Source organism: Heteronotia binoei, chromosome 4 (assembly GCF_032191835.1).
Source record: "Heteronotia binoei isolate CCM8104 ecotype False Entrance Well chromosome 4, APGP_CSIRO_Hbin_v1, whole genome shotgun sequence".
Taxonomy (NCBI): Eukaryota; Metazoa; Chordata; class Lepidosauria; order Squamata; family Gekkonidae; genus Heteronotia; species Heteronotia binoei.
In genome coordinates this window covers 105,262,932-105,407,110 of record NC_083226.1, presented here as the reverse complement: position 1 = coordinate 105,407,110, position 144,179 = coordinate 105,262,932, and the positions used below count along the sequence as shown (strand labels likewise).

At 41.0% G+C, this 144,179-nt stretch overlaps 1 protein-coding gene across 1 annotated transcript; it reads left to right on the top strand.

The window, feature by feature from the left end:
- The first annotated feature begins 29,544 nt into the window (after window positions 1-29,544).
- On the top strand, window positions 29,545-142,588 carry MAN2A1 (mannosidase alpha class 2A member 1). Its single transcript, XM_060235616.1, has 22 exons — window positions 29,545-29,749; window positions 58,456-58,716; window positions 64,670-64,814; window positions 74,450-74,621; window positions 78,846-78,973; window positions 79,641-79,814; window positions 84,131-84,317; window positions 85,539-85,716; window positions 88,445-88,647; window positions 91,335-91,520; window positions 94,686-94,800; window positions 96,287-96,354; window positions 120,572-120,737; window positions 124,861-125,094; window positions 125,176-125,298; window positions 126,938-127,052; window positions 128,575-128,708; window positions 132,095-132,236; window positions 132,852-132,985; window positions 136,384-136,578; window positions 139,592-139,702; window positions 140,959-142,588. Exons 1-22 carry the CDS (start codon window positions 29,615-29,617, stop codon window positions 141,106-141,108), a joined length of 3,456 nt encoding a protein of 1,151 aa, XP_060091599.1. The 5' UTR covers window positions 29,545-29,614; the 3' UTR covers window positions 141,109-142,588.
- Window positions 142,589-144,179: the final 1,591 nt, after the last annotated feature.

Genomic DNA, 144,179 nt, shown 5'->3' with positions numbered 1-144,179 from the left:
AGGGGTAGATAACAGACACCTGGGGTGATGTTAGAGTAGGAGGGAACCGGTGCAAAATCCCCACTTGAGCTTTGCGCACTTTGCTTGAATTATAACGGTCAAGGCAAGGGGTTATAAGACCCGGGAACTGGTGGGAGAGCCAGTTCCGACAACGCCTGTATCTGCCTATGATGCTGGAATAAAGATCACAACAAGCCTTTATTGGCATAAAACAGATTTAGCAGTACAAATAACAATGTAAGTAATATAAAATCCTGGAAAATAGAGTACGCAGGGGAGCTAATGTACATAAAATGAGTAAAATATATGTAATTTCAAGTTTGACAAAATTAAATGAATAAGACAAATAAGATATGGTCATTCCAGAGTCAGTCTCTGTCGGATTTCCATGGCCTGTTGAAGAAATTCGGCAACCGTTAAAGTTAACTCAGAGCAGGTGTCATTTAAAAGTCTGTAGACTTTGTCTGAATCAGCACAGCTCAACATATCTGCTAAAATATCTTTCAAATATATAAAATGAATATCATCATAAAGGGGACAATTCAATAATACATGGGAGATAGTTTTGATACAGTTGGGATTACAAAGACAATGTCTGGCAGAGTAATCAATCCTGTTAAATCTGCCAAATAAAATAGCAGATGGTAATGCATTGCATCTCGTTAACGAGAAAGCACGCCGTTGTTGTGGTGCTTGTAGAGAGAAGAAATATGACACTAATTTCCCTACAGAAAGAAGAAGTTCAAAATTCAGTGGGGAGCAAGTTTTGTTGGCCAGGCTATATAATGTTTGCATTTCAATATCCAAGATTCTAAGCTTAAGTTTCAAGAATGCATCTTTTAGGGATAGCATGAAAAGTGAATCTATATCAATGCCCATAGACTTAATTTTCCTCTCAATAAATACTAACCAATTTGACATATTGGATTCTGAGAGCAGTTGATATAAAAGGCTCTCCGAATCAGAGTAGAAATGTAGCCATAACCAATATTTAAATAACATTAGCCATGCTTGTGTTTCCACAAGATTCATCCCTGTTTCTAAACATAGAACTGCATATGGTAAGCACTTCGGGAATCCCAGGATTTTCCGTAGAAATTTTGATTGGACACCTTCAATGTTGTTGTCCAAGGCTGTGATCCAAACTGGGACCCCATATAAGAGCTGTGGTATCACTTTAGCCTTAAAGATTTTTAGCGCAGCTGGGACAAACTGATTGCCTCTACTATAAAAGAAGCGCTGAATAGCTGCAACGTTAACATTGACTGACTTAATTATACAGTTACAGTGATTAATCCAATGTGTGTTATATTGGAAATGAATTCCTAAGTATTTATAGTATTTTACTTGTTCCATCTCTTTGCCACCTATTGACCATTTAGTTGGTTTCCAAGATTTGGAAAATACAACAATTTTAGATTTGTCATAGTTCAAAAGGAGCTTATTGTAGTTAAGAAAAGTGATACAACAGGCAAGCAAGCATTTTAATCCAATTCTGGAACAAGATAGTAAAACTTTATCGTCCGCGTATAAAAGTAAGGGAACATGTCTGGCACCAAGTTTAGGACTATGATGATCGATATCTGACAAAAAAGGAGCAAGGTCATTAAGAAAGAGGTTAAAGGGGGAGGTGCCCTTTGTGGAACACTAAGCAACTATCCAAAAGACATCTAAGAACTTTATTCCCAGGGGAAATGACCCAGACTGATCTTCATGAGGTAGATTTCTTTGATGCTAGTTCCCAGTCTCAGAGGGTGCTACTATTATTTAGGTCAGCGCAGATTCCTCAGTTTTTGTTGCAATCTAAAAAATACCTTGAAGGCTATAAGCCCTATTCACTACCAGCCTTTAGAACCAACTCAAGAGGTCATTTTCAAATGGGTTTGTCTATATTTGTGTCTCTTCTTTATAATTTTGTATGCATCCCCTTACAGGATGGAAGCGCTATGGAACAAGCTATCAAGCTTGTTTATGGGAATCTTTCTGTGATTTTGGTAAACATATATATCCCTTCTGCCCTAGATAAATCAGCCCTTTTACATCATTGGGAACGTCTGAATGTAATTATGAATGAATTGGAAACCAAATTTCCCTCCACTGAAATAATAATAGCAGAGGATTTTAATGCAAGAGTTGGCAATGATGAAAAAAATCTTTTTTAAGGCCCTTAACCTCAATTTAGATGCTACCTTACCACCTTTTTTTTTCCCTATAGGAGACAAGCTAAAGATAGCTCTTCAAACTTGGCAGGCATTTGCTTTGCCAAATTCTGTATCCATCACAATAGGGTCTGGCTAAATGGCCTGGAAAGATTTTCTCATTCTGGGGATTTTACATTCATTTCTAAGAAGGGTTGCAGCACAATTGATTACGTTACTGTCCCTCCCTCACTAGAATCTTATATAAAAGATTTCTGCATAGGTGATCTTATTATCAGTGATCACCTTCCACTTATTTTGACCCTCCATGCAGAGTTTTCCCCTGACCTTTCCCTTAATTCCTCTCTACACTTGGTGGATTCTACGTTCTTACCAAAAATCTGCTGGAATAATCAGACAAAACGAGAAGCTCAGTTACTTTTAAACTCTCATTCCCTTTCGAATCTTAGAAATGGTTTAACTAATGCAACTAATCCTTCAGTGCTAATAACAGCCTATGACTCCCTAGTATCTAACATTCTTAGTTCATTAAATGCTAGACCTAAAAATGTAAAAAGGGAAAGAAACATGAAATCTCTGCAGCCCTGGTTTGATAAAGAATGTAGAGCAGTTAAAACCCTGTTGCGCAATACATATAGATGTTACCGTGAATAAAGATCTTGAACTTTATTTTCCTTGCCTCTGGGTCAGACACGGTCTGACAAGCTCTCATTTATGTCACATTCAACCTTTGTAACAAATTAGTTCGACACCCCTGGTATAAGCTATTATGGACTTTAGCCCATAAGATATATAAAGGGGGGGTCTAGGTTTCAGTGTTACATTGCAGCATTGTGTAATAATTAGAGTGTTGGATTGGGATCTTAGAAAACTCACTTTGCAACAGAAACTTACTGGTGACCTTGGACCAGTTTCTGTCTGCTTATCCTATCTCACAGGATTGTTGTACAGATAAATGGAGGGGGGGGAGAACAGTGTGGCAAGCTAATCTGTGCCCCCACTGGGGAGAAAAGTAGTGTATAAATTTATAATTAAAATGAAGATCTTTGAGGTACTACAAGACTTTTCTCCATTTTCAACAGACTAGATTTCTACTCTCTCATTTCAATGATTATTTATCAGTTGCAGGGTATTTATAATATGCAGAACAGTCTTTCTCATGTTTGTCATATATTTCCCAAGTGCTATCTAGGACCCTATAAACTGAATTTTATGAGGGGGGGGGGAAGGAACATAGCAGAGTCAGAGAAATTGCTCCCAAATGATCATGACGACCCAGCTAACGAAAGGTTACCTAGTTTCCCAAGCAGTGTAAATAAAGTGCTGTTCTTCATAATGATGCCCTTTCCCACATCCATTCTCATTATAACTTTTGGCAGACCTTTGGGGTCTGTACTTTAAAACCGTAGATAAGAGGTCATTATCTCCATCTTTTATGAAGTCTGTCTAGGTCACCTTTAAATTTAAGCTGGACCACTAGATATTAGCTGGTATTTAAGAGGGTTAGAAAGCACAAGATAGAAAGACTCATTTTTAAAAGCAACTACACCAAGAGACTCTTTCTCTGTGTTAAAATAACCAAATAGATTCTGTATTATTTTTCTTTCCACTTTTTTCTGAATGTAAAGTTTTATAGTCTGCAATTTATGGGATGACTGATTTTTAAATGTTTTGTAAAAGCCAGTGGAGTACTTATTTTGTTTTATTTAAAATGACCTTTTATTAGTTTTTTCTTTTAAAATTAAAACTAGATTTCCCCCCCAACAATATTGATCCATGTCTTTCACATCTGGGCTTTCCTGTGTGTATGAGGGAAGTCCAGCGTTCTAATTTATTACACTGCTGATGAATGTCTTTAAAAACAATAAACTATATTAGGTGAATGATAGTAAAAAGACAGCAAAGAGAAAGGACTTGGTCTGAAAATACGGTCAGTGGAAATATGTCTGTGTCCTGTACAGATATGGGTTAGAAAATTCTTCAAACTAATTTAAAAAATCTTCACTCTTGGTAATCCTACAGACTAATTTGATAATTTATGATAGTGATATTACCTTTCAAAACAGCCTTGTAGGAAGCACAACACAAGTTCTTATTTATAAAAGTACTTAGTTACAGGGCTCTTCCAATCACAGGATAAAGACAAAACAGTTGGCTAAGATAAATGTAAGTTATTAGGCAAGGGAGAGAAAGCACACACAAAAGTAGCACAGGTCAATGCACTGCGATCATACATTATTTATTGTGCAATAAAGAAAGATATCTAGGTTAAATCCAAAAACCGACTTACAAGATAGCAATGTTCCTGCTGACCTTCTGCAGAACAGCAAGAAACTCCACAAATGCATTGCAATATAAGAACATAAGAGAAGCCATTGTTGGATCAAGCCAATGGCCCATCCAGTCCAACACTCTGTGTCACACAGTGGCCAAAAGAAATTATATATATATATATATATATATATATATATATATATATATATATATATATATATATATATATATATATATATATATATATATATATATATACATACACACACACACACACACATACATACACACACACACGTACACACACACGTACACACATACACACACACACTGTGGCTAATAGCCACTGATGGACCTCTGCTCCATATTTTTATCTAAACCCCTCTTGAAGGTGGCTATGCTTGTGGCTGCTACCACCTCCTGTGGCAGTGAATTCCACGTTAATCACCCTTTGGGTGAAGAAGTACTTCCTTTTATCCGTTTTAACCTGTCTGCTCAGTAATTTCATCGAATGCCCACGAGTTCTTGTATTGTGAGAAAGGGGGGAAAGTACTTCTTTCTCTTCTTTCTCCATCCCATGCATTATCTTGTAAACCTCTATCATGTCACCCCGCAGTCGACGTTTCTCCAAGCTAAAGAGTCCCAAGCGTTTCAACCTTTCTTCATAGGGAAAGTGTTCCAGCCCTTTAATCATTCTAGTTGCCCTGTTCTGGACTTTCTCCAATGCTATAATATCCTTTCTGAGGTGCGGCGACTAGAACTGCACACAGTACTCCAAATGAGACGGCGCCATGGATTTATATAGGGGCATTGTGATACTGGCTGATTTGTTTTCAATACCCTTTCTAATAATTCCCAGCATGGTGTTGGCCTTTTTTATTGCAATCGCACACTGTCTTGACATTTTCAGTGAGTTATCTACCATGACCCCAAGATCTCTCTCTTGGTCAGTCTCTGCCAGTTCACACCCCATCAACTTGTATTTGTAGCTGGGATTCTTGGCCCCAATGTGCATTACTTTGCACTTGGCCACATTGAACCACATCTGTTACATTGACACCCACTTACCCAGCCTCTACAGATCCCTTTGGAGTTCCTCACAATCCTCTCTGGTTCTCACCACCCTGAACAATTTAGTGTCATCCACAAACTTGGCCACTTCACTGCTCACTCCCAACTCTAAATCATTTATGGACAAGTTAAAGAGCATGGGACCCAGTACCGAGCCCTGCGGCACCCCACTGCTTACTGTCCTCCACTCTGAAGACTGCCCATTTATACTCATTCTCTGCTTCCTATTACTCAGCCAGTTTTTGATCCACAAGAGGACCTGCCCTTTTACTCCATGACTCTGAAGTTTTCTAAGGAGCCTTTGATGAGGAACTTTATCAAAAGCTTTCTGGAAGTCAAGGTAAACAACATCTATCAGGTCTCCTTTGGCCACATGTTTGTTCACCCCCTCAAAGAAATGTAACAGGTTAGTGAGGCAAGATCTTCCCTCACAGAACCCATGCTGAGTCTTCCTCAATAACCCATGTTCATCAATGTGCCTACTCATTCTGTCCTTGATAATGCTTTCTACCAACTTTCCCGGTATTGAAGTCAGACTGACTGGCCTGTAATTTCCCGGATCCCCTCTGGAACCCTTTTTAAAGATGGGGGTGACATTTGCTACCTTCCAGTCCTCAGGAACGGAGGCAGATTTCAATGAAAGATTACAGTTAGAAGATCCACAAGTTCAACTTTGAGTTCTTTCAGAACTCTCGGATGTATGCCATCCGGACCCGGTGATTTATTAGTTCTTAATTTGTCTATCAGTTGTAGGACCTCCTCTTTTGTCACCTCAATCTGACTCAGGTCTTTCAACACCCCTTCCAAAATTAGTGGTTCTGGGGTGGGCAAAAAGTTCTCATCTTCCACAGTGAAGACGGAGGCAAAAAATGCATTCAGCTTCTCAGCCATTTCCCTATTCTCCTTCAGTAATCCTTTTACCCCATGGTCATCCAAGGGCCCCACTGCCTCCCTGGCTGGTTTCCTGCTTCTAATATATTTGAAGAAATTTTGATTTGGTATATAAACTTTTTCAAAATGTCCAAAGTCTAGTATCCAAATTTTGCCTCTGCATTTTTTTGCCACAGTTATATCAACATTCCAGGCAATTAAAACTCTTCACAATATAAAAGCATTTATTTTGCTAATTCTCTCTCACATAGCTTCTATTAAGCAAATAGCAGACGTTCCTTCTCCTGTTAGCACCATTATCTCTTTGAATTCCAGTTCTGCAGGAAAATATATGCAAATAAATGTGTCTCTATAGTGGCTTCAAGCATGCAAAAACTGGCTTGGTTTGCTTTTAAAGGAAAGACTGACATTGAGGTAATTCAATTTCATGCCCTGCATTTATCTGCTGATAGATTAATTCACTGGAATTTTAATGCATATCAATATTGCATATAAAATAATGGGGACAATTTTTCAGTAGTATTGTTTTGTGTTTGTCTTCCTACTTAAGCACTATAAATGATGACAGAATTAGAACCTAGGTGGTCAAATGTCTCTCTGCACATACAATATGTGCTTGTTTCCCTTTTAAATCCTGATTCACTATTGAAGAAGCTAGTTCAAATTCTGTCTAGGAGGAAATAGTAATGCTAATAATATTCATGGGCAGCAACCTAGGGTATTTTCCCCTAGGCTTGCCAATCCCCAGGTCCCAGCATGGGTTCTCCCACTTTCCTAGGCTCCTTCCTGCCCCCAGTCAGTTAGCTGGCGGAGGGAAGCCCCACCCCCACAGCCATCATGTGCCTTTTCCCCTCTGGAGGCTTCCATCTCCACTTGAGAAAGCCTTCCTCTTTGGATGGTGTGTCTGTATCTTTCAAGCTGAAGGGGAGCGGGGGTGGGGAGGAGGCAGAACAACATGACTGTAAAAGGAGCCCAGACCCTCCGTTGTTGCACAATCATTGCAGAGGTCGATTGCATAGTGTGAAGGTAAACTTGAACCTTTGTTTGCCCTGTGTTACTGTGAAAAACTTGAAAGTTCAGCAACTCATGAGTAGAGATGCCAATCCCCAGGTAGGGGCAGGGGAGCCCCATTTTGGAGGCCCTCCTGAACTTCAGGGTCATCAGAAACGAGGGGGGGAGAAGGAAGGGAAATGTCTGCTTGACCATAGGGTATAATGGAGAATTAATCCCGGGGTAACTGTGACTCTGGAGGGGCGTTTTTTTGAGGTAGAGGTACCAAATTTTCAGCGAAGCATCTGATGAGTATCCTCAAAATGCTCTCCAAGTTTCAAAAAGATTGGACCTTCTTTTGAGCCTCAAAAGATTGGACCTTCTTTTGAGCCTCAAAAGAAGGTGCACCTATCCTTCATTATTTCTAATGTAGGGAAGGCATTAAAAAGGTATGTGGTCCCCTTAAATGTGATGGCCAGAACTTCCTTTGGAGTTCAATTGTGCTTGTCACAACTTTGCCTATAGCTCCACCCCCGATGTCTCCTGACTCCACCCCCAAAGTCTCCTGGCTCCACCTCCGAAGTCCCCAGATATTTCTTGAATTGGACTTGGCAACCCTGTTTTCCCCCCAATGGAGACAGAGCGAAAAGGGACAGAAGGGCAGGGCCGGTAAGACTGAGAAACCAGGAGATAAGCCCCTCCCCTTCAGGATCAACTTTAAGCTGGCCCTGTCCTCAGAGAGGAGGAGCTACATTCCCAGTAATAAGGACTGACCCACTCCAGGACTACTGAGAAAGAAGCTTCACGGTAAGTGAAGCAAAACTTCCGTTTCCCCATCTTTTTGAGATTTTATAAAGAGTTGAGCTATGATTTTAATCTGAAACAATTGCCTCAGCCCACTTACAGGCTTCCCAGCAGTTTGGTGCTTTCAGCCTTGCCCTGTATATGAAAGATTCTGGTGCTTCTTGGTTTATCTGCATTGGCAACTAAAGCATTGCTTTTGATGAAAGACCACATCACAGCAAAAGCAACAGCCCTATGTTTGCTCTGCATTACCATCATCACTGCCAGTGAGGAACAGACTCCTGTTGCCCCTGCCATTGTTTGGCCATGCTCACCCTTGCAGTGGGCATCAATGCAGAAGTACAGGAAATCATTTTCTGGAAAAAAGAGGCTGTGGTGGCCAAGATGCAGGCTCTGGCCTAGTCTATGGTCCAAATTTCCCTGACATACAAATCATGCACCCCCATCATGTGTACCTAGAATTCAGTAGGTATTGCTTTCATTCAGTGGTTTAAGATCCCAACATTGTTCACTCATATACTTGGGAGAGAATTTTGTTAGAGAAAAATCTTCTACCTGGAGATGAGGTAGAACATCTGTTTAGCATGCAGAAAAGTTCCCTGGTTCAATCCCTAGTATCTCTAATAAGAATCAGGTGGTAGATGATGTGGAAGATCCCAGCCTGAGACTCTGGAGAGCCACTACCAGACTGAGTAGACATGAGTGATGTTGTTGGACCAATGGTCTGATTCAGTATAAGGCAGCTTCATATGTCTACGTGTATCCATGCACCATGATTGTGGGTCTAGATTTATGCAGCATATGAAGTCATCCATCCAAATTTCACCTTTTCCCCAATTGTATAACTGTCAAGACTTTGATATGACTTGCATAGAATTCTAGAATATCAGCATAAACTGATGACATCAGCATATCTGAACCCTTGTGGTCTCCTTCTACTTGTCACCTCCTGAAAAACTAGGCTATCTACTTGGGGAGATCCAGAAGCTGGTTTAGCATGGAGGTGAATTTACTAGAACCCAGTGGAAACACTGCAGAATTTCCACCCACAGAAATGAGAATTGCTTTCTTCAGAAACTTTATTCTGAAAAATTCCTTCTACTAAATCTGGAGGATGGAAATCTGCGCTTGATTTCCATATTAATTGGATCTTGGTGTGTGATATGTATGTTCCATTCACAGCCCTCGGGAAATTACAGGAAGCTTCCAAAGCTTTTGAGACTATGAAGTTTGTGTTTTTTATTGGCAGAACAGTTATTATTTACTAATACAGGGAAAACTGGTATCTATTTGTGTCTATGAGTTGAAAATGTTATAATCATCTCTTTATCTTTATAGGCAGCAATTCTTTAAGACATCATATTAGTTAGGCACTGGGATATGGAAGTAGAAATATTCTTCCAGATTATTGTAATTGTTCTTTTGGCATGCTGCACACAACTTCACTTATCAAAGAAGCACAGGAGCTTTAGCATAATCACCTTAGGTAACTCTTCTGGCCCTGTGCTAATGCCAAGGGTTGGGAGGTGGCCTTTCTAGTCTGGGGAAGCATTTTCTCAGCCCTCTGAAAAATAAGAAAAATAAAATGTGTTCCATTTAATTTTTTTTGTCTATGTGATCTTTCTGGAATCCTACATGTTTCATGTTGGATCATAAAGTCCTATAGAGCAGGGGTGGCCAACGATAGCTCTCCAGATGTTTTTTTGCCTACAACTCCCATCAGCCCCAGCCAGTATGGCCAATGGCTGGGGCTGATGGGAGTTGTAGGCAAAAAACATCTGGAGAGCTACTGTTGGCCATCTTGGCTATAGAGGCTTTCAGGTTGTCAGGAGAGCCAGTTTGGTGTAGTGGTTAAGTGTGCGGACTCTTATCTGGGAGAACCGGGTTTGGTTCCCCACTCCTCCACTTGCACCTGCTAGCATGGCCTTGGGTCAGCCATAGCTCTGGCAGAGGTTGTCCTTGAAAGGGCAGCTGCTGTGAGAGCCCTCTCCAGCCCCACCCACCTCACAGGGTGTCTGTTGTGGGGGAGGAAGGTAAAGGAGATTGTGAGCCGCTCTGAGACTCTTCGGAGTGGAGGGCGGGATAGAAATCCAATATCTTCTTCTTCTTCTTCTTCTGTATTGGGGGTGGGGGCAAGGAGGAAAAGAAATCATAATTAACCATAGGCTAACCCTTGAGAATTGACAAGTAGCTGTAGTTCAGTATGATATTCTGCCTTCAACATAATTTGGATTTTTTTTTTCTGTTATCCTGCCTTTCAGCAGATCATACAGTTCTGGGAATTTTATATACTGCTGCTGTTTGAAATAACAATCAAATTGTTAGGGCAGCTGCACAGGGACCCCCTGTGAGTAGTTCAGTTCCAAAGATATGGGGACATGAAGAAATATTATGGGCTTCCAACCTTGCAGAATGTAAAAATGTAGCACATTAGCATCTGCTAATAAAACACTATCTGGCATAATACATGGTTATATAAACACTCAAAATCTTGACCCTCTTGGCTGCTCAACTGGGAGCTGTTATTCTACAGCCTTCAAACAACCCTTTGGCTTTACCTCCAGAAGACTTTGGCATGAAACCCTGCACTTCTGGGGAAAGGACAAAGCAAGCTCAGCTGACAGAAGGCTAGTCTAGATCATTAAGGCTAACATTTTTCCCCCTTTAACAAATATATTTAATCTTAAACAGCATTTTCTCAAGACAGTGTTGTAAAGAAAGTAGTGGAGATGGAGCTTTTGTCTCTGGAAGGAAAATGATGTCTGCTGCGGATGAGAGTTCAAAGTTGCCCGTGTTTTCTGATCATGAGCTGCAGGGTGTCGTCACTATTACATTAGTACTGTGTTGCATAGACCATTTTGCTTGCACCTCTGGCCTCTCAGAAGAGGGGGAAACTATCTGCTAATTGAAAATAGTCAAAGATGCTGCATTATGAAAGCATGGATAGGAGCACTTTCTGTTAACAATGAAAAGATGCAGCTCCTTGTAAAGAAGTGTGTGTTCTTTAGATCAGGGTGTCGAACTCATTTGTTATGAGGGCTAGATCTGATCTAAATGAGACCTTGTCAGGCCATGTTGGGCCAGGTCATGTGTGTACCTATTTAAGATTAGGTAGCAGAGATATAAACTTTTAAAATGACACAAACACAACTAAAGATTAGCACTCGTTGGTCTTAAATGTGCTTTCTTTGTATTTCTCCCAGGGGATCCAGGGAACTGGGCAAAGGAAGCTGATTCGGCCCCCAGGTCGCATATTTGACAGCTCTGTTTTAGATGATAGAAAGAACTGTAAGAGCCTTGAAGTTTGTTGTTATGATTTCAGATATCTCCTAGGAGTAATTAGAAAAGAGTCCAGTAGCACCTTAGAGCCTAACAAAATTTGTGGAAGGGGATGAACTTCTGTGAGTCAATGCTCACTTCAGATGACTCAAGAAAGCTCATCACCTGCCACAAATCTTGTTAGTCATTAAGGTGCTACTGGACTCTTACTCTTTTCTATGGCTACAGACAGACTAACAAGTCTATGTCAAACATGGAAGTTTCAAAAGAACCCAGAGATGATTGGAAACAAAGTCTTAGTTTATTGATAATCCATTGTGCTCATAGATGGAACAACTTGAAAGTGATACATTTCAGTGTATGGCATCTGGTTTTAAGGGGTACATCAAAGGGAACAGTAGAGATAACTTGGAATTCTATAATGAGCGTGTGAATTACTACAACTATCCATTTGACTATCTTTTGCAGTTAGGAACATCCTGAGTCCCAGGCTTGAGCTTGGGAACTGTCTCGGGAGGCACTATCTTCAAAGCAGGCATTCCTGAATTTGTTACAGAAGGTGAGAACTAAGGAAAGGTTTAGCTTTGATATGCAGCAGTAGCAAAGTAACAACATGAATAATACAGCTTTATATTAGGAATAACTTGTATGCTTGACAGGCTACCCATTATGATCCCATCCTAGGAATCATGTATTTGCTAGCTTCACTATTTACTATTGTGCTATTCTACTGCAGATCCCCTCACCTCTGATGTGGACAATTAGGGACTGAGGAGTCAGCCTCTTCTGACCAGGGCTGCATCTCCCCCAAAGGACTGGTTTCACAGCTTGGGGGTGGTGTTAGATTTGAAGTTTTAGATGGAAGTCCAAGGCTATTCAGTTGCAGTTAGTACCAACTATAGCCTTCCTTGAGAAGCAGGATTAGCTTTCCTCTGATCACATATGGCTAGATTATTATAATGTGCCATATGTGGAGCTGCATCTGAAGACAAAACCGGTGGATGCTATTGCGCAGCTGCTGGCAATTGCCCGCCTCCACTCCCTCCACCATTTTAATGCCTTGCTTCTTGTTATAATGGGAATTTAGGAAGGTCCTCTAGGTTCCACAAAGAACAGATTCCAGCAGCTTGTCAAGGAACTGAACAAGTTTATTTGCATATAATATAACTGGGTCCTAGAGGTTCTAATTGCAATTATTCCAGCAGCCATCTGAACAACAATTGCTCACCAGGAGGCTAATGACCTCTCTTCCAAAATTTAATGGTTTCTTAGCTGTACCATCCTGTCCAACACTAATAATATTTTTATCTATGTAAGCTGGCAGTAGGAGCTGCTTCTTTTTTCTTGCTACTATTGTTGCCCTGCCCAGGCTTGCTAGTTTTTCACTGAAGGCAGAGGATTCCCTGGCTCCTGTTTCCTGCTGAGAATGAGAGAATGTTGACTGAGGGGTGACATGATAGAGCTTTACAAGATTATGCATGGGATAGAGAAGGTAGAGAAAGAAGTACTTTTCTCCCTTTCTCGCAATACAAGAACTCGTGGGCATTCAATGAAATTGCTGAGCAGTCAGGTAAAACAGATAAAAGAAAGTACTTCTTCACCCAAAGGGTGATTAACACATGGAATTCACTGCCACAGGAGGTGGTGGCGGCTACAAGCATAGCCAGCTTCAAGAGGGAATTAGATAAGCATATGGAGCAGAGGTCCATCAGTGGCCATTAGCCACAGGTATAGATGGAACTCTCTGTCTGCGGCAGTGATGCTCTGTATTCTTGGTGCTGGGGGGGGCACAGTGGGAGGGCTTCTAGTGTCCTTGCCCCACTGATGGACCTCCTAATGGTGCTTGGGGTTTGTTTGTTTTTTTTGGCCACTGCGTGACACAGAGTGTTGGACTGGATGGATCATTGGCCTGATCTTATGTTTTCCTCTTCCCTTATGTTCTAGAACTCCCTGCCCGTGCTTCAGCAAATGGTGGATGGAAAACGGAGGGACTAGAACTACAGAGTTTCACAGAAATTGTAGAGCATCACATGCTGCAGTGATATTACTTCTGGTTAAGCAGCCTGAAATGACATTGCAGTATTACAGGATGCCATTTTGGTGAGTCTTCACAGTGCCCCGATCTCCAAGGGGGCTAGAAACAATGGTGAATGAGAAAAGAAATGTTGCCCCTGCCATATGTTGCACTGCACATTGGAGTCAAGAATCCCAGCTACAAATACAAGTTGATGGGTTGTGAACTGGCAGAGACTGACCAAGAGAGAGATCTTGGGGTCGTGGTAGATAACTCACTGAAAATGTCAAGACAGTGTGCGATTGCAATAAAAACGGCCAACGCCATGCTGGGAATTATTAGGAAGGGAATTGAAAACAAATCAGCCAGTATCATAATGCCCCTGTATAAATTGATGGTGCGGTCTCATTTGGAGTACTATGTACAATTCTGGTTACTGCACCTCAAAAAGGATATTATAGCATTGGAAAAAGTGCAGAAAAGGGCAACTAGAATGATTACAGGCTTGGAACACTTTTCCTATGAAGAAAGGTTAAAACGCTTGGGGCTCTTTAGCTTGGAGAAATGTCGACTGCAGGGTGACATGATAGAGGTTTACAAGATTATGCATGGGATGGAGAAGGTAGAGAAAGAAGTACTTTTCTCCCTTTCTCACAATACAAGAACTCGTGGGCATTCAATGAAATTGCTGAGCAGTCGGGTTAGAACGGATAAAAGGAGGTACTTCTTCACCCAAAGGGTGATTAACATGTGGAATTCACTGCCACAGGAGGTGGTGGCGGCTACAGGCATAGCCAGCTTCAAGAGGGGGTTAGATAAAAATATGGAGCAGAGGTCCAACAGTAGCTATTAGCCACAGTGAGTGTGTGTATATATATATATATATATATATAAATTATTGGCCACTGTGTGATATAGAGTGTTGGACTGGATGGGCCGTTGGCCTGATCCAACATGGCTTCTCTTATGTTCTTATGCAGCTCTGCTCTGTACACATTATTATCAACACAATGGGCATGGAGAGAAATGGAGAGTAGAAGCTATTCAAGAGTCAGAAGCTGTCTCTGCTAGAGCCTCAGGACTCAGCAGCTGCTCGTCAATAACATTTCCTGACATCAACTCTGCCTGGTAACCAGAAGACTTGAGGGGGCAAAGACATTGAGGTGCTGTTGGTCAATGGTTTTACGTCACTTTTGGATAAACCAGTAAGTGGCATCACACCTCTCTAGAAATTGCCAAAAATCATAGAGTTTCCCATGTTTCCTAGAGATATATGACATCACTTTTGGGTTTTCTCAGAAGTGATGTAATGGAATCACCCAATAGCGAAGTTTTATTTTTTTCTCTCCCTGCTGATGTGCCATCAGCAAAGGGAACTGTAAGTGGGAAATCTCCTGTTCCCAGTGAGCAAATGACAAGCCTAGCTCTGCCTCACCCATTCCAGCTCCCTTCCTCATAAATTTATGCTGCTTCTATTCCCACAGCCTTTTCTCTTATCTCCAGCACATGAATGGTAAAGACAGGGACAATTTTCTTTACTAAACTGCCCAAGAGCTGCACTTCAGTAATTTGGACCTCACTGTGGCTACCCTCCAACCTCTTAAACATGCCTCAAAGAGTACTCTTTGCTAAGTTTGAATGCTTGCTCTTTTTAAATAGCGCACATTGTTCTGTGGCTATAATCCTCCTCTCTATCCTGTTGGAAAGTCGTAGGCCAGTTGTTCAACACAATTGAATTCATAGCTTAATAAACCCCCATGTATCTCAATGTATGCTTAATGCCCACCTCTGCATATTTATCCAGCTTCTACTAGACTGCTTCACTGGCTTACACCAGAGATACACCATTTGGAACCTCAAAGGAACAGATTATGGCTACTATCAAGAATGCTGTCCTGGGAGTAAGCCCCATTGAATAAATGGGAATTATTTTTTAGTAAACCTGTTTAGGATTGCTCTCTAAATTTAGTCCATATTGTGACTCATCATCTGAAAGAAGCTCCCCAATCTTCCACCATAGAAGCTACAGAAGAGAAACCATAGCACAGCTGTTTTTCTGTGACATGATATTAATTCCCCTCCTTCTCACACCTATTTGCATAATTGCAGTCCCCAGCACTGACAACCAACTATCGTACTTTCCATGCCACTAATTCAAAAGGTTGCCAAGCAACTGGAAAGGCTCTCTCTCACCTCACACTAATCTCTGTAGAGATGCTGTGGCCTTTGCCCAGTTCTGTAGAACTCAGAGATGTGTCTTGTATTACTGACATTCAGTGAAGGGATTTACTACAGCATCAAACATTAAATATTAATAGAAAACCAATATGCTCAAAAATACGCAGGAAAATTATTAGGCAAAGCACATTTCAAATGCAAGTGTAAGACCTGTGCTAATGAGAGTGAACAATAGCTAGAGGAGATACACATTGCAGATGTTATGTGTCACATTTAAAATCTAGTAAATGAAAATGAGCAGCAAGCAACCTTGAGGCTTATGAGAAACTTACAGAGGGGTATGTCATGGGGGTTGGCATCTCCTGGCTCACCTGGAGAGTAGAAGGCTCAGCAGGCTTGGAAGAGGGTGAGGGTCCATTGTGCAGGAAGTATCACATGACCCAGACAAACAGTTCAACTTGCACCTATATTAGCACCATGAGGTTATGGTTAACTTCACCCAGTCTCAACTACCTAATGGCAAATCCTGTTTCCTCTGCTGGCCACCCCCAGGAGTGCTGCAGCATGGCCTTTAATGCCTATCCCAGCATCTGACCCTGCCCTGTGGGCCTCACTCCTGAACTCCCTCAGGCACATTGCAGCCCTCTCATCCCTAGAGGCATACCCTCTCCGCCTAGGACTGCTGAAGACATTATCCAGCCTCAGCCAACCAAGTGCATTCTGGGCCAGACACACTCAACCAGGATATTTCATCTAGTTAGCCCCTGGCAGAGTCTCCCACTCCTTGTGCTAGCAAGGTAACCTGGCCAATGCCCCCAAGATTCCCAAGTGGTCCTGTCCAGTCCTTCTGCTACAGGGAGCAAATGAAAGTGAGCACCATAGAGCAAGAACTTACTCCCCCAAAAGTCAAATGGAAAATGACGGAAAGAGTTAAATATTTAGAGACTGCAAGTGTTTTTTCTTGTAAACAGCAGCCAAGTTGGAGCATAAACTGGACTGAAACTGTGCACTGCGTAGGGACAAGGTGTGACCCTTTCTCTTGTAACATTTTTCCTATTTGAAACAGTTCAAGGACTTACAATAAAGCAATATAGACCTGGCTGTTGCCAGCATGTTGGTAAAGCCCATTCCAAACCATGAATGCGTTCTTCTAAGGGCTTTACACTGAGATTGAATAGCACAGGGGATAAGACTGAAGCCTGTGGAATTCCACAGGTCAAATCCCACACTAATGACAACTATTCTCCAACAGCAACCAATGGGCTGCTCTGTAGGAAGCAATACAAACCAATCCAAAGCAAAAGCCCTGATGCCTACTTCTGCTTTCAAACATCTCAACAAGATGACATAGTCCACCATATTAAGGACTCCTGATAGATCCACTAGGATAGCCAGTTTGGTGTAGTGGTTAAGTGTGCGGACTCTTATCTGGGAGAACCGGGTTTGATTCCCTACTCCTCCACTTCCAGCTGCTGGAATAGCCTTGGGTTAGCCATAGCTCTCATAGAAGTTGTCCTTGAAAGGTCAGCTTCTGAGAGAGCTCTCTCAGCCCCATCCACCTCACAGGGTGTCTGTTGTGGGGGAAGGAGATAAAGGAAATTATAAGCTGCTCTGAAAGTCTGATTCAGAGAGAAGGGCAGGGTATAAATCTGCGATCTTCTTGTTCTTCTTCAATGAAGATTCATGGCCTTTATCTGCTTTTAGATGGAGACCATCAACTTAAGCCACCAGCAATCTGAGAGAGTTCCATGGCAAAGGCTACAAAATTCTGGCCCAGAGACACCTGGCAGAGAAGCCTGAGTATAAATGATGAAGTCCCCCAGAACAATCACTAAGCTTGAGCCTACCTCCACCAGCTCAGACAGGGTGCCCGATAGCAAACAAGGTTACTGGTAAATGAGTAGAATCCAATGTATACCTGGAACTCCAGTGTAAGGAGAAGACAATCAATGCCATTTGTACCAAGAGTTTGTGAAAGTGTAAATAGTGGAGGATGACAGCAACATCCCCACAACAGTGTGATGATTAAAGCTGTATAAAAAGGCAGAGTTAACTAAGAAAGATCCAGCATGTCAATTTTGTCCAACTAAGTCTCACAACCAAAGCACGTTTGAGTTTTTAATGAGTTGGGTCTAGTAACCACACAACAGCAGCTGCAGAGACTTTTTTTTAAAGAAGATAACTCAAACAGCTTGGAACACCACTGTGGGGAGAGGAAGGGCTCCTGCCTCCCTCCTGAGACATATCTTCACACTGAAACTACACTGGGGGAAGTGCAAAACAACAAGAAATATATCTACCAGGTTCCAGCTGTACTGAAATAGTACTTCCATCAAACATCCAACACCATGTAAAAACTGCTACCAGAATATCTAAGAAGCCTGCCTCCATCCACAGAGAAGCCATAAAGCAGTTCAAGACTAAATCCGTGATGCATCAGAGGTAACATTGCATAGTCTGTTATAGGTCAGTGCTGATCCTGGTTCCAGGTATAATTCTGGTGTTTTTGTCTCCTTGACACTGATGGAGTTTCTTCCCAATCATGAATGTGTTGGCAGAGTAATTAACACAGCAATGGTGCACAACCTGATTAAAGTGTAGATAAAGGTTTATTTAAGAACTAACATACTTGATATTAAAGAGAAGAGGCAGAGAATAAGTCCTAACTATGGGCTTTTTCACACAGTCTATGTATTCCAGTATGGAAGCTGGTCAGTTACTGAACAGTAACGGGTTTCTGCTGGCATTTCAGACAGACCCGATTCAGTAACTGGCTGCTACCGGAATACTCTCACCTTTTCACACACTCCCGCGGCTGTCCCGGTAGTGAGGCGTGCCTGAGTCGTTACAAACAAAGAGCAGCTTCTTCCACTTTTCAACCCCTCCTTCCGGGTTGAAATCGCTATGGGGTGCTGTGTGAAATGTCCAGTATCTAACCCGGGAGCAGTTTTCGCGCCTTTTTTCGCCTGCCGGCGCGCGCGATCTCCGGCTTTTTTTTTTTGGAACGTCGGGCTAAGATCGCTATAGTGCTATAGCGACGTATCACAACAGCATCACCATAGGGATGCCTGGGCTCCATTAAGATGCCAGATATCGCCACCGCTGAAACCTGGTAACTTATCACAATAGAGCCTAGCCATCTCTATGGTGTTGCTGTTGTGATACGTCGCTATAGCGCTATAGCGATCTTAGCCCGACATTCAAAAAAAAAAAAAAAAAGCTGGAGATCGCGAACCGGCAGGCAAAAACGGCTGGCGCTGGTGGAAGCGAGATAAGAGCGGAACAGTGTGAAATGCCTCGCTTCAATCACGGAACCCTACCGGGAAAAAAAACATGTGTCTGAAAACTCCCGTCCCTGTCTCGGATTACTGCAAGCGGCACAATACCGACTCCCTTCCGGTTTCCACTGGTAAGTGTGAAAACGGCCTATATCTCTGGCTGAGAGAATGGAGATTAAGTATGGAACTTCCAAGGAGGAGGAAGAAATTGCCCTAAGAATACCAATCTGGAGACAGACAAGGAATTACACGTAATAGCCGAGAAGGTGCTGACCACCTCACTAACCTATTTAATTATCATCTTGTTGCCTTCTTCAGGGTCTTCTTCGCTTCTTCTTTGTACACTAGACATTGCCTTTTCCCAGCACAATGAAATGGATGGACTTGTATAAAACTGTGATTTTTTTTTAAAGGCAGATCCACCTCCTCAGAGCTACAGGAATTTCTCCACACCCAGGAACTCAGGAATCTTTGGTCACTATTTTTGGTTGCTGAAGCAACCTTTCACAATGAGAAGGCTACCTGCCATTGTAAGGGGTTGCTTCACTAGAACATAGTGACAGCAGTGGACAGGGCAATAAAAAGAAAGAGGTAATGATGGCAGAAAGTAGGGATGGAGAAGTGGACAAACAGCCAGTGTGGAGAGAAGAAGAAGCATGAAGTGACAGGCAGGACAACTGGGAGAGTTGTGGAAGAAATGAGCATATGGGCTGAAAGCAGAGAAAGAATGGAGGCAAAGCAAAGTGGGAAGTGGGTGCCTTTAGTGTCTGGGAATGAATGGGATTTATTCTCCCCTTGTATCAGCTCTGACCTTTGCAATTTTCCAGTGATAATGCTATTTATTCATTTCTTAGCAATAGCTTCCAGCAGCTGGCATCCACCTGTTTCTGGAGACAAATGCGTGTTGAGTAGCATTGATAAGAGCATTTCAGCCTTTGTATGTACTGAATGTAAAGATAACCTATGGAAAGCTAGGCAACAAGAAGAGAGCAAAATGACCATAAAAAATATGGCTGGCCTCTAGAGCATCTTATAGCAGGAGTGAGTGCGGCCATTACCACATTGGGTCCCCTTTCACTCCTTGTGCGTGACATACAGATGAGCAGCTAGATGACTGTAATATGAATCCTTGTCAGTGACAGTCCTGGACTGGTAAGGAAATTTCTTTTTTGTACTGTACTGGAGGAATAAATTAGTTTCTAGACAGCTTGTTCTAAACTGGAACACCTTTTGCAGTGTAAAATTAAACTTTGCTAAAATGGAATCTGACAGAAGTAAAAAAATAATCGAAAAGCCTACTCTGTATTGCTGTGAGTGCTGAGTAACAATCGGCACAAATCATGCAAATTGTGTCCCATATTGTCAAAATTATTCCAGGAACTGCAAATCTGTAGACATATGTGATGATTTAATTACTGGTAGTTTGTGTACCATACGTTAGAACATCTGACACATATGCAGAAATGTTTGCATTTTGATAACAATTGACTACTTTTTTTTTACAAAGCTACGGACTCAAACACACTACTACAACAGGAATAAATTGTTAGGTGCAGTTGATGCATATTTGCACCCATGAAGGCCTGCTGCACAGAGGGAGGAGGAAAGCTTCTGAGTCACTCCCAATGGCAGTTCTGTTTCAATACAATACAGTTGCTTCTTCACTACTTTTGCTTAGTGTTTATGCTTAGTTGCCAACATTCCTGTGGGTTCAAGCAGTACTTGTCCTCCTCCTAGAGATCAACTTCTGGAACCTGGGAAATAACTCTTGGGCACAGCGCTGGTCATATTATCTTGTGTGCCACATAAATAACAGTTACTGATTAAGCTGGGAATTGGCTGCAAGCCTAAGCAAATATGACCTGGTAAACATTACTTGCTATGTGGCAACATTAGCAGGAAGCACACAGAGGATATACTTTGGTCTTAGGCCTAGCCATCATTGCTCCCAAAGGTCCAGTGAGGAGGGAGGAGTCACTCAGTGATATGTAACTGACAAGGTCATTTCCAATCAGCAAAGTTTCACATATATCTTGCTAGCTATGAGAGAATGTGGCACTAGTTCTGCCATGCTTTGTTTACACCAATAATATTGATGGTTCACTGACTTCAGGAGGACTCTGTTTATATATAAAAGTTGCTGTCCTCTGCTTGCTATCGTGTTATCCAGTGTTGTGCCCTTTAGATACAGGGACAAATGTTTTGCTTGCACATCTAACAAGGAGAAAGCATTAGAGACTGGATACAAATACTTGCTCCTCCAGTTATCTACAGCACTGCCACTAGGGCAGACAGAAAGGCAAATGTGTGCCTTGTATCTACCTATCCATAGACAACACCCCAGCCTGAGATGGAGGGAACTGAGGCAAATGCTACAAAAGAACATATGTAAACCCTGATGGATCAGACCTGTGGCCCATCTAGTCTACCATGCTGTTTCACACAGTGACCAAAACAGTTGTCCTGAAGGTTCCAACCAACAGAGCACAGAGGTCAATGCCTCCTAGCACTGATGTTAAGAGGATTGCTGCTTCTATCTATGGAGATTCCCTTTACTTGACATGGCTAGTAGCCATTGATAGACCTCTCCATCAATTTGTTTAACCCCCTTGTTCTTGATAGCATCTGCCCTCTTATATCATTAACACAAAAACACACTATACCACCTCTTGAGACACAGCTTACTATGGTAAACAAAAAAAATCAAAATCTTCTATAAGGCTCAGGAAATTACATGCAACATATAGTTCAACTCTTAGGAAAGAGAAAAGAGGAAAAACTCAAGGTAGAGCCAAAGTGATTGGGTGGTAGATTTGCACCCTCACCCCATCCCATTTTCTGCCTGCTTCTTACAGATGGTTCCTAGATATAAGGCTTGCACAGTTCCATTTTATTACTCATATTTTACTTGCTATTCTTATCTGCTTCCTGGAATTACCTTGGCTAACATTTTTTCTCAATCTTGCCTATCTACAAAAGAGGGATGTTTTCTCTGTTTGCCAGAGAGGATCCTTTGGATTCAATCACTTGGAATTTCATCTGAACTGATTGAGAAAAAAAAAATTACAGCTGAAAATGTACTTCCCACTGAAACCAGTGCTAATAGAAAATGAATTCAGCAGTAGTGCCGTCCTTCTATGAGCCAAACAGGTGGTGGCAGCTACGTGCATAGATGGCTTCAAGAGGATTGGATAAATATATGGATGAGAGGTCCATCAGTGGCTATTAGCCAGTGTATTGTTGGAACTCTTTATCTGAGGCAGTGATGCTCTGTATTCTTGGTGCTTGGGGGGGCAACAGTGGGAGGGCTTCTAGTGTCCTGAAGGACCTCCTGATGGCATTTGGGGTTTTTTGGCCACTGTGTGACAGAGTGTTGAACTGGATGGGCCATTGGCCCTATCCAAGCAGAGCACAATTCTGGTTCTGCCACAGATCATGCCCTGTATCTTTACTTCTTGGGTGTAAGCCTCCAGTTTCTGTTTCCATCAAGATCCAAACCTGGTTTGCAAAGCAGGCTACCCTGGAAATTTAAAAAAATGCACAATCTTTTGAAGCAGGAATCATGTTAATAAAGCATGGTGCAGCCTACAGAGCTAGATCAGGTTTAAGGCTGCCTTGCTACTTTCAGATTGTCTTTCTCCTTCAAGCTCTACAAGGCCTTTCATGCTTCCCCATTGTCATATATCACACTAGTTAAATTATGGCAGCCCTCTGATATGACCAGTTTATTATCTGAAGTGCTGACGGTCATCTAACATCTGTTTTTATGCTCTTCTCATTTTTTCCCTGGGGCCAATCTCAATGATGAAAGATATCATGGCTTCATCATGATGCTAACCTATTATTTTCTTGGGAGCTATTTGCCTCATCATGTTAATACTAAAACAGATTAAATGAAATGTTACCATCAACTTTATAGCTGTGAATGGGCAAGACAGATCTTTGTACAGACCTGAAAAAGGTCCCAAGTTTGCAGAAAATGGTAAGATCTAAAAAAAAGAGAGAGGGCTTTAAGAAAGCCAAAAATTATAAAAGGAGTACCTGTGGCTTTAAGCAATAGATTGTTTCCGTGGCTGTTGCCAGGCACCCACAGAATTCCAAGGCTTGGTCTGTCACCAAAAGATAGGGGGAGGAGACAGGGCGCTTTCCAGACCAATTTTGGCCTCTGAGGGAGGGCTTCTTGGGGCCAGGCCTGGCTAGATTGCCACACCCATGTTGGGAAATTCATGGAGATTTTGTGGTGAAGTCTGAGGAGGGAAGAGTTTGGGGACAGGAGAGGACTCAGCTTAATATAATGCCATAGAATCCACTCTCCAAAGCAGTCATTTTCTCCAGTAGGAGAGATCTCTGTTGTCTTTATTTCAATTGTAATTCTGGGAGGTTGCCAGGTCTTACCTGGAGATTGGCAGTCTTAGGCCTGGAAGCAACTTCTAGGTGATTTGATACCACCTGACATGTCACTGAACTAGGCCTGGCTGCTTGCTACTGTTCAACGAGATAAATCTAGGGAATCTCAGTGAAGCAAAGAGGTACAAGAAAAAAAAAACACCATGCTATGATTCAATAAAGACTTAGTATAAATCTCATTCAGTATAATGATTGCTACCAGTGTTCCCTCTAAGAGAGGCAGTTTGGTATAGTGGTTATATGCACAGACTTTTATATGGAAGAACTGGGTTTGATTCCCCACTCCTCCACTTGCAGCTGGAATGGCCTTGGGTTAGCCACAGCTGTCATAGTTGTCCTTGAAAGGGCAGCTTCTGGGAGAGCTCTCTCAGCCCCACCCACCTCCCAGGGTGTCTGTTGTGGGAGAAGGAGATAAAGGAGATTGTAAGCCACTCTGAGACTCTGATTCAGAGAAAAGGGTGGGGTATAAATCTGCGGTCCTCTTCTATGCTGAGTTATTGTGCGCTAGCCCACAGTTTTTTATCCTCTGGCTCACATGTTTTTGACTTAGCTCAGGAAGGATGGCCCCAGAGCAAACTAATTTATGGCATAGCCAAATCACTTAATGTCAGTAACTCATGAAGTAGAATTTTTGCTCACAAGACTCCACAGCTTAGAGGGAGCATTGATTGCTAGTTTGAATACAGCATATATGGACAACACACTGCAACAAACAATAGGTGTTATCAACCCATACACGGAATTCTTTCCAAAAATACAAATAAAACTTAATACAGTTCCACAATGGTATAGCACTTTTTCAGAAGTCCCTTGTAGGCTTAAGATAAATCCAAATGGTCAGGTCTCTTTTCCAAAGTGTTTCTGATTCATTTCAAGCTTATATCTGATTTTGCTTTTTTTGTTTGCTTGTTAAATATAGTTCCATTGTTGAATTGCATGGTCCTGTGGAAGACTGAAGAAACCTCTGTCACTTTGGAATAGGGAGTTGACCGTTTGGATTCATCTTGAACCTACAAGGGACTTTTGAGAAAGTGCTGTACCTTTCTGGAACTGTGTTAAGTTTTCTTTGTATTTTTTTGGAAAGAATTCCATGTATAAGGTGATAACACCTATTGTTTGTTGCAATGTGTTATCCATATATACCACAATCAAAATTGTAGAAAACATTACACTGAATGAAATTTATACCATCTGTATTGAATCATAACATGGTGTTTTGTTTTTTTTTACTTGTGCTACTACTACTGTTCACCAAAAGCCACCCTATGAAAGCCAGTACAGTGTAGCAGTTAGAGCTTCAGAGTAGAACCTGGGAGACCCAGGTTCAAATCCCCATCTTGCTGTGGAAGCTCACTGGGTGATCTTGGACCAGTGACCTAGCTTCAGCATAACCTATTTCCCATAGTTGTTGTGCAGATAAAAAGGAGGACAAAAGAATAATGTAACTTGCTTTGGTCCCTGCTGTTGACAAAGGTGGGGTATACATGAAGTAAATAAATAACGCTGAAAATGGGAGGCAGATAAAAGGTAGGTTGGTAAATGGCTGAGGAGGAGAGAATGAGACAGGAAAAGGGGGAAAGGATATGGGGAGGAAAAGCAGGCAGAAAGAGGAAATAGTGTGGGGAGGCGGCAGAGGTGAAAGCGTGATGCCACCTTGCAAGTCCTTGAGAATTCTGTACCATGCAAGTGGGGCTTGCCCAGTGGCTGGCATCACATCACTGGGCCTCAGTTTTTCTAAGAAGAGACTGCTGGGGGTGGGGAGGGAAAGCTGAAGACAGAAGGTCAGAGTCAGATGAAGGTAGGCTGGCTGTTGGATGGGAAGCAAATAGGATTGTCATTTCTAGGTTGGAAATTCCTAGATTTGCTGGCTGGAGCCTGGGCAGTGTGGTATTCGAGGAGGAGAGGGACCTTAGAGGGGTATAATGCCATAGATGCCAAAGCAGCCATTTCCTCCAGGGGAGCTAGGGTTGCCAGCTGGGGAATGGAGATCATTCAAATATACAGCTGCTCTCAAGATGTCATAGATCAGTTCCCCTGAAAAAAATGGCTGATTTGGAGAGTAGACTCTGTGGCATTATACCATGCTGAAGATGCTTCCCTCCCAAGGCTCCACCCCCAAATCTCCAGTAATTTCCCAACCTGGAGCTTGCAACCAGGGGAATTGATCTCTGTAGTTGGGAAGTCTGTGGTGATTCCAGGAGATTTCCAGCCCCCACCTGAAGGATGGCATTGGCAATCCTAGAAAGAGAAAAGGAAGCAGGGAAACGGGAGATGCTATGGTGGCTTTTTGTAAAGGGAAAGAGGAGATAGTAGGGCAGGAGGAAATTAGATGCTTCTGATAAGTCATTGTGGGTCCCACTTGTCTATATATCTATTCCTCAAGTGTGGGCCAATCTGGGGATATCTGAATCCAAGGATTTGGCCCACAATAAAAGAAAAAAGATTTTCCTCCAAACCTGGGACAACCCAGGTTTGATGAAAAATATTAAAACTTTAAAAAACACATTGGGAAATTTAAATCCCTCCAACCAAAAACATTGTCTGAACACACAGAGTACTTACTGGAAGACATGGCTCCTGCTGACCAAGGTAAAAGGCGAAACAGGGAGTGGGGGTGACAGAAGATTGCCACAGAGGATGGTGTGTGTGGGGGAAAGCTGATATAGAAGGGGGAGGGAGATTGATAGAAGGGATGGGGGTAGAAAGAAAGAAGGGAGAACAGTGACAGAAAAGGTGGAAGAGAGGGAAGGAAGCAAAGGAGGGGCAATGTCCCCTTCCCACAAGTTTCTTGCGGCTTCCCACTTGTACAGTTCTGAACTTAGTGAGGCTTAGTACTGATTAAACACATTTAGGAATTATACAACACAGATGCAACCCCTATACCCATGCCTTGGCTTAAGCTCATTTAAATGCAGTAGGATTTACTTCTGCTTAAACATACTTCTGACCTGACTGTAATTCTTCATAAACTGATTCAGAAGTTCCATTTTAAAAATTGGTGGAAAATTCTTCAAAGGAAACTTGTTTAGGAACCATAATATAATCAAGATAAGTTAAGACAGCACAAACATACTGGAGGTTGTTCATGATGGACATCCATGCATGACTGAAGATGGAAATTTTCTACTAACTCTAACTTGTCATAACAACCAGATGTGGGCATATAAACAAAAAGTTTCTTTAACAGCAACTGGGATTCCTAACTCTGGTTTGTATGTGATGTTTGAACTGAGACCAGTCACAGGCTTCTTTCATAGCTTTTGAGATCAAATAATTTTAATTGGCTACTAAGTATATTAAAAGGTACATGTTTAAACAAAAGGCATGTTCAGCCTTGCATTGCACTAGTAATGTCTTCGAATGTTGCTCATAAATTGCTATTGAGGCATGGTGAATTATGAATGTGAAGTTAATAGAATGTCCCCATAGTGAGCAACAGAGGAATTAGCACCCAGTCTCCAGTGTGCTCTTAATGTGTAGTGTGATTAATTTTTCCCTTTTGGTAAAACTATACGCTGGTTGTGGGAGATAATTTCAAATAATTGCCTAAACAATGCACTAAACTACATTTGTAAATGAGAGTTTATGTTGCACACAGTTTGAAGAAAGCTATTGATAGAAGATACACACACATGCAAGTTCAGCTGCTGGATGTTCAGTATATGGAATTTATCCAGGTGTGAACTAAATTCCAACACAAAACTTGATACTGACTTGTTCTTTACAACAAATATAGTCAGTGAAATAAAACTATCATGCTTTACAGAACAAAGTGTATAATGGCTCAAGACATGTCATCCAGCTGTAGATTCCTTCTGTTCTACCAGGTAATCTTGTGAAGAGCTAAATCAATCATCAAACCAAACACCAACACAGCTATTGTGAAAGAACATCAAGGGTCACTGACACCATCTGCCATGACAGGAGAATCTTCTGCTCCCTTTTGGCTGTCTTTTTCCTGGATGCAGTGCAGTGCCCTGGGTGTGTGTGTGTGGAGAGGGGGAGAGAGAGAGAGACCCACTGACGCTATGGGGCTATTTCCCCTGGAGCCACAGTAATATTGAAGACTTGGAGCAAACAAGAGGACAGGGCTGCAGGAGAGAGAAGGGCTTTCAAAGTTATTGTTTCTCTAAGTGCCATTAAGAATGATGCCAGCCAGGAACAGCAGATATCTCCTCAGTGAGACCTAAAAACCCCAAGGAATTTCTTGTTGAAGGAAGGAGGGGAGCAGTGAAAGCTTTGGAATTAAAATGCAAGGATGCTTAAATTGTTTAATTTGCTTACACAAAATACTTTGAGAAAATATAGCTAAAAGAAAGTGAATCAAATAAATAAGGAGATGGATGTGAACTGGCAGCAATGAACTGTGCCATCTGAAGCAAAGTTCCACCCGCCTAAGCTGATTGGTTTCAACTGTGCTTAGGATGGCACTGCAAGAGCATGCCAGTTAAGAAGACTAACAGTAGGATGCAACACAAAGAATTCCCCCCTTTTTGCACACAAACAGCAAAAGTGCAAAACCAACATATTTAACTACTCTCCCAAAGCCTTGAATTTTGAACTTTACCTCCTGTCACTGTGCCAAGAAAGAGGCCTCATAATCCTGCCATACAGTAAGCAAATGAGGAAGGAGGAAGCAGAGAGGTTATAGGTGAAGAAGCAGAACAGCAAAGAGACTTCCTGCCCAGCCAAGGACAGGGTTGCGGAACAGGATATTGACTCACTCATAACCTGTGTCAACAGAAGCACCCATTTTAGCTAAATCAAGCCAGAAGTTCTTTAGACTGTAATCCTCCGTCCTAGGTATGCTGCTGACTTGGAAATAAACTTCACTGAACTCAGCAGGATATACTCTTGAGGAAGTCCAGGATCGAGCTACCGTGGAAACAGTCGTGGACTTTATTGCCAACGCAGCAAGTTTGTTGGCGAAGAAATTCAGCTCCGCCCTTGTTTGATCCAACAAGAGCATAAGAACTTTTCATTAGAGAGGAAAAAATACCGCTCTAAGGATTATACCAACTAAGAAGCAGAATATCAGGCGCAAACGGACACCTCCCCCTATATCGTTCACCAAGTGGTGTTCTTGGCCGGTCTGTTTGCGTCCCACTTCGCATTTGCCCTGAAATCTCTAAAGGCAGTAACAGCTGGAGTGGACTCCCTAGAAACGAAGGGGAAGCCGTCACAGCAGCTGCCGCGTTCCCGACGTTTCAAAACACAAAGGAACCTTCTCTTCCCCAGCCAGGAAGCCTGGCTTCCTTTTCTTATTGAAGGCTGCAGTCCAGACACGCTTAGCCGAGAACATCCCCCCTCCCCTACTTTTCTGGACTCGCGTAAAGGATCGGATCGCGTTCCCGTCTGTGCTTAGGGGTGTAGAAAAAAAAATCCTCGTAGGCACTCCCCCCCCCCCCCCCCATACAGCTTCCCCAGGAAATGTCACCCCCTCCCTCTAGCGTGTCGGGGCAACTACACAGCTTGCTCTAGCTGCTCGTGACCATCGCAGCATTCCAGCCAGGCGGTGCGCGGGAGACGGACTAACGGCGACAAAAGCAGCGCCCCAGCCACTGCCAACCGCCGCGCACCAAGCTTCTTCTCCCTACCCGCGGCGGCGCTGTGTGGCAAGCTGGCGGCGTGTTGCAGCCAGGCGCCGCCTTCCCTGCGTGCGGGAGGCGGAGCGCGCCAGTGTCCGGCGGCAGCCGCAGCAGCAGGCGCTGTTGCTGCTGCTGCACCCGCGGGCCAGGCGGCCGGGGCTCCTCCCCGCTCCCCTCTCCGCGCTGCCTGCGAGAGCGCCGAGTGAGTCCCTTTGCCTGTCGCCAGTTCCGCTCTGTAGGGGGCTCAGGCAGGCGGCGCAGGCACGGAGCTGGTGGCGCCTTCCCTTCTCCCGCCCCGGCTGCCTGCCACCCTCTGCGCCGGAGAGGCGAAAGTGGAGCCTGCTTAGTTCCCGGGAACTCCCGTCGGCTTTGGGTCGCACCCAGTAGCGGGCTTTGGGGCTCCTGCCTCTGGTGAGACACGAGGCACTTTCCTGGGCAGGGACCAAGGAGGGAAGGGGAAGTTGCGCTGCCCCGGCCCCGCTTGCGGTCGCCCGGGCCCGGCAGGGAACCGTCGCCCTTCCAGCTGAGCCCCTGCCAGGCGGCGGGCCGGGACTGCTCGGGGCGCGCCCAGAAGTTTAGTTGGACCAGAACCGGAGCCGTGGCTGGGAGGGAGAGGTGCGGGGCGTGATCGCTGGCGGCTCTTCTTCAGCCTGCTCTTCCTTCTCCTTGTCTGGCGCGGCGATGAAGCTGAGCCGGCAGTTCACCGTCTTTGGCAGCGCGATCTTCTGCGTGGTGATCTTCTCGCTCTACTTGATGCTGGATCGGGGTCACTTGGACCACCCCAAGAACCACCGCCGCGAGGGCTCCTTCCCCCAGGTGAGTGGAAAGGTGGACGCCTTCGGCCGCGATGTTCCGCTACCTCCCCCCCCCCCCCCGGCCGTTATTAGAAGGTGGAGGACGTGGGGGTTAGCTTACTCTTGCAAGTGCGAACTCGGAGGACAGAGATGCAGACGCTGTAATTGCAGCCTTGCTAAAATTAGTGAAGATTGGACGCGGAATGCGGCGGCGGGCGGAGGGGGGCAGAAGGGTAAACTTGCTCCCTTGGAGCCACGACTGGATTAGGAAGGGCGTACCAAGCTTCCTCCCCGCCCCGTTCCTGTCCATGCTTACTCGGATGGCGGCCCGCACTGGTTTCTAATTGGACATGTTTTCAAGGAAATGTGCATAGGATTGGGAGGGAGAGATCGTTAGGGAAATATCTGCCTCCTACTTGGGGTTGAAAGGAGTGGGGAGGTGACTTCAGAGTTGGGTAGGGTTAATGCAAGCCAGTCCTAGAAGAGGATGTGAATGCTAAGCGCAGCTCTGCCTTGGAGCCTGATGTTCTCACTGCTGAGGAACCCTAGCCCGGGATTAGAGCAGCTCGTTTCTTGGACATGGAGTGTGTGTGTGTGTGTGTGTGTGTGTGTGTGTGTGTGTGATTTTTGAAAATGTAGTGCCCTGATGAAATCATCATAGGAAATGTCATTGGGACAAAAACCCCTGAACGTCAAGAGTAGGTTAATGGGGTCTGAACTTGCTGAGACTGCCAGGGGAAAAGATCTTAGGGCCTTAGTGAGTATCTCAATGAAAATGTCAACCCAGTGTGCTACAATGGTGAAAAGGGCAAATCCTATCTTAGGGGTCATTAGGAAAGTGAGAATAAAATGGTTGATATTGTAATACCCCTGTATAGATCTTTGTGTGGCCTCATTTGGAATAATGTGTACAGTTCTGATTACTGTATCTCCTAGAGGACATTTCAGAGGTGGAAAAAGTCCAGGGAGGCAACCAAGATGATAGGGGGTTTGGAGCACCTTCCCTATGAGAAGGCTGGAGAATCTGGAAGTTTTCAGTTTAGAAAAGAGATGACTGGGGGGGGGGGGAATCATGATAGAGGTTTATAAAATTATGCATGGGGTGGAAAGAAGTGACAGATAAATTTTTATCCCTCTCCCTGATTACTAGAACTTGAGGACACCAGTGAAATGGATAGGTAGTAGGTTTAAAAAGGTAAAGGTAGTCCCCTGTACAAGCACCAGTCGTTTCTGACTGTGGGGTGACGTTGTTTTCACAATGTTTTCACGGCAGACTTTTTAATGGGGCGGTTTGCCATTGCCTTCCCCAGTCATCTACACTTTCCCCCCAGCAAGCTGGGTACTTAATTTACCGACCTCGAAAGGATGGAAAGCTGAGTCAACCTAGAGCCGGCTACCTGAACCTAGCTTTCGCTGGGATCGAACTCAAGTCATGAGCAGAGGTTAGGACTGCAGTTAAGGGTGGGGTATGGAGAGCCAGTTTGGTGTAGTGGTTAAGTGTGCGGACTCTTATCTGGGAGAACCGGGTTTGATTCCCCACTCCACTTGCACCTGCTAGCATGGCCTTGGGTCAGCCATAGCTCTGGCAGAGGTTGTCCTTGAAAGGGCTGCTACTGTGAGAGCCCTCTCCAGCCCCACCCACCTCACAGGGTGTCTGTTGTGGGGGAGGAAGGTAAAGGAGATTGTGAGCCGCTCTGAGACTCTTCGGAGTGGAGAGCGGAATATAAATCCAATATCTTCTTCTTCAGTACTGCAGCTTTACCACTCTGTGCCATGGGGCTCCATGGCAGTAGGTTTAGGACAGACAAAAAAAGAAACTCTACTTTACGCAGATCCAAGCAGGCAGCCGTGTTGGTCTGAAGCAGTTGAACAAAGCAGCAGTCAAGTACACCTTTAAGACCAATCAATTTTTATTTAGAACGTAAACTTTCGTGTGCCCTAAGCACACTTCATCAGACAAGGAATCCAGCACAGTGAGCAAAGCCGTACATTGCTGAGCAGAGCCATGCATAGCTGGTATATGTATGGCTCTGCTCAGCTATGTATGACTTTGCTCACTGTGCTGGATTCCTTGTCTTATGAAGTGTGCTTAGGGCAGCTTACGTTCTAAATAAAAATTGGTTTGTCTTAAAGGTGCACCTTGATTCCTGCTTTGTTCATGTACTTTACACAGAAAGTGATTAAAGGGTTGAATGCAGTGATGGCCACAGGAATAAACAGCTTTAAAAAGGGATTAGATAGGTTCATGGAGGATATGTCTATCAATGGCCAATAGCCATGGTGACTGAGGGGGAACCTCCACCTTCAGAGGCACTAAACCTCTGAATTCTTGAGACAGAAGGTAGCATCAGGTGAAGGCCTTGGCCTCAGTGGTCTGTTGTTGGACAGGATGCTGGACTAATGGACCACTGGTCTGATCCAGGAAGGTTTTTCTTTTGTTGTGGCTGCTGTGGGCACCCTTTCCATGTCAGCTGTTTCCTAGAAGTGCACCGTGTCTCTTTATTCACTTTTACACATGTGGCCATGTAGGGAAATTCCTGTTTCCCAGTCTTAAATTGAGTGTCACATTGGCCATAGAGCACTTTAACTTTATTCTGTTTGTTTCTTGTATTTATATTATACTCTTTATTTCAGGGGTGAGGGAAAGCGTAGCATAGCCCCATTTTCACATTGAGGTAGGCTAGGGTTATGAAACTATGACTTGCCCAAGGTCATAAAGAGAGCTTTGTATCTAGATTTCCCTGTTCACAAAATTGCCTCCCTTCTGTTGCTAACTTAGAAGTTAGAGCAACATGAAAATACTTGGCTTATTCTCAACTTTTCATTCCTTCCCCCTTGCTGCTTGCTATTATGCATCTGAATTGTTTGAGGCATTTACAATTGGCTGATTCAAGTGAACTCTTGCACTTGAGAATTATCTAGGGGCAAATCAAGGGAAGGGCGATGGAGAGTTTGCTGAGTGTTGTTTTCTTTAGATAAGTAAGTCACTGCAGCCATACTCTGAGATATGAGTTCTGTGTATGTAGAAGTGCGCATCTCAATTAGATAAGGCTTTCCTATGGTAAAAAACTGTTCAGCTTGCCTTTGACAGGATGCTATATTAAGAAGATGAAACTTAAGTTGAAACTAATGGTGAAAGGTGGTTGCCAGCAGGAAAGAGGCTCTTCTTACACTATTTACTTTGATTTTTGAATCAGCATTCTGTAACACACATACTGTTATGAGATTGACAATCTCATAACAGTATGTGTGCTACAGAATTTACTATGGGAGATAAATCTTGCCTTCTTTTAGGTCTGTGATGGTAAGTATTCTTCATTTTGGTGCTGGTAGGTAGTGCAGATGAAAGTGAACACTGCTAGTGTCAAAAATTCACTACTTGGTGCTTTACTATGAAGATGGCATGGCTTTTTCAGTGATCATTGCTTCACAAAAAGATGCTTTGGAAAGCTTTAATGTACTATGGATTGCAAATTAAGTTCAGGGTACATAGGTGGCAATGTACAATAAATACTGACTTTATATATTCAGCTGATTATCTGACCTTGTGGAGACTGACTGATGAAAGACACCTTGGGGTCATGATGAATATCTCATTGAGAATGTCAACAGTGTGTGTAGCTGTGATGAAAAAGGCAAATTCTGTGTTTAGGAAAGGGATTGAAAATAAAAGGGCTTATATGCTAATGCAGGTGTGTCAAACATGTGGCCTGGGAGCTGAATCAGGCCCCTGGAGAGCTCCTATCAGGTCCCCAAGCAACTTGCTGTCATCTGCTTCCTTCTCCCCCTCTCTTGCTTCCTTCTGCATAACAGTGTGCTTTGCCAGGCTTGCTCAATCACATAGGAGCTATAGAGCAAAACCTCTATTTTCTCCATTGGCTGAGGCTCCTCCCATGGGGAGGAAGTGGGGGATGGGTAGCTTGCTTTGCCAGGTTCTCTCAGTCACAAAGCAGAGCTACTGAGCCAAGCCTCTCTTCCTTCTGTTGGCTGAAGCTTCTCCCCCTCCTGGTCCCCTGGGAAGGAAGGAAAGAGCCAGAGCTTCCTTTGCCCAGTTCTCTGGATCTCATGGGAGAAATATAAATAAAGCACCCTTAAGACAGTGCTAATGTTTTAAGGATATTTTTTTAAAAATCATTGTGTTTGTCTGTGTCCTTTATAAAGTTTATATCCCACTACCCAATTATAAATAGGTACACACATGGCCTGGCGCAACCTGACATGGCTCAGCCCGACAAAGTCTCATTTATGTCACATTTGACCATCATAACAAATGAGTTTGACACCCCTGCTCTAATGCATAGTATGGCATGGTAGCATCTGAAATATATTGTACATTCTTGGCCACCTAATTTTAAAAGGGTATCTTAAAGCTGCAAAATAACTGAAATGTGCAACAAAAATATCAGTTGGTTGGGACAGTTTAATTATGAGAGCAGACTAAAGGCAGCTAAAGGGGGTTCATAGCAGAGGTTTATAAAACTACATGTGAGGATAGAGAGAACTCATTTCCCCTCTTGTACAATAACTCTGGGTCCCCTAATGAATCTAGGTGTCAGTTTGTGGAGAGGGGAAGGAAAGGGCAAAGGGATTGTAAGCTGCTCTGAGACTCTTGAGTTAAGGGTGGGGTATAAATCCAATCTCTTCTCCTTTTCACGTCTTTCTTCTCCTCCCCCATTCAGGACTACTCAGTGTGTCCGAGGTAACTAATGAGTTATCTTGTGGAACTCTTTGGAATATGTGGTGATTGTCACAAGCTGATGGCTTGAGTGGCTTGAAAAGAGCAGCTACACAGATTTATATAGGATATTCCCAACAATGATTGTTACCTACAGGATGGCTAAATAGGACCACCATATTTGGTGATTCTGCACCTCTCTGAATGCCGGTTGCTGGAGGACAGCAGTAGGGGGAGGCTTTGTCTTCTATGCCCCGGCCCTGCTGGGCCCATTTGTTGACTATCTGGTTGGGGTCTATGGGGAAACAGGGCGGTGGTCTGAATGTTCTGTCTATGATCCAGCAGAGCTTCTCTTAGGTTGTTTCTATCTGTTGTGTATTAATGCCTGTGCTACTTGAGCCTTATTTTTGGAAAGCATTATAGAGATTAGTGTGATGACCCTGGCATTTATTGGAGAGGTCTTACCGCAGGGATCACTTGGTAAATTGGATTAGATGGATGTTGAGCATCTTTAGCTCAGCTGCTGAGACAAAATGCATCCTAACCAGGGGTGTCAAACTCATTTGTTATGAGGGCCGGACCTGACATAAATGAAACCTTGTCAGGCTGAGCCATGTGTGTCAGAAACTTTATAAAGGATACAAACACAATTGAATATTTTTTACTTAAATAGCAGTCTTGCAATATTTTGTTTATTTAACAGTCTCTGATAACTGACACCTCTTGCTCTGAATTACAGCATCAAAATGTCTGTGCTGTAGTAATTTTGAGTATGCTGTTAAAGTGTGTAAGCTGCCAACCTATTTTTGATTAATTGATGTTCATTACAGAAATCTCATGCTCAGTGCACTGAGCCTAGGACTCAGTAGAAAACATGAAATGGCTGAGCATTGCAAATTTTTGTACATGTTGCTCCATGTGCTGGCCAAGAACATGTGAAGGCATCATGACACAGAGCGAGGACTGTGTGTTTGTCTACAAAACTATAGCATTCCCAGAAACATAACTGCAACTCCTATGAGACAATACAGGAACAGAGAGACAGCCATGTATAGTGGTTAGTGTGAGCCTGCTATCTGGGAAGCCTAGGTTCAAAATTCCCAGTCTACAGAGGAAATGTGCTAGATGAACTTGGTCCAGGGGTGGCCAAACTTTCTTAACATAAGAGCCACAGAATAAATGTTTGCGAGTTTGCGAGCCACAGAATAAATGTTTGCGAGTCACAAAGTATGAACAAATATCACACACACACATCTTTATTAAAACTCTTAATACTGTTTTTCGCACAGAAAGATAGAATACATAAGTATGTACTTTAGACTACGACCATGCTAGAAAGAGACTTTTAAAAAAAGAAAAGCTGAGAATAACAGCCCCCATAAGAGCAGCACATGGAGATGTTAGAAAGTGAGAGAAGGAAACATACATGCACCATATAAATCACCAACCACTGTTCACATCGTTATGCATCTCTCTTTGCCTTGATACCAATGTTAGTAAATACAACTCCTACGAGAGCTGGGATACTAAGGGGGAACCTTGGGCCACCCTCCTTAATTCCGTCCCTCTTTCCAGTGGCTTCCTTGGCTCTCCTGCTCTCTTCCCTGCTCTAGGTCTTTAGGCAACCTCTGTGGTGCAGGAGAAGAGCTTACAAGCTTGCCTGTTTCCCCCTCCTTCCCCAGTGAAAATAAGTCGCCTACCTTAGAGACCAACTGAGGTCACAATGCTAAGCATGCTTACTTGAGAGTAAACCTGCATTGGTTCCTCCTCAGCTTCCGGAAGCCACACAGTATGTCTGAAAGAGCCACATGTGGCTCCTGAGCCACAGTTTGGCTACCCCTGACACATACTCTCCGCCTAATCTAGCTCATGGGCTTGTTGTTATTCCTCTTCTAAACATTGCTTTTCTTACTGAGAGAGACTAAATCATGAGGTTATGAATACATTGGAAAAGGGGAGGCAAAACCAGTTGCATCGAGGAGAGCCACAGCATAATGAGCCAAACAAAACACACTGTAGCAAGGCACACAAAAGCTCATACCTTGAATAAAACTATGTTGGTCTTAAAGGTGCTTTGTATTTCACCCATGCAATTGAGGCAGCTGAGCAAAGGGGAGGAAGGGGAAGAGCCTCAGCCAATGGAAGGGAAGAAAGGCTTGCCTTTGTCTCCCATGCAATTGAGGGAGCCTGGCCAGAAAGTAAGGTCTGGCTCATTCCCTCCCTCTCCTTGGGAGGAGAAGGAGGAAGAGCTTCAGCCAATGCAGAGAAAAGAGGTTTTCCTACCTCTCCTGTGTGATTGCGAGAATCTGGCAAAGCAAGCTGCAGTGCAGCAGAAGCAGAACTGGAGAAGGAAGCAGGAACCAGCCAGTTGCTCAAATGCTGGATAGGAATCCCTGCCCTAAACTCCCTACTGAACTCACAAAGAAACAATCCACACTCAGGATTTGGAGCTTCATGTGACAGTATATAAAGCAAAGGTTCTGAGTTTTACTACTCAAGCCACATTGCATATTACAACAACCACCTTTAATGACATACGGCATTGCATATTACAAGATGTGAACTGAAAGTAAGAATTCCCGAGTGACCTGAACATATTTAGTATTTTGAGATACTGACAAATGAGAAGAGAGAATTCTGTGATTTTTGACTTGGAAATAGTAGACTAGATAAGCCAAAATAATAGTGTAAACAATATAATTTATTATGTCAAGATGCTGTTTAAAGATGTTCTCATAGGCGAATAAAATGTTTCTTACAAAAAGTATAGCCCCTTTTTTTTGAGTCTGCATAGTGCCTTTTCACCTGGTAATACATCTTGCTTTTAAATATTGGCCATTGTATTCATAGAATAATTTTCCAGGTTTCTGAATTCTTGTTAAACTACTGTTAGTTACCTTAACATTGTCAACAGCTATGTAACAATGTTAGGGCAACCAGCATTAGTTTAATGAGACTATAATGTTCTAAGTGTTGTGTACTTGTTGTGTTCTTTGACATTCACAGCCTTTGGTTAATACTTGTTCATAATAAAGTCACTACTGACCCATGGGGTGACATCACATTACAACATTTATATAAAAAGGTTGTATTTATTTCAGTAGCTATTTTGTGTTAATGGAAGAGTAACAAAGTCGCCAGCATTGTTATCAAATGTACAGGTTCTTTTGGATTTAGTTCTAAGAAATAAAAGGCTCACTGAGTCTGAATTAAGAGGTTTAAAGTAAAAAAAACCCCTACTTTAAACTTTTGATTTATTTCAATACCTTTATGCTAAGTGTTGCTTATTGTTATAGAACAGGCACTGAGAGAGGGATATATTCAAAAGAAGCTAGATCTTTTTGTGCAGTATGTACCTAAGTACTACATTGCCTTCTCAAGTATACTTTGGAGCTTTTGGGCAAGGGCTGCATTATGGGAACATTGATCTCTGTTCACTGGCATGCTCTGTTCACTGGCATGCTCTCACATCTCTTCACATCTCTTCTTTTCAAATCAAGAATCTGCATAACTATGTTATTTAGAAGTATCACTGACTTCTTTATCATACTTGTCTCATGCACTCAATGGCAAAGGTATAATTATTGGATTGTGAACCTGCATCATCATAACTCTGCATGGGAAGTGTGGTCCACACAGTATTTTGCCCTTTTGGATAATTGCGTATGAGTACTAGAAAACCCTGGTGCAATCAGAGATTTAATTTAATCTGTTCTTTAGTAAATTTCACCATGCATCATCTCAGATATTTAACAGTGTTTATCATGAGCATTATAATTTCAGTGTTCAGAATGCTCCACCTATGTTGTTCTACAACTCTGTAACGTAGGCCAGTACCTTCCCTTTTTAAAGAGGGGTGCTGAAGCCTAATGGTGTAAGTGAAATTTGAGTTGGGGGATCATTCTAAACAGTAATACTTTTTCTAAAAAAATAAATGCTACATGATAACTGTTTAAAAGAATCATATTACAATGTGACACAATTAACAGAAGTCTGAAAATCAGTAATATATTTGAAAGTATGGAGTAATTTCTTGCTAAATGGAATTCGCTTCAGATTACCAGAAATGTACATCAGAGCAGTCATATTTTTCAGTGCTGTGTTTTGAAACCATGTCCTTCAAAATCTTTCAGAATAGTTAAAAATATGGCATATGTTCTTATTTTTTATTCTGTAAATAGTCCTGAGTTTGTCATCCCATACGCTGTTTTGCTACAGACAGAAGCCAAACTTGAGTTCCACTTCGAACTTGATGTATTTCCTGAAAGAAACATGCATGTTATCTGATTGCTGCAATAGTTAAAATCATACTGGTTTGTACTTAATGGAATCTTAAATGTTGGGTCATAATCCAGAACCCTTTGTAACACATCCCAAAATGTGCAGAATAATTTATCTTTGGGGTGGTGGGAAAGCATATTAATTTATATAATGTCTCTCCATTTCTCTTTGGCTCTCTCTGTATGCATGCAAGGATACTAAGCAAGATCACTTTGCTGAAGGCCAGTACTGTAATCCTACACATACTTATTTGGAAGCATATCCCAGTGAACAAAATTGGGCTTATTTTCAAGTAGACATTCCTAAGATTGAGTTCAAAGTGTCTAGAACATTCCAACAGCAAGGGATAGTATTTAAACAGTGTTTTTCAATAAGAAGAATATCTATATATATATCCATTCTATTTGATTTGGTAGAGTCATAACTATACATAATTGAAGAACTGAATGCATTGCAGAGGTCATGTAGCTGAATCATGCCTAACAAAGTCAGATAATCCCCCTCCCCCTTTTTCGCATTGAAAAGCATCCTTTAATACAGTCTGTCTGATAAATGGTTTTGTATTAAAAGATGGAGTACAGATTTCAGCTTGGATGTTTTCAGTTTTAATTTGGAACTGTTATTTTTAACAGTATCGGATGCATACTTACATTTTTTTGGGGGGGGGGGAATTATAAGTTGATTCTTATCAGTCCTGTGCTAGGTGGATATATTTTGAGTCCTGTTTTAGAAGTCATAATGTAGAAGTGTAATAAAGAGCAACAGTTCTTGTCTGCATTACATACATTTCCTCCTTCAAATGAGGCAGCTGAGATATAGAAGATAAACCTTTATAATATTGTCCTATTTTATGCCAAATGTGTGTTGAAAATTCAGAGGCTAATATTGTAGTATCTTTTTTTCTTTTAAGAATGCATTTTTATTCAAAGGAAGTACTGTCTTCCTTAGCCTCAGACCTGGTTGCACTGAGCATGGTGGCCTAAAAATAGTTTGACTACTGCTCATCTGGCTTACCCCAGATCAGAGAAGGCTGCCGCAGAAATGGAATGTTACCAATCCCCTTATGCTTTGCTATAAGCAAAGTTGTTAGAAGCCTTTCTTGAAGCTGAACTTGAATTCTAAATTCCCAGATATATTGTGTTGAGGGTTGGTCATTTCACTGGCCAGCTGACCAATTATATATAGGTCAGATATTTTTAAAACATTAATTTAGTTAGTCAAAAATACATATTAATAATGAACAAGTCTGATCCTTCTGCCACTTAGGAGAACAGATTACTTCAAAGTAATGTTAAAAATGAAATTATATATTTAAAAATAAAGCTGGGAATTGTTTCAATAAATCTGAACGGTTCTTTTATTTGGCTTTTATAATGGAGCACTATTGATTCCCACTTCAAAAAAAGTTAAAGCAAAGCAAAATAATGGCAGTTTTGTCAGTTGTAGAAGGTGGTCAGTAGGAGAAGTACAACTAAGCTGCTATGTCTGCTACTTAGGGTTGCAAGGTTGATGACCAAGCACTCCTGCCTTTTATTAGCAAAGGACATGAAAATACATAAAAAGAGATAAACTCTATCCTATGTGGGCATTTATTGGCTTCATGAACTATTTGATTACAATTGAATAGGTGCTCATTTGACTAATACTGGTCTCTATCTCCCCTCTTTATTGGACATAGGGTAGTGAGATGGCAGGGATCTTGTAGTGTGACAGTCTGTTGCATAAAGGTTTGTCTACCTCCAGGTGGAGCCTGGAGAACCCCTGGGATTGCAACAAATCTCCAGATTACAGAGCTTTTAGGGTGGACTCTATGGAATTATACCCTACTGAGGTCCCTCTCCTCTACAAATGCTGCCCTTTCCCAGGTTCCATTCCAAGATCTCCAGGAATTGCCTAACAGAGTTGGCAACCCTAGTTATATGAGCAAATTGGTATCCTCAAACCACATTTCATGAACAAATAATTATTTGGAAATACTTGCAAGAAAGAAAGCAGGTAAGGAGTGTTTCACCCTGTCTGTGCCTACTGATTTACTTTGCAAATGCAACTAGGGTGGCCATAATATCTGCAGGCCAGCCAGGGACACCTTGAGGGGGGAAGGAATGTGCGCGCGCAGCTGGAAACAGGAAGTGACGTCACTTCCTGTGACATCATTTCCCCCGTGCCACCTGCCGGAAGAAGGAAGTGACGTCACTTCCTGTGACATCATTTCCCCCGCACCACCTGCCGGAAGAAGGAAGTGACATCACTTCCTGTGACATCATTTCCCCCGCGCCACCTGCCGGAAGCAGGAAGTGACATCACTTCCTGTGACATCATTTCCCCCAAAATGACATCATTTCTCCCAAATGCCACTGCCGGAAACAGGAAGTGACTTCACAGCACTTCCTGTGACGTCCCCAAAAATCCCCCAAATATCACCGCCGGAAACACCAAGATTATTTATAGAGAGGGAAAGGGGGAAATAAAGTTAAATAAAACTCTTTTTTTACTTTTTTCAAAGTGAGAACACTAGAGAGAACGGGTTCCACGCTGAGAAGCCAGTCAGATTCCAGTGAGATTCCAGTGAGACTGTGCTGCATAATGCAGCCTATTTATTTTGTCCTGTTTGCTCTGTTGGCTCTATCTGCGCCACCTTCATCACTTTGGGGGTGTGGATCCCCCAGTGGGGTGGTCTCCCGACTCCCTCCGCCGGCTGTTTCTGATAGCCCTGCGCCCCCTCTTTCATTTGATATGTGTCCCGTGCGGGTGCCACCCTCCCGCCGGGAGATGCCGCAAAATGAGCCCCCTTGAGGCTTATGGCGGCAGGGCTCGGGGGAAGCGAGCTAGACTACTGTTCTTTTGAGGGGTTATAGAGTGTTTCGAGCCCGTCCCTGTCGCATCGGTCCCATCGTTGTGGGACCCAGGTGGCCGGCACAGCGGCCCGCCGAAGCAGCCTGTCACTAATAACACAGATCGAGATGCAGGACAGGAACCCAGAAGTGACCGACAGGCTGCTGTTGATAGACTTTCTAAATGATTGCTGCAGTAACAGCAGAAACAGAGGCCATTGATAAAATATTATGAAAAGTCCAAGGATATCATTAAAAGTATAACTTCATTTTGTGTAACTTAGTTGCCAGCAACATTTTTTAAAAACAATCCAGCTCAAAGAGAGGGAGAGATGCAGATGGATACATCTCTCCCCTGTGTTCACTATCACTACCTCAATTTAACCTGTTACTCAGATATAGGGATAAAGAGTGTGTGTTTGTGTGTATGTGTGTGAGAACTTTGTAATCTTGGTGATAGGGTAAAATGTTTTGGCACTGCTAGGTCATGGGTTTCTGGAATTTTTGCACTCCAGTATATTTGTTGTTCAGTCACACAGTTGAGTCCGACTCTTTGTGACCCCATGGACCAAGTCACGCCAGGCCCTCCTGTCTTCCACCATCCTCCGAAGTCTGCTCAAATTTGTGTTAGTTACATCAGTAATGCTGTCCAGCCATCTCATCTTTTGCCGTCCCCTTCTTCTTTTGCCTTCTGTCTTTCCCAGCATCAGGATCTTCTCCAATGAGTGCTCCCTTTTCATTTGGTGGCCACAGTATTTGAGCTTCAGAATTTAGTTAAATATTGGCATATCATCATGGGCATTTAGTTAAATATTGGCATATCATAGTGGGTATTTAGTTAAATATTGGCATATCATAGTGGGTATTTAGTTAAATATTGGCATATCATCATCAGTGCTCCCTCTAAACTGTGGAGTCTTGTGAGCAAAAATTTTACTTTGTGAGCTACTGGCCTTAAAGTTGTGAGGAAGCAATTTAGCTATTGCATAAATTAGTTTGCTCTGGGGCCATCCTTCCTGAGCAAAGACAAAAATATGTGAGCCAGAGGCTAAAAACTGTGAGCTAGCTCACACTAACTCAGCTTAAAGAGAATACTGATCATCATCTTTACAATACTAGCACTTTGCTCATCCAAGCAGTATCAGTTCAAGGACATGCTATGTTAAAAGAAGAAAAGACAGTCACTTTGATTCTAGATTTCTGTGGATGGCCTAACTATTGTGAAGTTTCAGAGATTTTCCACTTTGAAAAACCTTTCTAGATTTTCTTTTCTCAAAGGTAGATATTGTTAACATTTAATCATATTTTATAGAAGGCATTATGGATTTTACTTAATGCAACTCTGTAATCATGGATATTTCTCTATATACATTTCTCCATTTGTATTTGAAAAAGTTGCAATATTGCATTGAGGTTCAAAATTCGAGCTGGAAAGGTAGTCACAGTTACAATTGTACAATGCTTAGCACATTAGATAATGCAATATTATGCCTGAGGTGTTAATAACACCAGTTCAGCTGATATGAAGTAGATGATAGAGTGCTGGAAATGGAACAGTTAAGGCAGACATGAGTTTCATTCCCTGTTTGGCCATCAAGTCATTTTCTCTCATCCTGGCTTACCTTGCTGGATTGTTTTGATTATAAAAGGCTATAAATATGTATATACTGTATGTAACATGCTAAATACATGTTATTTGAAATACTCATTGTATAAGAGTATTTTCTGTTTTTGAGTAAGAAGATGATAATCTTGAGGGTAGGTAGAGGGAAATTCAATGTTTTGGCTTCCAAGAACTCCATACAGCTTGTCTTTCTTGCAGCTTGGAATAATGCATGTAATTGTGCTGATTTTTTTTAAAAAATCTATAACTAGTGATCCTAATGCATACATATTTGATTTGTAAAAGAATTATTAAAGAATTGAAACCTCAGCCCTCTGAAAATTGATCAGACAATTCCTTACAAATTGTGAATGCATACAAATCCGACACTGTATTATGAGAGGCACAATTATACACCAATCAGATACGTGGCTTTATAAGCAAGAGATGTAATAGTGTAGTTTGGGAGCCAGGGATCATCCCTCAATATGTCTTTGACATATTTGCTTGCTTTCCTTTGCTGCCTTCCGTCTCTTTCCCCAGTGCAAGGCAGAGCAGGTCCTGCAGCTGCTGCTGGCCAGATCAGAGTCAGCAGGTTCTGCAGAGAAAAGTCAAGTGTTTCACCTTTCCCTGCATTTGAATGGCCAGTAATGCCATGAGCTTCAGACATCTTCTAAACCCCCTCCCCTCATACACATATGTAAGGTGTGCTGCTTAGTCTTCAATCTTATGCACACTTAACAGAATAAGTCCCATTGAATGAAGTTGGACTTCCTCCTATGTAAACATATATAGAATGATATTGTTTCTGGCTTGGGGACTTTTCATGTGGAGGCCATTCAGCCTTATGCTGGGCGATGAAGAGGGAAGAGAAAAGTAGGGGGGGAGGTCTTTAGGATTTGGGGTAATTTCAACATTATTATGGGGTCCAAGATAAAATGAACATTTTTGCTTTTGAAATAAAATACAACTTGTCCAAGATGATTATGCCAATGTTGTGGAGAGATAGGGGTTCTGCATATGAGGTTGGATCAACATATGAAGCTGAATGAGGTGGTGGAATTGGGGCATACTAATATTGAAAGCTGACACATTAAACCAAACTCCTTGCAGGTCAGCACTTAGCATGGAGAAAAGTTCTAACCATCTCCTATCCTGCAATGCTAGAATTCAGCTTGAAGGGAAAGTCTAACTTATTTACTTTTTAACAGAAGACAGTTCTGGGGCAAAGCTTGTACATTGTTTCATGTCATAACTCTGACTTGCAAGCCCTTTTACACAAGGGGATGGTCAAGGTCTAGCAGTGGTGGATAGAGGCAACATGACCTAGGGTTATTCTCATAATTAAAAGGGTTACAATAATATCTAATGGAGGGTGCAAAAATTGCAGGGGGAATCCCACTCCCCCTCTCATTGCCATCCAGCGTGACTCCCTGGAAACCCAGCCACAGCAGTGGTGGTGTCTGGGAGGCACTCTGAGCCTGCAGCAGCTGCTGGGCTCCACTGCTGGGCTTGGAGCAGCTGCTGGCTCCATCGCTGCTGCAGCTGGACTCAAGGTGGCTGCCAGGCTCTGTTGCTGCTATGGCTGGGCTTGGAGTGGCTCCCGGGCTCCACCACCACCACAGCCAGACCTGACAGGAGCTCCCCGGCTCCACTGCCTCACCAAGCCCAGTGTGGCTGCCACTGTCCTCCATGGCCACTGCTGAGGCCTGCAGGGCTACTGGCACCTTCCGTCACTGAGCCTGGCATGATTGCCAGCATCTTCCACAGTTGGGCCCAGGATGGCTGCTGGCATCCTCTTCTGCTGATGGGCCTGGCTGTTGGTATCTTCCAACTCCTCATCCAGTAAGAATGTTGTCTGCTTATGTACAGACAATGCAAATCTATTTGGGAGAGATTTAACCACCCCCTTTTGAGTTTGTTATTTCAGATTTTTCTGCACACCTGAAGAGTGTCCCAAGTGTGCAGAAAAATCTTCATTTCAGTGTAGTCCCAGTCTGTGCTTTTTGCTGTAATTTAGCAATTGTGGTCACATAGGGTTAACCGTATGTATTGTTGAATATGTGTTCAACAATGTGACTCTTTTGGTTGTAAGTGCCAGTGTGGCTCTATATAAGCTTGCACGGTGGATACTGGTGTCCTAAGGGCACTATGCATCATTGTAGAAAAGCAGCCCTAGAATTGCAAAGCTCTAACTACTGTTAGTAAAGGTAATTTCTGTATCTCTTTAAATCATTCCAGATGATTCAAAACAGCAGAGGTGAAACACCCAAGCTTTGCCATGGAAGTTTTTTCCTTTTGTTTACAGATCTGAACTTTTTAAAAGAAAGGCATCAAGATGTTGTCTAAGCTTTCCAATAAATTGTATAGATTTTTAGCCTCAGACATTTGATTAACATACCACCAGGGGGCATAGAACTTCACTTCAATGCTTTGTTTTTTCAAAATTTTACTTTTCTCAATGAAGTCAGAATATCCATATTTCCCATTGAATGTTCGTTCTTCAAAATACATTCCAGCCTTTGCCCACAAAACTCTGTCAGATGGAATGAGTTGTCCAATCGGCAAGTGCATGTCTTTTAAATAGAATGGTATTCATGAACATTCCATTTTATTAGACAGTTCTTTGAGTGCACTAAATGAAGTATTTAAGCTGGATATTAATATAAAAGGAAGATGGGAAACCATTTGTGGTAGACTGCCACACCTTAGGATCCCATTAGCAGAATACTAACATGAGACAGAAGCCTTTTGAAGGGGAACCTGTAGGCTGTTGAATGGATTATCAAGATGGGTGGCTGTTCCTTTACCCCCTTAATATAATCTTCTCCCATTTAAATCATCCTGGAATCCTGGATTTTTCTTGCTTTGTGCAAGCCATTAATCTTCAAACTTTTGTTTTTCAGTAGTAGAATGGTATTATAAGTTTCTACCTTTAGAATTCTAGTGAGAGTATGGTTTGTAAATGAAATATAGCAGTGTAGCAATAATTTGGTTCATTTAGTACTTCAGTTTGTGATGTCAGCATTTAATAGTGTACAACTGTATAATCTATATGTAAATTGAATTCATATGCATAATTAGTGGGAGAAAGCTCAGTTGGAAGTAGTATCGTTGAAATGCAAAGAAGGAATGTGAAATGTTAGCCCTTACCTATGTATATATAATTCTGGACAAGGACACAAGCTCAGATCAAAAATTCCATGCAATGGGAAAATGTACAGAAGGGGGGGTGGAGTTCCACAAAACCCTTCAAAACTAACTATTCAAAACAGAAAAGTGATACCTTTGCAAGCAATCTGTTGTGACTAGTAGCTTATCTTCAACAGCTGAGGCAGATTTCCTGACATCGTTTATCGTTGGAGATGCTAATACAGCCTCTCCCACCACAAACTGTTTGCTAAAATAGATCAACTGTCTCCAGTTTTGACATATGTATTTGCCTCACTGTTTTCCCCTGGAATTATATCCAAACAATGGTGACATTATAAACTTAGCTTTTAATTCCAGTTTGCATCTGTTAAAACATCATTATGTTGTATGCTAATTTGCTGTTCTGGGAAAGGCAACGGCAAACCACCCTGTTAAAGGTCTGCCAAGAAAACACTGTGATATGACGGCACCCCATGGGTTGCTTGCACAGGGGAATATCTTTACCTTTTTAATTTGCTCTTCAATCTCTGCTTTATATAGACTGGTAAATTCCATTTCATAGTATCTGGGGAAGTGTGCATGCACACAAAAGCCTCATACCTTGAATAAAACGTTGTTGGTCTTAAGGTACCAAACTTTGTCCTGTTTGCTAAAATGTCTAAGAAGAGGGTCACCTTCACTTCTGCAGGCAGAGAAATTGGGAATTGTCTTTGAACGGTTGCTGTTTGTCCCAGAAGATCACTTCCAAAGATCTGGTGTTTAAACATGCTGTGTTCCCTATCTTGCATGCTAAACTTGTATTTTTTTAAGCCTTAGGGCCCTTAGTAATATCTTTAGGTATATTAGGTATATTAGGAAATGATTAACAGTTGCAGTCTGTCCTTGCCCAGAGGATATTAATTTCTGCTGGTGAGTAGGCAAATGACTGCATGCATGACTGAATCAATAGTTTTGGCTTGAGGGAGAGGAAAGTAAACTTTTAGATCAAAATTTTAATCATTTGAGCTTCTCTTGTCTCTGGCTTAACTGAAAGTGTGCTGCTAAGAACTAGCTGCTTAGTTTAAATCAATATATGAAATTACACTTCTTCACTGTCTCTTTAGGATTGCTACAGTGGATACAGTAGTAGAATTCACTTTATACAATTGTAAATAAAATGAGCAAGTTTATTAACTGGCAGGTTTGAACACTAAGCAGCTGGTGTTTGTGGTCGTTATCAACCAAGGCCCATCTGTGTCAGAAGTGTCACCATCAGAAGTAAAACATTTATTTATCTGAAAAATGCCTCCTCAGAAACTTGCTTGAGGCAGCTCACAGAAGTGTAAAACAAAATTTTAAACATGAAATTATCAACAATAAAGTAATTTTATAAAAAAAAGCCAAGCATTAGCTAGGATTATGAAAACAACGTTAGGCAGTCTAAAATAGTATCCATAAACAGACTCTTAGAAGCACACAATAAAAACCACAACTAAAAGCAGTGGAAACTTTGAGTAAAAATCCTGGGTAGAGAGGAATGGAAACTTTGAGTAAAAATCCTGGGTAGAGAGGAATGTTTTGGCTTGGCACATAAATATGGGAAATTAGGTGCCAGGTGAGGCCCTGGGGGAGGATACTTCAGTGGTAAGCTACTACCACTGAACAAGCCCTGTCTCTGGTTGTCACCTGAACAAGCCCTGTCTCTATAGGTATATTTCTGGACAGCCTTGCAAGACGTTGACCTAACTGGGTGTGATCAGATTATGGATCACTGTTTTCATATTATACCTTTTGAGAAACAGCAGTAGCTGGCATATTGGCTAATGCTGTAAAAGATTTCATCATTTACTCAATTACTACCCCTTTAGAAAATTTTAGGGCAAGTAACACATTTTTAAAATGCATATTAACAAAAGATTTCTATGTTTCTTTGGTGGGTATATTTGAGAGGGGGATTCCAACATCATGGGGCAGCCACCAAGAATATATCTCTATTTGTCCTTAATGTTTGAAGTTGGTGTATGTGCTCTAGTCAAATGGGAAGCCTTTTGGCTAAATTTGATTATTGTGATGATGCAAACAGAAAACAGTCTGTGGCAGATGTAAGGCTGTAGCTCTTAAGAACTTCATAGATTAAAAGGTGCACTCTGAGTTGTTTCTGATTGAAAATGGGAAGCCAGTGTAGACACTGAAGCATTAGTATAATATACTCTCTGATCAATCTTGGCAGCCAATTCTTTGGATCAGTGGTGTACAGCTTTCTATCTTCAGATAATACTTTGGACGAGAGGACACCTAAAATTGTGAAATCTGCTCTTCCATTTTGGATTTGAATTCCAGAATAGGAATCCCAGAATAGGACAGTCTGTCATAGGCTTCCCAACCCCCCCCCCCCCCGCCCTGCCGGGGGACCCCTGGATTAGCGGCCTCTTTCTCCACTCTCCAAAAATGTGGAAGCGGGGGGTGGGGAAATGGCGCGGTGTCTCTTTCCCTGCCTGCCTCCCTCCCTCGCAGGCTTTAGGCTTCTCCCTTCCTCCAGGTCACAAAGACCCGCCCACCGCCGGCCTGCTATTCGCTCCAGTCCGGCCTCCCTTCGCGAGGTGCATGCTGGGACTCGTAGTCCTTGCATCCTCTCTGGCTGCCACAGGCATCTCCTCGGGGAGTCTGGCCGGCGGAGGGGGGGGAGCTCCGCCCCCAGAGGACCATGTGCGTTTCTACCTTCGGAGGCTTCAGTCGCTGATTGAAAGGCTTCCTCTTGGGATGAGGTATCTGTGTTACTTTGAAGAAGTTGGCAGCAACTCGTGAGTAGAGAGGCCAATCCCCCTTCAGTGTTGCCAGAAATGGGGGGGGGGGGGAGTCTGCTGAGTACTTCATTATTCTCTATGTGGAGATCGATTCTCATAGGGTATAATGGGGAATTGATCTGGAGGTTCCGGGGGCTGTGGGGGCGCTGTTTTTTGAGGTAGAGGCACCAAATTTTCAGTATAGTATCTAGTGACTCTCCCCAAAGTATCCTCCAAGTTTCATAAGATCATAAGAACATAAGAGAAGCCATGTTGGATCAGGCCAACGGCCCATCAAGTCCAACACTCTGTGTCACACAGTGGCAATTTTTTTTTATATACACACATACACTGTGGCTAATAGCCACTGATGGACCTGTGCTCCATATTTTTATCTAAACCCCTCTTGAAGGTGGCTATACTTGTGGCCGTCACCACCTCCTGTGGCAGTGAATTCCACATGTTAATCACCCTTTGGGTGAAGAAGTACTTCCTTTTATCCGTTTTAACCTTTCTGCTCAGCAATTTCATTGAATGCCCACGAGTTCTTGTATTGTGAGAAAGGGAGAAAAGTACTTCTTTCTCTACTTTCTCCATCCCATGCATTATCTTGTAAACCTCTATCATGTCACCCCGCAGTCGACGTTTCTCCAAGCTAAAGAGTCCCAAGCGTTTCAACCTTTCTTCATAGGGAAAGTGCTCCAGCCCTTTAATCATTCTAGTTGCCCTTCTCTGGACTTTCTCCAATGCTATAATATCCTTTTTGAGGTGCGGCGACCAGAACTGCACACAGTACTCCAAATGAGACCGCACCATCGATTTATACGGGGGCATTATGATACTGGCTGATTTGTTTTCAGTCCCCTTCCTAATAATTCCCAGCATGGCGTTGGCCTTTTTTATTGCAGACGCACACTGTCTTGACATTTTCAGTGAGTTATCTACCACGACCCCAAGATCTCTCTCTTGGTCACTCTCTGCCAGTTCACACCCCATCAACTTGTATTTGTAGCTGGGATTCTTGGCCCCAATGTGCATTACTTTGCACTTGGCCACATTGAACCGCATCTGCCACGTTGACGCCCACTCACCCAGCCTCAACAGATCCCTTTGGAGTTCCTCACAATCCTCTCTGGTTCTCACCACCCTGAACAATTTAGTGTCATCCACAAACTTGGCCACTTCACTGCTCACTCCCAACTCTAAATCATTTATGAACAAGTTAAAGAGCATGGGACCCAGTACCGAGCCCTGCGGCACCCCACTGCTTACCGTCCTCCACTGCGAAGACTGCCCATTTATACTGACTCTCTGCTTCCTATTACTAAGCCAGTTTTTGATCCACAAGAGGACCTGTCCTTTTACTCCATGACTCTCAAGTTTTCTAAGGAGCCTTTGATGAGGAACTTTATCAAAAGCTTTCTGGAAGTCAAGGTAAACAACATCTATTGGGTCTCCTTTGTCCACATGTTTGTTCACCCCCTCAAAGAAATGTAACAGGTTAGTGAGGCAAGATCTTCCCTTGCAGAACCCATGCTGAGTCTTCCTCAATAACCCGTGTTCATCAATGTGCCTACTCATTCTGTCCTTGATAATGGTTTCTACCAACTTTCCCGGTATTGAAGTCAGACTGACTGGCCTGTAATTTCCCGGATCTCCTCTGGAACCTTTTTTAAAGATGGGGGTGACATTTGCTACCTTCCAGTCCTCAGGAACGGAGGCAGATTTCAATGAAAGATTACAGATTTTTGTTAGAAGATCCACAAGTTCAAAAGTTTCAAAACTATTGGACCATGGGGTCCAATTCTATGAGCCCCCAAAGAAGGTGCCCCTATCCTTCATTATTTCCTATGGAAGGAAGACATTTAAAAAGGTGTGCAGTCCCTTTAAATGTGATGGCCAGAACTCCCTTGGAGTTCAATTATGCTTGTCACACCCTTGTTCCTGGCTCCACCCCGATGTCTCCTGGCTCCACCCCCAAAGTCCCCAGATATTTCTTCAATTGGACTTGGCAACCCTAGTCTGTCACTTAAAAAAAGAAGAATAAATATTGTTCACAAAATAGAAAAGCATTGGGAGGAGAGAGTTTTGGTTACTTGCCACTCATTTCATTACAACTGTTCTCTAGTGTTGAACATTAGAACAGCCCTGCTGAATGAGACCACTCGTCCATCTGGTGCTGCATTCTATCTCACACAGTGGTCTTAACCAGTTCTTCTGGAGGTCCAACGACAGGGCATAGTGGCTGAGGATAATGTTGTATCCTGGCACTGGGATTCAGAAGTTTATTGCTGCTAAATGGAGATTCCCTTTAGTCACTACAGCTAGTAGCCACTGATAGACCTATTTTTCATGAATCTTTCATGAACCTTTTTAATCCTGTCTATCTGTGGCCATCACCACATCCTCTGGCAGCAAATTCCACATTTTAATTACTCATTAAGTAAAGAAGTATTTCCTTTTGTCTGTCCTGAATTTATTTCCTGTTCTTAAGTTCTGGTATTTTCAGAGGGGGTGTGTGTGGAAATTCTCTTTGTCAACTCTCTAACCCCCCTCTCAAATCTTTTTTATATAATTTCCCTTTGTCTTGGCAAATCAGAGTTCCCTCATTGGTTGGAACTGTGGTGTGTCAACCTTTAGCCCTTCAAACCATCAGTCAACTGCTCTTGTGTTACTACATTGGCTGACTCTGCTCTCCCCCAACCACCTGGCCCCAGGACAGATGAGGATTAGCCCTCTGCAGAAACTGCTAGGCAGTGGCTTCTGCTAGGCAACTAATCTTGCTTCTCTCAGTAAAGAGCAGCCAAGCTTGGTTCTTTCAGTAGAAGCCAGTGGCGAAGGCCTTTTCAAGTCCTATTTTGGCCTTTGAGGGAGAACTCATTAGTTGACTCCACTACACTCTCCCACCCAAGTGGCAATTACTAGCCAGCCAAGCTGTTTCTCTCAGTAAAAGGCAATTGACCTTGATTCTGGCAGTTGCTGCCTCTCCCTACTCTCCCATTTGCTAAGCTGCCTGTCGCACTGCTTTGCAGAGGAGAGAAATAAAACCTTCCCTTGAGGGATGGAGGAAAAGGGAAACAGCCATAGAGAAAGCCTTCCTATGATTGGCTGAGAGAGGGAGGAAGAAGTAAGGCTTTCTCTCGATTGAGAACTTCCTTGATTGGCTTCCTACCTATCGTCCTCTGGGGAGGAAACACCCAGTGACTGGGATAAAAATGGTGTCCTGTTGCAATAGGCTAGATACAGAGAAACAGATTGGAAGGGAAAGCGAGAGAGAATTTGACGTCAACATTATCAGAGAGTGTTGGTCTGAAAGGTATCACTAAAGGCCTCTGAGGGAGAACTCATTGGAGCCAGTCCTGACTACGGCTGCCAGTTCCATTTGGTGGGAAATTCCTGGAGATTCTGCAGTGGAGTTTTGAGGAGGGCATAGGAGTTAGAGCTTCAGAGCAGGGTCTGCCAGACCCAGGTTTTTGCTGTGGAAACTGACTGGGTGATTTCAGACCAGTCACCTACCTTGTAAGATTGTGGTGCAGATCAAGGGGGGGAAGGAGATTTATGTAAGCTTCTTTGTCCCCTCCCCACTGTGGAGGAAGATGTGGCTTTTCCTATATAGAGGCTGCAGGGAGGGGGGAGGTGATGGAAAGTGAAGTCAGAGGGGCAGATAAAGGAAAGATAAGGTTGCCAACTCCAGGTTAGGAAATTCCTGGAGATTAAGGGATGGAGCCTGGAGAGAATGTGGTGTGAGGAGGGGTGGGATCTCAGATAGGTACAATGCCATTTCCACTGTTGCCAATCTCCAGGTGAGGGCTGGAGATCACTCAAAATTACAACTGCTTTCCAGATGGCAGAGATTAGCTTCCCTTGATGGGGGGGGGGGCGAATGCCTTCACTTGGGTGGGTGGGAAGACAGCAAGGCACTCATTCAGAGTCTATTTATAGAGTCCATTGTATTTTCTTCACAACAGGCCTTATCCCTAGTAATTTTATAAACCTGTATCATGTCCTCCTTTTGTCTCTTTCTAAACTGAAAAGTCTCAGACTCTTCACCTTTCCTTATAGGGAAGGTGCACCAGCCCCCTAGTCATCTTGGTTGTCCTCTTCTGTACCTCTTTCAACTCTGCAGTGTCCTTTTTTAGATATGATTACCAGAACTGCACCCAGTGTTCTAAATGAGGCCTCATCATGGATATATATAGGGTATATATATGATATGTTTTTAATCCCTTTCCTAATAATCCTCAGCATAGAGTTTACCTTTTTCACTGCTGCAGAACACTGTTGTTGCTTTTATTGAACTAGCTGTGATGAATCCAAGATCTTTTCCCATCTCATTCTCAGCAGCTTCAGTCTCATTTAGCCGATACTTGAAGTTGGGATTTCTTGTTCCATTGAGCATCACTTTACATTTCCCAGTATTGAACTTCATCTGCCGTATTGTCACCCACTCACCAAATTTGTGGAGATCTTCCTGGAGCTCTTCCAATCAGCGTTGTTTTTCACTATCCTGAATAATGTTGTGTCATACGCAAACTTGGCCACCATTAGTTCCAGATAATTTATGAACAAATTAAATAGTACCAGCCCCGATACCAGTCCTCATGGAACCCCACTGCTTACTTCCTTTCACTGTGAGACCTGTCCATTTATTTGTACTCATTGCTTCCTGTGATTTAACCAATTTTATATTCAAAAGAGAATGCCTGCTAAGTTTACTCAGGAGACTTTGGTGAGGTGCCTAGTCAAAGCGTTTTGAAAATTCAAGTATAGAATGTTTATTGGGTCCCTGTTGTCTACATTTTCCTAAGCTGGGGAATACATCCTAACTGATTTTGATTAGTGTGGTTTTAAATAGATCTTCCCTAACTTGGGAAATACATTCTAACTGAGCTTCAATTAGAATGGTTTTAAATAGCTTCCAAGCATCCTCTAGGGGATTTGGCTCCTGTGGTTCCTTTTCAGCTTCCTTTTAATCAGTCTCATTTTTCTAAAGTTTTCTATTTTGAAATCAAACACTACAGTGTTACAGTTTAGGGGATAAGTTTCCATTGACATAAATGTTGAACTTAATAGCATTGTGATCACTGTTTCTAGTTGGTGCAGCAACCACTACATCTTTGATTGGTTCTTGAGTCCTGCTCAGAACCAAGCCCAAGATCTCTACCCTCTGGTTGGCTCTCTGACCAACTGTTCCAGTGCAGTTATTTAGGATGTCTAGGAATCTCATTTCTACAGCATGACTTGAGCACATGTTTATCTAGTTAGTGTGAGGGTAGTTGGAAGTCTCCTGGTATTATAACATTACAGCAGGGGTCCTCAAACTACGGCCTGCGGGCCAGATGCGGCCCGCTGAGGACGTTTATGCGGCCCGCCGGGTTATGGCAAAATCAGACCGGAAGTGACGTTCGACCTAAACTCGCGTTAGCAACGCACACTTCCGGCACTGGGCTGAGGCGGCGGAGACAGAGTGTGAGGTGATACCGAGGTGAGGTGAGTTCCCAGGCCGGGCTGTGTGGTGTGGGGAAGGGAGAGAGATGCGGAAGACGGAGAACTGACGGCCTGCGGCCTTGTACAGTAACGGCAGTCCGGCCCTCCAATAGTCTGAGGGACAGTGAACTGGCCCCCTATTTAAAAAGTTTGAGGACCCCTGCATTACAGCTATAGTCACCTCCCTTGTTTCCTTCTCCATCTTGAGTTTAACCTCAAGGGTTTAATCAAGTGGGTGATAGTAGACCCTCACTTTTAAGTAACCCTTAATGGCTAGTATTTCGGCCCATATAGCTTCTGTTCTATGCCATTTTTGATGTACAATACAATACAGTCCCCAACTTGTCCCTCCCTGTCTTGCTGATAGTGCTTTTATCCAGGGACAACTGTATACCATAGATTTTCATCATTCTACTATTTTTCTGAGATACCTACTATATTTAAATTGTCATTGAGTACCAGGCACTCCAGCTCTCCCATCTTGGCTCAAGGACTCCTAGCATTGGCATATAGACACCTATAGCGTATTTCTTTCTTCAGCAGTCCTTGCCTTCCTTCGCTGCCCTACCCTTACTCCCAAGTTCTGTTATGCCCCTGTTAATATTACTCTGAGTGTTTACATAGTTGTCCCTTTGGACTGCCTTGTCCTGAACCAGAGGCTTCCCAGCTTCTGTTGGCTTTCCCCCTGGAATTAGTTTTGTTTGTTTGTTCAATTTATACCCCATCCTCCCCACCAAGACAGACTCAGGGCGGCTTACAAGAGCCAAACCAGCAGAGTTACCATAATTTTTTTAAAAAACAATTAAAAACAGTGAAAAGTCCAAAAGTGCTACATGTGTGATGGTGAAATGCAGCAGTTCATGATCTCCATATACAGATAGAAGATCCAGTCAATACTAGATGTCCGAAGTCTAGGCTCCCTGGCGAACAGTGCATCAAGCTCAGGCAGCCATTGCTGAATTGGTGAGCACAGCTTCTTAATCAAAGGCCAGGTGAAAGAGCTCTATCTTGCAAGCCCTGTGGACTTGTAAGAAATCCTGCAGGGCTCTGATGTCTGCCATTTTTTATATTAATATTATGCTTATGACCACTTATACAGCTATATTCATTACTGCAGTCATGAAAAGAAAGAATGGAACATAATTAAATGTGCTACTTTTCCAGGTACAAAATACTGTCCTTGAAATGCTTGGAAGCTATAGCACACATTTTTAACAAATGCAGTAAATTGAAAGAAGTGTAGAATGTGCTCAGTAAACCAGGAAAGAAAAGTGTATTTGCTGAGCAGAACAGTGATTCTGTGGATAAGCTGTAGTCTGCTGGTGGTTCTGCTTTTCACAGTTGTGTGTTTTATTGCATGCACATTTTGAATGAAGTATGTATCTAGACCAAAATTCTGTAGTAGCTAGGCAAACTCTGAGGGCAGTTTTATGAAAAGCTATTAATTTCTGAGTTTGAGCTCCCATTTCAAAATATGACATTTTCTAATGTAAAGTAATTTTCATTAGGCTTCCCAAATCCCCTGCCCTGGCGGGGGACCCCCGGTTTTGCAGCCTCCTCTCCCGCTCTCCAAAAATCTGGAAGCGGGGGAGGGACGGCGCTTCCCCCTCACAGGGCCACCGCTGCCAGTGCCGCCGCCGCCGCTGCGGGCCCAGGCACAGACACAGGCAGCAGCCGCCGCCGCTGACGCGAGTGCCGCCGCTACTGCCGCGGGCCCAGGCACAGACAGCAGCAGCTGCTGCCGCGAGTGCCGCCGCCGCTGCTGCCGCGAGTGCCGCCGCGGGCCTGGGCACAGACACAGGCAGCAGCAGCCGCCGCCGCGAGTGCCGCCGCCGCTGTCGCCGCGGGCCCGGGCACAGACACAGGCAGCAGCAGCCGCCGCCGCGAGTGCTGCCTCCGCCGCTGCGGGCCCGGGCACAGACACAGGCCAGTTGTTGTTGCCAGTTGCTATTTTGAGGCCTTGGAGAGCATGTCCCGTCCCCCCCCCGTTTTTGGAAATATCCCAGTGGGGTCTTAAGTGCCATGAGCAGCCAGAAGGCAGCCCCCCAAGGCTTGCTTCTTTACTGGCTCCTTGGTATGGTTCCTTCTTTTTCCACCAGCACAACCATTCTCCCCCCACCCCCAGCTGAAGGGAACAGCAGAGAAGCCAGTAGACCTTATTTCTTGTTTTCCTTATGATCAAAATGACTCAGGTCAATTTGGGTGAAATCTCCAAGTTCCTTCTGATCTCTGCCAAAGTGATTTGAGTCATTCTGGTTTTGAGGGAAACAGACTTGTAAAAGCCTTCTTTGGTCAAAGCAGAACAGAGCTGGGATCCTTTGGTCTGTACCAGTGTTCTCTCTAAGTTGAGTTAGTGAGTTAGCTAGCTCACAGTTTTTTAACCTCCAGCTCACACATTTTTGTCTTAGCTCAAGAAAAATGGCTCCAGAGAAAACTAATTTATGCAGTAGTTCGCAACTTTAATGCCAGTAGCTCACAAAGTAGAATTTTTGCTCACAAGACCCCACAGTATTGGTCTATACCCTCAGTTTGAGAGAAGTTGCCCTCAGCTTTGCTGGGCAGCCAAAGCTTTCATTTCCAAGTAGGCGAGTTTCCAGTGTAGCATGTTTCCAAGTCAACATGGCTCTGTATACCGGTGTGTGTGTGTGTGTGAAGGTTTGCAAGGCATGTTGGCAGGGGGGGAAGCCCCGCCCCCAGAGCCATCATGCACCTCTGTGAATGATTCCCATAGGGAATGATGGGGAATTGATCCGCGGGTATCGGGGGCTCGGGGGGGGGGCTGTTTTTTGAGATAGAGGCACCAAATTTTCAGTATAGCATCTAGTACCTCTCCCCCAAAATACCTCCCAAGTTTCAAAAAGATTGGACCAGGGGGTCCAGTTCTATGAGCCCCAAAAGAAGGTGCCCCTATCCTTCATTATTTCCTATGGAAGGAAGGCATTTAAAAATTTAAAAATTTGTGCAGTCCCTTTAAATGTGATGGCCAGAACTCCCTTGAAGTTGATGATGATGATGATATTGGATTTATATCCCGCCCTCCACTCCGAAGAGTCTCAGAGCGGCTCACAATCTCCTTTACCTTCCTCCCCCACAACAGACACCCTGTGAGGTGGGTGGGGCTGGAGAGGGCTCTCACAGCAGCTGCCCTTTCAAGGACAACCTCTGCCAGAGCTATGGCTGCCCCAAGGCCATTCCAGCAGGTGTAAGTGGAGGAGTGGGGAATCAAACCCGGTTCTCCCAGATAAGAGTCCATGCACTTAACCACTACACCAAACTACACTACACCAAAAAGTTCAATTATGCTTGTCACACCCTTGCTCTCGGCTCTGCCCCCAGTCTCCTGGCTCCACCCCCAAAGACTCCTGGCTCCACCCCCAAAGTCCCCAGATATTTCTTAAATTGGACTTGGCAACCCTAATTTTCATGTTAATGATGTACTCTAGGACTTGTACAGTGTGTTATCCTAATAATAGAACTTTGAATAGGACCTGCTTTTAATAGTGAAATGAGTTCCTGGATAAGCATGTGGTTAAAAATATAGAACTGTTGGCTGATCACTGAAAATATATCACTAAAAAGGCTTGCCTTTATATTGCAACATTGTGATTTTCTTCTGTTCTTTTTGTTTAAGGTCTGTGTAAGTTCAGTTAGAATTATAGAAAATAAATGTGCATGAATTCTATTTAAGCATTCCTCCCTGAGAAAATTTGCCATTTTCTAATAGTTATGGTGTGCTTTATGTTTTCTCTCTCTCTTACATAATTGTAAAACCTTTTTCAATGAGCTGCTTTAGACCTCTTGTGTTGGAATATATTTTATTTTGTAAGCCTTCTGAGATAGATTTTATAGAACAATGGAATATAAATACTCATAATTGACATTCATGTATGTGTTGAGAGTAGATTGAATATGAACTAATGATATGCATCTTAACAGGGTCAGCTTTCAATATTGCAAGAGAAAATAGACCATTTGGAGCGCTTGCTAGCAGAAAATAATGAAATTATTTCAAATATAAGAGATTCTGTGATCAATTTGAGTGAATCTGTCAAGGATGGACAACGTACTCCAGAAGTAATAAACTTCAGTCAAGGAAATTTCTCAGAGCTATCACCTCTGTCCCCTATGTACCTCTCAGTAGATCCCGAAGATTGCCAATTTGCTTTAATAAGTGGAAGCCACACTTCAGATGTACAGGTAAGTCTTCTGAATGTTTACTACTCCTTTGTAATATCTGTCATCTTTCCAAGAAATGCAGAGCTTTTCTTGATAATTCATGTAAATAGTGTCTAACAGTGGAATTTCCAACCCAGTTAAGTTCGTTGCTTGCGTGTTCATCTGAGGAAGCTAATCAAGTATACTTGCAAGCAAGTAGGTATTCCAAGGAAAGGTGATAATATGCAAATATACTAGATGAAATAGCTTGCACATTGCAGCCAGGGATGAACTGCAGTACATGTCTGTGTTTTAAAGATCATATAGTTTTGTCGTCTTTATTCTATGTGGTCTGAGGATGCATAACTGGTTTATGTTGCTGGCACGTCCAATAAATTGGATGTCATATCTGGTTACTGTGTGTGACATTATATGGTTACAGCGTTATTTACTGAGAGTTTTATAGTTCAAAACAAAAAATGTCAATTGCAGATCTAACGTCTACATTAATCTAAATATATATTTAAGTATATATGTAAATGTCAATTGCAGATCTAACGTCTACATTAATCTAAATATATATTTAAGTATATATGTAAATTTAAGTATATGTGGATATGTTTTATCCATTTAGATATCTAAATAATAAGAGATCTAAACGGAAAAGTTGAAATAGATTGCTGCTTAGGTATGCTGTGGAGCCAGGCACCTTACCTTCACGATAAGGGATTTATAAATATGGTACTACGAGAAGTTTGCAGCCAAAGATTTAGCTGTGCATAAAATCGTCATGGGCCTGCCAAACTAAGGCCTTGCCCTTCAGTAACCCGAAATCATTACCTCCCAGGTGGACTATTAAGACCTGAGGAGGAGGACCCACTCTATCACAAAACAGCAAAGGCAGCAGGCCCGACCCCTGAAGGCCCTGGCGCTCCTGCCATTCGATAACAACATGCTGGCTGAGTCCCAGCTGAGAGCCCACCGCAGTTCTCCGTTCTTGCAGAGCGGCCCAAAACACATGGCTATGGCCACAGATGAGAACTTGGCTCCGGCTCCTCTGGCCAGGAACAACAGCATCTAAAAAGAAAAAACACCAACAGAACAAAACATTCCCACAACCAACTCATTCACGGCCTAAGAAAAGGTTGCACATAAGCCTTATAGGCTGATGAACGCCAACGACCCAACCTCTGGATAGAGGTGGAAGGATACCCCATTGCCGCAGCAGTTGAGGCTGCCCCAATTCTAAAGGAGTGAGTCCCAAACTGCACCCCAGGCAGCCCCAACTCCCCCAAAGCCTGGGACGTCACCGCCCAAAATTGGTGTTTCGTCAATGGGTTACCATCCAAGTGAATAAACAAAAACCTGTCCTGGCTACCCAGCACTGCCAAATAAGTAGCCAAAGCTGCCACTGGACACTGATCAGGCTCTGAGCAACTACCACGCTCAAGTACCGTACCCCGCTGCAGCTGATCCATCTTAGAACGACGGACAGTTATGAGTGCCTTACACCCAGACAGCTGTAGGTCCCCCAACTGCAGAGCCCTACCAGAAACATCATTTCTAGACTGGGCCACCAGCTCACTCACCCTAAGAGCCCCGAAAAAGGCTACCAATGACGCAGCGTGAAACAAACATGCCTCAAACAACGAAGCACATACCCCGTCCCATACCCTCTTTAAACCACGCAGAATCAATGGAGACACCGGATTCCACGTATCAAGCCTAGGACCAGCCTCTCTGGACCACCCCTCCAGCATCTTTCAAATACGAAAGTCTGCTGTATCCTCCCTATAACCTAGTGCCTTACTGGCAAAAGCCAATGCAGACAGGCGCCCCCTAATTGATTGCACAGCCAACCCCTTACCTCGCAGCGACACACAGTAATGGAGCAATTCCTCCACTGGGGGGTGGGGCAAACCTTGTGATACCCTACCTCAGCCCTAAAGTCTTCAAACTGCCGCACAGCCTGTTTGTAAGACTTCCGGGTGCTAGGCACAATGGCTAGACCTATCGCTCTGCAGGCTTCAGCTCTCCAATCTGCCATAGCTCCTGGGGCATTGCCATCGGCTCTCTGTCGGCCTCCGGAGCTAGCTGACGAAACCTCTCCATCTGTTTACGAGATAGAGCATCAGCTACCCCGTTACTCACCCCAGGAACATGCTTGGCTAAAAACAAAATGTTAAGCTGCAAACAGCACAGAGTGAAGGCCCTCACCAATCTCATAACCTGGCCAGATTTGGATGAAAGGGAATTAATGACGTGGACCACCGCCATATTATCATACCAAAAATGCACAGTGTGATTGGCCATATCCTTCCCCCACAGCCAAACCGCAACTAAAATGGGAAAGAACTCGAGAAACGTAAGATCTCGGTTCATGCCTATCTGTACCCATGAGTGGGGCTAACTGTCCACACACCAATGCCCATTAAAATAAACTCCCAAAACCTAAGAATCCGGCAGCATCAGACATGACCTGGAGCTCAGCTTAGAGCCTCAAGTCGTCCCTCCAAAAAGAGACTCCGTTAAAAGACTCTAAAAACTCTTGCCAAACCCTCAAATCATCCCTCATGCTGCAAGTAACCCTAGTTCTATGCTGAGGCAATCGTAATCCTACCATAGCATCACAAAGCCTCCTAATAAAAGCCCTTCCAGGAGCTCCACTTTGCATCAAAGTTGAGGTGTCCCACTAGCTGCTGCAATTCTAACAAAGTAACTTTCTTCTTAAGAAGAAAGGCAGAAATCCTAGCCCTCAACTCCATTATTTTCTGAAGGGGCAGCCTAGACAATTGCGCAGTAGTGTCGATCTCAATTTCCAAGAAGGTCAACCTCTGGGTCGGGCCCTCCGTTTTCTCATCCACTAAAGATACCCCAAGCTCTGCCACTAACTCAATAAATCCAGACAGCAGCTGACCTCAATACCCCGATCCTTCGGGACCCACAAAAAGATAGTCGTCCAGATAATGAACGACTTCCTGCAAACCCACTTTCTCACGCACAGCCCATACTAAAAATGTGCTAAAACGCTCGAAAGCCGAACATGACACACAACAGCCCATCGGCAACGCCCTGTCCATGTAAAATTGCCCCTCAAAAGAAAATCCCAAAATCTCAAAATCATCAGGGTGGACCAGTAGACTGCAAAACGCAGACTTAATGTTACATTTCGCCAATTCTGCCCCCACCCTGCAACGCCTCACCACGGCAATAGCCTGATCGAAGCTGGTATATCTAACCAAGCATAAATGCTCAGGGATCCCATCATTCACTGACTTGCCCTTAGGAAAAGACAAATGGTGAATCAAACAAAATTCACCAGGTGTCTTTTTAGGCACCACCCCCAAAGGCGAGACTCTAAGAGTACTCACTGGAGGATGTGCAAAAGGACCCAATATCCTTCCCTCAACCAGCTCTTTGGCAAGTTTATCCCTAACAACCTGTTCCAAACCTTGAACTGACTTATGGTTTCCAGACATGAACGGAACTTGAGGTCCCTGAAAAGGGATCCTAAAACCATACTTAAAACCTTCTAACAAATACAAACTATTAACCCTTCTAGGATACCTTGCCAGCCACTGCTCAAGAGGTCTCACCCTTATCGGGCTGGGCCCCTTTTTTAGCTGGGAAAGCTCCTCCGCCCCCCCCCCCCCGGCTTCTTCAGGTTCTTACGCATCCGTGCTCTGGGGCAGTTGTCAAATGAGTGTGGACCACCACACAAGGGGCATTCGTGCTTAAACTGGCACGTCTTTCTATTGCACACCCCAAGGGATCCAAACTCCCAACAGAGCATGCGGGGTTGAACCGCCTGCCCCGCAGCACCATGGGGAGAGCCTGACGAAGCGGAGACCAATGAGGAAGACCTATTTACCAAATGACCGCTATCTGAGCAGTCACCCAAATTAGGCCTAGCAGGGGACATAACCTGCAGCCAAAGCTGCTGGTGGATCCAGTCCCATGGAAGAGACAGATAGGGCGGCTCTCATCCGGAACTCTTCGTCATACTGTAGCCATGCAGGGCCACTGAAAGCCGTGTATCCCTTATATATTATATCCAGATACTGAAAAAGGTCCGCAGCCCGCCAAGGCTGGGCCCGGGCAATCACCCCCGCATAAATGCAAAAACCTGGAAGCCAATTGGCCCAGGTTCAGTCCACCTTCCGCTTTTTCAACTTTTCTTTCTCTTTTTCGTCCAATTCCTCCTTATCTTTTTTCTCCAACTCCCTGAAGAGTAAGGAAAAAATATCCACATACTCCCCTTTTAATATTTTCTCACGGGTAGCTGGGAGAAGATGGTCACCTAACGGTAAGGTGACATCCCCAAAGGGCAAAGAGGCAAAAGGCACCATCCTGTAAGGGGAAGGTACGCCCATAAAGGGACCCGCCATACCCAGGTGCCCAACGCCCGCACAAGCCCCACGCCCGCCTTGACCACTAAGCCCCGGCTAACTAATTGGGGACCCTGACCCAGAAGAAGTAGGCACACCTGAACTGGACGAGGGAAAACCCTGGCCAGCCATTAACACAGGACCCCAAGGCCATGCCTGCCCACCTCCAATATGCAAATTGCATCCCAACTTACCCGACCATCCGGAGGGAACCACCGCCATCCCCTTTCCAAACGCTCCAGCAGCCGCTGCCGCCCCCACGTCAGCCCCACTGGAACCAGCATCCCTATTAACAGCGGCACCACCAGACCTACCCTCAAGGATAGAAAGTCTGGTTAAAATGTTAGCCTGGCGACCCCTCCTAGACTCCCCATCACCAACCAACCCGCCAGGACACGGCAGGCCAGATGCTTGCTCAAGCGCTTGCAACCTGGTCAAAATATTTGCCTCCACCACCCCATCACCTTCCTCATCCGAAGAGGACACAGGAGGTGGGGGTCTTTTAGGCGGTGCCCTAGGCGCCTTGGGGGCCGGCTTCTTTCCTTTGGACTTACCTGCCCCTTTCCCCCCTGTCATAGTTAAGTGCGATGCCCTTAATCACCCCTTCTTAAACACTATGAAGTCCAAAATGGCCGACACCCCTCCCTTGCAGGAAGAGCCAGAAAATGGCCAACAGCCCTGCTAACAGGCAAGAAGGCCCCTAAAATGGCCGCTCCCCCAACCCCAGCAGAGCCACCAAGCGGAGAAAAAACCCCTAAGGTCCCCTCAACTTAACCCCCAGCAGACTAGGCGCCCCTTTACCGAGCTCCGTAGGATGGAAGGCTACGACAACCCAGGGTGGGCCACCTGAACCCCAGCATGCACCGGGATCGAACTCAGGTTGAGAGCAGAGCCTACGACCACTGCCCACAGTTGAACCCTCAGCACCGTAAAGAAGGTCCCCACAGGCTCACAGCAGGGATCCCTGTTATATGTGGGATCACCGCTAAAGGCTCCCAGGAGAAGAAAAAACAAGCCCCACACAGCCACACCAACAAAACCACACGCCTGGGAAGCTTCCGCTGAGCCTCAGACCCCCCAAACACCCCAAACCTAAACTGCTGGCCCTTCAAACGCCCCACAACTCAGCCGAAATTAAGAAGATCGTTGCCCAAGCGATGTCCACCGACGCGTCCACAGCCGCCACAACCTGAACCGCGCTGCCGATCCTTCCAAGGAGCCGTCAGCAAGGGAGGCCCCCAGACGTCCGTGCAGCCAATCGTCGTCCACCCGACGCAGACTGAGGAGAGCGCAGGTCTGACCGTTAATCAGCCAGACCATGCCTCCCAGTCTGCGCGTCCAAACGGGCGCCCCCTGACTCTTCCCATCTGGGGAAGCAAACTCGTGCTTTCTGCAGCTTAGCAGCTACGCTTTTGAACATTCATGCTTTCGAACATTCCAACTTGTCTGTGAGGCTTTGGCTATTCATTTAACAGTTATGCTAATATAAATCGTGTATTTTATTACATCCGTTGGCATTACCTTACTTATTATTTAATGAAAGTACAGAACCATGTACATCATCCTATTTGTGATCTCTTGTTGCCTGCTTTTTCTATCCATTTTAGATGCCAGAAGTCTATGATATTCTTCCTTTTGATAATCCAGATGGTGGAGTTTGGAAGCAAGGATTTGACATCACATACGATGAACATGAATGGGATAATGAGCCTCTTCAGGTTTTTGTTTTGCCCCACTCACATAATGATCCAGGTAAAAAAGGATTTGAAAATTTCTTGTTAGTTATCATTTTAGAAAATAGGGATCTCTTTCTTGCCTATTTTCCTTCATTCCTAGTTCATTAATTCTCTGCATGATAATCTTAACATTTCTTGTAATAAACACCAACCTTAATATTCTGAATCTATCTGTCTCACTCCTTAAGAAAGTTTAGCAGTCTACATGGACCTCTCTGCACTGTCCATGCTACTTGACTACAGTAGTGTTGCAACATCCCAGACCATTCAGGATGCTGTTATTGAGAGCATAGGATTCTTTTTTTATATTTACAAAAATTGTTTGTTAAATATTTCAGTATTGCATCCATTCATTTCTTGTTTTCTGTTCATTTCATTGATGAACTACATAGATTGTTATTTCTTTAGAGTTTGTAGAATCTTTCGGGATCAAGTGCCGTGTTCTACTGGAGAAAGTTTTCCTTCCAGACGTTTCGTTCTCAGCTGCGGAGAACATCCTCAGTGGCGTTGCAGCCGGAGCAGGCGCTCAGACCTTCTTGGCTGCTGTGCATTGAGTGGGATCCCTGAGCGCCTGCTCCGACTGCAACGCCACTGAGGATGTTCTCCGCAGCTGAGAATGAAACGTCTGGAAGAAAAACTTTCTCCAGTAGAACACGGCACTTGATCCCGAAAGAGTCTACAAACTCTAATGATGTTACCAGCCGTGAAAACCTGAAATCTTTGTTATTTCTTTGTTTTCCATTTATTTCTGATTACACTTTCTGCGTTTGTACCCCTCGCCCAAAGAATTCTACCTAGCAAATTTCAGTTAGGATAAAGAGACCCCAAGGCAATTAGTATTTGTTACTTGCAGAGGCAGACATTTGGCAACCATAGAGGGCAGGCAGGCATCACACAGGAAAAAACAACCTTTTCGTGCAAGGAAGGCAGATCACATAGCAGTACAGCACAAGAAAGGTGCTGTGTATTCAGAATGGGGGGCATGATTCTGGATGGGCCTCTCTAGATATCTAGTCTCTCCGATCAAAATGCTGAACTGTCTCAGAGAGAAGATTGTCAAGGGAGAATCCTGAATGGATTAAAAAAAAAAAACTCTGCCAGGAAGAGTTGCTCAGTGGGCAGTGTAAGAAAGACATGCAGAGAAGGGCAGAGAGCATTATGGAAGTGGTGGAGGCGAGATTGGTTTTCATGAGCAAAACTGAACGAGGCTTGCAGTGTTAAATCTCCTTTTCTCTTTCTATATGGTTCCAATCTGAACCATATCTCTATATGTGTAATTTACTGTTAGACTGATGGAAATCAGTGAGATTTGTCATGTCTGTTCTGGCTTCAAAGGCAGAGTGCAGATGTAGCACATGGATTTACCCTAAAGAGAAGCCTGGAGCCTCACAGTTGTGAAATTGGAATACTGCTTTGTGCACTATGATAAATAAAAAATCAATCATGCTGTCAGTCACACGGTAACAGTGCTGTTTGCAAAGTAGCAGAAGGAATCTGTAAGCACAGGGTCTTTGAGAGTAGCTCTAGCAGAAATAAAGTAACTGGGGTAGTTGCTGCTCATAGATTATCAAGGAAGATGTCTAAACGCCAGTGTAATTTAACAGGAAACAAAGCTTTGTTGCAAGATCTCTTTAACCTGCTGGTTGGGAAGGTTTCTCATCAGTTTCATTTTCATAATTTCCTGGAAGAATTCTAAGTTCCTTTCTTATCTAAACTCTTTAAAGTAGTTAGCCATGTGTCTAAATAGTGAAAATGAACAAGTGTTAGTTGTTTTCCTATTCATTTTTAAATAATAACAAATGGAACTTTTTGCTGCACCTTTTTCAGTTGTCAAAAATTAGCACACATCCCTAGTTAGCATTAACATGCAGACTTGTTTTGGGAAATGTTAAAATGAAACTTAAAATGTGTGCATGTTTTAAAAACTTTTGGGGTGCATTTTATTGCAGTCCCTGGATTGGATCCAAAGAGCTCCATTCTTCTGACACAGAAGCCTTCCTCCGGCTGGGACAAGGATCCCTCCTTTGGTGGAGGAGATGTGATTCACAGAAGGGAATGCTTGCACTGTTTAGCATAGTGGGACTTTTTGATCCCACTCAGTTTACCAGTTGGTCCCAGTAGAATATGACACAAACCAAACACAAAAACCACTTTGTGAAAAAAAATCTAGTCATAGTTGTATTACAAAAAAAAATCTATATATTTCAAAACTAATTTCTGTGAATCCTGCACTCTTAACCAACAGTAATAAATATACAAAACTTCAAAGCAATTTTCATACAGTCTAAGAAAATGCTGAAAGTCCAGTGTAGCAATGAGGCTGAGATGACAAGCTAGGTCTCCAAGTCAGTTCCAGAACGCTTTATCAACAGTCCATATGTTAACACTCTTATAATCCACAGGAATTGTATTTCACAATCACAACTGTTCTGTTGGACTTACTCCTAATAAGCCAGTTGAGTTAGTTCACTAAAGTCACAAACAGCTAATGGAAATTTCTTAAGTAATCAGTGGTATGCAGTGGTATACGCAATTCAATATGGATTAAGGGCATTATGTGGATTATAACAGTTTTAGCATATGGTTTGCTGATGAAGAATTCTGGAAACAGGAGGCTTCCAGTTTTGGATTCATGGAGGATTGACGTGTTTCTCAGTGAGGAGCAGACCAGACCCTCTGTTCTAGGCAGAGAAGGTGTTTTAATGCCTGCTGTCCACATCTTCTAAATGATAAGGTGGCCAAGACATGCTTATAAAATTCTGAGGAGATTTACTTTGGCTGACAAGGAATCCCACTGGGGTTTCTTTTTGGCTTTGAAGAGACTCCGGAGAAGAATCACATTCCAACGTCTACAGAGGAAATCTGGAGTCGTTAAATCGACTTAAATTCATCATAAGCCAAAGCTTCTTTGGGACTAGTTAATATCAAATGGAATTTGACTGGTGCTTTTTGAAGGATCACGTCTTAAAAAGGTAAAGATCTTGATCTATTGCTCTGGGACTAAACTAAGATTTATTTGGAAGAAAAATAAAGGTCTGGATAGTAATATAAGACACTAAAATAAAGAAGAAGGAGGTGGGGAAAAATTGGAACTGAGAAAATTAAAGCAACGGCTAAAAAAGGGGAAAATTGGAATTGTTGTACATACCTGTGGTCAGCTACCCCCTCCGATACTAGAAGAGAACTGTAGAACAACAAGACGTCACAGGAAGTGACATCATAGAAATATGAGAATTCTATACCATAGAGAACGAGACTTCGTGGCAAGAAAGGAAAGTGGTGGCCGTTAAAAAAAGGGGAAAAAAATAAGCCTCCTAAGCTTCTCTAGGATTGTAACCATAGAGAAACATTGGCGGCCATTATAAGAAGGTAATTTTTTGTAAAAAAATTTTTTTAAAAGAACGGGACAGTTAAAAAGAGTGGAGCCAATAAATATCAACATTTGAAAGTTAAATATACTGGACTTAAAGCTATCTGGGAGCAATTTATAAGAAAAAGAAAATTGTTTTGAAAAATAAAGGAAAGATCACATGGTCGCCATTTTGGAAATTTTAAAACTTTAAAAATTAATATCTTGGCTTTGGAGCTTAGGAGGACAGCGATTTTGGGCTTATCTGAAGGGGCATGCCCTAATCTATAAGACTATATAGTTTCAAAAGTTTTGGTGACATCAATTTTAGTGCCTATATTTACACTGGGAAGGCAGTAATGTCAGCCCCAAAACCAGGAAAACTGATAAAGACAAGAGCCAAGACACTAGAAGAAGTTAAAAAATCTGGGAAAAAAAGAACAAATGGATGCCATGGAAGCAAGACTGGTGAAGGTGATTAAAGAATCTGTAAGTGAAAGCAAGAAGGAATTTAAAAAAAAGATATAGAAGCACTCACTAAAGAAGTTAAAACAATATCAAAAAGCATTCAAGATGTTGAAGATAAAGTGACAGACCATGATGTAAAAATTAACACAGTGGATTCCACTATTAAAAAAATGCAGGAAAAAGCGGTACTGCAAGATTGCAAATTAATGGAGAACTAGATATGTTTGAGAGGGGTGCCTGAAAAAGATGGTATGGACTTAAGAACATACATAATAAGGATTATTGCTGAATTTGTTGGTGATGACGCTGAAGGGACTAACTATTTCTATGACTATATTTACAGGGTCAATTCAGAGTATGCAAGGAAAAATAAACTACCAAGGGATGTGGTAGTAAGATGTCTAACAAGAGACCTGGCTGGTAGAATTTTAAGTAAACAATATGATGGTAATTTGGTGGTGGAGGGCAGTGAAGTCAGAATCATGAAAGAATTATCAAGAAAAGTTCTAAGTGACAGAAAACTATATAAAAAACTGACAGATCAATTGAGAAAGAGGTAACTGAGATATAGGTGGATTCTTCCAGAAGGTGTGGGTTTTGAATACAAAGGGAAGAGATGTACCATCACTGTCAGTGTCCTATTACTTTAAGGTGAATTGGAACTGCCAAAAGATTGTGTCATCCTTGAGTACAGGTGCTATAGTGTCATCAGGTGTAAGCCATTAACCAATTTGGAATGAGATTGGCTAAGGCGACTTGAAATGCAGTAGCCAGCTACCTGTTCAGTGTGGGATAGGAAAGGATGGATGTAGCGTGCAATACTGTTGGATGGAAATTGGAATTGATGACTGTGGACTGTGTATTGACTATTCGTTTGGACTTTGTATCTGTACTTCTGCCTGGCTTTATTGGATGTAAGTGTATGACTATTGGACTGCTTCTTGACTCTGATATCTGCCTGAACCCAATACAGTTTGTTGAACCGGCTATCTGTGTGAGTGCCTTAGAACTGCAACTGAGACTGGACTGACCAGAGTTACCCAGTGGGCGCTTCTACTACTACTCTTTCAATCACACGTGTGCAAGATACGGAGAAATTTCTGATGGAAAATAAAGAATTCGGGGGTACAGATTAAAACCAGAAAATCATGATGGATTACAAATTATTATCTTGGATTGTAAATTGATTTAACTCACCACAAAAAAAGAAAGGCAATTTTTCATTGGATTGGGAAGCAAAAGTGTAACATTATTTGTTTGCAAGAGGTACATATTAAACAATTGGATTACAAATTTTTATGGAATAAGCAATTAGGTTTGGAATTTTTTTTCACTGGCCAAGGAGAAAAAAAAGCATGTTTTTTTTTATGTGAAGCAGGATTTAGAACCAAAATTGATTTTTAAAGATGATGATGGTAGGTTTGTTGCAGTAGAAGTGATGTTAGACCACAAAAGAACTTTGTTATTGGGATTGTATGCTCCTAATGGAGCTAAAGACTCTTTCTTTAAGGACATTACGCAACAACTTGACCAAGTGACATATGAGCAAATTATGATAATGGGAGATTTTAATGGAATGGTTAAGAATATTTTGGACAGATCTGGGAAAAAAAATAAAGAAGGGAAATTGCCAAAATCTTTTTTTGAATTAGTTAAACAAGAAAACTGTGTGGATATTTGGAGAGAAATGAACCCTACAGTGCGAGACTGTACGTTCTTTTCAGCAAGACATAACTCTTTCAAGGACTGATATGTCATGGATTACAAAAAATTTGGAGTTGATAACAAAAAAAATAGAGGTTCTTCCTAAAATAAGTGCAGATCACAACCCAATAATGTGGTTTGCGAAGGAAACTAAAAAGACTTTGAGATGGCGGATAAATGAAGACTTACTGCAGAAAAAAGAGGTAGTAGAAGCTCTGGAGAAAGAGACCAAAGCTTTCTTCCAAGTAAATGAAAATAATGATGTCCAATACCAAACGGTGAGGGATGCATACAAAGCAGTAAAGAGAGGCATTTTAATCACACTGAATAATAAGGACAAAAAAGCTAAAGAAAAACAAATTATGGATTTACAAAAAGAAATTGGCAAGAGAGAGAGAGAATTCAAAAAAAGGCCAGGAAAAAAGAAAATCTCAAAAAAAAATTACAATTCTACAAGAACAATTAAGACATTTATTAAATAAAGAAGTGGAATGGAACTTAAAAAGGCTTCAGCAAAAATCTTTTGAGAGCACTAATAAACCGGGAAAATACTTGGCCTGGCAAATGAAATGAAAAAGGGAAAATAAAGCTATCAATAAAATAATTTCGGGAAATAAAGAAATTGTGGATCAGGAAGAAATTAAAAGAGAATTTTACAAATGCTATGCAAAATTGTTTAAAAGCCACGTGGTGGAAAAAGGAAAAATAGAGACATTTTTACAGAAAATAAATGTAAAACCTTTAACTGAAAACATGAAGAAAATGTTAAATGACCCGATTGAAAAAGAAGAAATAGAGGTGGCAATTAATTCAATGAAATTGGGGAAAGCTCTTGGTCCAGATGGATTCACAGCAAAGTATTATAAAGTTTTGAAGGAGACTCTATTTCCAAAGCTTCTGAAATTGATGAACATCATAAGAGTTGAGGGGAAGCTACCTAATACCTGGAAAGAAGCAGTAATCTCATTAATTCCAAAAAAAGACAGAGATGCCACAAATGTAAAAAATTATAGACCAATTTCATTACTTAATAATGACTATAAAATATATGCTAGTATACTAGCAGAACGCCTGAAATAGCATTTGAATAACTTTATTAAAGAAAAGCAAGTAGGGTTTCTTCCCAGAAGGCAGATCAGAGACAATATCAGAACTGTAATCGATATAATTGAATACTATGATAAACATCCAGAAAAAGAAGTGGCTTTGTTCTTTGCAGATGCAGAGAAAGCTTTTGACAATGTACATTGGGAATTTATGTTTGCAGTAATGGAGAAATTGAGATTGGGTGAAGACTTTGAGAGAATGGTAAAAGCGATATATACTGACCAACAAGCAAGACTTTGTATTAATGAAGAATATGGTAATTATAATGAAGAAAATAATAATTAGTAAAGGAACAAGACAAGGATGCCCTCTATCCCCATTGATATTTATAATGACTTTAGAGATATTGCTTATGCAAGTCCAAGAAGAAAAGGATGTAGAGGGTCTGAAATTGAAAGGTTGTTCTTACAATGAAGACTTTGTATTAATGCAGATTTGACAGAGAAAATGGTAATTAGTAAAGGAACAAGACAAGGATGCCCTCTATCCCCATTGATATTTATAATGACTTTAGAGATATTGCTTTTGCAAGTCCCAGAAGATAAGGAGATAGAGGGTCTGAAATTGAAAGGTTGTTCTTACAAATACAGAGCTTTTGCAGATGATGTTATGTTTATAAACAAAAACCCGACTCAAGTTACATCGTTGCTGCTTCAGAAAATTAAAGAATATGGTAAACTGGCAGGCTTTTATGTAAACAATGAGAAGTCAAAAATTTTGTTTAAAAATATGTCAAAGAGTAAGCAGGCAGAATTACAGAATTTAACAAATTGTGAAGTGGTTTCTAAAGTAAAATATCTTGGAGTAGAAATCACAACAAAAAATATTGATTTATACAAAAATAATTATGAAAAGCTCTGGCAGAAAATTGATGGAGATTTATTAAAATGGAATAGGTTGAACCTGTCTATACTGGGTAGAATAACAGCAATTAAGATGAATGTATTACCAAGGATCATGTTCTTGTTCCAGACAATTCCAATAGTGAAAGAAGATAAACAATTTAATAAATGGCAGAGGAAACTTTCAGAATTCATATGGGCTGGCAAGAAACCAAGAATTAAAATGAAGATCTTGATGGATGCAAACGAAAGGGGAGGTTTTCAAGCGCCGGATTTAAAATTATATCATGACGCAGTTTGTTTGGGGTGGGTAAAGGAATGGATAATGTTATTAAATAAAAAATTATTAACATTAGAAGGCCATGAAAATACTTTTGGTTGGCATGCATATTTATGCTATGGAAAAAGTCAGATGGATGATTTTTTCTCACATCATTATATAAGAAGTAATTTGTTAAAGACATGGTTGAAATACAAGAAATATGGTGATGAGAGGAAACCACTTTGGATTGTGCCGACGGAAGTAATAAAGTTATATTCTGATATTGAGGAAGAAAAACAGATAACATACAAACAATTGCTGAAAATACAAGGCGGCAAGGTGGAATTAAAATCGGTGGAAGAACTGGATTATAATTGGTTTCAATTGCAACAAAGTAAAAGTCTTGTTGAACAGGATATTAGGAATGAAGGAATAAGACAAGATCAAACTGAACTAGAAAGAATGCTGTTTGGCGATAATGAAAAAATAATTTCAAAGGTATATAAATTATTTCTGAAATGGTCTACAGAGGATGAAATGATTAAATCTCAAATGATAAAGTGGGCAATTAACATAAATAAAGATATTCAGATGGAACAATGGGAATATTTATGGAAGAACTCTATGAAAATATCGACATATAACAATATTAAAGAAAACTGTTTTAAAATGTTATATAGATGGTATATGACTCCTAAGAAACTTTCGAAAATAAACAACGAGATGTCTGATCGATGCTGGAAATGTAAAAAACATGAAGAATCTTTCTATCACATGTGGTGGACTTTGAAAAGGCTATACAATTTTGGCAAATGATTCAGCAAGAAATTTCAAAGATTTTGGGCTACAATATAAAGAAAGCACCTGAAATCTTTTTGTTGGGATTACAAATGGAAAGTTTTCTGAAACAAGACAGAACATTGCTTTGGTACATGCTTTCGGCTGCATGGACATTATATGCACAGTTGTGGAAGCAAAATAAATTGCCAGAAAAATGGGACTCGATTATGAAAGTTATGCATTGGAGTGAAATGGACAAATTTACTAGAACTTTAAAAGAACTTGATATAGATAAGTATAACAGGGAATGGGAGAAATTTCAAAAGTATGTTGAAAAACAGTGGAAGGTGAAAGGACATTTGGTGATTTTTAATAATGGTTAACTTTTTTCTTTCTTTTTTTAGTGTAAAATGTCAACTACAGATAAAGTAAAATTATGGAAATATACAGTGTTTTTTTGCATATGAGAATTGGGATTGATAGATAATAATTAAGATAGATAACACCAAAAATTAAGTATAGTAATATTATAAGATTATTAATTAAGGTAGAAAATAATAGTAATAATAATTTTGTTCTTATTTGTATTTTATTATAGTTATAAGTTTTTAGAAGGTTCTTAATAAGTTAATATTACCTATTATTCTTTTTGTATTTTAAGTTGAATGCACCAGGGAAGTCATAAAAAGGGGGGAGAGAGATCGGAAATGTGATGCAATATGTTTGATGTTTATTTTTGGATGATTATTGATTAATGTTGCTGAATAATAAAATTGTTTTACAAAAAGAATTCTGGAAACAGCTTGGAGAACTAGTCCGCCATTCAAACCGTATTGTTACACTGGATTTTCAGCATTTTCTTAGACTGTGTGAGACTTTCTTTGAAGTTTTGTATATTTATTAATGTTGGTTAAGAGTACAAGATTTATAAAAAAATTGTTTTGAAACAATTTTTTTGTAATACAGCTGCACGACTAGATTTTTTTTTCACATGGTGGTCTTGTACTTGGTTTGTATTATGTTCAGACATTTGTACCTTTAAGATTGTTGGGTCCCAGCAGAATGTCAGTCACATAAAAGATTATGGTGACTGTTTTTTTTTTAAACTATGTAGTTATTTGTTCTTATCTTTAACTTAGGTTGGCTGAAGACATTTGATGACTATTTCAGAGATCAGACACAGCATATTCTCAATAACATGGTATTAAAGCTGCAAGAAGACAAAGGGAGGAAATTTATGTGGTCTGAAATCTCGTATTTCTCAAAGTGGTGGGATGGAATAGATAGCCAAAAGAAGGATGCTGTGAAAAGGTCTGAATGATTTACTTTATTACACGGGTCTCCTACAATTTAGTTCAAAAGCATATTAGAGTAGAATGTAGAGTATTTGTAGAAATGTTATATGGCTAAGTTTGGACTTTGTTTCTTGCAGTACAATTTGGCAGTACTCCTTTTGTCAAAATCCTATAAGTGTGAACAGTTAATATCAGAAATGTGAAGTGTTTGGAAAGGCTACCATTTTCATATGAAGGACTGTCCTTGGTTACCACTGAAAACAAATAAACAAAACTTCCTTCAACAAAGTTGAGCTGTCTTTTAAGGCTAGGCACTGTCATGGTTCACCTATTCCAGAAAGTTGTTAAATTAGACCCATTTCTCCCTAGAATGGTGATCATACTGTGACTGCTAAATTGAGATTCCTTGACTGGTAACTATTTCTTTTTCTTCCTTGCAACCCCATGGGTGATTGAGGGAAGAGAAAAATAAAGAGATCCACTAAAGCAAATTGCCATCAAGATCTGAAGCAGTCTCTGAGATTCCAGATATAGTTTGCATACCTTTAACATTAACAAAAACACTGACATTTGAGGTCAGTGTGGGCTTCAGGTCCTGCTCTCTCCAGTCCCCCTTAATATTTTCTGCTTTATTTAAACATCTGCTGATCAAGATGGGGTAGAATTCCACTGTTTTTCATTGTATGTCATGTTACCTGTGCTAATTCTGAATATAGAGGTAGGTGGACAGACAGAAAGACAGACAGATAGAGTGTGTGTGTGTGTATGTGTACAAATAGATATAGATACAAAATTTTGGGCTCATTGAATGCTTAATCATAACATTCCTTTACAGCAGTGCCTCATGTATTTGTCACTAATTTACATGGTTTGGTTATGTTGCTATTTCTGAAATGCGATAGTAATGGTTTTTTTAAAGGTTTGTTGCAAACTGTTGATAAAATGAGCATGAAATGCTTGTCAGTCTCTGAGGGCCAGGTCAGAAAGGCTTTATTTGCTCAGTGCACAAATCAAGTTGAACAGTTTGTAAAACTAATTGACAGCATAACTAAATCATAGAATTAGAAAGTATAAATAGGTCAGCAAGTGAAAATAAAATTACTATTTTAAATTTTGTGCAAAGTACCTCCTCAAAGAGAACCAAATTAACTTTGTATTGCTTGGCTGACATAAAGCATGTAGATCAACAGTTAATTCAATTTTTTACTTTGCCCTTTGAAAAAGAGGTTGCTTCTAGCTTCTTGCATCAGTATCGTAATCCATTAATAATATTGCAGAGGTACATAAATATGCAACATTTTGCTTCCTGACTTAAATACATAATCAGCCTGATTGCACCTTCTTATGCTGAGATCCATAAGCAGTACATTTTAAGCTGCTGAGATTGTTCTGATGTGCTTAAAAAGTTGGAACCAGACTATTTCTAATGCAATCTAATAATAATAGTAATAATGCTCTATCGTTTTTCCTGTAGTGAGTGGTTTAATACAAGCAAGCAAATGCGTAATAATTTATTTTCTGGATATGGTTGTCTTTCTGTATCTGTACTGTGTTTCTAGCAGCTGGAAGAAGGATAAAATGATAATAGTACCTATTGATCAACCCAAATACTTGGAACTGCACTCTGTGTGTGTGTGTGTATACCCATGCACACACACACACGCATGCCCATTGGGAGTATCATTCAGCTGTCACAGGTAGAAGTGTCTGTATGAATTTTTCCAGTTCTTATTTTTAAAGAAGTTTGTAGCACACCTTATTGTTGTCATGTGCACATGATGCATGCTGCTTGTTTTGTAATCATGTGCAAGGGAGCAGAGGTATTTATGCCAGTAGAGAAGATAGATTTATATGTGTGTTTGCTTTGCTCTGGAGGAAGAAAAACCAGCCCTGTTGACTTTTCTAACTAGTAGTAGAAATATAAATCCTCTTCCTAGCAGCAACATGGCAAAATGTCCAGTAGCACATCAATCATCTTTCACTGAGGACTCAGGAAAGGAGTCTTGTATCTTGTTGAGTTTTGCAGAAGGCAGATCAAGTCCTCTGCATGTATCAGAGATTGAGGGAGGTATGGAGTGTGTCCAGCATCACTTTGGAGCATTCAACTTTTGCATGTTCAAGAATATAGTACAAAATTAAGGAACCTGTCTTCTTTCTCAGCCCTTGAGCATTCTCTGTGTGTTTTTATTGGTGGTGACCCAGATATTGACTGAATACTGAGCTGAGCCAATACATAGATAGGGGCCTGGTGATAGTATTTTATTTATTTATTTAATCAGATTTATATCCCACCCTTCCCTAATGGACTCAGGGTGGCACACAACAATTAAAACAACATAAAATTTAAAACAAGATATACAATAAAATCATTTCCATACATTTTACAATCATTATGTTCAAGATGTGCATTGATATTCTGATCATTCCAATGTTTTTAGTTTCGGTTCTTACTGTTCAGTGAGATTGCTAGTGCTGTGGAATAATAGCTACCTCCCCTTAGCTATTGAAAGTTAGTTTAAACAATTCGATCTTACAGGCCCTGAGGAACTGTGACAAGTCCCGCAGGGCCCTAATGTTTTCGGGGAGGGCATTCCACAGAGCGGCGGCTATTACTGAGAATGCTCTGGCTCTCATGATGGATAACCAAGCTTTTGGTCCAGTGATATTAAGATTTTGGGAACCTGAACATAGTGCTCTCTGGGGTACATATGGGGAAAGGTGGTCCTGAAGATAGATGGGTCCCAGGCAATATAGGGCTTTAAAGGTTATAACCAGTACCTTGAAATGAATTCGGAACACCACAGGCAGTCAGTGCAACATTTCCAGTACAGGTTGAATGTGCTCCCATACAGGTAGCTCCATTAACAACCTGGCTGATGCATTTTGCACCAGCTGCAGCCTCCAAATTTGAGCCAGGGGCAGCCCCATGTAGAGGGCATTACAGTAGTCTGTTCTCGAGGTGACCATTGCATAGATCACTGTTGCTAAGTCGTTGTGCTCCAGTTATGGAACCAACTGCCTTATCCGCCTAAGATGGTAAAATGCGGATTTGGCAGTGGCTGCTACCTGGGCCTCCATTATCAGTGAATAGGAGCACCCCTAAGCTCTTGACCTTTGAAGCTAGTGCTAATGGCGTCTCATCAAAGGCTGGCAAAGGAACCCAGGCCACCGCAACTCAGGCACAGTATCTCTGTCTTCACTGGATTCAACTTCAGTCAACTCTGACTGAGCCATTTCACTATGGCTTGCAATGCCAGGTCCATATCTTCCGGGGTGCAGCTGGACTGGCCCCCCCATCAATAATAGAGCTGGGTGTCATCTGTATACTGGTGACAACCCAGCCCATGTCTCTGGACAATCTGGGCAAGGAGGCGCATATAGATGTTAAACATTGGGGAGAGAACCGCCCCCTGGGGCACAGCACATACAAGTGGGTGCCTCTGTGATGATTGCTCCCCTATGGCCACCCTTTGTCCCTGACCTTGGAGAAAAGAGGTAAGCCATTGAAGGGCAGACCCCTGATTCCTTGTGTTGGTGAGGCGACAGGACAGTAGCTGGTGGTCAACAGTATTAAATGCAGCCGACAGATCTAACAACAGCACTGCCTAGCCGCCCCGATCCAGATATCAAGAGATCATCCATGAGGGTGACCTCATAGATTCAGTTTCATTTTCAGTTTTGTATTTTATGCCTATCAATAGAAATTATACTTACTGGTGACAGATCACATCTTCTTTAATACAACATGTAATGCCCTAATAATGATTGATATTTAGAACCTTTAGGCATTGGTTACGGCATGCATGCTAGACCTATGCATTTTTTGAAAGTATCAGGGCAAAAAAAAATACTTTCATTTTGATTGTATTTCCACTCAAGCTATAAAGTGGAATGCATGTTTTAGATTTATTTAAGTGTACTTTAGCAGGGTAGAAGTTAATAAGCTATTATGTTTAAAGCAATAAAATGCAGTGGCTTGCTGTCTATCTGTGTATATCAATGTGGTATCTTTATATCAGTGTGGTATCTTTTTAATCAAACATCTGAGTTTGATTTTAACTAGATTTTTAATGTGCTTCTGAAGTATGATGCAAGTGGCTAAAATGTTTCTCTTTTGACAACAGAAGAACCTTTCCTTTCATTGTTTGAAGTTACTCATTCTTAGCATTTTTTTAAAAGAATGTGTGTGTCTAGAGACAGTTCTATGAGTAAATAAAAGTTCAGCAAATGTGTTTTTCAGGTTACTAGAAGATGGACAGTTTGAAATAGTAACAGGAGGATGGGTCATGCCTGATGAAGCTTCTCCCCATTATTTTGCTTTGATTGACCAGATGATTGAAGGACACCAGTGGCTAGAGAAGGCCCTAGGTGGGTTCATTGCAGTGCTTGCTCATAAATTTGTTTTTATTAGTTGTGCTGTTTGATATTTTAGGAAGCAAACTGTATTATCAATTTCATTATTTTAAATTACATTTTACAAACTGCAATAGGGTTCTTGCAGGTAAGTTATAAGTCTTGCATGTTAATTCATGAAACTGCTGTTTTTCTTGTTTAAGCTTATAGAGGAGGGACGGTGGCTCAGTGGTAGAGCATCTGCTTGGTAAGCAGAAGGTCCAAGTTCAATCCCCGGCATCTCCCAATGAAAAAGGGTCCAGGCAAGTAGGCGTGAAAAGCCTCAGCTGGAGACCCTGGAGAGCCGCTGCCAGTCTGAGTGGACAATATTGACTTTGATGGACTGAGAGTCTGATTCAGTAGAAGGCAGCTTCATATATGTTCATATATGTTCATTTGCATCTTACCTTTCCACCTGGTTAGGGCCCTCAAGACAGTTAAGTAACTAAAATGTTAGTTTCCACTGTTTTCATTAGCACTTACTGAAGGAATAATGCCTAAGCCTTTCAGAGGTTGCTGTTGATGTGACAGTACAAACAGCTCCCCATGCCATCCACATCTAAAGGAATCTTTAATAAAGTAACCTTTATGCTGATATACTGTAGAAATGAATTATTTTTAACACATTTATTGCTTTCATCAGGAGTAAAACCAAAATCTGGCTGGGCAATTGATCCGTTTGGTCATTCACCAACCATGGCTTATCTTCTGAAACGTGCTGGATTTTCCAATATGCTTATACAGAGAGTCCATTATTCAGTTAAAAAGTATTTTGCAATCCAGAAGACACTAGAATTTTTTTGGAGACAAAATTGGGGTATGTAATTTGTTTTTCACATGATTTTGTGTCAGAACCTTCAGTCATGCTAATCCAGCCAAAATAGAAGTGCTGCAGATTAGTAGTACATGTACAACCTGTTCTATGTGAGGTGGTATTTCTTCTGAAAGGGTAGATTTGCAAACTGGGATGAGGGGAGGGGGGTAATGCTTCTGGACTGTTCTGTATTTCTATGCAAACAGGTGATGGAGATGATGAAGAATGGGTTCCCACCCCCAACATTTTGGTGCATACACTAATTGCACACTTGTCTCTAGGGGAGGCAGACCTGGCCACTGTTGAACACTTCTTGGCAATATCCAGATGGGACTATCGTAATACACTCTATGGGGTTGCATTTGAAGGTGGTTGGACACTTTAACTGATTCAGAATGTAGCAGCAGAATACTATCTGAGGCTTACCCCAGCAAGCTTCTGAAACCTATTCCAAGTAATTTACGTTGACTTGTTCCCAGTGCCAGTACAAAGTGCTGTTTTGGATCTGTAATGCCATAAATGGTTTGAATCCACAGTAGCTGAAGGACTCACTTGATCCATATATAACTATGTATACTCTGAAATCATATGAGGGGACTTTACTATGGGAACCACTGTTGCCATAGTTGTATTTTGTGGGGACCTGCATGAAGATTTCCTTTGCAGATGCCCCTGTGTTGTGGATCTTCCTCTTCTAAGAGTTGAGCATGGTCCTTCTTTTGCAGATGTTTCAGTGTCAACTTATTTGTTTTAGAAGGCCTTTGACGAGAAATGATCATCTCTGGTTTTAAATGTTTATATTTTTTTTTGTATTTTTATGCATGCTATGATTGTATTTATGTTTGTTCATTACATATATATGTACTGTTCTATATATTACTGTTCTACAAAAGAATTCAGGGTGGCTTACAAAATATAAAACAAAAATACAAAATAGAAACAACTGTAAAAATTACAAAATACCAGCAACAGCATTCTAAAGCTATACAAATTCAACCATGTGTAAAATCTGCAAAAGACAGCAATAAACATAAAAATGTACAGCTCACTAACAGAAACAAAAGAATTCAAAAAAACCCAGAACAGGTTACAATTTTTGGTTGCTTTTTGGAAGAATCTGCTGCTAGGCTGCTTGTGCAGCCTCTCTCTTTTTGAGAGAGGAACAGCAGGAGGTAAGTGAGAATGCTGAGTGTTAGAGAGGATACCTGAACTCCCCACTACTGTATATCTCCTGGTACTCAGGTTGTGCTTCCTGTGCTCAGCTATTTTGCTTTGATGCAAATGATTCTGGCTGTGACCACTGATATTGTCATACTTCTTGGTCCCTATCTTCCTGTCCTGTGACTTTTTGTCACCTGCTTACAGTTCTCTGGGTCTTTATGCTGCCACCTGGAAATTTAAGGTTTATCTTGATTTCAGGAAGGCTTTTGATAAGGTTCCACATACTATCATTGACAAGTTGGTAAAATGTGGTTTAGATCCTGTTACCGTTAGGTGGATCTGTAACTGGTTGTGCTTGTGAATGTTTCCTCATCCTGTTGGAGAGGAGTGACAAGTGGACTGCCTCAAAGATCTGTCCTGGGGCCTGTTTTGTTCAACATATTTATAAATGATTTGGATGAAGGAATACAGGGAATGCTTATTAAATTTGCAGATGATTCTAAATTGGGAGCGCTTGCAAGTACAGTAGAAAACAGACAAAGGATACAGGATGATCTTGACAGGCTGAAAAACTGGGCTAAAACCAATAAAATGCATTTTAGCAGGGATAAATGTAAAGTTCTGCATTTAGGTAGGAAAAATCCAATGCATGGCTATAGGATGGGGGAGACTTGTGTTAGCAGTAGTATGTGCAAAAAGGATCTAGGGGTCTTAGTGGACCATATGCTGGACATGAGTCAGCAGTGTGATGCAGTGGCTAAAAAGGCAAATGCAATTTTGGACTGTATCAACAGATGTATAGTGTCCAGATCACATGAAGTGATGGTATGGCTTTACTCTGCTCTGGTAAGACCTCACCTGGAGTATTGTGTTCAGTTTTGGGTACCACATTTTAAGAAGGGTATAGACAAGCTGGATAGGGTCCATAGGAGGGCGACAAAGATGGTGAGGGGTCTGGAGACCAAGTCCTATGAAGAAAGGTTGAAGGAGCGGGGCATGTTTAGCCTGGAGAGGAGGCAGCTGAGAGGTGATATGATCACCATCTTCCAAGAACTTGAAGGGCTGTCATCTAGAGGATGGTGTGGAATTGTTTTCTGTGACTCCAGAAGATAAGACCAGAACCAAAGGGTTGAAATTAAATCAAAGAGTTTCCAGCTCAACATTAAGAAGAACTTCCTGACCATTATAGTTGTTCCTCAGTGGAACAGGCTTCCTCAGGAGGCAGTGGGCTCTCCTTCCTTGGAAGTTTTTAAATAGAGGTTAGATGGCCATGTGACAGCAATGAAGATCCTGTGAATTTAGGGGGAGGTATTTGTGAGTTTCCTGCCTCTTTAAGGAACCTAATTCTGTACAACATATTCTCCTTCGCTGCTCTCATTACTCTATTCATCCTCTTCTCCCCTCTTCAAATCCTTTGACCGATAATAATTTAGCCTTTTTGTTATCCAACAAGTTCCCCGAAATCACTGCATCTGTAGCTGAGTTCCTGTCATGTGTATGGAACTTAAGAACTATATAATATTATATATATATTCTGTCTACTGCTCTGCCGTTTTAACGTCAGTGGATTCCGGTCAGTTGCAACACTTTTTTATATTTTTCGATATCTAGTTCTTAGACTGTTTATCCCTGTTTTATTGTATTACTATGCCATTAAAGGTTTGTTTGATGATGGAGTTTCCTGCATTGTGCAGGGAGTTGGACTAGACGACCCTGGAGGTCCCTTGAGACTCTGATTCTTTGATTCTAAAGTGCATCTCAGTCTGGAAAGGCTGAAGATTACTGGTCAAGATAACTTCCAGAAATGTTTACTTAGAAGAAATTCTGCAGTGTTGGATGCTTTCTCTTATAGTGGTATTTTGTTACTTTTCCTTTGTAGGGAATGGACAGAGATAATAACAGTAAAGGAATGTTATAGTACTGGATTTTAAGGAAAGCCAAAGGAATAACTGTGTGTAACCTATAGAAAAAAGGTTTGGTGAAGAATAGAATAAGGATTGCAACCATTGATTTTATTTCTGACTATGGAGTCTAAGGCTCAATGTGGAAAAGGTCAAGAAGAGAATGACTTTTAAAGTGCTTTTTCTTGAGTTAGCATCTTTGGAAATCTTTATGAAAGGAGATTGGCTTCTGAACACAGAAGTGGTTCGGTTAAGAGAATGTGTTCAGTTTTCTTTTTTAAAAGCTGGTGCTCTGCAGCTCTGATTCTTCTGAACAAATTTATTAATCCTATTTCAGTTGAGTCTCTATTGAATTTAGCCATTCTGGAGCTTCTTGACATATTTAATCAGAGTTCTCTGCTGTATGCTTTACTCAGGTGCAACTTTATGTCTAATTAATAACCCTAGGATACTGAGATACATGTGGTTGATTAGTATGTGGACATATACTTGGCATATGGCATTTGATTAAGTAATGGGAGCTTCTTGAGATGCAACATAGTGTGAATGGTTTTGGAGGTGGTGAGGTCTTGACAGTTAAAGCTAGCTTCTTACACAGGCTTACGATGTATACTAGGAGACATGACATGACAGACAGTTATAGCTGCTAAATGAACAGTGAGTGTGGTATGTGCCAGCTGAAGAAATGACGGAAGATGGCAGCTTCTGTGGATGGAGTTGGTAAATCTTTATTGTAACAAATCTTAGGAAAACTACAGTGGAGCTTGCACACTTTGCACATGCAGACTCTTGAATCATGGCAATAATGAAAAGTAAAAAAAAAAATAGTGTAAGTGGAGCTAATTGCTGATATAGGTCAGAATTTTGGCTGTACTCCACAAATGTCCTGCTTTCCCCCTTTGCTCTCTATTTTTCCTTTATGCATGAACCAAAGCTTGTGTTTGTCAAGCCTTCCACCAAAAGCTACAGAATCCTATTTTGTGAGGAACAAACTCCTATTTACCTTACATTTGGATGCCACTGGAGTGTGCTTGAAGGAACCCCAGACAAGGAAGCTTTCATTCGTGCTCTGCACATGATGGAAAGAGGGAAAGGAGTGTGTTGGCACAGAAAACCATACATGTTTGTGCTTATCATGAACACCTGAATGCAGCATCTATAAACTGGTTAAAGTCAGACTTCCCACTAATGGCCTCTTTCTAGGCCAGTCTATAACATTCCATTTCTGTATCTTTATTTTGATTTTAAAAATTCTAGATTCGGGATCCAGTACAGATATTCTCTGCCACATGATGCCTTTTTATAGCTATGATGTTCCTCATACTTGTGGCCCAGATCCTAAAGTTTGCTGCCAGTTTGATTTTAAACGCTTACCTGGTGGCAGAGTCAATTGTCCCTGGAGAGTTCCTCCTGAAGCTATTCATCCTGGAAACATTCAGCATAGGTAAGTGCATGATGGTATTAATTTCAAAGCTAAACTTGGGTTCTCCAAATACATGAATGTGTAACTTGAAAGCTGTTAAATCAAGATGGGTAGCCATGCTAGTTGTGTCTGTAGCAGTAGAAAATAGTAAGAGTCCAGTAGCACCTTAAAAACTAACAAAATTTGTGGCTGGTATGAGCTTTCATGAGTCACTGCTCATTTTTTTCAATCTGAAGAAGTGAGCAGTGACTCACAAAAGCTCATACCTGCCACAAATTTTGTTAGCTTTCAGTTACAAGCTTGGGATTTTGGAAGCTCTTAATTAAAAATGGAAACAGTTCACAAAGAATTCTTATGATATTTATCTGGGTACTTTGCCCTCCTACATTATTTAAAGAGGCAATTATTTTATCTTTGAACTTAAAGGAACATTGCTCAGGGGTTTCTGATAGTACTGCCCAGGCCAAAAGTTGGCCACAGGAGTCGGGAGTGCTGCTTATGACCTGGCAGGTGGCTTGCAGAAACTCTCACTTGGAAACCTCTCAAGTCCCTGAGGCCTTTGGACCAGTTACTGAAAGAAAAGTTCTGGCTTATACTACTTGAGGACAACCAGATGGCTGTTACTGTATTTGAATCAGTAAACAACCACTGTGTTCTAATATGCTATATGAATTCAATATTATGTTAATAAACACAAACTAGTCAAATTACTTATGATACAGTGAAATATAATCAGAATTGCTTATGAATACAATTGCTTAATTGCCAAACTCCATAATGGTAGCAAAAGGAAAATATAACATACAAAGGCACCTCCAATTATAAAGGAACAAAGCCTGAAAGTGAAAGTCCCAGCAATGCTGTGTAGAAAGGTGGTATAATGGAAGGTCTGTTCCAGAAAAAAAGGAATGCAGACCTGATGAATAGTAGCTGGAAGACAATGCGGCTTCCGGATAAGTGCCAACATTTCAGGATCAAGCTCTTCTTCAGGAAATAAATTCACTCCAAATTCACTCATGTCGGTTGGAATTTTGAAAATGGGACCTCAATGAATGAGATGTTCTCTTTTGAGTGAATGAGTATTCAGTATGCCTGTCTCTATTTAAAACTGATAGCTCTTATAAATGTGAAAATATTCTCAAATCCCAGAAACAACAGTATGTCACAAAACTGTAAAATACCAGATGAGGGTGGTTATTTTAAAATGTTGTTTTACCCATTTATATTCTTTTCTTTTTGAAGGGCTTGGATGATTTTAGATCAATACAGAAAGAAGTCAAAGCTCTTTCATACCAAAGTTTTGTTGGTTCCATTAGGAGACGATTTCCGCTACACTGAAAGTTCAGAATGGGATCAACAGTATCAGAATTATCAGAAGCTTTTTGACTATATGAATTCTCATCCTGAGTTGCATGTTAAGGTAACTTTCTTAATTTTTGTAAAAACATGGTCATGTTAGCCAGCCTCTTTCTGATTTCAGTGCTTTCAATTTTTTTAAAAAATGTTGGTAAAAAATGTAGTCTGTGGTGCAAAGAGATCTAGAGTGACAGCCAGTTACTCCAGTCTAACAACATTGACATCAGTAGGCTTATATTGGAATAAGAAGAAGAAAAATTGCAGATTTATACCCCGCTCTTCTCTCTGAATCAGAGACTCAGAACGGCTTACAATCTCCCATATCTTCTCCCCCCACAACAGACACCCTGTGAGATGGGTGGGGCTGAGAGGGCTCTCACAGCAGCTGCCCTTTCAAGGACAACCTCTGCCAGAGCTATGGCTAACCCAAGGCCATTCCAGCAGGTGCAAGTGGAGGAGTGGGAATCAAACCCAGTTCTCCCAGATAAGAATCCGCGCACTTAACCACTACACCAGAACAGCACTGCAAGAGTGTCTGCAAACAAGGAAAGTCATAGAAAGCATGTTATGATGGCCTTGCTTCACAGACAGTAAATATGAATACGTTCAGGTTTTGTACTTATTAAGCTTCGAGGTATATATAATTCAGTCCCATATATAATACAGGCCCAGGATTTTATTTTGGGGTGCATTCAAATTTCTAAGGGGGCACTTAATTTAATTTAATTTGATTAAATTAAAACTAGGTGCCTCGTTGCTTTTTGCCCATCCCCGCATTGATGGCCTCCTGCTCTCCCCTCCCAGAAAGGAGAAGGCTTCCCTAGCCTGGGTACCCACCCCCTCCCTGGGCCAACTCACTTATTCCAAAGGGAAATTTCTCAACGCACCCTCCAGCTCTCTCATCTGGTGATCTGCAGACAGGACAGATGCCTGTCTCTTTTTTTCCCTGGGCCCCCCTCTCATGGCTGAAATCCAGCAGGAGTGCAGCAAAAGCAGGCTGTGTCTCCTCTGCTGTGATGGCTGCTTCTTCTTCTTCCTGGTCTGCCAACTGCAAGCCCAGCTTCCCCTACCCAGCATGCAGCACACCAACCAACCACCACTCTCCCTTTTACAGTGGCTGGGTGGGGAAGGCAGGCAGGGGGCAAGGTAGTAGAGGAGTACGCTAGTGCACTAACCTGCTTAGAGAGCTGCCAGTCAGCCAAGGCTGAACGTGGCTGGTCTGAGAAGGGGCACTATGGGAAGGGGGACCAGGCCTGAGTTGGCAACGGGCTGCTGAGGGAAGGCAGGTGGTCTGGGATGGCGGTGGACAAGGGTGAGGAAGTGGTGCTGGAGGTGCTTTTGCCATGTGGGGACTTCTTGCAGGATATGCTGTCTCAGGGCTGCCTGTGAAGGGTTTTTTTAATAGCTGGCCATGAGAATGGAGGCATGAAAAATAAAAATAGGAAGTTGAGGGGCCTAAGCTGGATAGAAAGTTGGGGGGGGACTTGGCAGGAAGTCAAGGGGTGGGACCCCAGAGACCCCACCATAGCTACAGACCTGATATAATGTGTCTAGAAAACTAAAGGTTTATAACTTACATAATAATTAAAAAATCATATTTCCAAATGAGAAGATTAATTCCAGTTGGCAGAAAATAGCATTAAAGAAGAGTGAAAATGAATCCATAATATATGGGTTAGCCAAGCAAAATTCCCAGAATGAAGGGATTTTTGAAATAATGTAGTTCTCCATATTTAATTTATTTAACCATAAATGACCTTCCAGTTGTTCATATAAAAATTAACAGATGATTTACTTCTGGAGACTTGCTGTTCTCTTATATATTTGAGTTATTTTCCTTTGTGTTTATTTTCTTAAGAGAAATATTTTGAAAACAATTGACCTAGTGCAATGACTGCTCTAAAACTGAATTAGGTAAACAAGATTTCTGAATTTAGTTTTCAATTGTGAGTATTTAACCCAGTTTGAGAAACTAGCTGCTTTAACTAGGTTTGAGAAACAGTACAAAGGACACCATGTTCCTTCCCCCTAGTCCAAGCCGTTTGGAGTGCACATAGCTGAGGACCACTCTGATCATGGGCATGTCTATGGACTCTTACTTTGCTCATACACATAATGAGAATGAACAGCTCAGTCCTAGACCATCTGCTTTGCATGCAGAAAGTCCTGGATCCAGTCCCTGGCATCTCTATTTAAAAAGGACAAGGTAGCAGGTGATGTGAAAAACCTGTCCACGAGACCCTGGAGAGCTGCTGCCAGTCAAAGTAGACAGTACTGACCTTGATAAGCCAATAGTTTGATACAATATAAGGCAATTGTGTCATTGTGTGTCTGCCCTTGACTGATAAATGAAATTAATTCAGAAATAAGATGGGGGAGGGGGAGGAATCCTGTACTGCTTATGGATTACACTTGAGGTATTTCAAACATGTGGGTAAAAGTGAGGAGCTACTAAAGCTCTAGAGCAGCATGAAATAAAATAGATTGTTTTGGTAGCATATGCCTATTTACCAAATTCTGGATGTTTATGATTTTCCAGCTTATTTCTGAGTTTGGCTTTGGCTCACAATTTCTGTCAGGAGTTAATAAGCAATAAAGAGCAAAGGGAAAGAAAGAAATGTCAAGCAAGTATAGAGAAGAAGATAAAGGACTGAGAGAAGGCCAACCCCGAGCTTTAGTACTGAAATGAATAAGCTTTTGCTGAATAAAAATGTGTCTTCTAGGGGGTGGGGGGTGGGAAATCTGACTTTGTGTAGTTGAAACAATTTTGGTCATTTTATTATTTCCTTCAGGCTCAGTTTGGGACGTTATCAGATTACTTTGAGGCACTACGAAAAGCTGGTGGTTTGGACGAAAGGACAGGTAGTTCAGTGTTTCCTATTTTGAGTGGTGATTTCTTCACTTATGCAGACAGAGATCACCACTATTGGAGTGGATATTTTACATCACGGCCTTTCTACAAACGACTAGATAGGATTTTAGAGTCATATTTAAGGTAAGCAGAGTCAGCTTGAGTATTGTACTCTGATGTTGCAGTAATGTACATGTAACAATCACCTTGACATACTCAGGGGTGGAATTCTAGCAGAAGCTCCTTTGCATATTAGACCACACCCCTGATGTAGCCAATCCTCCAAGAGCTTACAAAAAAGAGCCTTGTAAAAGAGCTCTAAAACAGAATGAAAGAAAACGGGTTGTTTTGGTAGCAAAGGCCCATCTATCAAATTCTGAAGGTTTATGATTTCCAAGTTTATTTCTGAGTTTGGCCTTAGCCCACAATTTCTGTCATAAGTTAGCAAGCAATAAAGAGCAAAGGGAAAGGAAAAAAAATGTCAAGTAAGTGTGGAGAAGAAGAGAAAGGACAGAGAAGGCCAGCCAAGAGCTGTAGTGTTGAAATCAATAAGCGTTTGCCAAATAAAGTTTTTTGTCTTTTTTTTTTGGAGGGGGGGACGTTCTGACTGTGCATAGTTCAAATAATTTGGTTATTTTATTATTCCCCTTCAGGCTCACTTTTGGACTTTGTCAGATTACTTTGAGGGACTACACAAAGCTTGAGGTATTAGCTAGAAGGAACAGTGCAGTGCAGAGAGAGACCATTGTGGATACCCTTTTTAGATTAACTGCTTATGGCCTATTGAATCCTATTGCTACTCTTGCTTGGTCTGCAAACCTCATGTCAATTCTTCCTGCCTCCCAGGCTGAAGGAGCTGGGATACTTTTTTCCAGGCCGCTCTTCTACTGTGGGTCTAGCAAGTGCTGAAGGGAAGGGTGGTGGATGTTACCGTGGCCATCACTAATGAGTTCTAGGCAAGACTCTCATCCTACTTTTGTTCCCCATATTCATGGTTGGTATATTTTGCGTCTATCAATGTCTAGTGTTTTTTGAATTGTGAGCTGTTCTTTTGAAAGTGGGCCCAGGGAGGATGCCCCCATTTGATACAAGACTGTTCTGCAAAATATTAAATAATTGGTATTAAAAGTCAGTTCTGCAGTCACTTGCACATGTGTATGCTACTATACTATACATGTGTATGCTACTATACTCCCTTACATGTAATCAAGGGAGTTCAAGTGAGGCAAGTTTGCACACACCCAGTCCCCAGGCAATCTTGCCTTACTTGAACTCCCTTGATTACATGTAAGGGAGATCATGATCGGATTACCTCAGTGTTCCCAGGAAAAGTTGTTATTGAGTTTAGGACAGTGCCATGCAGGTGTGCACCTGTGCAACTGCCTCTTCTATTATAGAGCTAAGTCTTGGCACAGAAGCAGTGGCAGGAGGGGGCAAGCTGCCAAGAGAAAGCCTGGATTCACATATTAGAGCCATCCAAATACAACTTGCTGGAGAACTGATGGACACTCAGGCTGTACGTGTACCCTGATGTGGAAAGATACTTTGAAACTAAAAGCAGGGTAGATAATGAGTTGGATCTTAAGGCGCATCTCTTCCTCACCCTACAGTTCCCACTGCACACTCCTTACGTTGCGCAAAGTTCTGTTCCTTTTGGTTTCCTGAACTCAGGAGGCAGCCCCTCGTGGGGTGCTATGATGGCCATATGGAGACTGGAAACTCCATTCCACAAGTGGAGCTCTCAAAAATTGTTGTAGCCCACCCCCTTTTTTATATCACTCCTTCACAATACTTTATAGAACTTAAAATGCTCAAAGAGCTGCTTACATAAAAGTGAAGTTTCAACACAATATGTTGGGGGGAAAGTCCACATGTCCTCAGAAGCTCTCACTGGTCCTACTGGATAGCAGTTCCTTAGTGTGTCTTGAGTCACTTTGGAAATAGTGCTTTAAAGATTTGGGGTAGAATGCAATGCTTTGTTACTGTGCATTTGATTTGTTGCTGGGGAAGACTGGTGAATGTTCTGATGATTATGAGGATTCAGTTTAAGTCTTTCTCCAGTGGGACTTGTGTAATAGCTTTGCATAGAGCTGAAATTAGCTGTTCACTGAGAGTGCTTATTCAGGTTTCGAACTTTTCAAGCTCTGTCACTCAAAAACCCATCAAATGCACTTGATTTAAAACATGGAAATATGGATTATAATGCAGATGGTAGCTGAATGGTTATTATATTGGAGAGAGTATTGCTTTGCTTTGGTAAACAGAACTGATTATAATGCTAAATATTTCTGAAGCTGGTTGACAGGCATCTTGGTAGTACCTATGCTGGTTTCTTTATGAGTTTGCACATCTACCTTTGTCTGTTTTATGTCATTTCAACATTTACATTGAAGTTCTGCATTTGGATACTTTGATACAGCATTTTATGCAACATTATATTGCAGTTCTGTCTTTGAGTATAAGCAGCCTTGTCTTTTACTACTGAGGGCTGGTAAAGTATGATGTTTATGCACCCTTTGAAAGGTGTGTTTATATGGGGCTGGTATTTTGTGTCACACTTTTGGTAGTGCTATTTTTTCTGTGAGTCTGTGACAGAAAGAATGCTGAAGAGAAGACTGCACATCAGTCAAAGAATTCTAAGAACCAGAAACTGCTGAATACAGTCTTGTGTGTCAGGATCTGCAAGAATCAAAAGGAAGAGGGCAGAAGAAAACTGTAGTGATAACATCAGAGTTAAGATTTGTTGTAATATTTAAGAATTACTTTGGGAGCATTTTGCTGAAATGTGGTATATAAATACTGTTAGTAATAAAAATCACTTTGTATTCTAGGGCTGCTGAAATTCTTTATTCTTTGGCCTTGGCACAGTCTAAAAAAAATGAAAGAATGAAAGTATTTCCTTCAGTGGAGCACTACAAGTTACTGACAGAGGCTAGGAGAAACTTGGGACTCTTTCAGCATCATGATGCTATCACAGGAACTTCTAAAGATTGGGTTGTCGTTGATTATGGGACTAGGTGAGGTACCTCTGTATAATGCTTAAATGTAATGGCTTGGATTGAAATGCATCTTCTGCTTCACAAAGAGGAAGGGGGTGATTATTGCTGACTCTTGAGGCATCCAGTTCCTACTGTTCCCAGGCCAACACACAGGGTCCACTCCTTGGTAAGTACTGGGCTTGAGTAGGAAGGTAGAACTGGGAAAGATCCATTCCTTATGGTCCGCTGGAGCCAACCCCCTTTTATATATCTTGTGGTCTTAGAACTAGCTTTAAATTGGATGAGGGGGAAGAATACCATCAACATAGTTATCCATGAGCTGCTGGCCAGCTTGTATGCATGAAAATCTGTTTGGAACTTGATGCAAAAAGAAGTATATTCATGATCTGTGCACCAGAGAAAGAATGAAATCATTTTTCTTTTCTATAGATAATAGCATTGTGATTTCTTCATGGCAGTGAAGAATCTGGTAAAAAATTAAACACTTTGGATATTTTATTGTTTGTGAGAATATATTATAGAAAAATATATTGTATTATTGCTAGGTTAACTGGAAATATACATAAATATAGACCCCTGAAAGATGTTGGCTTGTATATTTTGCTCTTACTGTCCTGTATTATATTTCACTTCCAAAGAGGAGCAAGAATGGCAGTTCTCTGGCAGAGAGAGTTCAGTAGTAACCAAAAGGAGAGACTACAATAGTTGCAGTTTATGAGGGTGTAGCTATATCAGAAAAGAACACACTGCCATTTGACTTCAAATGTATGAGATTTGTTTACACAAGCTAGATCCAAAGAAGGAGAAACTGGCTTTAAAAGAGTTCAGGAAAGAATAATGCTGTTTATGCCAGGATGGATTTTGGCAGGGATACCCCAAAATAAAGTTATGAAGAAAGAGAGTGAGAAAAAGTTATTGTAAACACAAACAACTTTATTGTATACAAAATAAAAATAATAAAAATGTAATGAATCTACACTAGGCACTTGAGAATTAATTTCTTAAGTAACCATACATGCCTGTGCGTGCACACATTCAAACAAGAAGGCACATTTATAAAAGGCAGAAGGGAGGAAAGTGAGAAGTTTTAGGGAAGAGACATACAGCATGAAATCTGGGGCCTTGAGATCCGGAGAGATGTTCGGCAAACATAGCTGAGTTCAAAGGAGCAGAATGAATAGTCAGCTGAGAAAAAGCCTACAAAAGTGCAGCTGGGGTTCTCAGCAGGAAACCTGAGTTCTGACCAGCAGAGATTTAGACCAGAGATCTGAAGAACCATTTGCTAGTGCCTAGGGTCCTTCTTTTATGGACTGATCACCAGGGTAGGTGGGGTTTAGTCATCCTGGCTTTTGATTGGGTCCAGATAAAGTTTGAATCTCATTGGCTAGTTTAAAGTTAGCCGCTATCAAATCTGCATGGCCACAAAGAGCCTGGGTGAGGCAACACAATTAACATACTTTAATTAGGTTGGAACCAGATCTGCATAAAAACAAAAGTGTGTGTGAATAAAGAAAGCTCCTGAAACAGGATGAAGTGTAAATTCATGACTCAAGTGCCTGTCTTGATTGAGTGAAAAAAGGCAAAAGAAGAACCGGAGTTGGTTAATGAAATAGCAACTTTCTTGGGCTGGGCAGACACTTCTGGGACATGTCAGGACTTTGGGTGATGTCTCTGATGTTGAAAAGTCTTTTGTTATTGATAACAATATGTCACTGAGCTAGGGAAGATTGGTCAGTTTCTAATTCAGCACACCCTTCTTCCCTGAGATTAAAACAACTAAATCCAAAATAAGATGGGGCACCTACTATTTAAGGGAGTCATGGTTGGAGGAGGGGGCAGGGTTCTCACAGATTTCCTGTTTCTGCTGCTGTGACCTCAGTAGAAACTGGTTGTATTGCTGATAATCAGAGTTGAATAGGCCTGTTTGTCTTTGTTATCAGGGCTAGTTTTCTAGAAGAAGCTCCTCTGCATATTAGGCCATGTCTCCTGATGTAGCCAATCCTCTAAGAGCTTAGAGGGCTGTTAGTACAGGGCCTACTGTAAGCACCAGGAGGATTAGCTACATCAGGGGGACATGGCCTAATATGCAGAGGACCTCCTGCTAGAAAAAGGGCCCTGGTTGTTGCTATTATTATTTATTTATTTGATTTATATCTTGCCCTCCCGCTCAGGGCGGCTCACAACCTATAAAATCACATAACAATATAGCCAACAATTACATTTAAACAGGTTCAGGTCAGCCATTAATTAAAACAATCTAAAACACTTAAAACAATATGGTGCTAATATCAGGATATCCTTTCAGTTCAGTTGGATAATGGATGTTCTTCCTGCTACTATATTGGCATGCCAGGATCAATTGAAGGCAAGCCGGAAAAGTATAGTCTTGCGGGACCTGTGGAATTGCGCAAGGTCTCGCAAGGCTATAGCCTCCTCTGGCAGTTGGTTCCACCAATAGGGGATGGTGACTGAAAACGCTGTTTCTCTATTAGATTTCAGTCTAGCCTTCCTCGGCCCAGGGATCGTTAATAGATTTTGTGTACCAGATCTAAGTACCCTCTGGGAAACGTGTGGGGAGAGACAGTCCCTAAGGTGGACAGGTCCTCTGCCATATAGGGCTTGTTGTCCTGGCTGTCAGTCTGGTCCTGTAGACTAATAATTCAAGACTACATCCACTATGCTATAGGTACAGAAAATATTTTTAACATCCTTAGCAGATAAAGAAAGTTTTGTTGAAATTCTGGGTTTACACACATTATTTATTTATTATTTTATATTTCTATCCCGCTCTTCTCAAAAATGGGCTCAGGGCGATTCACATTAATAACATTTACATAAATATAAAACAACTAACTAAAACAGCTGAAAGCAAATCATATGTATTACACACACATACACCAGAGTTTTATTAACTTATCTTTTATATTAGTTTACAATTTTATTCTTATATTAGTTTTACATCCTTAACAGACATTCAGTGGCCAAGTTGCATATTTAGAAACAGGAACATTGCTTCACTTAAGCATGTATCTGCTTATATAGATGCCTATTTTGGATAGAGAGCTTCAGGATTTTAGTTTGTATGGTTTTAATCAACACAATTGCTACTTTCCAGTCATCCTTAACTTTTAAAAGTACTTGAATTTAATTTCCTAAAACTATAGCATCTATTTTTGTTTACAGGCTTTTCCATTCATTAATGAACTTGAAAAAAATCATCATTGATTCAGCTCATGTTCTTATTCTAAAGGAACAAGAAATATATAGTTACAACCCATCAACTCCGTTCTTTACAATGGTGAGTTCTGAGGGAGCAAATGATGATCATGGCATGTCTGGAGGTATTCAGGGTCTCAGACTGGAGTGGAGGTGACCTTGCACATGGGGAAATCACTTGCAGTCAGTATGGCAGCAGCTTCCTCCACCTCAGGAGAGCTGGATGGGGATGAGCTGTCCTTGTGAGGCAGAGGCCAGTTAGATGTTAGGCCAGGTGCAGAGGATAATTGAGGGAGGGGCTAGGAATAATAAATGTGGGAGGTGGAAAGAAATAGGTTTTGGCTCAAGGAGATTGGATGTGGAAAAGCAGGAAGGGGAGGAGCTTGGATTGGAGAGAGGAGATAAATGGAGAGCCTGTGAAGGTGTTTGGGGAGAAGGAGGAAGCGGCTGTCCTAATGGGAGGCTGAAAACATCTACAGTCAGAGAAGTAACCAGAAAGCTGACTCTGAGAGGCTCCTGCCTTTCTGAGGCTGGCTGTGGCTAGAGATAATGCAAATGGGATGGAGCCAGAGAAGAACTCACAAAAACTCATGAAAGGTAATAGCATGATGATCCCTTTTTAAGAAACTCCAGAGGCCTACATGCTCGTGAAGAAATGATGTTACATGTTAGGTTTTAAGTATGAGCATTTGATGTGATGATTTTATTGTATAATGCAGGAGTGGCCAAACTGTGACTTGGGAGCCACCTCTCTTTCTGTTCTCCTTCTCCCCATCTATTTGTCTTCCTTCCTTCCTTGCAGCTCTCATATGGTTTATGTTCATGTTTTATGGCTCTCAAACATCTGACATTTATTCTATGTGGCTCTTATATTAAGCAAGTTTGGCCACCCCTGGTATAATGCAAGTAAACTGTAAGATTCTTGGTACGTTGATCTGAGGGTTATTTTTATGTCACTTTCTGTGCCTAGTGTAAATGTAAGGATTTCAGTCTAATTAAATACCTAAGGCAGTTTTCATACCATACTTTATCGGTGATAGTGCAAGCTGTTTTCTACATAGATACTATCATTTTGTCACCAAAGGACCTAATGCTGTATGGAGTGTATTCATTTGTGATAACTATGTAAAGATTGGGGGAGTGGGAATATGTTAGTAAACATTTAACAACTTACTACTTTGTTAAACATAAGATAAATTGTGCAAAGATAAGTTAGTTATTTTTCCAAAAAAACACAGTAGATGTTATGTATGATGTAATGATCTTTGCATAAGGTACTTTATTGCAATTTGCTTTAAACTGTGCAGTAGTAGAATGCATGAAGCAGTAAATCATGATTTCATTAATTAGTGATCTCATTGCAGCTGTTCTGTACAGTTGTACTGTTTCAGTCTTAAGGATTACATCTTGTATAAGATATATGGTTTAAAGAGACCAGATGTGCAGTATATCCATCCACCATCCATGGCCTGATAGTCCTGGCAGTCCACATTGGTGAACAGTAAAACAAACTTGAGCTTTGTATAAGTTGCACCTGCAAATTAGCAGAATTTATTTCCCATTTCTAGGATGATGTTCAGCCTTCACAAGACTCTCTGCCACACAAGACTGTCATAGATCTGAATATGCAGCCAAGGTAAATATTTCATTTTATTTTTATTAATGCTTGAAACTAACTAGAAATATTTAATAATAAGCACTTGATTCTCTAATTTTGATCTTTACTTAGGGATGAAGCAGTGGTTATTAAGTAGCTTGCTAAAATTACAAAACACAAGAATTGCAATTGGAAAAAATCATCTAAGTAGTCAGAGCAAGCTTTTTGTATATGATCATAATTATATCTTCAGTTGCTATGTGTTAAAGGGATTTTAGGATAAAGAGTTGCTGTTGAAAGGCATAAATGCCAAAGTAATGTAAAACTAGCTTAATAGAACAACCTTATTTAAAAACTTGCTTAAAACATAGTGCATAAACACTTTTTTCTCCCTGTAATAAAAATTAAGTGAACTGCCAAACAGCTTGTCATTCATGTTTGATAGCGTATTTTGAACATCTCTATACAAACATTAGGATCCAGCTTATTTCAGAACTTATGTTCTGTTTGAGAAATGGCTGTAACAAGCAAACAGGCGGAGAAATGACCATGACAGGGAATGTGTCAAATTAATAGGAAGCAGAGAGTGAGTATAAATGGGCAGTCTTCACAGTGGAGGATGGTAAGCAGTGGGATTCCGCAGGGCTTGGTACTGGGTCCCATGCTCTTTAACTTGTTCATAAATGATTTGGAGTTGGGAGTGAGCAGTGAAGTGGCCAAGTTTGAAGATGACACTAAATTGTTCAGGGTGGTGAGAACCAGAGAGGATTGTGAGGCACTCCAAAGGGATCTGTTGAGGCTGGGTGAGTGGGCGTCAACATGGCAGATGCGGTTTAATGTGGCCAAGTGCAAAGTAATGCACATTGGGGCCAAGAATCCCAGCTACAAATAAAAGTTGATGGGGTGTGAACTGGCAGAGACTGCCCAAGAGAGAGATCTTGGGGTCGTGGTAGATAACTCACTGAAAATGTCAAGACAGTGTGCGATTGCAATAAAAAAGGCCAACACCATGCTGGGAATTATTAGAAAGGGAATTGAAAACAAATCAGCCAGTATCATAATGCCCCTGTATAAATCGATGGTGCGGTCTCATTTGGAATACTGTGTGCAATTCTGGTCACCGCACCTCAAAAAGGATATTATAGCATTGGAAAAAGTGCAGAAAAGGGCAGCTAGAATGATTAAAGGGTTGGAACACTTTCCCTATGAAGAAAGGTTAAAACGCTTGAGGCTCTTTAGCTTGGAGAAATGTCGTCTGCGGGGTGACATGATAGAGGTTTACAAGATAATGCATGGGATGGAGAAAGTAGAGAAAGAAGTACTTTTCTCCCTTTCTCACAATACAAGAACTCATGGGCATTTGATGAAATTGCTGAGCAGTCATGTTAAAATGGATAAAAGGAAGTACTTCTTCACCCAAAGGGTGATTAACATGTGGAATTCACTGCCACAGGAGGTGGTGGCGGCTACAAGCATAGACAGCTTCAAGAAGGGGTTAGGTGAAAATATGGAGCAGAGGTCCATCAGTGGCTATTAGTCACAGTGTGTGTGTGTGTGTGTGTGTGTGTGTATATATATATATATATATATATATATATATATATATATATATATATATATATATATATATATATATATATATAATAAATTTTTTGGCCACTGTGTGACACAGAGTGTTGGAGTGGATGGGCCATTGGTTTGATCCAACATGGCTTCTCTTATGTTCTTATGTGTTTATCTATTGGGAAGTTACACATGTTAAGTATTAAGATAGAGGGAAATTGTCAATTATTGTTAGAAAACCATGGGTGGTAGCAGTTTTGCGTCTCACAAATGTAAAATTTCATGGATTTCTAGCAAAAGCCGCTGAGCCTGCCTTTGGCGGGGAGGGCGGGATATAAATCAAATAAATAAATAAATAAAATTTATGTTATCAAAGATTTCAGGTTTTCACAGCTGGTAACATCATTAGGGTTTGTAGAATCTTTCAGGCTTAAGTGCTGTGTTCTACTGGAGAAAGTTTTTCTTTATGTTTATCATTTATGTTAATTTATGTTTATCATTACCAGCTATGATTTTTGAATTTTTGTACCAGCTCACGAAGTAAAATTTATCACAAATTTTAGCCAGTCTGTGAAGCGGTGTTTTTGGAAGGGTGCCCAGCATGAACATTCCACTAACTTTGTGCTGTTCATAGTGGCTTGTGAATAGATAAATTTCCAGATGGACAATCTTGGCTTAATTAACATTTTACAAAACTCCAAGACAACCGGGGGGAGGATAGAATTCTCCAGCCTTGGAAACACCATTAGGAGTTCTCCAAAGCTTAACAGGCACCGCTGGCTGCCAATAACAAAGTTCCCATTTTGCTCTATGGGAACCTAAAGCTGTATATATACTCAGCTCAGCTCCACACCTTTTTGTCTGTCAGCTGTTCACAGCACAGTTACATACAGAGAGGCAGAGAACTTGTTAAAAGCTGACTAGCAGAACACACATTCATTTATTCCTTCCTGATTGTAAACTCCTCTTCCCTGCTGGGATTTGAGTGTTAGGTGGATTCAGGGCTCTGAGCCAATCCATCTCTCTGCTCATGGTGAGCAGAAGGGCTTAGCTACTGGATGCCTCACATTTCATACTCCTGATTGTGAACTTTTCTTGCTGCAGGAGTTTGGGTGTTAGATGGACTCAGGGCCACACAAAGAGAGGTCGGGCCAGATGACAGCTTTGTGTGGCCAGTACTCCAGGGGATTGATATCAGCAGTCTCTGGGGACCTGGCAAGGTACTCCCTCACCATCACCTCTGCCAAATCCTCTGCCATTGTATGTCTGGCATCTGCATTGCTGCTGACCCCTTGCCCCTCCAGTTCACTACTGATAACCATTAGTGGGGCTTCCATGTTGAGGCAGAAGTACTGGGTTGTGGCTCCTCCTCCACCTCCCCAACTTTGTCAACCGCTTTACCCTCTGGCCATTTTGGCTTGTGGCCTTCATAGTCTTTGTAGAGCTCATGCTTCTATTCAAGAGCTCTATTCAGAAGAGTAGTGCTGCCTTTTACCTTAGAATCAAAGTCTAAAGCAAGCTTGTACTCCCCTTTATTGCAGAGAAGATGCAACTTGGTGGCAATGTCCACCTGCAACCTCTCTGCCAAGGCCCAAACCCATAAAAGAACAGCAAGCTCCAGTGTGAAGGCCAGCACCTGGAGCAACCCTAGAGTCAGGAGGATGACTTGCCTAGGCTCACTGTATGGCCACACAGTGGTGTCCTGGAAGGGTTTGAGGACACGCAACATTTGGGACAGAATCAGGCTGGTAGTAGACCTGATGCTGAACTCCTCTTTCCTATGCAGGATGGTCATGGAGAAGATGACATCCTGTGCAGCACTCTTCTGCTGTGCAATCATGGCATAGGTGGAGTTCCTCATCCCCCTCCCCCTACCTCTCGTGCAGCAGATGGGCAGATCCTGCGCCAGAATTGGTTGCCCAGGTGTCAGCAGGTTTTAAACAAGGACTGCATCTCAAGGGGCACAGCGTCCCAGGTAGCTGTAAAAATGATCCTTAGCCCCAGAGCATCCTTCACCAGCTGAAGCCTCTGCACCAGGCAGACAATATCCTTGAGGTGCACAGACTTTATCTCTGTTGCCAGTCGTTGCAGGATTTTGGAACCCAGGACTATTCCTTGAGTTTTTTTATTAGTTGGGTGGAGACTGGCAACAGGCTGAATTTAGTAAAGAGAGAGATAATGGTACTAAAACAAAACTAGTTTATTCCATTATAAGATTTTACGACTGAAAGTACTTCATCAATATTAAATCTTTTAAGACAGAAAACATAACATTTCAGTATTCAGCATATCATAATTTCATAAAAACCCAATACTTGATTTAGTGTACATGTCTGAACCTAATAGGTTCAGAAATACAGAATGTTCTGGACTGGTCACCAAGGCCTCACAAGGAACTGTTGATAGTCAGTCCAAAGGAGACAAATCTTTTATACTCTGAGTTCATAGGTTCAATTAAAATGGCTGACATATAGTACACATCTTTAGCAGAAACAAATCTCTAGTACAATTTTACTTTGAATTCATACCATAGTTAAAATGGGTGATAGGGAGTAATAGATACCATATCAAGAAGAAGAGATTGGATTTATATCCTGCCTTTCACTTGGAGCCTCAGAGCAGCTTAACATCTCCTTTCCATTCCTCTCCCCACAACAGACACCCTGTGAGGTAGGTGGGGCAGAGAGAACTCTCAGAGAACTGCTCTTGAGAGAACAGCTCTGAGAGAACTTGTGGCTGACCCAAAGTCACACCAGCAGCTGCATGTGGATGAATGGGCAATCAAACCCAGTTCTCCCAGATTAGAGTCCATGCACTTAACCATTACACCAAAGTTGCTCTCAATGAACATTTTGAGAATGAGCCTTCAACAGATAAACTAGGCCTTTACCTGTCAAGCATGCATTTTGAAGACCCATAGGCACCAGGAAAGAAAAATATGAACTATTATTTTATACATAGGAAGGCCAACGTCTCAAGGAAAGTGGTCAACACTGGCTTGCAAGAATGTCACATCAGCTATACTGCAAAGCTCTATAAAAGAGGAGAACCAAAGCAGCATGATTCAGATTGCTATACGGAAATGCCCCAGGCTCACTTATATTTCTGCCACAGTCCCCACTTTGAGACTTGGGAGCATTTCTGTCTTGAAAAAAACCTCAGGGCAAGGTCCAGATTAAGGCTGGGATTACTTCAGGAACTGGCGCTCTTTTGTCTGGGTTGCAGTTACTCACATGTGGAACCTCCTTAATGGTTAGTCTCTCATTTTAAATGGCTTGCTGCTTAGGAGGTGTCAGCAGCTTGTGTCTCTGCTAGTGGATGGCAAGGGGATCCTGGATTCAAGCCCTCCCAATATGCTGCCAAGGTGGATAGCTTCCTGTAGACCAGATTTAATTTGCTTGATTTTCTGTTGGAACAGTCTGAGGTAACAAAAGTACTCCATTAAAGTAATGCTCTCCACACTTAATTGAGGTGGCATGGATAAATCCAGTTACCTGAGAACACTGAAACAATCAGTTTATAAGATAGTTCATTCTTGACAAACCATTGGTCACCTTTTGATTAAACTTGATAGCACTATGGTGGAAAGTTGGGGGAGGGCAGTGCCAGTAAAGCCACCCAAGGTGTACAAAAAAGTTGGCAAGGTCAGATTCATAATTCCTTTTTCCAGTATTCTTTTGTCTGGTATGCCTTCTTATTACCTACTTGAGGCCATAATGGGCAGCCAGGGGAGATCTCTTCTTCATACTAGGTAATTTGTGTATAATATTTCTTAATAACTTGGATGTTTAGAGTACTATTGATAGTTTGGTAAGGCTCAATAAAATAGAACTTGATTTAAGTTTATGTTCTCTTCTTTTCCTGTTTGAACTTGGTACCCTTGCTGGCTCGCATCCGGCCCAAAAAGTCCTAAGGGGCTGAGACCCCTGTGGACTTCTTGGTTCAGCTTCCTTTTGCAACACTGGTGTCTGTGACCATGTAGCTACACAGGAAGTTGCCACTGCCCACCCACTCCCTCAGGTTCATCTGTATAACACAATCTCAGGGTTCTGTGCCGTGTGGTCTGCATTTATCCCTTGCACATGGAGTAGAACCACTTTGTAGCCCAGTGGCAGGACAGCCCTCTCCTGGGGCCTTGGCCATGCCCCAGCAGTCCTGCTGATTGCTCCAGAAGTCTGCCATGAAGTGCATGGCTCTGCCTGAGTCTTTACCATCACCACTGTAGCCAGCGAAAGGCTATGTGCTCTATGAGAAGAAGAAGATATTGGATTTATATCCTGCCCTCCACTCCGAAGAGTCTCAGAGCGGCTAACAATCTCCTTTACCTTCCTCGCCCACAACAGACACCCTGTGAGGTGGGTGGGGCTGGAGAGGGCTCTCACAGCAGCTGCTCTTTCAAGGACAACCTCTGCCAGAGCTATGGCTAACCAAGTCCATGCTAGCAGGTGCAAGTGGAGGAGAGGGGAATCAAACCCGGTTCTCCCAGATAAGAGTCCGTACACTTAACCACTACACCAAACCGGCTCTTTTATCTTTTACCTATATCTAACACTTGTCTGAATCTTTAAATAAATCATAACTATTCCTTAGGAACATACTTGAAATTGTCCCTGTGCATTATTTCAATTCTTCAATCCATAAATACTTGTTTATACAAAAAACTATACAGTCTTTATTATGCAAGATAGTTTGCATCATTAATCACTTTAAATGTAAACCTCAGAATTCCCCTGTCCAAGCTTTCAAGGAGTTACTTTGGGGAGCCCTTGTTGGATGTCTGTTGTTGTGTCTGCCTTTCTGTCCTGCATTTGGAAATTTGGTGAGGGGCTGTGAGCATAGGGGGGATGCTTGCCTTGCTTCCAGTGTCTGGCTGGGAGGAGAGAGGACCACCCAGGTGAAGTTTTCCAGTGAGTTTGATATCATTGGCTTTTCCCTGAACTATTCTATAGGCTACTTTTCCAGAGAGAACAGCAAATCTTTTGGGGGGATCCTGAACTGGGACCCCAGAAATGTCATCTGCCCCCAACTTGGAGAGATTGTAGAAAAGCAGGCAGCAAGGTGAGGTTCCCTATATGTTTGCTGTGTGTAGCTTGCAGGGGGTCCATTCTACACACTTTTGAAACTGTTCCTGACATTTTCCCCGAAAGCACTTTCCTGGTTTGACATTAGTTCTGTTGGGTTTGCAATGCCACAGTGGCACTGGTTCTGCTGGGCATGCAAAAATGCCCCCTCCTTCAGTTTCTACTGCAGAGATTCTCTGGATTTAATTCTGTTTTTCAAGGCTTCTGTTGCCCATACATTTTCTGCTGTTTTTCTCTTCCATTTGAAACAGCAGAGGATGGGGTACCTTCTTTGGGGGGATGTAACGCGGACCCTGTAAATCCAATCTTCACCAAACTTGGATGATAAGTAGAGGAGAGATCTGCTGCAAGTTTGGTGTCTCTAGCTTGCACAGGGTCTGTTCTATATACACTCCTGAACCTGCACCTGTCATTTCCCCAGAAAGCACTTTCCTGGGGGTGCCTTCTTTGTGAGGCTGTAACTCAGACCACATAAATTCAATCATTACCAAACTGGGTAGGCAAATAGAGGAGAGTCAGCTGGAGATCTCCTGCAAGTTTGTTGCCTCTAGCGCACTGGGGGGAATTCTACTGCATCATGACCCTCACAAATTTAGCATTAAAAAGTTTGTGAAAGTCTGTGGTTTGTGAACCACACACACACCACAAACTGAACCACATCTTCTCAGCCATGGCAGCAAACTATGTCATACACAAGCCTATTTGAGGTAATTTAATTCAGCTGTTATTGAATACAGTGAGTACCTAAGACTTTTTATGAAGACCTACCCTTGATGACCTACTTCTTTTGGTTGAAATGGATGCTATGGAAGATTGTTGACTGTTGCTCAGCAATAGGCTCCAGGATCTCCCCACAGTAACTGATTCTGAACAATTGGAACAAGGGCTACATCCCCAGCCTCCATGAAGCTTTAACAAAGTTTCTCAGGATCCTGTGGATAAGAAGCCTGGAGCTTCTGCTCCCCAATATAGGAAGAGGAAGGTGGTGGTGATTGGAGACTCCTTGCTCAGAGGGGTGCAGCACAAAGTATGCTGATCGGACTTGTCATCCTGAGAGGTCTGCTGTCTGCCAGGTGCATGCATCCAGGATGTGACAAAAAGGATTGGAAGACTTATCAAACCCACAGGTTACTATCCTTTCTTGCTGATCCATGTGGGAACGAATGATACTGCCCATCATAGCTCTGAATGTATTAGAAAAGACTATGTGGCTCTGGGTCAGAAGGTGAAGGAGCTGGGCGCACAGGTTGTGTTCTGATCAGTTCTTCCTGTTGAAGGCCGTGGCTTAGGATGAGAAAGAAGAATACTTCAAATAAATGACTGGCTACGTCAATGGTGTTATAAGGAAGATTCGGATTTCTGAATCATAGCTTACGCTTTCGAGATGGTGGTCTTCTATTGGGAGATGGTTTGCACCTTATTGTGGTAGGAAAAAGTGTGTTTGGTAACAGCCTTGCTAACCTAATAAGGAGGGCTTTAAACTAAATTGTATGGGGGAGTGAGACAATAATTCAAAGCCTCATATGATGCCAGAAATTGGGGATAAGAACACTAACGCTTTGCAGAGAGTGATGCATACACTAGGTAATGTTAATTTGCAGGTATGTACAGAAAATAAACCCTCAGGATGCATAAAACATGGATTCCGATGTCTCTACACTAATGCACAGAGTATGGGAAACAAACAGGAGAAACTGGAAGTCCTAATACAAGAAGGAGACTATGACATACTGAAACTTGGTGGGATGACACAACTGGAATATTAGGATTCAGGGGTACAACTTATTTAAAAGGGATAGACAAATGAGAACGGGCAGAGGCGTAGCAGTATATGTGGAGGTATATACTTGTGAGGGAATATGTGAATCTGAGCATGGCAGCTCAGTTGAGAGTCTCTGGGTAAAAATAAAAGGATTAAAAATAACAGTGATATTATTGTGTGTGTGTGTGGGGGGGGGGTCTGCTATAGACCACCAAGCCAGGCAGAGGACTTGGATGAGATACTCCTACAACAGATTGCAAAGTTCTCCAAGAGAAGGAATACAGTCATCATGGAAGATTTCAATTACCCGGACATCTGTTGGAAGTCCAACTCTGCTAAAAATGAAAGGTCAAATAGATTCCTGCCTTGTCTTGCTGACAGCTTCCTTTTCCAGAAAGTGAAGAAGGAAACAAGGGGATCTGCTATCTTGGATTTGATTCTCACCAACAAGGAATAATTGATTGATGAAGTGAAAATAGTGGACACCATGGGCAGTAGTGACCATGTGATTTTGGAATTTACAGTCTTAGGGAAGGGAAAAGCTATACGTAGTCAGACTTATAGGTTGGACTTCAGAAAGGCAAACTTCGATAAACTTAGAACTATGCTGGGTAAAATCCCATGGTCAGAAATACTTAGGAAGAAGGGGGTTCAAGAGGGATGGGAGTTTCTTAAAAGCGAAATACTGAAAGCGCAATCACAGACGATTCCTATGAGAAGAAAAAATGGAAAAAGCCTTGTAACAAATAATGAAGAGAGGGCAGAACTGCTCAATTCCTACTTTTCCTCAGTCTTCTCTTCTGAGGGCAACAGTCCTCAACATGGCAAAAACAGAACATATAATGAGGGTATGAAGTTCCAACCTAGGATCAGCATAGGGGTAGTACATAAACACCTCGTTCCTTTAAATGAACTGCAACCAAGGGTTCTAAAAGAGCTTGTGGATGTAATTTCTGAGCCTCTGGCTATTATTTTTGAGAATTCTTGGAGAACAGGAGAGGTGCCGGAAGATTGGAGGCAGGCGAATGTTGTCCCCATCTTCAAGAAGGGGAAAAAGGAGGATGCGGGTAACTACCGCCCCATCAGCTTGACGTCTATACCTGAAAAGTTTTAGAACAAATCATCAAACAGTCGGTCCTGGAACATTTAGAAAGGATGGCTGTGGTTACTAAGAGCCAGCATGGGTTTCTTAAGAACAAGTAATGTCAGACTAACCTGATCTCTTTTTTTGAGAAAGTGACTACCTTGCGGGTTCAGGGGAATGCTGTAGACATAGTTTATCTTGATTTCAGAAAGGCTTTTGATAAGGTTCCACATACTATCCTTGTTGACAAGTTGGTAAAATATGGTTTGGATCCTGTTACCGTTAGGTGGATCTGTAACTGGTTAACAGATTGCACCCAAAGAGTGCTTGTGAATGGTTCCTCATCCTCTTGGAGAGGAGTGATAAGCGGAGTGCCTCAGGAATCTGTCCTGGGACCTGTTTTGTTCAACATCTTTATCAATGATTTGGATGAAAAATAAAGGGAATGCTTATTAAATTTGCTAATGATACTAAATTTGGAGGGGTTGCAAATACAGTAGAAGACAGAAACAGGATATAGGATGACCTTGACAGGCTGGAAAACTGGGCTAAAATCAATAAAATGAATTTTAACAGGTATAAATGTAAAGTTCTGCTTTTAGGTAGGAGAAATCCAATGCATGGTTATAGGATGGGGGAGACTTGTCTTAGCAGTAGTATGTGCGAAAAGGATCCAGGGGTCTTAGTGGATCATACGCTGAACATGAGTCAACAGTGTGATGCGGTGGCTAAAAAGGCAAATGCAATTTTGGGCTGTATCAACAGAAGTATAGCGTCCAGATCACGTGAAGTGATGCTATTGCTTTACTCTGCTCTGGTAAGACCTCACCTGGAGTATTGTGTTCAGTTTTGGGTACCACATTTTAAGAAGGATATAGACAAGCTGGAACGGGTCCATAGGAGAGCGACGAAGACGGTGAGGGGTCTGGAGACCAAGTCCTATGTAGAAAGGTTGAAGGAGCTGGGCATGGTAAGCCTGGAGAGGAGGCAGCTGAGAGGTGATATGATCACCATCTTCAAGTACTTGAAGGACTGTCATAGAGAAGATGGTGTGGAATTATTTTTTGTGGTCCCAGAAGGTTGGACCAGAACCAATGGGTTGAAATTAAATCAAAGGAGTTTCCAGCTGAACATTAGGAAGAACGTCCTGATAGTTAGAGCAATTCCTCCGTGAAAAAGGCTTTCTCGGGAGGTGGTGGACTCTCCTTCCTTGGAGGTTTTTAAACAGAGGCTAGCTGGCCATCTGACAGCAATGAAGATCCTGTGAATTTAGGGGTAGGTATTTGTGGGTTTCCTTCATTGTGCAGGGGGTTGGACTAGATGACCCTTCCAACTCTATGATTCTATGATTGCAGGATTACTATGGATCGTTTCTACTATGATATATTGTTGAATATTTTGTATTGACTTGTTAACTGTCTTTATTATGTGGTTTAATTTGTCTTCCATGGTATCCTTTGTCTTTGCTCCTTCAACTTTAAAGACTGTGGTTAGTGCTTATCTTTTTGGCTTACGCTGTGTAGATACTCATAGGCACAGCTCACAGAACAGTGCTATGAAAACTGTTTGCCTTTCTCAGCCAGTGTAGTGTAGTGGTTAGAATGCTGGACTAGGATCTGAGAGGGCCAGGTTCTATTCCCCAATCTACCATGGAAACTTGCTGGAGGATTCTGGGCCAGTTACCACTCTTGGCCTAACCTACCTAATAGTATTGCTATGAGGATAAAATGGAGGACAATTGATAAAAGACACTTTGAACCCCACTGGGGAGAAAGGTGGTTTGTAAATGAATAAGTAAATATTTGTAGTTTCAAAATGCAGTAACTTTGGAGAAAGAATGAGACTGCCCCTTCTGCATTATCTCTAAAAGCCAAACAGAGCTATTGCTCCTGTAGGACAGCATTATTGAATTCTGCATATTTCTTCCTTTGTTATCAGTTTTGGGCTAAGAGTATTCAGAGGTTACAACAGAGGTTTGTCTCTGACAGGCATAAACACAGCTTTGCCCCTTCCTTTCCATCACTGTGTGCATAGTGTCATCTAAGGTGTGGGAAGCCACAAATGAAATTCCAGATTGTTGTCAAGTCCAGATAAAGGCATCAGAACAAACTGGAGTTTTCCTCTGCTTCTCCTCCCCACTGTCTAAAATCACAGACACTTCGGATTATAAACTGAAATAGGCTTGGAATCGTAATTTTTAAGAGGGAAGTAGATTCCAGTTCACACAAGTACCTTCTTTTGGTGGGTGTCATGGCAAACTTGAGCATGGTTCAAGGGTTCACAAACCTGGAAGCCATTGATAATAATTCACATATTGAGGGAAGAGGGCGGAACAATGTGAGCTCTCAGCCATGGCATCAAATTATGTCATAGACAAGCCTATTGGGGTAATTATTGAATGCAGCTGTTATCTGTGGTGAACCTTCATTTAGGGCAGAGACTTGGGCCCACTGGAAATTTGTCATAACTTTCTAAACTTCCTCCATTGCAGCCTCAAATACTCTTCGTAGGGACAGGAATATCATGAGGAGTACATTCTAGGTCACTATGGGATGGAGGAAGTAGCAGTAATTGCCCACCACTTTCTACCCATGAAAATTGTCAAACCAGCACTGATACAGTTACTATAATACCAGTGGTTAATAGTGATATGGACATGGATTTCCATAAAATTAGGATCATTTTATTTAAAAATTGCTGTGGGATTTTGATGGAACAGTATTAAATCCAAGAGGAAAATAAATTTATGTTTTAATCCTGAGGGGAAAGTACTAAGTAAATACAAAGTGTTTCATATTATTTCACTAATCTCCTTATGGGAAGCCGAGGTTGACTGGCCTGAAATCACGCAGTCAGCTTCCACACCAAGAAACTGGGTCTGGCACACCCTGCTCTGAAGCCTTAACTCCTATGCCCTCCTCCTTCTCCACCACAATCTCCAGGAATTTCCCACCGACCTGGAACTGGCAGCTATAATTAGGATTGATCCGAATTAGTTTTCCTTCAGAGGCCTTTAGTGATACTTTTCAGACCAGCAGTCTCTGTCTGATAACATGGTTGGTCTTAAGCAACATCTGCTATGTATCTGGCCTGCTGGTACAGGACACCATTTCCCCTCCTTTCACTGTGTGTTTCTTTCCCAGAGGAGGATAGGGAGGAGTCCTCAGCCAATCAAAATAAAGCTTTCCTTCTCCTTTCCTCCCTCAGCTAATCATGAGAAGGCCTTCTCTGTGTTGTTTCCCTCCTCTTCTGTACCTCAGCCAGCTGAAGAAAGGTTTTCTTTCTCTCCTCTGCATAGCAGAGTGACAGGTAGCTTAGCTAATGGGAGTTAGGGAGAGGCAGCAACTGCCAGAACCAAGGTGTCAGACACTGGAAAGTTACCATGATATAATATGATGCTGGTTTAAACTGATGAATTGCTTAGCTTAACTGACTCCATTTTCTAACCCATGTTATTAACCTCAAGGAGAAACCTTGCATATCAAAGTAGAAGCATAGCTGCTACTAACACTGGTGTGAATTCCTGTCCCTGATACTAACAAAGGCAACATCCCTTTGAAGATAAGGTGCCTCCGGGAATGCTGGTTTGGCCATCCCTGTGAGAATGGGAACCAGACTTCCGGGGTTGAAGCTTGGTGAGCTGACCTGTTTCCCTGTGTAGAGCAGACCAGGATCTTTGTTTTTGGACAGAAAAGGCTTTATAAAGCCTACTGTCTACTTTTTCCAGTAAAGGAAATTGTCTACGGCATGCATGTTTATTTCGAGGGGGATTCACTTTGGCTGACGAAAGATCCCAGGAGGGTTTTTTTTTCGGCTTTGAAGATTCCCCCGATGAAGAATTGCATTCTATCGCCTACAAAGAATCCTTGGAGTCATTAAATTGACATAAACTCACTAAGGCTTCAACTTCCTATGGACTATAACAACATCTGAGATAAAGTGGACGGGATTATGAGAGAATAGACGTCGTTAATAAGGTAACGATCCTTATCTGCTACTCCGGGTTCAATTTAAGCTTGTTAAAAGGGAAGATCTGGGACCCAGAACTATTTTTCAAAGTGGAAAATCAAGGAGAAGTGGAAGGGGGTAGAAGTGGTTTTTTTGGACTCAAAAGAAAGCAGAAAAGTGCAGAAAAATACTTGCTGTTATGAATTCCTGTGGCTTCGGAAAAAAACCCCAGTCATAACAAAGCTGTAGTCTCTCTCCTCAAAACAGGAAGTGACGTTTTCTGCAATTATTATGAGACTTCAATGCTAGAGAGTCAGGAAGTAAGTGTGGAGTGAAGAGGAGCATCCAAGTATCCGGATACTTGCAAGAGTCAGTAACCATAGAGAAACATTGGAGGCTAATTACAGAAAGGCCAAAATATTTTCACTAAATAACTTGAAAGTGGACTATAAAAGGATTTAAAATTTATATAAACAATCTCCTACGGGCTAAATAACATGGACTATGTGCTTGAAATTGGAAAATAAGCCCTAGAGGGTAAAAGGAAAACTTTTTAAAAAGAGAGGCTTGGAACTTTAAAAATTAATATCTTGAGCTAGGAAGCTTCGAGGACGGCGTTTTTAGGCTTGTTGAAAAGGGCATGCTCTGTTCTGTTAAATGCAACTATCAGATTGGGGAGTGAAGATACCAATTAAAAACCCATTATTTGTAATGGACAATCAGTAATGTCTGAGTAAAAGTTAGAATCAAGAATTACAAGGTTAAGAGCTGCCTTAGTGAGAGAGGGTAAAATGTCTAAACAAGTTTATGATCAATTGTACGCTATGGAAGGAAGAATATTGAAGGCAATGAGTGATTTAATAACTGGAAGTGAGAAGGAAATAAACTCCAGTGCTGAAGAGGTAAAGAAAGAATTTAAGAAGGAAATTGATGACCTAAGGAAAGAGTCTCAAGCAATAGCTAAAAAGACTGTTGACACAGAAGTGAAAATTAGAGATCAAGATGCCACCATTAAGAAAATGCAAGAAAAAGCAATACTACAAGACTGTAAGTTGATGGAGAATATGATTCGGATAAGGGGAGTGCCTGAGAATGAATAAGAGGATGTGAAGACTCATATTGTCACAATTACAGCTGAATTTTTGGAAGAAGATCCTGAGGAGATGGAGCGTTTATGTGATGATGCATACAGAGTCAATTCAGAGCTTGCCAGAAAGCGTAAACTACCCAGGGATGTTGTGAAACAATTTTGGATAATGATTCAACAGGAGATCTCGAAAATCTTGGGTTATAACATTAGGAGAGCACCAGTTGTCTTTCTGGTGGGATTACAAATGGAAAGCTTTCCAAAGCAAGACAGAACATTGTTGTGGTATTTGCTTTCAGCTGCGAGAACACTGTATGCGCAAATGTGGAAGCAAGATAGAATACCTGAAAAATGGGACTGGGCCTTAAAGGTTCTTAACTGGAGTGAAATGGACAAACTTACTAGAATCTTAAATGACATAATTTGGAGAAGTTTAAAGAAGACTGGAGTAAATCCCAAAATTACGTGGAAATATAATGGAGGGTGAAGAGTCATTTAGTCTTTTATGACAACATTAACTGAACTTTAAATGATAAAGAGGAATTGTGATTATTTAGTTAGTAAGATATAGTTACATGGTAATTATACATATATGAGTTAAGATAAGAATAAGATAGCTGGAATTCCGGAGTTGATTTTATAACTATGAGTTTTGTGCGTAATGAATACCAAGCGAATTATAGAGAAAAGGTTATTGAAAAATTACTTTTTGTGTAAAAATTTTATAATGGTGAAAATATATTTAGTAGTGTTTGATAACATTAATTGAACTTTTAATGATAAAGAGGAATTGTGATATTGTGATAAAAGCATTAGTAGAACATGGTTATTTGGTAAACATATATATATGAGAGTTAAGATAAGACTAAGATAGAGGGGACTCTGGAACTGAATCAATAACTATGAGCACTGTGTTTAATAAGTGCTAAGTGATTATTAGAGAATAGGTTAGTGAATGATAATTTTTTTTTCTTTTTAAAGATTTTACAAGTGTGAATTTACCTTTAATATGCTTTTAATTTGTTTTAAGTACCGGCAGAGGTCATGAATAAGAGTGGGGGGGGTGGGGAGGAAAATATGTAATGTACTGGAGAAATATATTTGAATTTGTAGAGATGAATTTATCTCAATATATTGCAAAATAAAAAGTTTGGTCACGAGAATGGGAACCACAAAGAGATAAGAGAAAGCAACCGTGTGAAATGTATCTCTTCATAGTGGGAATGTAGATTTGCTTAGAAACCTTTGATGTACAAGTGTTTAAAATATCTAAGCACCCAGGGAAAAGTATCAGTTCCAATCTTGCTGCGCTTAGAAACTATGAACTATCAAAGAAAGCCTTAACATTGTAACAAATGGAGTCTGGTTATTTGAAGTTCCATTGTCTGACACAAGGTTGGTTGCCTTTGACTGAGAGAAGCAGCTTGGCTGGCTAGCGACAGCCACTTGGGCGGGAGAGAGGAGCAGAGTCAACCAATGAGTTCTCCCTCAGAGGCCAAAATAGGACTTGAAAGGGCCTCCCCCACTGCCTTTTACTGAAAATCAAGCTTGATTGCTTCTTCCTGAAAGAAGCAAGCTTAATTGCCTAGCAGCAGTCACTGTCATGCAGTTTCCTTAGAGGGCCAATCCTTGTCTGTCCTGGGGCCAGCAGTGGATGGGGCAGAGCTGAGTCAGCCAATGCAATGCAAAAACAGTTGTTTGATGGTCCAAACCATCACCACAGTCCCACCCAGTGATGGAGCTTGGATCTGCCAAGATGGAACAGCTTTTATTTTATGGATGGATGGAAGATAGAAAGGATATGTTGTTGTTTTAGGATTCCATTAATTTCCATAAATGGTGCTGGTGAAACATGGGCTATCCATAGATTTTCTTTGTATCTTCTAGATTACCAGTAAGATGCAAGTAAAAACTTAACCAAATTTAAAATATATTTTCACCTGCCATCCTTGTAGTTTTCTCAAAAGTGTAAGTCTGTTTACTGATGTTAAAGACAAATTATTTCATGTTCTTAGGACAGTCATTTTTAAAATCCGTACATGTTTTCTTGAACCAGAAACCTGAGAGATGAAAATTATTTTACTTGCCAAGTTAGCCAGATAATTAGCCTAAATCACATCTAGTCCAGTATCCTGCCTCTCAGTGTGCAGGTCATGGTGCTTCAAGAAATATTAGTAGAACCAACTGCTTTTGATAATCCTTGTCCTGCTGTGCAATCCTGCCCTCTGACATTTTCAGAGTTAAGGATGCCTAAAGTAGTTTCCATTGTTTTCCTATGAACCCCATTCATTGTTAGCTGTTCACATGCTTTTTATACATTTCCAGTTCTGCTGCAATTTTTTCCCCGATGCAGTTTGTGGATTTCACACATTTATTCATTTTGTTGCAGCCCATATGCTCTGTTTGGTGCAGTATCTATACAGTGTATCAGCATGTCTTATTCAGGACAGGTTATGAAGAGTTAATGTTTTAAGACCAATAGATAGGTGCAAAAGGATGAGTGGTGTGCTCACAGAATCAGTCTTCTGTTCATTTTCCTCCTGTTTAACTGGTATGAGTAGGAGCTTGGAGTTGCTTGTGTTTAAGTTTTTCTTGGTTTTTTTAATGGTGTAGCTGGATCTTGTCATGGTTCATTTTAAAAACTAGATGACTTTTAAAGAGCCCATGCTAAGACCTTTGATTAGAGTGATATTTCTGCTAGGTAACTGATGGGGCTTTGAGCATGTGACTATATGTGGTAATGCTATCCAGTTCTGCACATCTTGAGAAGTAAATTTTTTCTTTACATGTTTTGAGTGAGATGGATGTTTGCCCATTCTCAGTTACACTGGGAGATAGATGGAAGAAAGCAGATGAAGCCATGAGAAAAATTTCTGTCTGAATTATAATGAAATCATGGATTTATGTGTATGGAGGTAGAGCAGCATTCATGAATGATGCGCTGGGACAGTTTGTGACTACAATTATGAAGACCTCCAAGGGAAAAATTTCAGGATCAGGAAGGGTTTGTCCAGAGCAGAATTGTTCTAAGATAGGGGGAGGAAGTGCTGACTAAACTTCTCTAAGATTGGGGATTGATATATGCGAAAAAAGAGATGCGCAGGGTAAATGAGAGGGCTGTTGGGATTTGGCTTCCAAGAATTGGTTCCTGGGGCCCAGCCTTACTCTGCTCTCTGTTAACAACCATGGAACAGAGACTGCTCTGGTCACCCTCACAGACAATCTCCACAGACAGCTGGATCAAGGCAGGTCAGTGCTGCTGCTATTGCTTGACCTGACAGCAGCATTTGACACAGTCAACCATGACATGTTGGCTGAGTGCCTCACCAAAGTAGGAATCCATGGGGTGACGCTGAAGTAGCTTACCTCATTCCTCCAAGGTCGGGGACCAAAGGAGGTGCTAGGAGACGTCACTTTGATGCCCTTTGGTATGTGGGGTGCCTGAAGGAGCAGTTCTCTACCCAATGTTGTTTAACATCTACATGCACTGGTACTGAGTTTCAGGCTGGGTAGCCATCAATATGCTGATGACAGCCAGCTGTATCTGTTGATAGCCGGCCAAACACTACCCCAGATAACTTGCCTGAAGAGCTGGAGGCCATGGTTGGTTGGTTGAAGCAGAGCTGGCTGAGACTGAATCGGTCCAAGATGAAGCTTTTCTGGCTGCAGGTGGGGGTGGGATGGGATTTAGGATTAGGCTGCCAACTTCCAGCTCTAGATAGTGTGCCATTAATTCTGGCACCTACCTGGGTGTGTTTCTGGATGCTTCCCTATGAATGTTAACAGTGGTTGAGAGAGCCAATTTGGTGTAGTGGTTAACTGTATGGACTCTTAGTTGGGAGAACCGAGTTTGATTCCCCACTCCTCCACTTGCAGCTGCTGGAATGGCCTTGGGTCAGCCATAGCTCTTGTAGGAGTTGTCCTTGAAAGGGTAGCTGCTGTAAGAGGTCTCTCAGCCCCATCTACCTCACAGGGTGTCTGATGTGGGGGTGGGGGAAGGAGATTGTGAACTCTCTGAGACTCTGAAATTCAGAGTATAGGATATAAATCCAATATCTTCTTCATCTCTTCTTCAATGGAGGCCCAGATCACAAATGTTGCTGGAGTGGCATTTCTTCAGCTTCGCCAGGTCAGACAACTGGCCCTCTTCTTGTCTTGCCCTGACCTAGCCACACTAACCCATTCAATGGTAACCTCTAAATTAGACTACTGTAACTTGCTCTATGTATGGGCACCCTTGAGACTGACCCAGTAGTTACAACTGGTCCAGAATGTGGTGGCTTGGGTTCTCACTGGAACCCCACTAACAGTACATAGCCAACCAGTGCTTTGCCAGCTGCAATGGCTCAAGGATGAATACCAGATCAGGTTCAAGGTTCTAATATTAACCTTTAAGGCCCTAAATTATCTGGGACCACCACACCTTCAAGACAGTCTCTCCTGGTACATCTTCCAAAGAACACTGTGCTCAGCTGATAAATATATTCTGGAGATCCCTGGCCCAGAAAATATCCAGCTGTCCTCAACCAGAGGCAGGGCTTTTTCAGCCCTGGCTCTGACCTGATGGAACTCTCTGCCAAATGATCTCCATGCCCAATGGGACCTAATTCAGTTTCACAGGGCATGTAAGGCAGAAATGTTCTGCCTGGCCTATGGTTGAGGACAGCAACAATTTTTAAATTAGACTGGTCTCTCTTCCATTAATGGCCCCACGGCACAGAGTGGTAAAGCAGCAGTACTGCAGTACTGTGGTCTGAACTCTCTGCTCACAACCTGAGTTCGATTCCGGCGGAAGCTGGATTCAGGTAGCTGGCCCAAGGTTGACTCAGCCTTCCATCCTTCCAAGGTTGGTAAAATGAGTACCCAGCTTTCTGGGGGGAAAGTGTAAAAGACTGGGGAAGGCAATGGCAAACCACCCCATAAAAAGTCTGCAGTGAAAACGTGAAAGCAACGTCACCCCAGAGTCAGAAACGACTGGTGCTTGCACAAGGGACCTTTCCTTCCTTTCCTCTTCCATTACAAGTATGGAATAATTAAATTCTTCATCAATGGATATGAGGTTGCAGTACTTCTTATATGTAGTGTTGAAAGCATTTTACATTTCCTTTGTTCAGGTTTTAAACTGTGCCTGGGATGGAGAGAATGCACAAAGAGGGGAGGACATGCCTTTGAGCTGACTTGTAGTTGTAATCCTCAAAGTGGAATATCTGGTAGCCTATGGTGTGTCTTTGAATAAATAGCATCTTATAATAGTAGTTTGACAAGGGGAAATCACTGGGGAAATGTACTTAGCTAACTTCCTTTATATTCAGATTTTTTCTTCAGCTTTTGTTTTTTTGCTGAATGTTCCTGGTTTTTCTGTTTTTATTTTTAATTAGTGAGTTTCTGTGTGTGTGTGTGTGTGTGTGTGTACTTAGAACTGAGATCTGCTAGAGCTAGTCTTTCTGCGCACATTTTCTTAGGGAAGCAAGCCGAAGTATTGTCCCCGGCCAGGTATCTTTTCAACATCACTATCCCAAAATATCAGATAGCTTTCTCAAAAGCACGACTCAACGCACTTTTCTCTTCGGTGCTTTTGGGACGTTACGCTGCTTTTGGGACGTTACGCTGGGTACCCATATCTGGAAAGATTGTGCCCCTGCAATTGCAATGAGGTTGAAACAACTCTCCACATCGTTTTGCAGTGCCCTAATTACAATGACTTGAGGGCAAGACTAATCTCTCCGATTCTCGGGTCCTTGGCGGGCAGGCAGGAGGATGAGCAAATTGCCTTCTTCCTGTCTGACGCTCATTCTGATGTTTCATCTAAGATTGCCCATTTCTGTTACGCTGCTCAGTTGGAAAGGAGGGAAATTGAGAGTGTAAATCTTGGTTATGAGTTTTAACAATATGTGTAATAGTAGGAGTCAGGAATTTTGTGTAAGAGGTGATGGGTTTGTTTTTATGTTTTTGTTTGTATTAAGCTGGTCGGATGACCGTGAATAAAGAACTACTACTACTTAGTATACAGTGTTGTTTGTAGAGCAAATTTTGAGTCTAGTGGCATGTTTAAGACCAACAAAGTTTTATTCAAGGCATGAGCTTTTGTGTGCATGCATACTTCCCCAGACACACAAGGATTTTGTTTGTAATCTCCAAAATATCAGTAGACCTTGTCTTACCATCACTTCTGTCATCTGCTCAAAAGCAAGTGGTGTCTTCGTTTGTGTGCTTCTGTTAGCTTTAAGTAAACACAGGTTTTAATTATAATGAAAGATAATAATGTACCTGCCAGTTACATGTGCAAAACATGAAGATATTCTGCCATTTGTGCTGTAGCATTTAGGGATACATGTTTCAGTGCATATTTACTGCAAATTATTTATTATGGTTGCAACTTGTATAACATATTCTGCATGAAAAAGTATCTTCGGTAGTAGAGGTAAGTAATCTTCTCTTGTAAAAGGCATATCTGAAACAATTATTATGTGGGTAAATTTGTGAGAGTGGGTAATTCAGTGGTTGCATCAAATTGTGTCCATTACTATTTTTACTTAGGATCTCTGATTTGGTGAACAGTAGAATTTTTTTGTCTGCAAATGAAATTCTAATAGAGGCTCCCATCAATTTGTTACCCTACAGCTGAATGTGTATCAGTGTAGCCGTGAGTCATGCAAAAGTTACTTTTTCCATGAAAGCATTTATCTTGATTGCAGGAGTTGGGCATGAGTAAATGGTACTAGGAAGACATTGGCATTTTGAAGAGCACATTAATGACAGAGAAGGCCAAGCCTCACTACTGATTCTGAGGTGAAATGTTCTGACTGGAAATTTTTTTCTTCAGGGTCTTTCTGGCTGATGGAAACAGGAGAGCTATTTTAAATTTTTGAAGGAAGAAAACAATTCCAGCAGTAAACCCTGAGGCAGTGCCACAAAAGAAGTGCTCTGAATGGTGAGAGCAGCACAGCTGCCTGCTGCCTCTGAAATAGAGGTAGTTGTTCAGTTTCTCCAAGTTCTTGTCTTTAAGTCCATTTTAATGGGACATTTTTAGATGGTACCAAAACTTCCTTCAATTAAACTGCCTCCATGTTTGTGTTTGTGGGTGGGTTGTATCTAACAGTTGTCTTCCACATCAGTGGATGTTGTTCTGTGCTGCAGAGTATGTGAAGTAGAGTCCTTTGTGAGTGTGATGTCTCAGTTTATTGTAGGTATCATATTGACTGTGTTTTAATGATGGAAGTGTAATACATTGCTGTAAAGTAGATTGGCGGAGTTACATTAGTCACAGTGGTAAAGCACACAAAACAATGTACCTGAAACCTAACAATATTCAGAGCACACTCTGTGTATTCTATTTTTCATTTCCTAAATTATTAGTTACATTGTAAGTTACATCTTAATAATGCAGATGTACTTTAAATATCCCCCCTCTGCTTATTAGCCTTCTTCTGTTTGTCTCTCTAGTTATGTTGTGATTTATGGCTTTTCTCTGCCTTCCCAGTCTTAGTTTAGTTTTGGATATAAGCTTACATACATCTCATGCTTTTGTTGCCTTTTCATTCATCTCATCTGACTTAGAAATTCCACATTCCCCTCTGTCAGTTTGAGCTCCTGATGCTTGCATGTCTCCTGGAAGAGGGCAGATAAAAAGTACTGTTCTTCATTGTGATGGAAATACAGAAGAACAGGAAGGGCTAGTCTCTTGTGCTTCTGGGTCTCTCTTTATCAGTGTCACATTTGAAGCAACTTTTTAAAATGATCAATCATGGTAGATATAATTGAGTTGATAGGATCTGAAATATCTCTTGTGAAGCTTTAGAAGTCAAAATTCATTATTTTTTTATATATATATATACACACACACATATATATACACACATATTTATATATGTAATGTAGATAGGCTTGTACTAACCATTACAGGCTATTTGTATGGAGGGTATAAAATTTATACTTCATATTAACCATATATTGAAAAATATTTAGGCACTAAGATCTCTTTCTTCTATAAAAAGTTTTATGTCATAATTTTATGCATAGCCTACATTCTGTTGCTTTGAACTGTTACAAAGAACACATCCTTGCATTTTTACCTCTGTGATGTCAGGAGCAACTGTAGTTCTTCACTTAAATATATAGGATCTGTTACATTTACACTTTTTCCTAAATAGACTTTCTTAGAAAGTCTTGAGCTTTATGTTGGGTTTTGTCTGGCCTTGATGATCAAGATGAGACCATGGTGTTTTCACACACATGAATAATGCACTTTCAGTCACTTGTAACTAGATTTTACTGTACGAAATGGCAAAATCCACTTGCAAACAATTGCTAAAGTGGACTGAAAGTGGATTTGGTCCCATAACCAAACGATGCCATAAGAATGCAGGGGAATTTGAGGGGTGAGTCCATGAGTAGTCCATGTCTGAAACTGTCATTATGATGATTCACAACAGAGTCGCAAAATGTCTTACTTGCCACCAAAAATGTCACTCTTCAAATAAGGATTATTGGGAAATTGCTAAAAGTATTAGAGATATTGGAAATAATTGCACATACAGAATTACTTATTTCATGTGTGTATTTAGTTAGATATGGACAGTAATAGATTTATTTAAAAAAACTGGACTAAAAACTGGAATAAGTTGATCTTGGATTCTCTGCTGGCTGTTACTTTAACAACTGCATATAATTTGTCAGATTATAAGTATTTGTTAACCACAAACCCGAAAAAGTTTTATAAAGGATGCAGTAAGATGCTCTGGGAATTTAGAGCTCTGTAATTCTTGATATTTTAGAAAATTTAACATTGGTTTCTATAAATATACTGATTTTTGTATGAATTTACTGATTTTTGTATAAATAACAGTTGTCATATATCCATTTAAAAGGAAGTGTCTCCGTAACCTGATAGCAGTTGCAAGAATAGAAACTGACAAGCTTGACTACCAAACCTTTAACAAGCATTTCCATAGTAAAACTAGGGTTTTCTGATATGTCTAAATAGAGATTTTTAGGAGACAGCTTCAGAACTCCATTAATTGTTAGTATTTGAACAAAGATTATTCTCAACAGATGTATTCTGATTCATCTAGAATTGTTGATTTTACCTGCTCCTTCTAAACAATTATGCTATTTCATTTGCTATAATACACATTGAAGTAATTAGTATTCAGTAGGTTCAGAGTTCACTTTATACAGATTTCTTTTTAAAATTGTATGTTAAATTTATTATAGCTCTTAAAAAGCAGCTGATAGTAAGTTAATATTCCTGAATACATTCATACAGAAATGGGTGAATGTGCTTATAGAATTATTTTTCTAATGCATTAGTCTTCAGCTGGTTGTCAGTAGCTGTAGATTAACATAAAATGTGTTACAACAGGGATGTAGCCACACCACTTTTTAAAGTTTTTTTTTTTTTAATGCGATGAGCAAAGGGGATGGCAGGCATGGAGAGAGAAAATGAATAGAAAGAGTGGGGGGAGAAGAAAAGCAGATGTAAAAAAACATTGTGACTACCATATACTGGATTGACGTTAAAAGCGGGGTCCCAGTCTGCAATGGTTGCCAGTATTAAAGAATTTAGGAAACAGTGCTTCTGTAAAAACATCTTCGGTTTTATTTTTCAAGTACTTTCTTGTTATGTATGCATGATAGTTGATTTTATACTCTGGATTTTTTTTAAGGTGTAGGAGTCTTTATATGAAATGGTGGTTTAATTTGTTTTAAAGATCTGGTAACATTTCTTGCAGGTACCTCATGCTTTATAACCCTACAGAACAAGAGCGTTTCTCAGTGGTTTCAGTCTATGTTAATACACCTAAAGTTAAAGTACTGTCCCCTTCTGGAAAACCAGTGGTAATCCAACTTGGTGCAGTGTGGGATGGATCTGCTAGTATATCACATGAAGCATATCAGGCAAGTTATTTGTAATATATCTGTATGCGTGTATTGATCAAGTGTGTTAATATTTTATATCTGGAAATAGTAGAGATGAGGCAGCCTGCATAATAAAGAGCATTAGAAAGCAAACATACATTTTCTACTGCTGCTGCTTAGAATTTCTTTTAAAATGCCACCCCTGTTAGTGAAATTGGCCAAATTCATAGAAGTAGTGAGTATATTACATACTTAGAAAATCTATCAGGATGCAGAGAATTTGAATTATCTGAAAAACAAAATTTTACTTTTAAAAAAAAATATATAAATGCCTTCCCAAGACAGACATAAAGCTGTTTACTAAAACATTAAAAGAAATCAAAAAGAGTTCTTTGATCATAAGCTCCAGAAAGAACAGAATATTGTGCACAGCTGAACATCATTCTTATTGCATGGTGCATGTGTTTTCTTGTCTTGTCTGATTGCATTGTTTATATCCTGTAATCCACCTTGAGTCTCATGAGAAATGCACATACTATGAAGTAAATAAAACATTTTAAGGGAAAAGGAGAGGTAGGAAAATCAACTTCTCAGTCCTCCCAAAAGGCTTAGAGAATCCTGGCAGAGGAGAGATTGTCTTAGAATCATGGAATCATAGAGTTGAAAAGTACCTCCAGGGTCATCTAGTCCAGCCCCTTGCACAATGCAGGAGAATCACAAGTATGCCCACCTGTCCTCCTTTTCATAATTGGCCTAAATTCACAGAATCAGCATTGTTGTCAGATGGCCATCTAGCCTATGATTAAAAACTTCCAAAGGAGGAGAGCCCACCACCTCCAGAGGAAGCCTGTTCCACTGAGGAACTGCTCTGCCAGGAAGTTCTTCCTAATGTTTAGCCAGAAACTCTTTCGATTTAATTTCAACTCGTTGGTTCTGGTCTGACCTTCTGGGGCAACAGAAAACAACTCTGCACCATCCTCTATGGGATACCCTCTATATGACAGCCCTTCAAGTACTTGAAGATGGTTGTATCACCTCTCAGTTGTCTCCTCTCCAGGCTAAACATGCCCAGCTTCTTCAGCCTTTCCTTGTAGGACTTGGTCTCACCATCCTCTTGCCCTCTTCTGGACACATTCCAGCTTGTCTATAATCTTCTTAAATTGTGGTGCCCAAAGCTGAACACAATACTCTAGGCGAGGTCTAACCAAAGAAGAGTAAAACAATACCATCACTATTCACAATCACTTCTTGGGTGGGATGAAGTTTCCAAATTGTTCCCTTTTGCAATTCCTTGTGGGGTTTTTGAAGAGAGGGATATATAAGAAATCCAGTGCACATTTCTTTTCAAATGAATTTGCTTTTCCAGTTGCAAGATCTTCATTAAAATTTTTGTCCTGTTGAAATCATCATAGCATTTTGTGTTTCCTAAAACTGGGGAAAGAAAATAGTCTTTTGATGATTGCTAAAACGTTACAAATATATTGAATGATAGTTACATTTGAGCTTGTGAAATAATTTTTTTTTAAAGAAACCTCCTTCTAATCCTTGCTTGATACATAAGCAAGCCACTGTTAATTGCCCACTCTTGAACTATTATCGAAAGTGAGCACATGTGAGATCACTGTCTTCATTCACATAAAGTGGCTGGCTCATATCCAACCTTAGGCTTGTGCACTCCCCCCTCCTTTACACTGTTGCTTTCTTGGATTCCCTTCCCTCCTGCCTGATGTTATATGCAAACTAGGCATATTGCCCAAACTAAACTTTGCCTGGGTACAAGAATGATAAACTACACTGTGATTGTGAGTTGTAATTCTGTCTTACAGGGAAACCATTGCTCATCCTCTGTGCATGCTAAAACATATTGGTTTTGTTAAAAAACCCCAAAAGGGCTGGAATCACAGCTCAATGAGGAAGGAAGAAGGGAGTACATAGTCGTATTCCATGTCCCCAGGACACTTTCATGGTATACATTTCACATATTTCCTATGTGATGTATACATCATACTTTCATGATATACATTTCACATATTTCCTATGTGATACAGCTGTTAAAAATTATTGCAATGAGTTTAATATTCTTTTTACATTGTTAAGAAGCCAGTATTGGAGATGGGCATGAACCAGATAATGAACTCATGTTCATTATAAATATTGGCTGTTTCATGTTAGTGAAGTTTGTGGCAGGTCAACTGGCATGAACTTTCCACAAACCTTCCAGCTATTTTCAGTTGTTTGTGAATGGATACATTTCCAGACAGACTCACTGCTCAATCTAAATGTTTTCAAAACTTCAAAGCAAGGGAGGGGGCAGAATTTGAAGGGCATGTTGAGGAACATCCAGGGGAAGTCCCCTGTGACTTTGATATCTTTAGCTTGCACAGGATCTTTCCTGTGTTCTCCTGAACCTCCTGAACTTGCACTTATCTAAGTGGCAGGTGCTCATTTTGACAGGCGCAAGTTCAGGAGTGCATAGAACAGATCCTGTGCAAACCAGAGATACCAAACACATGGGGGATCTCTGGCTGACTCTCTTCTATCTGTCCTCCAATTTTGGTGAGAGCTGGATTCACAGGATCCAAGTTACACCCCCTTCCCCAAAGAAGGTGCTGCCAGGAAAGTAAGGAAAATGCTTTCTGGGGAAATGATAGGTGGTTATTTCCCCAGAAAGTACTTTCCTGGGGACACTTTCTTGGGTGGGGGGTACATAACAAGGACCCTGTAAATCCAATTCTTAAAAATTCTGGAGGGCTGGTAGAGGAGAGTCAACCAGAGATTCCGTGTGAATTTGGTACCTCTAGCTTGCTGGGGGGACATTCTACTTGGTCACAAATCAAACTAGTTTGTTTGGTCCTTAAAAGTTCATGGTAGTTTGTAGTTTGCAAACGGGGCATGCTGTGAATTGAACCTCATTTTTCCAGTTCATGCCCATCTTTATTCAAAATGGCTCATTCATCCAAAAATTTTCGAAGTTGATTCACTACTCCAGTTTTTGAGTGAGTGGTCAACAACACAAGAATCAAATTTTGTTATCTTTAAAAGTGAATGGAAGAGGTCTGTGATGGACCCCTGTCACTTTCCCATTATCAGGCAGATTTTTCTGCCAAAAATTAGTTCCCAACCATGACTGAGCAGCACCCCAAAGTAATGTAGATTTATTTATTGTTTTAAAAGTCTTTCCCATCTCATCACTAAGATCTAATTTGTCTTTTAGCCAGACCAGGAACTTGATGGGATAAAGCAGGAGCCCTCTTGTTTTTCCCTTTCAGTTGGCACTTGAGACAGTATAACATTCAAACAGAAATTACAATTTTATTTAACAGAGAATAAATAGGTGTAGTTAGGGTTTGGAATACTGAGATAAAATTGTTAATGTAGATTATACTTTTTACCAATAAAAATGTTGTTGAAGCTTCATTTCATGTATTCCTGGATCTTCAGCTTAGGCTGATTCTTAGACATTTAGTTCTGATACTGAATTCTTCCTCATAATTGATAGAAAACAGTTAAAGCAAAGAGTCATTTCTCTTCACTCCAAAGATGAACCTGTCTGACTTTGTCAGTCACTGATTCTAAACCATTCTGTCAGAAGCCAACTGACTGTCTGACTTTCCAAAGACCAACTGGCTGCAAGACTCCCGAAAAGACCATGCCCTCGTCACTCAGCTAATCATATAGTTCTTAGCTGGTGCTGTCCAATCAAAGCAAAGTGTAGGGGAAAGAGAGTAGCCTGTCACTCAAACTCTCCAATCCTCTGAAGAGTTTACTGTTCACCTCCCTGCTCTCTGAAATCGCTGCACTAGGAAATCTGTTAAGGGAAGTCCATCACAAGGTCATTGTGACATCTGTCAAGCTGAAAATGGAGTCATTGTGTTAAATATTCTATTGTAGAAACTTTTAGTTTAGGAGAAGCCATAGATATAATGAATGAAAAAGAAACTAGTAATATTGTAAAAATTAGCCCTCTTGAGTAGCATTATTTTCAAACATATTTTCAGAATGAGGCAGAATGTTGGCTTTTATTAGAAAATAGCTTCTAGCACTGTGAGTTTATGATCTCAGATAATATAAGTGGTCCTTAGAAAGCTGAATAATTTTGTTTACTTTTGGATGTCTGGTTTTGGTGTTGGAAAGATAAGCTTTCCTTTCTTCCCCCCAACAGATCTCTTTTATGGCTCATGTACCACCTCTGGGTTTTGGAGTTTACCAGCTTCTGGAGGGATTAAATACAGAAACCATACTGGCGGATTATAACCTCTATCACACTGATAAATCTAAACTAATCAAGCCCCAAAGAATTTTCAACATTAAAGAGATACAGAATGCTTTGGATGAGATCATGTTAGAGAACTCTTACATGAAAGTCTGGTTCTCTGGAAGTTCTGGGCTTCTGGAGGTAGGTATGCTAAGTACTTGGAAGTATTTGATAGTAAAGTGAAAAAATGGGAACTATCAATCTAATCTTTTTTTCCCTTAGAAAATAAATACAAAAGAAGATAATAAAAATCATCGTATAAAAATGGAGTTTGTTTGGTATGGAACTACAAGTAACAGAGATAAGAGTGGAGCTTATCTCTTTCTGCCGGATGGAGAGGCCAAGGTAATACTGTTGCATTTATAATGGGTTTTGGAAGAGCCAAAAACATAATGAGGTAGATAAGGAAGAACAGATATGTTGTTGATTTCTCAGGCTATGTAGTACTGTTTAATCATGGGTAGCAATGCCCAAACTTGTTCCCAAAATAGTACGAGATGATACACTTACATGTGCGAGTCAACCTTTTTTTTCAATATAAGCAGATTGTTTTGTTCAGTAATGCATTTCTGAATGGATATTATCTTTTTCTTAATAACGTGCAGCTATATGTGAACAGACACATTTGAAAAGCATAGTGTTTAAAGTGTAAAACTTCTCTGTCCTTGATCAGTGATTTTTGATTCATATATTCTAGCACCCTTTTATGAATATGCATGTACAAACTCTCTGTTGGATGTTGTCTTCTGTTGAAGTGACACAGTGCCCCCTTTTTCTCTGCCAATATGAGCTATGATCTCATTCCAAGGGAAGCCACAGGCCCTATCACTTCTGATAGGTATTTGGAGACTCCATGTAACATCACCATTCCCAAGAAAGAACACACTCATTCTGTATCCCTTATTAATAGGGCAAGGGGGAAAGTGGGTCTCTCAGAAGTAGGAATGAGTAGACGCTCATAACTGGAAGGAGCTGATCAAGGAGCAAAAATTTATACTTTATTGGGTGTGTAGTGAATTGCACTACCAGTTTAATGGGAGAAGAACTGTATCCCAGGTGTCAGGCATTTGGGAACAATGATCCACATGAACTGATATATGTTCTGATGTTCACATTAGTAACATTATAACACTGATATTTTTCACATTTAGTTCAAAAGCTGAATACACTAATGTTAAAACAAGCATTATTTTATACTGAAGTAAGAAATCTTATTTGATCTAGCATATAATTAGCAAGTTGGAAATAATATCAATTACTCCATTTTCCTGGAATTTCATAAATATTTTTTTATTTACAAAATTTATAAAAACTCTCCTGAGGGTCGGACTGGAAATTGCATCATCCCCAGTCTAATGTGCACTCAATTGTCATTTCAGAGCTGAACTTGAGTCATTTAAAAATGCTGTGGGAGCCTATTCTGATTGGGCCTGCAGCACAGTGGGACCAGGAAGCTTTGTTTCTCCTCTTGTTCCTTTTCAAATGCCAAAACAGCCTTCCTTGAAATGGCAAGGAGAAGGGAAAATGAGGGCTCCTCCTGGTCACACTGTGCTATGGGTCTCATCAGGATTAGGCCATTGTGGAATTTTTAAATGGCTTGAGCAGCTCTTAAAATGATGATGGCATCCACAAGCCAGACCTGTGGCCAGCATAAAGTGTAGTTTGTATGAAACTGAAGTTGTTTGCAGATTGCCTCATTAGGTGCAATCCCTGTAATAACTGAAGTTTGTTCACATAGCTGTTATTTCAATAAACAATGTTGCGTCTGTAATGTTACAATAGTTCATTTGTCAAAGCATGGGACTGAATTTGTGATCTTCTAATAATTGATCCTTTCTTGAGCTTGTTTGTTTTCTGATTTGGTTTATTCTGGTTTGGTTTCCTATGGTTGCTATGAAATAAGTACTTGAAAGTCAATGTGTTCGTGCTTGCTAATACAGAAAAACAGAAGGCATAGTGGTAATTTTTGTTTGTCTTTCTGTAGCCGTATGTCTTTTCTGATCCACCTGCCATACGAGTAACACATGGGAAGATTTTTTCTGAAGTTACCACTTTTTTCCATCATTTGACTCACACAGTACGACTTTATAAAGTTCAGGGTAAGCTAACGGGAGGAAATTTAGTTGTAGACTGGAATTCCACTTTTAAAAAATTGCTTGTGTCTTTTTGTTTGTTGTGCATGGAGATATAGCCAACTGTACAGTTGACTGCTCTGGAATGTCTTTGAATATTTTCAAAGTGCTGCATTCACTTAGTGTCCTAAGGCCTACGTCAGGTCTTGATATTGAGTAATGTTCAATAGCTTATGGTTTTTTAATTTTTGGTTTGACATCCTTTAGTGTTAATGTTGAAGGATTAATAATTATCATAAGAAGTATTTTATTTGGAGTGACATTGATCTCTCCTACAATCATCCATCTCCCCTACAATCATCCTTTCCACATTAGACACCATTTCGTAGTCCTTGGGGAGGCAACTCCAAATAGTAGGATGGCAGACCATTTTGCTCAGAATATAGAGCCAGTTTTCTGCACAAGGGACTGGGTGATGCCATAAAGCACTTTCAGCACTGATGAGGCTCATCTTGCTTTCTGTGTGTCTTGCCAAGGGCAAGACATCTTTACTCTTCCCTCCCTTTTGTCTTTGATCACACCAGCATCTTTACAGGTAAACTTAGGGGGATGCTCAAGCCAAAAAGGCCTCATACAACTGTTGTAGTCCATTAAATATTATAAGGAGTTGAATAGGAATGACATTACAAGAAGTTAACAGTGTTTTTGCCATTCTGGCATATTTGCTCATGGTCACTCTAGTATGCTAACACCCTAATTCTAAGTAGTGTCATTTGGTAAACTATAATGAAAGTAATGTTTCATCAAATAAAAACTTAAACCATCGACTGACCATGAAATTCACTGGGTGACTTAGGCTAAGAAAGGTTAACTGGCCCAAACTTGCTTTGCAGGGTTGTTATGAGCAGGGCTTTTTTTTTGTAGCAGGAACTCCTTTGCATATTAGGCAACATCCTCCTGATGTAGCCAATCCTCCTGGAGCTTACAGCAGGCCCTGTACTAAGAGCCCTGTAAGCTCTTGGAGGATTAGCTACATCAGGGGTGTGTGGCCTAATATAAGAACATAAGAGAAGCCATGTTGGATCAGGCCAATGGCCCATCCAGTCCAACACTCTGTCACACAGTGGCCAAAAAAATTATATATATATATACACATGCATACATACATACACACACACACACACACACATACATGCATACACACACACACATATATATACACATTGTGGTTAATAGCCACTGATGGACTATGCAAAATAATATGCAAAAGAGTTCCTGCTACAAAAAAAACCCTGGTTATGAGGATAAAATACAAAGGAGAGCCATATATGCCACTCTTGGAGGAAAGGTTGTGTAAAAATGTATAGATGGAACATTTGTGGTACTGCTTGAACTATGAAAAATAGTGCCTTATGAAACATGTGACAGGCTGCTTCCAACTCGGAGACCTGAAGTGGGAAACTGTATTACTTTGAAGTTTATAGTGATTAATAGGAAATCTTTGGTTAATAAATCTTTAAACATTCTGAAACCTTTTATATGTATTTAGGGCTAGAAGGCCAGTCTCTGGAAATATTCAATATTGTGGATATTAGAGGAGAATACAATCGTGAGATTGCAATGAGAATTTCATCTGATATAGAATCCCACAATAGATTTTACTCAGATCTCAATGGATATCAGGTAACTTGCATGTATTTGGATACAGAAGATATTTGTGTCTTCTACAATATATGGTCAAATGCAGCAGCCTCCCCTTTTCCAGTCTTTTTGGTTGAGTTTTTTGCCATCAAGTCACAGCCAACTTATGGTGACCCCATAGGGGTTTCAAGGCAAGAGATCTTAAGAGGCAGTCTGCCATTGCCTGAACATCCCTGGACTTCCTTGGTGGTCTCCCATTCAAGTATTAACTAGGGCCGGCCCTCCTTTGTTTCCAAGACCTGACAAGATCAGGCTAGTTTAGGCCATCTAGGTCACGGCATTTGCTTGATACAGATCTGGATTTTGCAAAAGACAGTTTTAGTAGTCAGTTTGGAAATGCCTAAAAATTGTATTGATTTTTGTCTTAAATTAAATGTGTGATGCTGGGGGATGGATGATTAGAGTCAGTTAACAGGTACACAGGGGCCCAGTTCCTGTTGGGACTACAGAATGAACTGAGAAATATTTAAGCCTTCCTCTTCATTTTCTGTTTTCCTGAAATAAGAGTCCTCTGATATAAAGCATCCATGTTGGGGGAAATATAGGGTAGAGAGATGAGTATTGTCAAAACTTAAAGTGTTCCTTAAGGATGACAGATTGTTCAAGAACAAAACCATAAAGTGCTGAGGTGCGAATCCTCTCCTTAGAGGTAACATGCTCCTTAACTAACCTGCCAGCCAAAGACCAAGGAACAAAGTTTCAAGCCTTCCTGGGTCTAAGATCAAAAAGTCAGCCCTGCAAGGTAGGGCAGTTTTGAGTTCCCAGAACAGTTGTTCTGGTAGCTGTAGCCAATAAGGGCTAAGTACTAGATTCAGATTGAAGCCCTCAAACCCAAAACACCACATAATATAATTAATATTTATTAAAGGAATAAGCAATATAATAGCACTGTATCTAAGGTTAAATAAATATCTAACCTAAGCAAATTTTACTAGCATTGGTTCTCTAAATCCAGATATTGCCTGACAAAACTGAGTCCAGTCAGAGTTCCAAAGTCGAAAACAGGTGTTCCAGCCAGCATGGCCCACCAGAATCGAGAGGTGTCCAAAAGATAGATGTAATCCAGACAAAGGGCTAATAAGAGAATGAAAGATCTTCCTTTATACCAAACAACCTGTGTCGGCATGACTCTAGTTGACCCATCAAACATTTATTAATTTAGTTTATACCCTGCCCTTCCCACAAGTGGGCTCAAGGTGGCTCACAACATAGCAAAATCATAATAAAACCAATGAAAACCGAACAGTCAAATAGTTAAACAATATAAAATAAGATGGCACTAAAATACTAATAACCCAAATCCCCTTCAGCATTTTACAGGCAGTGGTAAGTAGCCTGAATCATAATAATTTTTAGTCAGATTGAGCAGTGCCGCATAAGTAGTAAGCAGTATCTGGGTGGTGGACAGGTAGTAGAAAGCAGGAGAGGCCAAGACACCTCACTCAAAGGCCTGGTTGAACAGCTCCATCTTACAGGCCCTGCAGAATTGTCATAGCTCCCATAGGGCCCTGATCTTGAGTGGGAGCATGTTCCACCCAGCCAGGGATTACCAGGTGATGTTGGTCTGTGGCGCGCAAGGCTCTCCAGGGCACATAGGGAAGAGGTGGTCCTATAGACATGCTGGTCCCAGGCCATGTAGGGCTTCAAAGGTCAGCACCAAAACCTTGAACCAGATTTGATACTCTTAGCAACCAGTGCAGTTGATACTCTTAGCAACCAGTGCAGTTGGCGTCACTGTCAGCAAGCGCACCACAACATTCTGCGCCAGCTGCAATTCTTGGATCAAGTTCAAGTGTAGTCCCACATAAAGTAAGTTACAGTAATCCAGCCTGAAAGTAACCATTACATAAATCCTGAGAGGTGAGATAGGGAACTGATCAGGCAGAGATGGTTAAAGGACAATCTGGCAACTGAGGTGACCTGGGCCTCCACAGAAAGCGAGGGATCTAGGATCACCCCCATACTCTTCACCTTCAGTGCTGGTACCAGTGGTACACCACCAAGTGCTGGAAGCCGGATTCCCAGTCTCACATCCCCATGAGATACAAAACCTCTATCTTGGTTGGATTTAATTTCAGCTGCTGTAACCATCCAGGCATGGCCCTTAATGCCCTGTCTAAGATACCTTGGGCAGAGGCTGTCCAGCCATTCATTAACAGATAAAACTGGGTGTCATCAGCGTACTGATAGCAACCCAGCCCAAACCTCCAGCTGATGTTAAATAGCATTGGAGAAAGGATCGCACCCTATGGCTCTCTGCATTCAAGTGGGTATCATGACGACATCCTCTACCAAAGTGCCACCTTTTTCCTTAGCTGTGGAGAAAGGAGGAAAGCTGCTGAAAAGCAGTACCCAATATCTCTACACTGACAAAGCGGTAGGTCAGCAGATCATAGTCGACCATGTAGAACACTGCTGTCAGATCTAAAAGCAGCCAACCTGCCTCAATCCAACTGTCTCTGGAGCTCATCTGTTAGGGTGACCTATGCAGCCTCTGTCCCATGGCCAGGGCAGAAGCCAGACTGGAATGGATCCAGGATGGAAGGCATCATCCAAGAACACCTGGATGATAGATAGTGAATGATGTGACTTGCCAAATCAGCTATGTTGCTAACCATGTGACACAATGAATCTGATGTATTGCCATAATGATACCACATGCTCTGCAGCTGCACAGGGCCCAGTTAAGCAAACATCTTCTCCCACACATGGGTCCTTGCAATAACAAGATGGAATGCGTAGGCCCAAATCCCTCCCAGGTTCTTTGGCCTTGAAACCGCTAGGCCTAATCATCTAACCACCACCTGTGTTGGTCTCCCAACTCCCTTGTCTCATTTTTTTGAAACTACAGCTTGTCCTTGGGTTCTCTTGACAGAGAAGCTTCTGTGATTTTTGCAGGCTTTAGCCTGAGTCAATATTTCTGTATAGACAAGAGACTGCTAAGCAAGCCAGTCTCTTGACATTTGTTGTTATATGTCCTGAATGAGGCAAATAGGGCTCCTTGGGATAATTTTAGATGAAGAAAACAGAGCATTAGGGGAAAGCTTTTACAAAAACCCTTGCACCACAGTCCCAAAAAGAATGAGTCGCTGTGCATGCCTGATTTTTTTTTTAAATGCTGAAGCTCTAATCTCAGAGTTCCCAGTATCTCTTCTGCTTGTCCCTCATTCTCAAATGAATGAGATCACTTCTCTCTCTTGCTAACAGCAAAGTGACAGAACTGTTGGTCTTTCCTTTTAAGATGAATTATTTGCTCTTGTGACCTTTTATAAAGAAACATGGTAGCAGTTACAATTAGTTTGTAGTCCCAAAGCCTATTGTTTATCTTCCCCTTGAAATTCTCAGTGACATTGTATTTGATGGTGCAGATTCAGCCAAGGCAGACAATGAGCAAATTGCCTCTTCAAGCAAATTTCTATCCAATGACCACAATGGCTTATGTCCAGGATGCCAGGGTTCGTTTGACCCTTCATTCTGCTCAGTCTCTTGGAGTTGCAAGTTTGAAAAGTGGTAAGTAATTGTATACATTTCTAAAGTCTGAGGTTGCTGAACACAGAAATCATATTGGATAAAATCCTAGCAATGGAGAGTGGAAATCTAAGGGGTGACTCTGATCCCATGGAAACTGCAAAAGTTAATAATGTTTCTTAAAATGAGTATAATATGGTGAAATTATGCAAGAAATCCAGATGTTCACTAAAGCAGCAGAGAGCACGGAATGCTAACCACAGGAGTGCTGTGGCATGGGGATTTTCGGCTGTCAAGCGTTTATGAAATATCTTGGCCTAGGACAGCCTAAACAAACCATAATCAGACCTTTAAAACTTCATCTGTGTCTGTAAATTTTCACATAGCTACAATTTAGGTACTTAGCAAGAGTGTATACTCACAAAGCCAATGTGGTATAGTGGATAGAGTGTTAGACTAGGATCTTGGAGATCCAGGTTCAGATCTGCACTCTGCCCTGGATGCTTGCTGGATGACTTTGGTCAGTCACACACCCTCTCAAGGTCATTGTGAGGATAAAATGGGGAAGATGAAGAGCAATGTAATCTGCTTTGGGTCCCCACTGAGATGAAATGCAGGGGAATAAATGAAATAAAATAAAACCAATATTTGTTTTAGGTCAATTAGAGGTCATTATGGATCGTCGACTTATGCAAGATGACAACAGAGGCTTAGGACAAGGTGTACAAGACAACAAAATCACAGCTAACTTGTTTCGACTTCTATTGGAAAAAAGGAATGGAGTAGACTTGGTAGGATGAGTATTATGAACATTTATATTTCCATCACTTAAATATTACCTCAATAGGGATTCAGTTAGATTTACCACTAATGTGGAATCTGCCATACATAAAACTATTTCTTGTTATAATGAAATTTGGGTACAAGTATAAAATTGCAAGTATACCCCGTACTCAATAAGAATTTGCAGTTCTTGCACCCTATGTGAACATTACAAATGTATCTTTATTTTTTTGCTACTTGAAAGGTGAGAGAAAACTTTCATCCTATACATTTGGCATGAGCAAAATGTTATGTAGGACATGGTTTTTCTCACTCAAACTTTTATAGGAAACTTTTTCAATGCTCTCCCAAATTCCTAATTTTCCCATTGGAAAATGTCCTTGGACCTCTCCATACTATACATGTTGAGTGTGAAAAACCTGTCCTTAAGCATTTATTCTTATTTTTAAAAAGTTTTATTGATTTAAACTACAATAAAGAAGCATTACAGATGATACATAAAAAGAGGGGAAAAGAGAGAAAAGGTAACTTTAGAGAATAGGAGAAAAAGAAACAGAAGCCAGTACAAATATATCAGTTATAATTTCACCTCCCAATATATTACTCAATTCTTCCTACCTACAAGTATAAAAATCTCCTTAAGTATTACATCCTTTATTCTCTCACTAGTGTAAAAGAAAAGAAAAATAATTCTTATAATAAACTAGTAAAGCAATATAAGACCAAACAATTATTCTTAGCCACAAATTAAATATAACCAGTTCATAAGAAAAAATTTTCTTATAAGATTGTCTCAACATCAGATTTCCTGATTTAACTTAAACCTATAATAGGCACAGATTAGTTTATTGATTTAGCAAAATAAATAAAAGGAACACATAAATTAATTTCACATAAATTAAAAGGATTAAAAGGAACACATAAATTATTTCTTTGTTCATAGCAAATTACATAAGCTACATCAAATACAACTGTCTATCTCCATCTAAACCATTTCTCCTGCTTACATATTAATAGCAAATCTACCATATTACAAAAAATATCAAATTCTGCAGCCTATCAAATTCTGGCTTTTCACCCTTGGTCATATTCTCACATCATTAGAAGCAGTCTCCCTAAATATGCAACTGTGAGTAGATCTACTATCTAGAAAGTGATGCTAATAAGCCTCATTAACATCATTTCTTCAAGATCTCTCTTTTAAATTTTAACATCTGTTCATTAATATTAGTTACATGTTTGCTTATTCAGCAGGAAGAGAGAAAGGAGAAAAAACAAAGGGAAAAAACCCAAAAGGAAAATCCAAAATTCCAAAGCCCTTTTTCCCAAAAACTTAAAAAAAAAAACTTTTAAGTTCCTTTGCTTTCTACACCCAAATTGTATCCGAGGCAGTCCCTTTGTCCACAGCTTATCTTTTAAGTAACACCTTTCACTTCTTAGTCAAAGTTCTTTATTCAGCCATTCACCAAAGCAGAAGCAGAAAAACCAAAGAACTTTTTACGGATAGTTTTCCAAATCCAGATGCGTTGCTCAAAGTGCAGCTTTACTCTTCTCAGCATGTCCTGCCCCCTCAACCACAGGAAGAAGAATTCGTCGCCATTTTTTCTTCTCCGCTTGAGTGGTTTTAAAAGTGCGTCATAAGAGGCCATCTTCTTTCGCCTTTGTTTCGCATAACAATTTCTCCTTCTGCTTTCACTGCCATCGATTCACTCTCCTTAATGCTAAACCCCTGTAGATTAGCTATTTCATTAGTTGTCGGATCTTCTTCGCTCAAATCATGAGCAATGAGCATAAAATCTCTAAGAAGCTGCGTAAGTGAAATCAAATCTTCCTTTAAAGATCTGAGATTTGAGCAAATATCTTTTTCATGTGCCATTTTGTTAGAAAATGCCATACTCAGCTTATACATTCAAAAGTCAGTCTCTCAAGTCAGATTGTATTTTCACTTCCCTCGTATTGAAGGTATTCTTTCAGTTAAAGTCAGATAAAAGAGACAGTGTACTTTTTCCTTTTCCTTTTTGTTTTTTGTATATCTCCTTTGTGTTCCAATCATATTGCAAATTCTTGATAATCTCTGTAATATATATCCAATTAAAGTCCGGGTCAATTTTAGTAATTATATTCAGTCCAATTCAAAAGGTTAAGACTGCTCCTGATGGTCCAAGGCCACTTGGAATCATCCATGAGCTAGTTTTTTGTAGTTATGCAAAGTGACCCATCAGGGGGTAAATTTAGGAAAAAACACCTACTTGTTAAGTAGAATCATCACTTTAGAAGTGGAAAGATGTTGATTTTCAGATGAACTGGAAAAAAAGAAAGCATAAAAGCGATGGGGAGTTCTTTTTCTGCTGATAAGCAGCTTTCATAGTCGTGGAGCCTCAGGACACACAATGATCATAGGAGGCAATTGCCACTAACCCCCTTCCCCACCATGGGGTTCCCATGCCGAGAGAAAGCCCTCCAGGTCTTCCCTGCAGGGGAACAACCAGACTCAGAGATGCCACAGAGAGAGCTCTGCAGGCAGCTCTGAAGCCAAGATGACAGATCCCAGAAATTCCTTAAGCATTTATTCATTCCAAAAGAGTAATATTTCATAGGAGTTTTTTAAAGGTCTCCCCTAAATTTTCCAGATTTTCTGTTGGAGCAGTTCCTTTTCCTATTCCTTTACAATGCTTGTACAGATTCCCAAGATTCCTAAGGCACTGGCAAACATTACAACTTACATAGTTGTTTCAACTTATTTTGTGTATGGTCATACCCTGGACACATACCATTCAAAACATGTTGGCTTATCTCCAAAAATACATGTGGGGAGGGGTATTATCCATGCATGATGAATGCACTAAAATGCTAAGGGTTCATGGATCAAGTGGGGTGTCCTGTCTATGCTATAAACTCAACCTCAATTTTCTAACTGAAGTGTATGGCTTTTTATAATGATAAAGGAAGCAAATTCAAAACACCGGCAAATACTTCCTTTTTGGGTTCCTCTGAGTTTGTGGCTCAGCTCTCTATCTGTTTCTAAATTAATTAAGACAGAGCTGAAGTTGGCAATAAACAAACTGGTTTAATAATAATTAAAAACCACCCTCCCCTAAAGGGTTCAGGGTAGTGCACATCACAGACATAAACCTAAAACATTGATAAATATCAAAGAAAAATATATAACAAATAACAGTTAAGTAAAAACAGTAGCATCCTCTAGATAGTTGATGGCATAGATAAAAATTTATCTTCCGTCAATTATACAGAAAGCATTCATACAGAAAACAAGTTGAGTTGTGATATTTGGCCAGAGGTAATAGTTTGTAATACTAAGTTTATGTAACTGTGTGTTGTTAGAAATGAAAGTGAACATACAAAGCATATAAAATCTGCTGTTGATTTACTATTTTATTTTCAACAGAACGAAGAAAAGTCATCAGTCAGCTATCCTTCTCTTCTTAGTTACATAACATCATCTTTCATGAATCATCCTGTGATTCCAATGGTTACCTATGCAGGCACAGGTATTCCACCAGTTTTGAATACCTATTCTCCTCTAACTTCATCCATGCCCTGTGATATACATATGGTTAACCTGAGGACCATACAGTCAAAGGTAAGTTGAAGCATATCTGCCCCACTTGGACTATCTTTTTAAACTGTCATGTAAAAGTTGTAGAACATATTTGTATAAAACATGATGGAATGTCTTAATCTTTTATCCCTGAATACCACTCGGCTAAAGGTATTTATGAACAACTGGAACATCAAATCAACTGTTTATATCCAGAATTTTTCAATATTAGGTGTTGGGGGGAAACTGATAGTGGTTTCAGAGAGCACAGTATTTGGTACTGTGTTTCTGCTTTAAAGAAACCTTGTCAATTTTGGTATTTGTTATTTCAGGAAGTTTTCCCTTGTTAGGCAACGTTCAGAATACTAATTCTTATAAAACAATTATCTAGAACAGTTCTCTTAAGTGCTTCTGTGGATCTAATTATTCACCTTTCTTGGTATTGCTTGTTGGTATTTGAGACCTCAGGAAGGAACTGCATGTCTGGACTTTGAACTTACATAAGATACAACAATTCTGTATGAGTTGGTTTGTGATCACGTCTTAAATTGTATTAGGATTAGGATAATGGAAAGAAAAAGCCTTAAGTTTCCAAAAGTCATAGCCAGAAACATCTTTAGAAGTGGAGTTTGAATTCAAGTAGTGAATGTGAGAGCTAGGTAAGAAGTCTGCATAGAATGAAGGTGAAAATGAGAACAGAGCTGCCGGTACACTGGAACAATTAGGCATTGTGAGACTTCATTCGTTCTCTGTGTCACCTGACAAGCTGATGAGTCAGCACAGCATTAACTGCCCCCCTGGCTTCCCTAAGTGACCTGCAGCAGCAAAGCACTTGAGGAAACTGATCCCAGGAGGGGAAGCAGTTTTAACTGATTTCCCCAGGAGCCCTGCAGCTGTGTGGTGCCTGGGGAAGCCAAGGAGGGTATGCATGATCCCTCCCTGAACTTCCCAAACCTCCATTCGTGGAGGGTTCATGGGAGGCACGTTTCCTGCACCACAAACTGGCCCTGTTCATGCTGAAACCATGATTCATGGTTTGGTTTATGCCTAACAGGCACTATTACCCATTGAAATTAATTTATTGTATAAATTCTTATTATGTTAGACTACTGAAGCAGCGAGTGATAAATGTTTTGTATCTTAGAACAAACCACCATTTTGTGCCAGCAACAGCAAGCTTGTGCATTTCTCTATCAAATTGCAAACGTTTGGTTCTCTTTCACCATTAGTATCAAAATTGTATCTTACGAACTTTTTTATTGCTTAAATGCATGAGTTTCAGTCACCAGCTTACAAGAATCAAAAGATTTTTCTTAGTCATAAAAAAGAATAAGAGTCCACTAGCACCTTAAAGACTAACAAAAATTGTGGTAGGGTATGAGCTTTTGTGAGTCACTGCTCTGAATAAATGAGCAATGGAGAAGTGACTCATGAAAGCTCATACACTACCACAGATTCTGTTAGTCTTTAAGGTACTACTGGACTCTTACTCTTTTCTACTGCTATAGATGGACAAACACATCTACTCATCTTGATCTTTCTTAGTCATGAACTTTCTTAGTCATGAATTTCCTGACAGAGTAGTTCCTCAGTGGAACAGGCTTCTTCAGGAGGTGGTGGGCTGTCTTTTGGCTCTTCAGGCTTCTTTGGGAGATGGGGGCTTTTATTCTTAAGCAGAGGCTATATGGCTGACAGCAATGCAGATTCTGTTAATTTAGGCCAATCGTGAGACGGAAAACAGGAAGAGATCTGACAGTGCTTGAATCTCGTGGTCTGTTCTTACATGCCGTGGGTAATGCTGATCACCACTTTAGGGTCAGGAAGGAACTTTCTTCCAGGCCAGATTGGCCCAGGGATCTTGAGCATTTTTTGCCTTCCTCTGAGCATATAGCAGGAGTCACTGGGAGGAGGGAGGAAGGTCACTGTGAATGTTCTGCATTGCACAGGCGATTGGACTAGATGATCCTTGAAGTCCCTTCCAGCTCTATGTTCCTGTAGTTATCTCTTGACTGGCACTAACTTGGCTGTTGGTGTGATACCTTCTGCCCTTATTGGGGTAGGAAAGCTTTGCTGCAGTGGTATTGTCATAGTCACATTCACTTCTAAGAAGAGTTGAGCCAGTTCTTTAATCTCGTGGCCTGTTCTTACATGTATGTTTACTTCAAAGTAAACACTTTGCTCAAAGGGACTTACTCGCAGATAAGCTTGCAGAGTTGAGAATCAGTCTCTGCAATTGTATGCAATGCTATTTTCCCACCTGGGGGTCAGCTTTTCACTACTAGCTCAGAAATAAAAGGTGTCTAGTGCTTTACCTTTTAAAAAAGGATTCATTGTCCCATTCGTCCTTTAGAAGTGCAGAAGAGAACTGGCATGTCTGTTACTGGAGCCACTGTGTGTGCATGTAAATTTTTGGGGGGCGCTAAATTCTTAAAATACTTGGATGTGACTTTCATGTACTAATATATTTTCAATAATTTTGAGGGGGATATTTCAGTTGAGTCTGAAACATTGTATGAGTGTTAGTGCCAAGTGAATTGCCTGGCCTATGAAATAATTGAGATGTGTGAAATATTCTTTCCCTTACTGTGATGCTGTGATTGTCTACACATCTCAATTTTGGGGTCCAAGGGTGACATCTGCCAAAATTCTTTAAATTTCAATATGGTATTTACCATTAGAAACACAATAGAGCCTAACATCAGAGTGCAAAATGGTTGAGTGTATAGCTGAACTCTGATATAGTCATTACAAGTAAATTTAGGACAGAAATCAGCAATGTGAATTTTAGTACAGTGGCTGCTTTTTAATAGAAACTTGTGGTGTGTTGGTACGCATTAGAATTGAAGGTTTGGTACAGTGTCAGGAGGCAACAGTAGGTCAAGGCCAAAGCTGCTATGCCCAGAGGAACTGGTTGGCCACTGTGTGAGACATAATGCTGAACTAGATGGACCAATGGTCTGATCCATCAGGGTGGTTCTTACATTCTTATGTTTATGTGTCCATTTATTGTGTAAAGTTGCTAATTTTCTTCTCCAAATTTTCCATTCATTTTCAGGCTGATCCAGGGCCATCTGATGAAGCAGCACTGATCCTTCATAGGAAGGGATTTGATTGTAGATTTGCAAACACAAACCTGGCACTTGGTTGCTCTACAACTCAGGGAAAGGTATTTCTGCAGAATTTTAACTTAACTGTTTGTCAGGAGAAATATAGTGGCTAAAATCCAAGAGCCTCTTTGGGGCACAGCTTGAATATACCCAGTAGGATCATTGACCTTTTTTCCCTTTTAATAGCAGACTGCCATGCCAGGCTCAAAAATTTGCTTCTATTTTAAGAGCAGCTTGTCAGTAAAGAGAGGAGTTAGTGTTTGAAGAACAGAACCCCAAAGCTCCCTTCTGAGCAGAATTTAATGCTGGTATTCTTGTGATCCTAGACATTTGAATTTAAAATGTCAGTGGTATTGCATATCTTTAAGTGTTTATGTGAAACTGCTGTGTGTTGCCAAGTTATGGGGGGAAATGGATGGGACAAAGGCAACTGTGGTTCTACTGAAAATATAATACAATTTAGAAAGCACAATTTTCATGGAACTTTTATAGTATTAGAAGAAGAATATTAGTTTTGCGAATATCTGCTAAATTTACTAGTCTCCTTACTTTTCAGTCCTCTGATATCATGGTTTCTCCAGTTACTATGAGAAAGCTATCAGCTGAGCTTAGTGGGAGGAAATGGTGTTCTCAGATATCCTATCAAAATCACAGAATCAGCTTTTTTAATCTTTATCATATTATTATCCCATTTATCATAACCTCTTGCATTTGAAAGGTTTTATTTTCTGTAAAAAGAGCTGAGATTGTTCTTCATGGTGAGTTACCAGTGTGTGGTATAAGTATTTGGTTCATGTCTTATAAAGGTGACATAACAGTGAGTCTTTTCATTGTAAATTTCTTCATTCTAAAATGTACACCTGGTTGAAAGTCCAGCCATCTGTCCACTGTTACAAACAGAGTGCTGGTATCACCATACTTTTTCTCTTGGAGATCTGTATGGCAACAGTCACAGCCAACCTAAAGTGGCTTTCCTTTAAATGATCCAGGAAACAGCTAGTGTAGCTTTAGGGTTTTGTCTGACTCTTTCAAGTCTCTCTCCTTATGTAGGAGGTAGAGTGCTGACTACTTCCTCCATAGTTTTCCATTGATTGAGAGTAATCTCCAAAAGAAAACATGAGAAAGTTTAAACCTATTTCCCTCACACACGTGTCTTCTGATTCAGACTGCAGCCTCTGCATTTTATAAATCAGAAACACATTCTAAATAAAATGAAACAGAGTTCTGCTTTAGAAGAATTTCATTTAAAGAGTGAAATTTAAAATTGATGTTGGACTGCGTGTGAAAGTAATGATCTTCTCATTTGTAATTTCAGCTGACAGTGCACAAACTCTTCAAGTTCCATGTGGAAAGTCTTACACCTACATCTTTATCTTTGATGCATTCCCCTCCAGATGCCAGAAACATGAGTGAAATCAGTATGAGTTCTATGGAAATAAACACATACAGAATTCAGCTGAGATGAAACTTGGCTTTAGAACTCGGATACTAAAAAAGTAATCTGCAGCTTTTTGTCTTCTCAAAGATCAGTGTGCAATAAGAAGCACATTTTTATTCCAGCTTCTGGATACTGTGACAGTACATGCATTCTAGAATTTATTTGATCCAACACAGTAAAAAGCCATGATGCAAGAAACTCTTTTTCTCTCTTAATAAAAACACCAACTTCAGTATAAAAATGCAACAAGTGTTGAAAAAACAAAGGATGCTATTAACAAAGTGAATCTCAGGTTAAACATTAGTTTTTGAATTCTGAATTTATGATTTTGTGTTTGAAAGGGAGGGGAAACATGTTTTAAATTGTTTTGTTGTTCATAGGTGAGTCTAAATATAGAGTGCTGAAATCCCAGACACAAGGAATTAAACCTAAAAATGCTCTGGCAAAGCTGTTGTCCAAATACTTATAAAGACTATAAATGAGAAAACTTCAGTCTGTTCCAAATAGAGTCTGAATTTATCCCACTCTAGAGGTAGAGTGAAGTGCAAGAGCCTTTGATTTGCGTGTAATCATATTTAATCTTATTGTCCTAGCATCCTGAAGTGCAGAACTTACTTTTTGGAATTTTAGATTAATCTTTCCTTCAAATATATAAAACAATTTTCTTTTTGTTACTTGACACATTGGGATATGTGCAATTACTCCATTAGGTAGAGTAAGGAAATTCATGTAATTTCATGAATACAAGATTTTTTACAGAACATTTGGATACTAACACTCTCTGAAATGTGTTTTCTACTTCAAGATTACCATATCAAAATAAATGTGCCTTATTTTTTTATATGTCTTGTTACTCCTTTGGTGTCCATGCAGTATATTCTTTTGGAGGGGGTGGTTGTGGTTTAGAATGCCATTAAACCATGTATCTTTTATTTGACAATGAAGGCCACATTCTTCTCTCCAGCACCAAATTTGTCTCGATGGTGTTCTGAATGCTCTGTCTATTTGAATGTAGAGAACTAATGTTATAAAGCAAAGCAATGGAGGAGTAAATAGCACTGTAAAATTCAGCTGCTATCAACTTCAACAGACACAGATTTGATGGCATGTAAGGCACACCATTTGTTAAAAGATATCATGCAATGTGTATTGTAGGAAATAGTACACTGAGAATCACGTGCCTATATATACAAAGTCTGAATCTTTCCAGCTATTTTTGTAAACATTTGGCACCTCTAAGCATTCAAAGCACCATAGGGGTACTGGGCCTAAGGAAAGGAATGGGAATCACAGGCAAGAGTCCTAACATATATTAAAAATCCAGTGTGTGAACTCCACACATGCTTATGTTGCCATGCCAATATTTGTTGTTGAGGTTATACCTTCTTCAAAAATGTTTATTTTCACATCAAGTATATATTGAGTTCTTGAGCCATGTGGGTTTGAAAATTCCAAATCCCTGAATAAAACCACTGTTTACAATTAAAGTCTACTCATTTGCATTTCAGTATGCTTCTTGTTCTTTTTAGTCTGACCTTTATTTTGCTTTAATTTATACAAATATGAGTAATTTCCTTTAGACTAATTCAATTAGCGGAAACATGATTTTCACATTTTTATATTGTTGCATCTTTTTAGCCATGCTTCCAGTTTAAAGATAGTAACGTGCTAATGTTCTTTATAACTTTTAAATTGAAAGTTGGGAGGGGGTGTTCTTCACAGTGTACAGTTACTCTGTTTCAGTTTCAACATTAGCACAATCTCATGTGAATTGCTGGAGAATGTTTGGGGAGTATACAGAAGTATAAATGAATGGTTTTAATGCAATAAATGTACAGTTTGTGAATATTTTCCTTTACGTTGAATATTGAGCTTTCAGAAGAAAGTTCCTATAACTATTTTTTTTTTTTACTTTTATGGACTCTGATAAAGACACATCAGAAACTTTTCATCTCTGCAAAAAAAGTATTTAAAATCATTTTCTGAGGAATAAAAATTGATGCAATAACTGTAATGTTGGCTTGTAGAACATGCTTCCAAAGGTTCTGTGTCATATGGTCCGATCTGCAATCCAACCCTAAGCATAGTTACACATGAATTTACTTTACTTCCTAGTCAACAAGTTTTGGACTGGAGTTTATATTTTCTTTTTTAAAAAGTCACCAGCTGTATAATCAAGCCAAAATGATTTTCAACCAGCAGATTTCTGCTTTATTTCAAAATAATTTGAACTTAATTTTGCAGAAGTTCCTTTTGAGATAATGATGCTTGGTGCAAATTTGAGCCAGATATTTGCAGGAAAAAAATTTACTAATTCCTACCCCCACTTCCCTGTAATGATTTAACAGTTTTCCTGTTTTATTTATGTTCCCTGTGAATCCTTTTTCAGAACTGTATTTCTTCTCAGAATTTGGGTAGTGCCTTTTTATGCCTATACATGTTTATGACCAATTTGTCATGCATTTAATTTTTAAAAAATGATTGTTTAAAACAGATTTCTATACAGAGGTTTCTGTTTGTACACTTAAATTGTTTAAAACATTCTGCCTTACTCTTCCTAGCAGTTTTCTTGTGAAGGAATTCCACCATGCTAAAGATCTACATTTTGTTTCCTTTGCTCTCACTGTCTCATAATACCAGCTGATTTGATTGAAAGGTTTTCATATTTTCTTCTGGGCAGATTTTATATCTTTTTGGGGGGAAAATGTAATATAAGTTTGCTAATAAAAATCCTGTGATGGTACATATGTGTCATGTTACCTTGATCACAATTTTAGATACAAAAACATGTAACCTCAAAATAAAATTGGCTTAATTTTTTGAAAGAAGCTTCTTATAGGTGAATGATGATGAACTGATCAGGTGGGGAGAGGCTAGGTTTACCAGTGCATTCATTGCCTCTGAAAATAAAAGGTGGATAAACAGCTTTCAGTAAACATCTGTTGCCTTGTGTATTGATCAAGTGACATGGATTGGCAGCATAGTTGTGAGTTATTGTTGAGATCTCAAGCAACATAATTTGTGTTCATGCCCTTTGCTTCAGTGATTAATATCCTCTTTACTACATTTTCACTACATTTACTAAGCCAAGTAGGTTT

Excerpts from the sequence above, each read along its gene's own strand:
- MAN2A1 (XM_060235616.1), top strand. The coding sequence starts at position 29,615 with ATGAAGCTGAGCCGGCAGTTCACCGTCTTTGGCAGCGCGATCTTCTGC. Across the intron at positions 74,622-78,845 it reads AAGAAGGATGCTGTGAAAAG|GTTACTAGAAGATGGACAGT; the intron begins GTCTGAATGATT and ends TGTGTTTTTCAG. Across the intron at positions 136,579-139,591 it reads TGAGGACCATACAGTCAAAG|GCTGATCCAGGGCCATCTGA; the intron begins GTAAGTTGAAGC and ends ATTCATTTTCAG.